We start from the raw sequence: 129,642 nt of genomic DNA on the forward strand, positions 1-129,642 counted from the left end.
TTTTGGCATGAGTTTCCCAGCCATGCCGACACATGTTCCTCATCATTCCCCGAGAAAAAAAGAAAGGCAGTGGCCTATTTGGGGACATCGCGACAAATGCACGGCCATTATTTTTTATGATGCCGATGATTTGTAATGTTAATAGTAGCAGTTTTGTTTCATTTAGGGATCACTTCCCAGCAGGCATTCGCAGTATAATCACATATTCAAAACAGTTTCATGCATGAAAACAGTTAAAACGTATTTTAGGGACGCGGGTGGCTCTGTGGTCTAAACCACTGAGCCTCTTGGGGTAGCCAATTGCAATGTCGGCAATTTGAATCCGTGCGACAGGGTGAGCTCCCGTTGCTCTGTCCCAGCTTCTGCCAGCCTAGCAGTTCAAAAGCACACCAGTGCAAGTACATAAATAGGTACCGCTGCGGCGGGAAGGCAAACAGCATTTCCATGCACACTGGCACTCTCACTGTGTTATCTTCCTTAGTGGGTCCTGCGAACTGCTACTCTGAATAATGCTTTTTATAGGGCAGGGGCACTGGGGATGAGTTCATGGAACAAGGGCCCAAAAAAGTTTGGGAACCACGGCTTTAGTGCAAAGAGAAGAGCTATTGTGCAGGCCAAATCTAGTTAGAGAGCTGTAAGGAGAAATATCATGTGTGGAGGACTGCCAGGTACCACACTGCCCTTCCTTCCTTCCTTCCCTCCCTCCCTCTGGGATAAATGCAGGGCAAAGTTTCCCTCCTGCCTGTTTGAGAACCACTAGCTGAGCAGAGGTGAAAGTTCCCCATGTGGATATTATAAACTAGTTGTGTTCTGTGTTATAAATCAAGCACTGCTAGGAGCGGTTCCTTTCCCCCCTTTCCAATATGTTTCTTATCAATAAAAGAAAAACCGGTGTAGCCAGAACACGTTTTTATTCTGAAAGTGTGGCCCAAAGAAAAAAAAGTTATGAGAACCACTGGGTTAAGAGGGACGTCGCAAACAGCCTACATCCCCCCTCCCAAACTCATAACACTATGATGCCAGGCACACCATAGAGGTTTTATTTGTGGCAAAACAAAAACAAAACGAAAACAAAAGATACAGCGGCCTCGCAAGCAGAGGATTTGAAACTGGCCAGCGGTACCTGGGTGGGTTGGGGGGGGGGGGAGAGAAAGCTTTTTGCCAAACAGCTTTGCAAAGCGCCACAGCTCAACTGATCGGTGGCGTTTGCAAAGCCCTTTTCCCCACGTGTCCTGTTTTCAAACGCCCCAGGGTCCGAAGGCGTCCAGCAAGGTCGTGGCACGAGGGAGATTTGAACCCGGCCCCTCGTTTCCCTTACAGCTCCAGACCCTGAACGCGCCGGCCTTTTGGGGGATGCCACAGGGCTCTCCAAATGAAAACGAAAACAGACATAAGGCCCGTTTCCACGGCGTTTAAAGCGGGTTTTGCAGCAAGAAAGCGGCGCGCCCAGAGGCCAGCCCTTTGGATCGCCCTCCTTTTAGCGGGCAGCGCCTTCTTGTTGCATTTCCCGGGCTCGTGGGAACGCGCGCATCTCCTCGGGCGAGCCCTTGGCGTTGGCAACAGGGCGCTCGCAGGCAGCCCTGGAAACAGATCAGGAAAAGCAACAGCGGGAGGTGGCGAGAGGGAGGGAGGGAGGGAGGCGGAGGGCTGAAGGTCTCTTTTCCTGGCCCGGGTGTTTATTTTTTGCAGCGCTCCGGCTGGGGGCGTGTATTTAAATGGCGCCGCGCAGCCAATGCGCACCGAGGGGCCGGGCCATGTGGGCAGCTTGTTTACAACAGACCTTCGCGAGAAAGCTTGAACCCGGCCGGCAAAGGAGGCGGAGGAGGCGGCGAGAAGGAAAGCCCGGCGCCCCGGAGCACGTGGAGGAGCCGAGCGCGCTCGGGGGATCGGAGGCTGTGCGCCGGCTCCCGTGCGCCCTGGTGCGCTCCCGGTTGCGCACCCAGAAGCTGCGGTGATGGGCGCGGCGACCATGGCGAGGAGGCCCCGCTAGGAGAGGACCCCGCAGCGGCTCGGAGGCGAAGAGGTGAGCTCGGAGGAAGGGTGTGCATCGGAAGACACGGGGAAAAGTGGCTTGGTGTTGCAGGGGGAACGTCGGAACGGAGGGCCACCACCTGGTCCTTCTTGCAAGCAGGGCAGCCAGGCAGAAAACCTTATTTTGCCGTCGGTGCTGTTGTTGGTTTCAGCCAGCTGGTATCGAGAGGGGGGGGCTGCTGTTTGCTTAATTCAGGCTTAGGACCGCATGGATGTAGCTAAAATTCCTCCATGGATTCGCCCCGTCCTTTTGGAGAGCCATCTAAGCAAAGGGCTGCCGCCACACCTTGTGGCAAGGAGTTCCGTGCGTTAATGAGGGGATGATGGGAGGAAGTGCTCCCCTTTGTCTGCTCTGCCTCTCCTGCCAGGAAGAGTATCCCGGGAACCCGGGATTCTGGAACTATTCTAGTCCAACCCCCTGCAATGCAGGTATCGTTTGCCCAACTTGAACCCATGACCCTTAGATTAAGGATCTCATGCTCTGCTAATTGAGCTATATGAAAGATAGGACTCTCTGGTCGTTTTCTTGCACCACGTACTTCCCCCAGCCCTCTCCCATGCATCCTGTTGTTCTCCTCAATTTTTTAAAAAAGCATCATAGCCCTGAGTCCAGCCTTTCCCAACTTGGTGCCCTCCAGATGTTTTGGATCGCAGATCCCGTTGGCCCAGGCTGCTTAAACTCTTCCACAAAGGAAAGATGCTCAAACTTCGCAGTCATTTTAATGTATTTTTTTCTGGCTGTTTTTGCACCTTTCCGAATATGAACAATTAATGGCTGCAGATCCTGCCTTTGGTGCTAGGAAAGAACGTTGCAGGTAGGTAATCGAGTACAGCCCTTGCCAAGCTGGTGCCCTCCAGATGTTTTGGACTACAGTTCCCATCAGCCTGATGTGCTGGCTGGGGTTGATGGGAGTTGTAGTCCAAAACATCAGGAGGGCACCAGGTTGGGGATTATTATTATTATTATTAATACCCTACCCATTTGGCTAGGTTTCCCAGGAAGGAGGGACGTGGGTGGCGCTGTGGGTGAAACCACAGAACCTAGGGCTTGCCGATCAGAAGGTCGGTGGGTTCGAATCCCCGCGACGGGGTGAGCTCCCGTTGCTCGGTCCCTGCTCCTGCCAACCTAGCAGTTCGAAAGCACGTCAAAGTGCAAGTAGATCAATAGGTACCACTCCAGCGGGAAGGTAAACGGCGTTTCTGTGCACTGCTCTGGTTCGCCAGAAGTGGCTTAGTCATGCTGGCCACATGACCCAGAAGCTGTCTGTGGACAAACGCTGCCTCCCTCGGCCTATAGAGCGAGATGAGCGTGCAACCCCAGAGTCGGTCACGACTGGACCTAATGGTCAGGGGTACCTTTACCTTTACCCAGGAAGGAAGGGAAGGAAGGCTGGGCCTGGGCTTATAGATTCCCCTCTCCCCGCTCTCCTTTCTATTGTAATCTTACTTATTTTTGATATATTTGCCCTGCTTCCGAGCTCATGTGGCAAAGAGACTGTGGTGTGTGCCTTGCCATGCTGCCATTTGTGCACATCAATGAAGCTGTGTGTTGCATGATTTGGGACAGATACAAGGAAGGACTTACTTCCACGCGGTGCATAGTTAGACTGTGGAACTCCCTCCCACTGTAGGCAATGCTGGCCACCAACCCGGATGGCTTTAAAAGAGGATGGGAGGAGGAGGGCCATCAATTGGCCTCATCCAGCAGGCTCTCCTTATGTTCCTATGCCAGCAAGTCACCTGGAGATATTTGCTCTGCCCCTTGTGAATTTCCACCTGCTGATAGCGGCCTGGCCTGGGATGTGTAAACGGATCCGTGCCATTCTGATGGGGGTGGGTGTATGGGTTTTGTTTTGCAAAACAGTGTGAATCTCCTGATAGCAGGTGAACCGTGGCCGAAGGGATGAAGTGGACTCCTTTATAGCTTTGTGAAAGGTAAAGGTAAAGGGACCCCTGACCATTACGTCCAGTCGTGACCGACTCTGGGGTTGCGACGCTCATCTCGCTTTACTGGCCGAGGGAGCCGGCGTACAGCTTCCGGGTCATGTGGCCAGCAGGACTAAGCCGCTTCTGGCGAACCAGAGCAGCGCACGGAAACACCGTTTACCTTCCCGCCGGAGCGGTACCTATTTATCTACTTGCACTTTGACGTGCTTTTGAACTGTTAGGTTGGCAGGAGCAGGGACCGAGAAACGGGAGCTCACCCCATCACGGGGATTCGAACCGCCCACCTTCTGATCGGCAAGTTCTAGGCTCTGTGGTTTAACCCACAGCGCCACCCGCATCCCTTGTGAAAGAGACCCCCTCCTTAAAAAAATTTAAAAAATCCTTCTTACCTACTTGAAATAGCCCTGTCTCATAAGCAGCGCAGCCGATTCTGTGTAACTTACTATGTCCACCTGGTGTTTTGGACTATGGTTTCCATCAGACCCAGCATCCTACGGCCCTGCTGACCAGGGGAGATGGGAATTGCAGTCTTAAATCATCTGGAGGGCAAAGGCTGCCCTAGAATATTCAGCCTGCAGAGCCTTCCCTTATAGAATTGCAAGATTATGGAGTTATATCTATTGTAGAATTACAATTGTGTATTGGAAAATGCAGGGAGGGTGCATACGTTAGTGCAGAAGGTTCTTAGTTAAATCTCTGGCATCTCCAGTTCCGACCCCATGCACACAAACAAAACAAAACAAAACAAAACAAAACAAAACAAAACAAAACAAAACAAAACAAAACAAAACAAAACAGGTAGCAGGACTCTGTACAGAAGACCCAGGAGGGCTGTGCTGGTGTGATTACAGTAGATGGTAGCAGGCAGATGGGAAAATAGCCTGACCTGTTCTAGGGCAGCTTCCTTTGACAATAAACCTTTAGAGCATGGGTAGGCAAACTAAGGCCCGGGAGCCGGATCTGACCCAATCGCCTTCTCAATCCAGCCCGCAGACGGCCCGGGAATCAGCGTGTTTTTACATGAGTAGAATGTATCCTTTTATTTAAAATGCACCTCTGGGTTATTTGTGGGGCCTGCCTGGTGTTTTTACATGAGTAGAATGTGTGCTTTTATTTGACATGCATCTCTGGGTTATTTGAGGGGCATTGGAATTCGTTCATTTCCCCCCAAAAATGATAGTCCGGCCCCACACAAGGTCTATGGGACTGGCCCCCCTGCTGAAGTGAACTGGCCCCCTGCTGAAAAAGTTTGCTGACCCCTGCTTTAGGGAGTCTTGTGACCTAGAGACTACATCTCCAGGATGTAATCAAGAGGCCTAGCAAAATGGGAAGCTTTTTTTAATACCAAGTCAGACGGTTGGTCCTTCTGACTTGGTTGTGTTTCCCTGGGGTTTCAGACAGGAGTCTCTCCCAGCCATACCTGGAGAGTCCGAGGACTGAATCTGGGACCTCCTGCTCGCCCTTCTCTCCCTGACTTCATAGGACTCTATATCCACTGATAGTTCTTGGCTGCATGAAGCAGATGAACTGAATGTCAACTAGCACTTTGTGATGTATTTCAGGTTGAAAGCGCTTTCAGCGACGTCACACCTGAGTTGGTGTGAACCAGGCGTCCCCAAACTCTGCCCTCCAGGTGTTTTGGGACTACAACTCCCATCAGCCCTAGTTAACAGGACCAGTGGTCAGGGATGGTGGGAATTGTAGTCCCAAAACATCTGGAGGGCTGAGTTTGGGGATGCCTGGTGTGAACTCTCCTGTGGTAGTTCTCAGGCCTAGTTCATTTCCAAAGGCTGCAAGATGAAATTCCTTAACCAGAGATAGCTCACAAAGAAGTCTCAAACCTGAAGGTTCACATACTCCAATGGTGTCGCTTGCCATGGAGATAGGATGTAACTCTCCTAGGAAATGCTTGAAGTTTAAGTTCTTAAAAGTAGTTATGACAAGCCCTCCTGTATACCCCAGGTCAAGTGGTGGGGTGTGTGTGTGAAAAAATCCTCATTTGTGAACTTTTTTGGATGGAAGTGGATGGTATGCAAAACCCTGATTGCAACGATCTTTCAGTTAATGCGCAAATGACAATTAGGAAACATTTGCATTCTTTAATGTGGGTTGTTATAATTGTATGTATCAGAAAACGTGCCCAGGGCTGCCAGCGCCCACCTTGCCTCAAGTAGTCCTATTGTTGTACCTTGTGGCAAACCCCAAATTGAAATACAGAGCACATTGGCACACTTGTTCCCTTATTCCCTGCAGACAGGAATACTAAGAGGATGTTCTTTGGAAAAGAAAGGCGTGAATTCTCTGGTGCTACGAAACATACAATTGGATCCTGTCGCGCCCCCGCCCCCCGCACTGTTTTTCTTTTCATTAAAAGAGTTCCAACAATATGGCGCCCTGCCACCTTATTCCTCCAAACACTCAGAAGCTGCTCTCAGCCCTCTGTTTGCACTGTAGGTGTGTCTCGCCAAAGAAATATCTGCAAACTCCCAGTGCAAACAAAGGGGTAGTGTAAGGCTTCTGCTGGGGGCTGGATCACGTAGGTGTCTTCATTAAGTGAGGACTTGCAGCTGCTTTTCAGGGCTGGCAGTTCACACATTCAGCTCCCAGCCATGCCATGTGCAGAGATGGACAGAGCAATGTTTTGCCTGTCCGCTCAGAACTCAAGCATTGCCAGGTAACTGTGTACACTTGGTTCTCAAACATAAAATGCTCCGGAAGTCCGTTCGACTTCCAAAATGTTTGAAAACCAAGGCCGCGGCTTCCGGTTGGTGCAGGCGCCCCGGAAACAATAGCCGGCAACTGCATCGGGTGTTCGGCTTCCGAAAAACATTTGGAAACCAGAACACGTACTTCTGGGTTTTCGGCGTTTGCGAGCTGAAATGTTCAAGTACCAAGGCATTCAAGAACCAAGGTTCCGCTGTACAAGCACCCTTCCCCAAACTGATGCCCTCCAGTGGTGTAGCGTGGGTTGTCAGTGACCGGGGCAAGCAGGTATCCTTGGTTCTGCCCGCCGACACGCTGGAACGAAGGGGCAATAGCTTGGTGGCCTATCCGAGTGGGGGGCATGGTACCCCCTGAGGGTCAAGAATTGCGCTGTGCAGAGGGTGCCCTAGCAAACCACCATTGCCCAAATCCACTCCTCAGTCTGCCCACACAAACACTGGGAGACTTTCTGTGTGAGGGGGCAGGTGCACTATTTTTATTTATTTATGATTCTTTCCTTTCCTTTCCTTTTGAAGTTTTGTGCCCCTAATAACTTTGCACCCAGGGCAAGTGCCCCACCCAAGCTACGTCACTGTGCAACTCTCATCTTCTCCAGCCAGCATGGCTGCAGGATACTGGGTGAGGGGAGTTGTAGCCCAAGGGTGCCGGGGGGAATGCTGGTGTACGTAGCCTAAAGGAAGGATGTGAATCCGCAAGACAGCCTGAGGTGGCTGCTTCTCAGTTACTGTAAGATCCAGGGATCTCACGCCTAAAGCCAAAACCGTGTATTGCCAATACACATTGGGTTCAATGGTGGGTGGGCTTGCCAAAGTCTTTATTCCCAGAGGCCCGGCCCCTTTCTACTACAGTGGTACCTTCGTTCTCAAACTTAATCCATTCCAGAAGTCCACTTGACTCCCGAAACGTTAGAAAACCAAGGCTGCAGCTTCCGATTGGCGCATGAGCCCCAGAAACAATAGCTGACAACTGCAGTGGGTGTTCGGCTTCTGAAAAAAAATTGAAAACTGGAACGGTTTTTGGCATTCGGGAGCCGATTTGTTCGTCAACTAAGCCGTTCGAGAACCAAGGTTCCACTGTACTAGTACTACTGCTACTACTATTTAATTCTGCCAAGTGTGTAAAGCTGAATGCACATGTTAAAGGCCCTCGGAGCTGGACCTCAGTGTCTGGGCAGAACGATGGAGGTGGAGATGCTCCTTCAGATATAAACTGGACCGAGGCTGTTTAGGGCTTTAAAGGTCAGCACCAACACTTTGAATTGTGCTCGGAAACGTTAGTTAGGTTAGTTTCCAAAGACACCCCCCCCACCTCCTCTCTGTCCATCATCTAAGGAAGCAAAAGGCATTGTTGGAGTCCCAGCCACGTAACAACAACACAAAGAGAAGTTGCAAAGCCAGGGGGGGTGTGACTAGGAAGGAGATGTGGGCTGTAGAGCGTCCTGTGGGCCATATTGAAAGGGTTGCATTCAGTCCCTGTAGCCCAGGGGTCTGCAACCCGCGGCTCCGGAGCCATATGTGGCTCTTTTACACCTTTGCCGCGGCTCCGGGGTGGATACTAGCGAGGGGAGGAGGCGCATTGTGCGCCCCAACACTCCCCACTGTGGCGGGCGCTGTACTGGCTGTGACGTCGCATGGGGGCGGTGCGTGCGTTAGTCACGCACCATCCCGACGTCACCTTCCCGCCCGCCCGCCCACTACATTGTAAGGGGCATGTACGCTGGTCACTGCATTGAAAGGGGGCATGTACGCTGGTCACTGTTTTGAAGGGGAGTGAAGAACACACACACACACAAAAGGTAATTTGTTAATTTAACGTTTATTTCTATGAGGAGGAGTAATTCTGAGGGGTCAAACAAAGAAATAATAAAAAAAGTGACAAAAAAGTTATTTTTATAATGATGAGTTTTGTGGCTCCCAGTTTTTTTTTCTTCGGAAACGGGTCCAAGTGGCTCTTTTTGTCTTAAAGGTTGCAGACCCCTGCTGTAGCCTCATCCACTGGTGTAGCTTAAGAAAAGCTGGTGGTGACTCTGGTCTAGTGTTCCAACGCTGTTCTTTTCTTGCACTGGTGGAAACCCACCCGCCATCCTTTGTGAAGGGCAGGGGGAGTGTTGAATTCTGTGGCACTCATTTGCCGGCCAGCGGAGACGGGAACTATAGGACAGGGGTCGGAAACCTAAGGCCCATGGGGGTCGTTTAACCAGCCTATTGACCCCCGCCACCCGCTTGGACGCCTTCCGTGCACCGCGCTAAAGTGGCGCAGAGCAGGGACTGCCTTCCACGACATTGGCCGGCTTCCCATTGGCTGCAGGAAGGTCCCGCAGCCAATGGAAAGCTGTGCACGCCTCCTCTGCGCCGGAAATAGTGTTTGCGCATGCGTGTGTGCGCACTCCGTCCCACCCACGGTCTGCAGGACCGTGAACTGGCCCAAGCCACAAAAACTTTGCCGACCCTTGCTCTAGGAGTATTAAGGGAGGATAGATGGGTAGAACTCATTCTCCCTGTCAAGGAAAAATTCCTCCAAATTGATACGTGCCCAGATTCTAAGAATGCTCAGATTGCATTTCACTTTTTATTTATTTCCTCCTCTAAAGAAACTGTTTGTTTGTCTGATTCTATACTATGTTTTTTGGGGGCGGGGACACACCAAATGCCTAGAAATTCGTGATCTGTTTGGCTCACATCCTGTGGTTTCCCATATGCCCCCGTTGTAAGCAACTTTTGTGCAATTCAGACTTTGCGCAACAGGGCCAGCCCTGGGTCTGCACTCTCAGTTTTCTGCCTTTGCCCACTTTGGCCCTTTTCTCTCCGTTTGGGGTCCCAATTTCTCCCTCTCTTCTCGCCCAGGTTTGTGCAGGGCACCGCGGTTAGAATCCTGGTCTAGGACCTGGGAGACCAGGGTTCATATTCCTGATGTGCCATGAAGCCGGCTGGGTGACCTTAGGCCACTCTAACCTACCTCACAGGACTGTTGTGAGGATAAATGGGAGGTGGGGAGGTGTATGTACACCACCTTGAGAGCCTTTGAAATAAGATGGGATATACATATAGTGATAATAAAAAGCTATTTAGGCCTTTCTCACCCCCTGTTGGGTGTGGGCAGTGGCGTAGCGTGGGTTGTCAGCACCCGGGGCGAGGCAAGTAATTTGCGCCCCCTAACCCGTGGATTTTAGCACTGATTTTAGCAGTGCGAGCGCGCGCCCCCAGATGTTGCGCCCGGTGCAGACGGCCCCCCCGCACCCCCCCCACGCTACGCCACTGGGTGTGGGTGCATTTTCTGCAGACCTAAAGCCAAAAGTCTAGATAGCGCGGCCCTCAGCCTCCAGCTGGCGGCCAGGCAGGTGCGCCCTTGGCGACGCGCAGGTAACTTGCCGCCGCTCCTGGAAGATACGCTGCGCGCCATCTCCCTCCAGCCAGGTGCCTCCGCCGCCCGCCGGTCCATCCATCCACCCACCGGCCTCTTCCGCGCGCCGGCGGCTTTCTCTCCTTTTGCGCGCCCGCCACTCCCTTCCGCGCGCGGGGACTCCATTCCGGGGGCTGCCTGCAGCCGCGTACGTGAGGCAGCCTGTGCCGGGGACAGCCGAGGGGAGGGGACTGGAGGAGGAGGAGGAGGCGGCGGCGGCGAGGGCGGAGGGAGCGGGCGAGCCGCGGCGGAGCTGGAAGGGGAATTTCAAAACAAGCTGCGCGAGGGAAGGAGGGAGCCGAGCTGGCAGGCGAGGCGGAGCGCGCGCGGAGCTGGTAAGCCGGGGAGGGGGCGCCCGTCGGGGGCTGGCGGCGCGGGCGTGGGGATTGATGGGGTGGGGGGTGTGGGGGGCTGGTTGTGCGGGTGGGCGACGCTGCTCTTGCAGCTGCACGGCCGTGAGAGAGGGGGGTGTGCGAGGGGGCGCGCCGGCGACGCAATCCCCGCGCCTTGCGCCCGTGCGCCCTAGCCAAGCTGCACGGGCCACTCCGCGCTGCCCGAAGGCGCGCACTCTTTCTCTCTCCACGCGTGCCTCCCTCGATTCCTCTCCTCCTGCCGTGGCATGCAACACCCCCCTCTTCTTCCAGGGAGAGCGATCGTGCGTGGATCCCCCTCTCTCTCTCCAACCGTGCAGCCTCCTCTTGCGCCCCCCCCCCGATCGCTCCCACTCATTCCCGGCTGCAGCCCCGGGATCCTCCGCTTTCCCCTCGACGGATTCTCGGCCGCCCTTTTGCTTCCCCCGCTGCAGAAAGCCCTTCGCCGCTGCTGCCGCCTCCGCCGCTTTTTGCGCGCACACCCGCCCGCCATCGCCGGTGATCGCGGAGTGCGCACTTGTGTTTTGCTCCCCGCGTGTTCGCCACGCCTCCTCCACCTCCGGGCCGTGGCGCGCGGCGAGGCGGTACCCGCGGGCGCTTTCCCCCCGGCACACCCCCTTCTCGCCTCCGCGGCCGTGCCTTCCCCGCACCCTCCGCTTCGGCCTCGCTCGCCGGCCCCCACGGGCCAGCTGGCACGCCCACCCCCGGGACAGCCGGGCTGTGGCACCGCGCGGAACGGTGGATGGTGGCGGACACGGGTCGGCATGCGCCACGCCCCCTCCCCTCGCGGCCATGTCGCGGTAGCGCACGGACCTCGCACCCCTCCCCGCGGGGACCTGATCCTGCCTCGCGAGTGGCGCCGTGAGCGTCCGGCAGGCCGCGTCCTCGGTGCGCGCTGCGACGGCGGCCGCGGGCATTAGGAAGGCGCCTCGATCGAATGCGCGCAGACCGGGGCTTTAAGGCATTTAGGTTGGTGATCGTTTGGGGCATTCTGCCTGCAGCGGAGAAGCTTTACCGGTGAGCTGCGGTCCTGATCCGTGGCGAAGCAGGGGTCACCCTGCTCTCTCCAAGATCCGCTTGTTTGCTAGCTCACGTTTACCTCCAAGGAGCTGAAGCTGGCATGCATGGTTTTCCCGCTCCGTTAATTGCCACAACAACCCTGCGAGGTAGGGCACCCAGTGGCTTCCATGACCAAGCGGGGGATTTGAGCCCTGGTTTTCCCCAGGTCCTCGTCTGACGCTCTAACCACTGGGCAACACTGGCTCAAGTGGAGATGCTAGGGACTGAACTGGACCTTCCGCATACATTGCAAAGTGGCTGCCGATTATCTTCCAGACCTAATTCAAAGTGCTTGTTTTGACCTATAATGACTTTTACGGTTCAAGACCGCAAGGACCACCTCTGCCCATATAAACCGTCCCGGATTCTTCCTCCCCGGGCGCTCCAGAGGGTGGCAATGGAAGAATGGGCCTTTTCTGTGGTGGCTCCCCCTTTGTGGAATGCTGTCCCCAGGGAGGTTTGCATGGCATCTTCATTATATATATTTAGGGGCTAGGCCAAGACGTTCCTCTTCAACCAGGCCTTGGGCTGTTTAATACCCTACAGCCTTTTAAATGTGGGGAAGGGGGTGTTGCTGTTTTGCTGTTCTGTTTTTATTATTTGCTTGTGTTTTTACCTTGTATTTAATTCTGTGAACCACCCTCAGGTAGTAGTAATAATAATAATAATAATAATAATAATAATAATAATAATAATATTTATATCCCGCCCATCTGGCTGGGTTTCCCCAGCCACTCTGGGCGGCTTCCAACAGAATATTAAAATACAATAGTCAGTTAAACATTAATAGCTTCCCTAAACAGGGCTGCCTTCAGATCTCTTTTAAAAGTCAGATAGTTGTTTAATGCCTTGCCATCCGCTGGGAGGGCGTTCCACAGGGCAGGCGCCACCACCGAGAAGGTCCTCTGCCTGGTTCCCTGTAACTTGGCTTCTCACAGTGAGGGAACCGCCAGAAGGCCCTCGGCGCTGGACCTCAGTGTCCGGGCAGAACAATGGCGATGGAGGCACTCCTTCAGGTATACAGTGGATGCTCGGGTTGCGAACGTGATCCATGTGGGATGCACATTTGTAACCCGCGTCTGCGCACGCGCGGATTGCGATTCGGTGCTTCTGCGCATGCGCGACCGCTGAAACCCGGAAGTAACCCGTTCCAGTACTTCCGGGTTTCGGCAGTGCGCAACCTGAAGCAGACGCAACGTGAGGTATGACTGTACTGGACCGAGGCCGTTTAGGGCTTTAAAAGTCAGCACCAACACTTTGAATTGTGCTCGTCATTGCATGAAGGGCGGTATATAAGTTTAACACATAACAATGAAATAATAATAATGTGATGGGCCAGCCATGGCCTAGGTAGGCTAATAGTTAGATCTGGGGTAGGACACCTCCGTGCACATTGAGGGATGGCGACTCCGGGGCTCCCCTTCAAGACATTGCTGGACTCCCCCAACTCCCAGAAGTCTTAGCAGCCAGCCTGGCCAATGGTCAGAGATAATAGGAGTTCTAGTCCAGCAGCATTGGAATGGCCACGCAGTTTCCCTCACAGGAATTCTTGGTGGGGAGGCAGGCAGGGCCTTCTTGGTGGGTGCTCCCAGACTTTGGAACTCCCTTCTAGACTGGCTCACTCCTTGTTGTCCTATGGGAACAGGGCCGTCTTAAGCATACCTGGCGCCGTGGTGCAAAGATCTCTCTGGTGCCCCCACTTTCCTAGAGTTGACTATTTTTAGGGCTGGAGGAGGCGGGCAGCGGCTGGAGGGCGGCTCCTCCGGCGGGGAAGAGGCGGAGGCTGGACGCGGCACTTTCTGGCTCAGCTGACCGCTTCCTGCCGCAGTGGCCATGGCAGGCAGCACACGGAGCGAGCGGGCCTGTGCCGAGCGAGCGAGGGCGCTGTGCCGCTCCCGCCAGCGTCGGCTCGGTTTTTCCCCGTTTAGCCTTCTGGCGCACCGCAGAATTTGGCGCCTGCAGGATAAAAGGGAAAAAACCGAGCCGACACTTGGCAGGAGCGGCGCACGCACCCTCGCTCACTCAGCGCGCTCGTTCGGTGTTCCCCAGACTCTCGCCTGGCGCCCTCCAGAACTTGGCGCCCTACGCCACTAGTCTCAATGGGTAAGACGGGCCTGTTTGGGAACAGAATTGTGTTTCAAGCAAAGGGCTTTTAAGTGTGCTGTTAAGAGTATGATTGCCTTTTAGTGTTGGTCTTTCACGCTTTTTTACCTTTCTATATTTTATATGAGCTTTTGTTTTGATTTGCGTTAGCCATCTTGAGTCCTGGCCTGGGGAAAAGGCACAATATAAATACAGTGGTACCTCAGGTTAAGTACTTAATTCGTTCCGGAGGTCCGTTCTTAACCTGAAACTGTTCTTAACCTGAAGCACCACTTTAGCTAATGGGGCCTCCTGCTGCCGCCGTAGCACGATTTCCGTTCTCATTGTGAAGCAAAGTTCTTAACCTGAAGCACTATTTCTGGGTTAGCGGAGTCTGTAACCTGAAGCGTATGTAACCTGAAGCGTCTGTAACTCGAGGTACCACTGTAAGCATTATAATAAAAACTGCCCTGAGATTTCCAGGTATAGGGCGGTATATAAATAAAATAAATAATAATAATAATAAGAAATAAAACTTGTCATACTCATTCGGTAGAGCATGAGACTATTAATCTCAGGGTTGTGGGTTCGAGCCCTATGCAGGGGGTTGGACTAGATGACCCTCGTGGTCCCAACCCTGCAATTCTATGATCCTACTCGCTGGGTGACAGGCCCCTTTAGGGCAGCCACTGCGCTTTGAGATTTCCAGTCCTTTCTCCCCCATTATGGTTTTGCTCACATACACAACGCTACAACATCTGGATGGCCCTTTGCTGTGCAACTTTGCCTTCTGGTTTAGGCCTGAGTGTGTCTACTCAGAAGTAAGTCTGCTGAAATCTCAGGCAAGTGTGCTTGGGATGGCAACCAGGGCCTTACTTCTGCCATCTTCCTGAGGCTCTCATGAAGTGGCCACCTGTCAGGGATCCTTTAGTTGCGATTCCCGGATTGCAGGGGGGTTGGACTAGATGGCCCTTGGGTGCCTCCCTGCGCTACAATTCTGCGATTCTGTGGCCGGCTCTTTGCCAGCGGGGTTATGGGTCCCAGCCCCAAGGTTGGCTACAGTCCCTGCACCTCTTATTTCAGAAGTGTCTTAAGGCCACCCGTGAAGCTGTTGGGAGGCTGTAGGCCACGGAGACCTCTTAATTTTCTGGCTGGTGGGGTAAAGGAGGGTAGTTTTGTCAGCAGGCCTTCAGCTGCCGACTCCTTCTGTAGAGCAAACCTTGACTCTGGCCCTTTCAGGCTATGAATGAGAGCAGGCTGCCTCGAATGCAGGAAATGTGGCATTCCTCCTTCCACTCTTCTCTGCCCTCTTCAAATATCTCAAGGGCTTCTCACAAGCTTCTCCCCTCCTGCTCTCAAGGGTAGTACCTGAACCAATGGATTCAAGTTCCAAGAAGGGAGATTCCGGCTAAATTTCTGGCGGTGAGAGCCGTTCGACAGTGGAACAGACCCCCTCCAAAAGTGGTGGACTCTCCTTCCTTGCAGAGCTTTAAACTTTAAACTTGGAGAGCTTTAAACGGCTTGAGAGCAGTACATGTGAAAAGGATCTAGGAGTCTTGGTTGACCACAAACTTGACATGAGCCAACAGTGTGACCTGGCAGCTAAAAAAGCCAATGCAATTCTGGGCTGCATCAATAGGAGTAGAGCATCTAGATCAAGGGAAGTAATAGTGCCACTGTATTCTGCTCTGGTCAGACCTCACCTGGAGTACTGTGTCCAGTTCTGGGCACCACAGTTCAAGAAGGACACTGACAAACTGGAACGTGTCCAGAGGAGGGCAACCAAAATGGTCAAAGGCCTAGAAACGATGCCTTATGAGGAACGGCTAAGGGAGCTGGGCATGTTTAGCCTGGAGAAGAGGAGGTTAAGGGGTGATATGATAGCCATGTTCAAATATATAAAAGGATGTCACATAGAGGAGGGAGAAAGGTTGTTTTCTGCTGCTCCAGAGAAGCGGACACGGAGCAATGGATCCAAACTACAAGAAAGAAGATTCCACCTAAACATTAGGAAGAACTTCCTGACAGTAAGAGCTGTTTGACAGTGGAATTTGCTGCCAAGGAGTGTGGTGGAGTCTCCTACTTTGGAGGTCTTTAAGCAGAGGCTTGACAACCATATGTCAGGAGTGCTCTGATGGTGTTTCCTGCTTGGCAGGGGGTTGGACTCGATGGCCCTTGTGGTCTATTCCAACTCTGTGATTCTATGATTCTATGAAACAGAAATCAGATGGCCATCTGACAATGATTCTTCAGCTGCAACTCCAGCATTGCGGGGGGTTGGACTAGATGACCCTTGGGACCCATTCCAGCTCTACCGTTCTATGAATCTTTTTTTTTTAAAGAAAATTATTAGTTTTTTTAGCATATCATTTCCCACAATTATTAAACATACTTTTACAGCTTATACATTTTTTTGACTTCCATCAATCACATCTGAAAATTTCCCAATCTTTTCATTTAATTTACATTTCTAACTTTCACTATTACATGTAAATGCCGTAACAAATGTCTCTCTTCTTTCTCTTCCTTGCAATCTTTCATATATTCCTCCTTACAAAACTTCTTGTAGTCCTACCAGCGTCATTTGTTGATTACAGTTGCTCTTCAAATAATTCATATACTTCTTCCAATCTTGTGCAAATCTCTGGTCCCGCAGGTTTCGAATCCTTCCTGTCATTTTGTCCAATTCTGCATAGTCCATTAATTTCGTCTGCCATTCTTCTTTCGTTGGAATTTCTACTTGCTTCCATTTCTGGGCCAATAATACTTTTGCTGCTGTTGTTGCGTATAAAACCAATTTAACATCCTGTCTGTGAATGTTTTTGGACCCAGCTGCAGAAAGGATTGGAGGGGAGTGTTTTGGCGTGTCTCCCCAGTTGTGTCAGGTCCTTTTGAACTGGGTTTTGCCTCCTTCTCCCGTGAATCCTCCTACTCTCTTCTGGATTACCGTATTTTTTGCACCATAACACTCACTTTTTTCCTCCTAAAAAGTAAGGGGAAATGTCTGTGAGTGTTATGGAGGGAATGCCTACAGGTGGCATGCCTACAGATTTTCCTCCTCTAAAAACTACGTGCGTGTTATGGTCGGGTGCGTGTTATAGAGCGAAAAATACGGTATATCTCAGGTCTTTTCCCTGAGAAGATCTGTGGTCACTCTGAGTGACACGGCCACCTTGCCTTGGGCTCTACCTAATGCCTCGATGGAACTGAACTGAATTTATTGGCTTTATAGCACACCTTTTCCTCCAAGGGGCTCAAAGTGGTGTATAGTGGTGTATAGGCAATGACAATAAAGATATTATTATTATTATTATTATTATTATTATTATTAGTCATACCTCGGGTTACAGCCGCTTCAGGTTGTGTTTTTTCGGGTTACAGACCTGCCGAAACCCGGAAGTACCAGAACGAGTTACTTCCAGGTTTCGGTGGCCGCGCATGCACGGAAGCGCTAAATCACGCTTTGCGCATGTGCAGAAGTGCCGAATTGCAACCCACGCGTGCACAGACGCACCGCTGCAGGTTGCAAACGTGCATCCCGCACGGATCACGCTCGCGACCCAAGCGTCCGCTGAACACGTCTCTCCCTGCCTCATTTAATCCCAGCAACCACCTTGTAAGGCCGGGTAGCCTGAGAGGCCCAAGGTCAGCAAGTTAGCTTTGTGTCCGAAGGGGCATTCGAACCCTGGTCTCCCAGGCAGCGTTCGAAATCCGCCAGACGTCTTTTGCACCCGACAGTTTGAAAGCACGTCAAAGTAGATAAATAGGTACTGCTACGGCGGGAAGGTAAACGGCGTTTCCGTGGGCTGTTCTGGTTTTGCCAGAAGTGGCTTAGTCATGCTGGCCCCGGAAATAATAATAATAATAATAATAATAATAATAATAATAATAATAATAATAATAATAATATATGGCTGGGCTTCCCCAGCTACTCTGGGTGGCTTCCAACAAAATATTAAAATACAGTAATGCATCAAACATTAAAAGCTTCCCTAAACAGGGCTGCCTTCAGGTGTCTTCTAAAAGTGTTGTAGTTGTTGTTCTCTTTGACATCTGATGGGAGGGCGTTCCACAGGGTGGGTGCCACCACCGAGAAGGCCCTCTGCCTGGTTCCCTGTAACTTGGCTTCTTGCAGTGAGGGAACCGCCAGAAGGCCCTCAGCGCTGGACCTCAGCGTCCGGGTAGAACGTGAAAAACTGTCTACGGACAAAATGTCAGCTCCCTCGGCCAGTAAAGCGAGATGAGCGCCGCAACCCCAGAGTCGTTTGCGACTGGACTTACCTGTCGGGTCCTTTACCTTTACCTTTTTATCAGCCACTTGAGACCAAATGTAGATGTCTGGGGGGGGCCAGGATGGTGCCCGACGTCTCCACCACCTGGAGGAGCATTCCTGGGGAATCCTTGGGTCTGGCCTGTTTTCACACACTAGCAATGCCTCTGTAGAATTCCATTACGTTTTTTATCTTTTTTTTTTTTATAATATTTTTTATTAATTTTACAAAGCATTTTATAACAAACAAACACAAAAAAGAAAACAAACAAACAAACAAGTATAGTTTCATAATGTCTTTTCATAAACTCCTTTCCTCGGACTTCCCCATACCTCCCCTTTCTGCATCCTCGTGTCCAAGTTTTATAGCAACTTATAAATATTTTTTTTTCAGCTCTAATTCGTCATAGTCCTTTCTTATTCTAATCTTATATTACTGCAACCCTTTCTCTCTGTAGAATCTCGACATTCTAAACCTCCTCAAGTTTATAGTAGTCCTTAAGATAGATCTTAAATTTCTTCCAATCTTCTTCCGCAGTCTCCTTTCCCTGGTCCCGAATTCTGCTCGTCATTTCCGCCAATGACATATAGTCAATCACTTTCATCTGCCATTCTTCCACGGTGGGTAGGTCTTGTGTCTTCCAATACTTTGCGATCAGTATTCTTGCTGCTGTTGTTGCATACATAAAGAAAGTTCTATCCTTTTTTTGCACCAATTGGCCGACAATGCCCAAGAGAAAGGCCTCTGGTTTCTTAAGAAAGGTATATTTAAATACCTTTTTCATTTCATTATATATCATCTCCCAGAAAACCTTAATCTTCGGGCATGTCCACCAAAGATGATAAAAAGTACCTTCAATTTCCTTGCATTTCCAACATTTATTGTCAGGCAAGTGGTAAATTTTTGCTAGCTTGACTGGGGTCATGTACCACCTATATACCATTTTCATCACATTTTCCTTTAAGGCACTACATGCCGTAAATTTAATTCCGGTGTTCCACAACCTTTCCCAGTCAGCAGACATAATGTTATGGCCGATATCCTGTGCCCACTTAATCATAGCTGATTTAACTATTTCATCTTGTGTATTCCATTTCAACAGCAAGTTATACATTCTTGACAAATTCTTAGTATTGGGTTCTAGCAATTCTGTCTCAAGTTTTGATTTTTCCACCTGGAAGCCAATTTTCCTGTCTTGTTTAAAAACCTCCGTTATTTGATAATAGTGGAGCCAATCTTGTACTTTGGGTTTTAGTTTTTCATGGCTCTTTAATTTCAGTTTCTCTCCATCCTGTTCTAAAATCTCACAATACTTTGGCCATCCGACCTCCATATTGACTTTCTTATGGGCCTTCGCCTCTAAGGGTGACAACCATCTAGGGGTTTTGTTTTCCAACAGGTCTTTATATCTCATCCATACATTGAACAGCGCTTTCCTTACAATGTGATTTTTAAAGGCACTATGCACTTTGATTTTATCATACCATAAATATGCATGCCAACCAAATGCATTATTGAAACCTTCTAAGTCCAAGATGTCTGTATTCTCGAGGAGCATCCACTCTTTCAGCCAGCAGAATGCTGCTGCCTCATAATACAATTTTAAGTCCGGCAGGGCAAATCCCCCTCTTTCTTTTACATCTGTTAGTATTTTATATTTTATTCTGGGCTTTTTGCCCTGCCAGACAAATTTCGCAATATCTTTCTGCCACCTCTTGAAACAATCCATCTTGTCAATAATCTGCAAAGTTTGAAACAAAAATAACATTCTAGGCAATACATTCATCTTAATTACTGCAATTCGGCCTAGCATTGATAATCTCAAATTTGACCATATTTCTAGATCTTTTTTAATTTCTGACCAACATTTTTCATAATTGTCCTTATACAAATTCAAATTTTTAGATGTTAAATTAACCCCTAGATATTTCACCTTCTTAACCACCATCAAACCTGTCTCTTCTTGAAACTTATTCTTCTCCATATCTGTCAGGTTTTTCCCTAAGACTTTAGTTTTTTGTTTATTCAATTTAAATCCAGCTACCTGGCCAAATTGTTGAATTATCTCCAACACTTTTTTCGTGCTAGTGTATGGCTCTTGTAAAGTTAGAACCAAGTCATCTGCGAAAGCCCTTAACTTGTAATGCTTTGCTCCGACCTGTACACCTTTAACTTGCTGGTCATTTCTAATCATATTCAGCAACACCTCCAGAACAGAAATAAAGAGCAATGGGGACATTGGGCACCCCTGTCGTGTTCCTTTTTCTATCTTGAGTTCCTCAGTTATTACATTATTTACAATCAGCTGAGCTCTTTGTTCAGAATATATCGCACCCATACCGTTCTCAAATCCTTGGCCTACCCCCATCCCATGAAGGTTCTTTTTCATAAAGCTCCAAGAGATGTTGTCAAAGGCTTTCTCCGCGTCCACAAATATCAGAACTGCTTTAGTATTTATGTTCACCTCTAACTTTTCCAAGATGTCTATTATATTCCTAACATTATCTGAGAGGTGTCTCTTTGGGAGAAAGCCTGCTTGGTCTCTATGAATCTTTTCCATCAGTACTCTTTTGAATCTTTTTGCTAAAATGTCTGCAAAAATTTTGTAATCCACATTGAGTAACGAGATTGGGCGGTAGTTCTTCAATTGAGTCTTTTCAGTCTCTGTCTTTGGTATGAGAGAAATATATGCTTCTTTCCACGATTCAGGTGCCTTTTTTCCCTCTAAGATCTCATTACAGACATCCTTTAACGGTTGTATCAGCCATTCCTTTAACGATTTGTAATATCTGGAAGTCAGTCCATCTGGCCCTGGAGATTTGCCCAATTGCATGTCCTGAATGGCACCCTCTATCTCTTGTTCTGTTATTCTCTGGTTTAAATCCACCTTACTTTGAGCGGAGATTTTTTGTAATCCATATTTATTAAGGAATTTATCTATGTCTTCTTCATTTTGTAATCCTTGGGAATAAAGTTTTTTGAAGAAACTCACGAAACAGTTTCTTATCTCATTTGGTTTAGATATAATCCTTCCATCCACTTCTAAACTTGAAACTGTATTTAATTTCTGTCTTTTCTTGAGTTGCCATGCCAAGAGCTTGCCACATTTGTCTGCCGACTCAAATGTCTTTTGTCTCATTTGCTTTATTTTCCACTCTATCTCCTGATTCATCAATTCCATATATTGTGTTTGATACAATTTAATCTCCCTCAAAATCTCCTGGGACTTTGGTTTTGACCTTAGTTTTTTCTCTCCTTCTTTTATCTTTTCCAAAATTTTTTCTCTTTTCTCCTTTTGCTTTCTCTTCTTTATTGAATTTTGTTGAATCAAAAACCCTCGCATCACAGCTTTACTTGCGTCCCAGATCACTCTTCTTTCCACATCGCCCCTTAGATTAATTTCAAAATAGTCCTTTAAGGTTTTTTGGGCCTTCAAGTGGAACTCTCTATCTCGAAACAGGGTGTCATTCATTCTCCATCTAAACTGACCAGTTGTTGTAAGTTTCATTTCCATCTTCACGGCGTTATGGTCGGAGCAGGTTTTTGGGCAGATTTCTACCTTCTTAATCTTCGGAGCCATTCCACTAGTAATCCAGATTTGATCAATTCTGGTCCAGGTCATCTTTGCTTGGGAGAAAAAGGTTCCCTCTCTTTCAAGAGGGTTCCTTGTTCTCCAAATGTCTATTAAGTCCATGTTTTCAGTCATTTCAAAAAAAGTCTTCGGGAGTCTCCCTTCTTTAGTAAGTATCAATCTTTGTGTCTTGTCCATGTTTGTAGAAACTACACCATTCATATCTCCCATGATTATCATATTATATTCCAAGTAGTCCGTCAGGGTTTCATGAATTTTTTTGAAGAATTCTGCTTTACCTTCATTTGGTGCGTAAATCCCAATTATCAAAAATTTTTCTCCTTGTGCTTGAATCTCCACCGCTAAATATCTTCCTTCTTCATCTTTAAAAATTATTTTTGGGGCCCACTTCTCTTTTACATAAATCACAACTCCTCTTTTTTTCACTTTGTCAGACGAGATAAATTCTTGTCCCAATTTTTTATTCATAAGCAGTCTCCTGTGGGCTCTGGTTATGTGAGTTTCCTGTAAACAAATCACGTCCAATTGTTCTCTATACAGAATATGGAATACTTGTCGTCTCTTCAAAGGCATGTTCATCCCATTACAATTCCAGCTAAGGAATTGCAGGGCCATCTTGTTATTTTTCTGGTATTCCTCCAACTGCTCCCAATTGTTGTTCCTCCTCTGTTGGTGGTGGAAGGTTCTGTCCAAATGAAAGGTTCAAGATGTCTATTACGCTCCTTTGTTCAGCAATTGGGTCTACAGTTCCTTTCTGTAGATCTTCTTGATTTTTATGCAGGAAACTGTCTTTATCCTGTGTCGTCTTTATTTTCACCTTCTTGCTCCTGTAATCAAAAGACAGTCCCTGTGGAAATTCCCACCTAAAACGAATGTTATTCTTCTTGAGCAGATAGACCAAGTCCTTATAAGAAGCTCTCAAGTCCAGAATATGTTTAGGGATATCTTTAAAGATCTGTATCGGTGAATTCCCAATTTGTAAGGCCTTTTCAAAGTGCAGTCTTAATATTTTGTCTCTTTCCTCCTTCGATCTCAAGGTAATCAAGCAGTCTCTCGGTACCTTTCTATTCTGTCTTCTGCCCAGTCTGAATGCCGTTGTGATTTTGATTTCGTCTTCCTCTAAGTCTTCCCAGGCATCAGCAAACTCCTTCATTAAAAAGTCCGTAAGATTGTCTCCTTCATCCTCTGGAATTGATCGTAATTTCAGATTCTTTTCTTTTCTTTGTAATTCCCACAATGCCAGAGTTGCATCGTGGTCATAGACCTTCCTGGCAATCGGTTCTAATTTTTCCTGAGTCTCTCCAGCAATAGTTCTGGCTTCCTCCGCAATTTGACGTGTGGCAGAGTTTTCTTGCGTAAGCTTATTTATAGATTCTGTATTCAAATCAAGTCTTGCTGACAAGTCTGTCAATTTCTGTGAGTTCTCTGTCAATTTCTTAGTGTTCTCTGCCGTTTGCTTTGTTAAATTCTCCAGAGATTGATTTATCTTAAGAAGGGCTTGCGATACTGCATCCATGGAGTCTGCTGTACCTCTTTCTTGTCCTGTTGTCACTGTCGAAGTTATTCCTGAGATCGAGCCTCTTTTCTTATGTTGCTGTAGCTGTTGTTGATATTGCCTTGTCTTGGCTCTCGTGCTTATCTCTTCTGCTGGGCCACTCATATCCCAAGGTCAATTCCCACAGGAGTCTTCTCCTAAAGGAAAATTCCACTGTCCCAAAGCGTAGCAACTTTTAGTTTACCCTCTAGAGGGAGCAAAGCAGAATGTCCGCAAACCGAAATAAAGAGTATTAAAAAGCAAATTTATCAGGAGGCTTCTATATGTATATTGCAACACTTTCCCAGTAGATAGAGTCCCAGCCTTCCCTGATATAATGTATCCGCAAAGTCCCAAAACTTTGTAACAAATAAACAATGAAGCTTCCACTTTGTTACTTTCACAGGAATCTGAAGTCAGTTCAGTGTTCCTTTGTTTTGCAAGCAGTTCGTACCAGGTTGGAGGCTGCAGAAGGTTTCCTTTTCCATTAAATTAGTCATGCAGCTTATAAGGTCACCTTTTCCTCCCCTCTGCCCTGCAAGCTGGAGGGGACAGTCAAAGTCCAAATGTCGGGTTCAAACAGTTAAAAACAATTTTCCCTCGCGGATGCAGCTTAGTAACTTTCGTTGCTTTGTTTGTCATGCAGTCGGGGGAAGGCAGACTTCCTTAATTTTTGCCTTTCCCGTTTTCAGCCTAGTTTTAAGTAATTTTAGCACGAATAGAGGTACAGTCTTACTCACGGGTCTTTTTTGTCCAGATTATTTAGGAAGGGAATCGGCGCTCTCCACTAATGGCGACGCGGCTTCACTCTGCGGGCTGGGTAGCGATTCTCAGCACCGCGCTCCCCCGTTGTCGTTCCGGAGCCTTTAAAAAGGCTCTTTCTGCGGTAAAGAGGGGGCGCTTCGGGTGCCCACCGAATCTCCTTGTTCACAGGATCCGTTCCTGTGATTTTAGGGGTCCCCCGCTTGCCGAAGCAGGTCAGACCCGAACTCGCAGAGCCGTCCTCTCTCCGGAGCTCGGAGAGAGAGCAGCCATTAGCGCTGGCGCCGAACCGGAAGTCTCTCCCATTACGTTTTTTATCAGCACAACCAATGAACTTCAGGAACAGAGAAGCCAGCTTGAAAAATGCTAATCCTTCCCTTTTCCTTCCTGGAGACTTTGACTCTTAACCCTTTCGCGCATTCCGTTTTGGCACCTGTAAACCCTGGTTTAAGGAGCCATTTGGCTCCTATCTGATATATCTGAGCTTCTAAGATTGCTCCCAGGTCTGGCACACCATGCAGATTGCCACACCTTTATTTGGCTGGCAGCTGTTTATATGCCCGATAGTATACCTGGCTGCTCTTTTTGTATGCTCACCTGTGTGGGTGTCTGTGCCACTGACGGAAAACATAGGTAGTCTGGAGCCAGGGAGGAATCGCCTCTTCGGAGCGTCTTTTCGACAGGCGGCTGGTTCTGTGTGATATTTCCCCCCCTCTCAAACCACAGATGATTATCGCAGGCGTAATTTCAAGAGGAACAAGCCGTGTTAGCTGTTGCAGCTCGCAGCAAATGGCTCCGGTGGCACCTTGGGCGTCTAGCCCATTTTGCACGAGACCTTCTGCCGCGATAAAATCGGTTGTCGCAAGGCCGCACGGTGTCGCAAGACCTGTTGTCATCCTGCCACAGAAACGCCACACGGGGTGCCTAAAAATCCCTCTGCGTTAGAAACTTGCGTGGGCTTCAGAATGACGGTGGGCTCACACGAAGCCGCTTTCTTTGGAGGATAGAGGTACGTGCAGCAAGCGAAATGACAGAATGCCCTTCATCTCCCTGCACATGGAAAGCTAGCAGTTCAAGGATAGCTTGCTATGTGTCAGGAGGTTGTTTTCTGTGGCAATCGGGGGAGAGTGCATCTGCTGCCCCCGTCGACCTGTTCTTATTGACAACTCTTTTTAAAAATGTTTTCATCTATGCAATTGTTTTAACTGGTTTTATTTATGTATGTAAACTATTTTAAATACAAAATTTCTTTAGGATGCTGCTGCATTTGTTTGTTATTATGGTACGTATTATTCTGTCTTTATATTGTAAACTGCCCTGGGGTCTTCAGATGCAGGGTGGTGTAGAAATCTAATAATAATAACAATAATTAATTTGGCTTTTTGTGCACTGTGCTGACTGGCTTGCCACCGTAACGTCACAAATATATCTTTTCCCACAACCAAAGTGATCTAAAGCCAGGTTTGAGGCACTCAGCTTTACCTATACGCATCTTTGGCAAATTGCTCTACCTTCCCTATAGTTTTGCCACCTCTAAAAGGGACGTAATTTTAAAGGTGGTCAGTAAGTTATATCCTAGCCCTCGCTTCCCACCGGAAAGGACTGTGGGAGGAAGGGATACTATCACCACTGCCATCCCCACCTATTTTCCTCCTCCCTCTCAACCCATTTTCCTTTTGTGCCGTGTCTCTTTTTTCCAGTTTTGTAGGCAGGAGGGCAGAAACGACCGTACGAATGATAGTTCCAAGCCGATCTGGACAATGGGATAAAATGCTTTCAGCAGCTTTCCACCAGGCTAAATATTCTTTGCATGCGTTCCACTGGCCCTTCAATCTCCCCTCTCTCCTTTCCCTCTTGCACCCTGGGTGCCCTTTCCTAATATCCCATTGCCGGCTCCTTTCTGCCTCTGGGCAAGAGCGCCACACCCCCCTCTGTGTAACCCTCCTCCTCCCTGTCTCTCTGCCGGAATATGCTGAGGCTGTCAGATCTAAGTTTACAAGCTGCAGGCTTTCCTTCAGAGAGAGCTGCTAATCCTTCCCTTTTCCTTCCTGGAGACTTTGACTCTTAACCCTTTCGCGCAGCTGCCTTTGGGAAGGGAGGGCCGAAGCTGAGAAGCAGAATGTCTGCTTGGCATGCGGAAAGGCCCACGTTCTGACCATCTCTATTTTTTTTTAAAAAAATATTTTTATTGGTTTTTAACATAAAAAATTATAAAACGTACCACACAATTTATCACAAATACATTCTTATTGGACTTCCATCAGCACCTCTGATAGTCCTCTGTCTTAATCACCTCTTACGCATTTCCTAACTTAATATTACATTTACATCTCTTAACATATCGCATCTCCTTCTCCATTTTTGCAATATTTCTAATATTATTCCTCACAGAACTTCTTGCAAACCTACAAACGTCGTCTGATCATCACAAATACTTTTCAAATAATCCGTAAATTTACTCGAGTCCTCGGTAAACTTATGGTCCTGCCGGTTTCGAATCCTTCCTGTTAGTTTATCAAGTTCCGCATAGTCCATTAATTTCATCCTCCATTCTTCCATCGTTGGTAATTCTTCTTTCTTCCATTTTTGGGCCAATAGTGTTCTTGCTGCTGTTGTTGCATATAAAAAAAGCTTACATTCCTTTCTGTTTATATCACTCCCCACAATGCCCAGTAAAAATGCTTCTGGTTTCTTTATAAATGTATATTTCAACATTTTTTTCATCTCATTATATATCATCTCCCAGAAGCTTTTCACCTTTTTACATTCCCACCACATGTGATAGAGTGTTCCCTCTTTTTCTTTACATTTCCAACATTTATTATTAACTTTTATTATTATTATTAACATTTTCGCTAATTTAACGGGTGTAATATACCATCTATATATCATTTTAATCACATTTTCTTTTAGGGCATTGCATGCCGTAAATTTTAAGCCTTCTTTCCATAGTCTTACCCAACCACTCAGCTGAATATTATACGTTCTGACCATCTCTAGGGAGGACTTGCAAAGGTTCCCTTGCCTGAAACCCTGAAGTGCTTCTGCCGATCAGTGTCGACTGTATTGAGCTAAATGGATCAGAGGCCTGGCTGGTATATTGCAGCTTTCTCTGTCCTGCGAAGGGCCGTGGATCAGTGGCAAAGCTTTTTCCTTGCAGGGAGAAAAGTCCCAGTCCTGACCCACAGCCTCTCCAATAAGGACTGAGAAATAGTCGGTGCCCGAAACACAGAGAGCAGCTGTCAGTCAATGTGGATCACATCAGTGGATCTCAAACCTTTTTCTCCGGGGCACTCTTTCAAAATGAAAATTTGCCACGCCGATTTTTTTTTTTTATTGATAAGGAATAGGCTGGAAAACAAAAAAGGAACAACAGTGCTTGATTTATAATATAGAACACAACTACTTTATAATATTATCAGAAAGTATGAAACAACACAGCTACCTAAGAACACAAATCGTTCCCAAAATATACCATATTTTTCGCTCCATAGGACGCACTTTTTTTGTCCTAAAAGGTAAGGGGAAATGTCTGTGTGTCTTATGGAGCGAACGCGGGGGGATCTGCTGCAGTCCCGAGCAGAGGATCCATGATTCCCCTTCCTTCCCTCCTCTGTTGCTCACTTTGAAGCAGCCAACCGGGAGAGGAGCCGCTTACACGAGTGTAAGCAGCTCCTGTCCAGTTGGCTGCTTTAAAGCAACCGTGCTCTCTTTCCCTCTCTCCCTCCCCGGCTCAGCGAGCTGAAAATCTCCTTCTCCACACACCCCACACATACTCCGTGTCCCTTCAGTGGTTACAAAGCACGGATCCACATGGATCCTCAGGATTTTTGCATTGGGTCACCCCCCCAAGTTCACCATCAGATCACATGGCATGTCCATGGCTACAGCCTGCACCAAAAAAATCACGCACCTACTGTTGCCTGGGGCTGCAGTGGCGCAAAAACGTGGTTACAAAGCACGGATCTACATGGATCCTCCGGATTTTTGCATTGGGCTCCCCAAACTCACCGTCAGAGCACATGTCTGTGGCCACAGCATGAACCACAAAAATCATACATCCACTGTTTTGTTCAGAATATTTTTTTTCTTGTTTTCCTCCTCTAAAAACTAGGTGCGTCTTTTTGTCAGGTGCGCCTTATGGTGCGAAAAATATGGTAATTAGAAACTTGCCTCTTACATATGTACCTTAAGTATGTCTACTCTGCAAACTCAGTGAGAGGTGTGAGCTTGCTTTTGCCGGCTGATTTCATTTATATTAGGTTTAATTTGAGCAAGCAAACTCTCCTATTTGGCACAAATAAGCCTTTCTCTTTTCTGTTCTGTCATGTTTGTCAGAGTTGAAAATCGCGGCTCACAATAATACGTCGCGGAGAACTGTAGAAGAATAGCCAATTCTCTTAAAGAGAGGCATGGGTACTGCTTTTGGTTGTACAGTGGTACCTCAGGTTACATACGCTTCAGGTTACATACGCTTCAGGTTACAGACTCCACTAACCCAGAAATGGTCTTCAGGTTAAGAACTTTGCTTCAGGATGAGAACAGAAATCGTGCTCTGGCGGTGCGGTGGCAACAGGACGCCCCATTAGCTAAAGTGGTGCTTCAGGTTAAGAACAGTTTCAGGTTAAGTACGGACCTCCGGAACGAATTAAGTACTTAACCCGAGGTACCACTGTATATCCAGAAGGAGTCCAGGGGCATACTGCCATGTGAAACCGAGACTTGGATAGCTGTCCACATATTGTCAACTAACTTTATTTATTGGCGGTTTGCTCGTTTAGTCTTCTGCAGCGCTCTGTTCGAACGGCAATTCTGGATCTTGACTAAGATTGTCCTCAGTTTCGCTTGATGCTCTTGCTCCCGTTTTGAAAGGAAATCTACCCATATTCTGCAAATAAATAAAAAAATATTTTGATAATGTAGTATACAGTGGTACCTTGGTTCTCAAACGCCTTGGTACTCAAACAACTTGGAACCCAAACGTTGCAAAGCCAGAAGTAAGGGTTCTAGTTTACGAACTTTTTTCAGAAGCCGAGTATGCTCCGTTTTGAGTGTTACAATGAGTTCTGTCTGCTTTACTATTTATTTTGCCTTTTTGTTTTTGCAGCTCTTTTTGTTCTGTTTTTGTGACTGCGTGGAAGCCAGTTCAGCTACCAACTGACTGATTGTGTGACTGCAGTACATTATTTATTGCTTTCATTTTATGGATCAATGGTCTTGTTAGAGAGTAAAATTCATGTTAAATTGCTGTTTTAGGGATTGCTTTTAAAAGTCTGAAACGGATTAATCCATTTTGCATTACTTTCTATGGGAAAGCGCGCCTTGGTTTTGGAACGCTTTGGTTTTGGAACAGACTTCCGGAACGGATTAAGTTTGAGAACCAAGGTACCATTGTGCCGCACTGAAATGTTTCCATGTTTATCTGATTGTCCTTGAATCTTCCCTCCACACTTGCCATCCTCTCTTGCCGTTGTAACCTCACTGTGTGCTGTGTTGCATATGTTATCTTTGCAAATATGTACATAGCCGCTAAGCAGGGCAATCTCACCTGGACGTAAGCTGTACGGAACTCGGTGGGATTTACCTTTGAGGAAATGTGTACAGGATTGCGATGTTACAAACCTTTTGATGGGGAAATGTTCTGAGAGGGTTCCGAGAGGGCAACCTGTGAACCTCCAAACGCTTGGCTCAAATCTCAGCTGAGGATTTCTTTTTCTTTTTTTAAAAAAAGATATTTATTAAAGTTTCAACATATTACAAAAATAAGCAAACAAAGAAAGAAGAAATAAAGAAAAAAAAATAAAAAATGAAAATACAAGATAAAAAAAAATTAAAAAACAGATTAGTCTTTCCATGTCTTATCTTTCATTTGCTTGTTTCCCCGACCTCCTCACACCTCCCTTTTTGTATTCCAGTTCAAATTAGTTAGTTCAGCAAATCCTTTCCCTCTTTGATTTTATCTTAATCTAAATCTCAGTTGAGGATTTCATGGGCGATTGCCACCTGCCTCAGTTCCTCTGACTGCAGTATGGGGGCAAGAATGCGTCTCTCAAAGTTGTTGTGTGTTAACACGTGTCTTTGTGATGTGCTTTTGGTACTTAATCAGTGCTCACGGCTGGAGGTTTTTTTTAAAAAAACAATAATATTTATTAAGTTCCATATAAAAGCACAACTTCAACATAACAGAAAAAGGTAAAACAACAATGAGAAAAAAGAAAAGGAAAAAAACCAAAAGAAGTAAAACGTTTCCAACCCCATAATACCGCCACATACATAGATACAATAAACTTGATGAATTAAAATCCAGCTTCATAAACATATTACTTGACTTCCTCAAATCTCTTCCAACTGAATTTCTTTGTAATTGAATGTAGCAGTTTCCAATATCATTATTTCATATAACAATAATCCGGTCATAATCATATTTCCTAACTTTTCTTATGGAATAATTCTTATTTATTTATTTAGTCCTAATTTAAGCCTAAACCTAATTAATTCTTTCAAGTAGTTACAAATCTTTAATATTACAATATTTATTCAAATAATATTTAAATTTCTTCCATTCTTCTTGATATTCCCCTTCTTTCTGGTCGCGGATTCTCCCGGTCGGCTGGAGGTTGTTATAGTGGTTGCAACATTGCATAGCCTAGTTTAATGATAATATTTATTTGTTTTTAGCATTGCTATCCTGCGTTATTGGGGGGGGGGTTGTATTAGACAACGTCCCTTCCAACTCGAGGGGGTCTTTGTGGATCTCCCCCTCCTTATTTAACCCCCACAACAACTGTGAGGTAGGCTAGGCTGAGAGGCAGGGACTGGCCCCCAGGGGCTCCCAGTGAAGTCGAGTGGCGAGATTTGAACCCAGGTCCCTCCCAGGTGCTAGTCTGACTGACAATCTTCACCACTGGCTCTCTAGATAAGGACCGAATGGTAGCATCTCAATGGTAGTAGCATTTCGCGTTTCACCTGGATTTAAATGGCCAAGCAAATTTTGCAGAGGTTGTGTATGGTACAGTGGTGCCTCGTAAGACAAAATTAATCCGTTCCGCAAGTCTTCTTCTAGCGGTTTTTTCGTCTTGCGAAGCAACCCTATTAGCGGATTAGCGCTATTAGCGGTTTAGCGGCTAAAAGGCTATTAGCGGCTTAGCGGCTTAGAAAAGGGGGGGGGGAGTGAAAAAAATTGCAAGACTCGCAAGACTTTTTCGTTTTGCGAAGCAAGCCCATAGGGAGATTCGTCTTGCGAAGCGCATCGAAAAACGGAAAACCCTTTCGTCTAGCGGGTTTTTCATCTTGCGAGGCATTCGTCTTGCGGGGCACCACTGTACTTCAATTTTTATTTTATTTTTAAAAAATACATACAGAAGCTAATGGTGCGGTCCTGTGCGTGTTTACTTGGAAGTAAGTTCCGCTGTCTTCCGCTGCGAGTAGGTCCCCTTGAAGACAGCAAAGACCTCTGCCTTGCGACTCAAAACACAACCTTGCGGCACAAAACTTGTGACATTCCCTGTGAAATTTCGGGTCACTGGCAGCTGTGTGGGTGGGTGACCAAACTCAATATTTGCTGACTGGAATAAAACTTTGGCACCAGGAAACTGGATTTCGAAATTCACGGGTTGCGTTCTGATGGCCTCCGGGATGAGTTTCCCTGCGTTTTGAGGTGTGAGTTGTCACTTCCTCTCCATTGACCTGGGAGCCTAAGACCCGGACATTGTACTTTTGAAGATGAACAAGTTGTGTGTTTTTTTACACACAGACACAGAATTTTGAACCCCGTGATACTTTGCCTGCTCTGAATAGTCTTAATATATTTTTACAGTTGCTTTCAATCAAAGAGTTAACATTTTGCTCAAAAATGCTTCGGGCGTAACAGACTTTCTGGAGTGCTTCAGTAAATAGTTGGTGTTGGTTTTTTTGAGGCCTTTTTTTAAAGGTTTGCTTTACTTGGTTTCCTAGACATTTCACCATTCAGTGCTAGTTGTATAGGGCACAGTTTTTGCAATTTTCCTGCCCCCTACGGACCACTTGAAAATTGTGGAGGGTCTTGATGGACAACTTAAATATTTCTCTATAACGCAGCGTGCAAGGAGCTGTACGATTTCAAAATTTTTTTTAACAGAGCAGCTGAAAAGCTTGTGGACCGCTGGTATATTAAAACAACGAATCGTTTAAATTTTATATTACGTCTTTTTTATTTTAATGATCATTTCTAATTTTTGTGTGTGTGTTTCATGTTTCATCTGTGTTGTTTTAATTTGTGTAAGCCAGTCTTGGGGGGGAAAGGCAGGATATAAATAAATACGATGATTATGATGATAATCTGAGGGCAGCCCTGTTTAGGGAAGTTTTTAATGTTGGATGTTTTATCGTGTTTTCTACATTTCTGCTGAGAGCTGACCAGAGTGGCTGGGGAAACCCAGCCAGATGAGCGGGGTAAAGGTAAAGGGACCCCTGACCGTTAAGTCCAATTGCTTACGACTCTGGGGTTGCGGCGCTCATCTCACTTTATTGGCCAAGGGAGCCGGCGTACAGCTTCCGGGTCATGTGGCCAGCATGACTAAGCCCCTTCTGGCAAACCAGAGCAGCACACGGAAACGCTGTTTACCTTCCTGCCGGAGTGGTACCTATTTATCTACTTGCACGTTGACGTGCTTTTGAACTGCTAGGTTGGCAGGAGCAGGGACTGAGCAACGGGAGCTCACCCCATCGCGGGGATTCGAACCACCGACCTTCTGATCGGCAAGCCCTAGGCTCTGTGGTTTAGACCACAGTGCTACCCGCGTACAGTCATACCTTAAGTCGCTTCAGGTTGAGTGTTTTCAGGTTGTGCTCCGTGGCGACCCGGAAGTAATGGAACGCATTACTTCCGGGGTTCGCCCCTTGTGCATGCGCAGACGTTCAAAATGACGTCACGCGCAGAAGTGACGAATCGCGACCTGTGCACACACAGACACAGGTTGCATTCTGCTCTGGATGCGAATGGGGCTCCAGAATGGATCCCGTTCGCATCCAGAGGTATCACTGTATTATTATTTATAATAATAATAATAGTAGTAGTAGTAAAAAAATAAATGGAACCAAAATAACAATATAATAAACAGCAGCACTGGCTGTTGCCCTGCTGCCTCCCTGTGGAGGGTGGGGCACATTGAGGCTTTTGTTGTGTGAGCAGAGCATGGGACCAGACCTAATCTTCTGATTTACTCATTGGGTGACCCACCCACCTGTCCGCCCCCTGCAGGTATTGCAGGTATGCAGTGCTCTTGCAAAGAGAAGGGGTGTGTGAGAGAGATGGAGAAACAAAGAACAGAATGGAAGCAGAGAGGGGAGGCGTATACTGTCCTGGTTGACTTTTTCTTATTCATAGCTTTATCACCGTATCTTTTTGTAAACAACCACCGGGGAATCTCCCTGCAGGGTGCTGTGGGGGAAAGCCTTCGCCCGTGTGGTTCTCAGCAGATTACAGTCTCTCGCAGACAGTCACAATGCGGCTTTAGAGCTCAGAGGTCGACAGTCGACATGATTTCCTCGTTGCGCCAGCGGAAGGGGAAATGCCAAGGGCACAGAAGCCCCCAGGACAGTATCGGCTTCGTAGACCCGATGGAGGCCTTTGACCTCATCAGCCAAAAAGGACTCTTCACTGTGCTCAGCAAGATAGGATGTCCACCTGAGCTTCGCAAGAGAATTGTATCCTTCTGCAAGAACATGCAGCACTGTCAATTAGGATGGACACCTTGCCTATAGAGAGTGGTATGAAAAGGGGCTGTGTTCTTGCCCCAGACCTCTTTGGCATATTCTTCTCCCTTTTGTTCTCCAAGACTCTTGAGAATCCCATGGACTGCAAGAAGATCCAACTTCTCCATTCTGAAGGAAATCAGCCCTGAGTGCTCACTGGAAGGACAGATCCTGAAGCTGAGGCTCCAAGACTTTGGCCACCTCATGAGAAGAGAAGACTCCCTGGAAAAGACCCTGATGTTGGGAAAGATGGAGGGCACAAGGAGAAGGAGACGACAGAGGACGAGATGGCTGGACAGTGTTCTCGAAGCTACCAGCATGAGTTTGACCAAACTGCGGGAGGCAGTGGAAGACAGGAGGGCCTGGCGTGCTCTGGTCCAGGGGGCCACGAAGAGGCGGACACAACTAAACGACTAAACAACAGCCTTCAGCTCGTCTGAAGACAGCTTGTACAGCCATGCCTTGGAAGCCGAACGGAAACCATTCCAGAAGTCCGTTTGACTTCCAAAATACCCGGAAACCAAAGCGCGGCTTCCAATTGGAAGTCCCATAAGCTCCATAGGATGTTTGGGTTCCAAAGAATGTTCGGAAAACGCAACACTCACTTCCGGGTTTGCGTTGTTCGAGAGCCAAAACGTCTGAGTACCAAGGCGTTCGGTATCCAAGGTATGACTGTACAGCAGTACCTCGGGTTACAGACGCTTCAGGTTACAGACTCCGCTAACCCATAAATAGTACCTCGGGTTATGACTTTGCTTCAGGATGAGAACAGAAATTGTGCTCCGGTGGCGCGGCGCTAGTAGGAGGCCCCATTAGCCAAAGTGGTACCTCAGGTTAAGAACAGTTTCAGGTTAAGAACAGACACCCGAGGTACCACTGTACTTCTGTTGAAGGAGCAATGGGAGCCTGTTCAATCTAACACGTCTCCACACCAACCAAAAATGGGTCCTTATCTGAGAGATGTTTGCGGACGATGTAGCCTTGACAGTTCACCAAGGAAGCTCTACAGAGATTCGCCAACTGCTTGACCAAGCCTCACCATCAGCCTGAGCAAAGACCAACAGTCCACACATCCACATTGGTGACTGTGATATTGAGGTGGCTAATGCTATTCTGGGCTGCGTGCACAGAAGTCGAGGGTCCAGATCAAGGGAAGTCAGAGTCCCTCTCTCTTCTGCCTTGGTCAAAACCTCCCCTGAAGTCCTGTGTCCAGTTTTGGGTGCCATAATTTAAGAAGGATGTTGACAAGGCTGGAAGGTGTGCGCAGGAGGGCAGCCAAGATGATCAAGGTCTGGAAAACCAAGCCTTATGAGGGAATGTGGATGTTTAGCTCGAGAAGACCTTTGCCAACAAAGGTCCGTATAGTAAAAGCTATGGTTTTCCCAGTAGTGAAGTATGGAAGTGAGAGCTGGACCATCAAGAAGGCTGATCGCCGAAGAATTGATGCTTTTGAATTATGGTGCAGGAGGAGACTCTGGAGAGTCCCATGGACTGCAAGAAGATCAAATCTATCCATTCTGAAGGAAATCAGCCCTGAGTGCTCACTGGAAGGACAGATCCTGAAGCTGAGGCTCAGAGACTTTGGCCACCTCATGAGAAGAGAAGACTCCCTGGAAAAGACCCTGATGTTGGGGAAGATGGAGGGCACAAGGAGAAGGGGATGACAGAGGACGAGATGGTGGGACAGTGTTCTCGAAGCTACCAGCATGAGTTTGACCAAACTGGGGGAGGCAGTGGAAGACAGGAATGCCTGGCGTGCTCTGGTCCAGGGGATCACGAAGAGTCGGGCACGACTAAATGACTAAACAACAACAACAACAGCTCGAGAAGAGGACCCAAACCAACGGATTCAAATTACAAGAAAGGAGATTCCAGCTAACCCTTATGAACAGGCATAGGCAAACTCGGCCCTCCAGATGTTTTGGGACTACAACTCCCATCATTCCTGACCACTGGTCCTGTTAGCTAGGGATGATGGGAGTTGTAGTCCCAAAACAGCTGGAGGGCCGAGTTTGCCTATGCCTGCTTATGAAGAACTTTCAGACGGTAAGAGCAGTTTTGGCAGTGGAACGGACCCCCTGGAAAGTTGTGACTCCCCTCCATTTCCTGACCTGCCTCACAGAGTTGTTCTGGGGATTAAAAGAATCATCGTTACCGATTTGAGCTTTGAAGAAAAGGTGGAATATAAATGCAGTAGGTCGATAAAATAAACCCAGGTGTGAGGTAGCGACTGCAGCAGGATTTCACCCATAGCATCCATAAAATGGGCATTTTGTCTTGTTTCATGGAGTCGATTTCAGACTGAAGAGTAGCTTGGATTTGCATGCATGGCTATTAAAAGGCCTTTCTGCATCGTCAGAATTCAGTGGCCTAAAATTATCTTTGGAAGATTTTTTCGCCCGCTCCGTCTGGAAGCCCAGGCGGCTAAGAACAGCTCCTTACTCAGCGAAGCAGCAATGCTGTAAGACAGGCCCAGACTGATCCCATTTCGCAGATGAGGGCATGTCCGCCATGGAGTAGAGGCTGCTCAGAGCATATGAGATATTTTTAACTGGTTTACTGGAATTATTTATATCCTGCCTTCCTAGAGGTATTGTTGAGCCAAGATCTGAACCCTGGACTTGCCAAGTCCCAGTCCTGCGTCCTAACTTGGCTTTCTCTTTGAGCAGGCCAGAATGCTCATCCCTGGCTGTGATGGCTGGTGAGCAGGGTCTGTCCAACCCCTTAGACCAGTGGTGGCCAAACTCGTCCCTCCAGATGTTTTGGGACTACATTTCTCATCATCCCTGACCACTGATTCTGTTAGCTAGGGATGATGGGAGTTGTAGTCCCAAATGCAATGGCAGGACCCCCCCCCCCAGTGTTTGCAGAGGGGTGCATGTATGGCGATCGGAAGGTCGGCGGTTCGAATCCCCGCTACGGGGTGAACTCCCGTTGTTTGGTCCCAGCTCCTGCCTACCTAGCAGTTCGAAAGCACGTCAAAGTGCAAGTAGGTAAATAGGTACTGCTCTGGCGGGAAGGTAAATGGCGTTTCTGTGCGCTGTACTGGTTCGCCAGAAGCGGCATAGTCATGCTGGCCACATGACCCGGAAGCTGTACGCCGGCTCCCTCGGCCAGTAAAGCGAGATGAGCGCCACAACCCCAGAGTCGGTCACAACTGGACCTAATGGTCAGGGGTCCCTCTACCTTTAAATAAGTGCTTATAGAAATGCAAAGAATATGGAAAGTTATGTGGAAGTCAGAAAGAGGGAGGGAAGGAGGTTGATGCTCTTACAGAGTAATATATTAAGTCACAGAATTATGTAATAAAATTTGAATAAGATTTAGTGGAAAACTCAATAAAAATTAGTTTAAAAAAGAAGAAGAGAGAATGGAGGTTTGGTGGTCCCCTGTATGGTGCCCGTCCCTGGTGCCAACCCCGAGCCTGGCATTCTGCACATGCCCAGAAGACATGTTCTCCGCTGCAGATTCCAGAGGTGAGCTCGGGCTTCTTCTGGGAACCCTGCTTGCCCAGCGGTGAGCTGCAAGCTTCTTTCAATACAGGCGGAATGGTTGCCGAATTTTGGAAGCTCAAACTTCTGTTTACACAGCCGAGGCTCATCCGGTTGTTGAAAAAGCCATCCCTCCGCTTCTCGGCTGCCGCTTCCTGCCAGCGCTGTCCCTGGGGGGCGAGGGGGAGACGGACGCGTGGGCACCGGCGTTGCTTGCCTGCCATCCTCCCGGCTTGTTTTGCTTTTTAAAAAAACTCCCCTGGTCAAATGCAAAATAAATGAATATCTCTACTATACTTGGCTGCACAAACACTCGCCGCACAAGGAAGCTCTCTTTTCTCTCCTGCCTCTCTGCCACCGCTCCCAAGACACCCCAGCCTTGGTCAAACCGCATCGAAAGCAGCTTCTAGTGGGAAGACGATTGTCGTTTGAGAGGCCCCTGCGTTTGGGACTGGGGGGCAGGTCTCCCTGGTGCCTCTATTTGGGCTGGCTCAGCCTCCCTGCTCTGTATTTTTAGACATCGTGCGCGGCAGCCAGCACGCAGCTTGTTTCAGAGCTTTTCATAGAACAGAACCGTGGAATTGTCAGGTTGGAAGGGACCCCGTGGGGGCATCTAGTCCAACCCCCTGCGGTGCTTCGACGAATCGAATTCCAGAGGCAATGAAACGTTTCATAGAAACACAGAATTGTAGAGGAACCTTGAGGGTTGTGCAGTCCCACCCCTTCAGAGCGGGGATCATGCCCACAACCATTCCTGTATTAATGTTTTAATTAGATTTTCCACAGTGATAACACAAACCACAAAGCAAAATGATAAACAAAAAGAGAAAAAGAAAAAAGAAGAAAGAAAGAAAGAAAAAAGGCGCGGGGGGGCAATAAACAGATAAACAATAACAACAAACTTGATTCTTCACAAATCCAACCTTTTAAACATCTTGGTTGACTTTCTCAAATCCCTCCCTTCTGAGTTTCCTTGTAATTAAAAGTAACAGCTTTCCAATATCATTATTAAGCTAAAACAATTTCCAATTATAGTCCATCTTATTCACTTTTCTTTACATTCTAAATCCCATCTATTTAATTACACAGCCATCCCTGGGTGGGCTCGAACCACCAGCCTTCTGGTCAGTAGCCAGATGCATGGACCCATTGCGCCACGGCCACCTGTATGTGGTGTTTTTGGAGTTCCCACAAAAGATGGCCTCATGCAAGGTGGCCCAGTCGGACCTGTAGAGCTCAGTCTGTTGGGAAGTTGTTACTTACTAGACCCAGAAACTCCAGCGGGTGCAGAATGCCGCAGCGAGGCTCCTTACGGAGTCCTTGCCACGGGATCACATTCATCCAGTGCTTTACCAACTTCACTGGCTCCCGGCGGAGTACAGGGTCAGGTTTAAGGTGCTGGTTTTGACCTTTAAAGCCCTACGCAGCCTAGGACCCACGTACCTGCGGGACCGCCACTTCTGGTATGCCCCGCGGAGGACCTTAAGGTCCACAAATGACAACACTTTGGAGGTCCCAAGGTGGTTAGATTGGTCTCAACTAGGACCAGGGCCTTTTCAGTACTGGCCCCGACTTGGTGGAATGCTCTGTCACAAGAGACTAGGGCCCTGTGGGACTTGACATCTTTCCGCAGGGCCTGCAAGACAGAGCTGTTCCTCCTGGCCTTTGGTTTGGACTCAGTCTGACCCTTCTGTTTCCCTCCCCTTACGGTTTTGATTTACTTTTAAAATGAGGCTGCATTTTAAATTGTGTTTTAACCTGCATTTTAAATTGTTTTCCCCCCTATAATTGTAATTTTACTGGTATTAGCTGCCCTTAGCCTGGCTCTGGCCGGGGAGGGTGGGGTATAAATAAAATTATTTTTATTATTTATTGAATTTGCATTCCACCCTTCTTTCATAGATTTCAGGGCGGTTCACAATGCAAGGTGGAAAACGCGACATATGTAATAAAAACAAGAACACAAAACAAACCACATTTGTACTCCTGCCTTCTTTTCGGTGGGGTTTGTGCAGGCGACACTTCCTGACGTTGCAGGCTTGCAACGGCACAGCAACCCCCTTTCTGCTTCCCCTGCGGTTCCAAAACACGCAGTTTTCCACCCGTATTTCATCACAGCTTCCTAGTTAGCTGCCTTTCGCTGGGTCAGAGCTATTGGTCCATCTGGCTCAATACCGGCAGCAGTGGCTCTCCAGGGATCTAGTCAGGGATCTCTCCCAGTTCTATTGGGAGTTGCTGGCAATTGAACTGGGGTTTCTCTCTGCATACAGAGGAGATGCTCTGCATCTACCAATATTTTCCATCGTGCAAAGGAGTGCTGTTCTAACTCTGCTTGAAGGCCTGGCTTGTGCTTTTGAGAATTGTGGCCCTGGGGGGGGGGGCGTTTCTGGAGGTCAAGGCAGAACCTTTGTATTTTGCATTGCCTTACTCCATCAAAGCCCATTCGGCCGCTTTGTGCATTGCAGGAGGTTCGACTAGATGACCCTCTCAGGGGTCCCTCCCAACACTACAAATCTGTGATTGGCAGAACCGGCACAGTTACAGGTTCCACGTTTCGTAGAATCATAGAACGGTGGAGTCGGAAGGGACCCCTGGAGGTCATCCATTCCAACCCCCTGGAATGCAGGCATCTCAGCTAAAGCATCCAGGACAGATGGCCATCCGAGCTCTGCTTAAAAAGCTCCAAGGAAGGAGAGCCCACCACCTTACAAGGAAAACTGTTTCACTGTTTAGACGAAATCTCCCTTTTTGTAACTTGAATCCGTTTCCGGGTGGCAGAATCAGTACTCTGGAACTCCCTGCCACTTGACACCAGGGAAGCGCCTTTACTATAGTCTTCTCGATGCCTGCTGATAAAATAGTTGTTCAGAGAAGCACATGTGAAGAATGTGGATGTGTGTTTTAATCTGCTTTCAGTCCGTTGCTGAGATTATATTTTTGAATGTTTTGAAGCGTCGTTTTTACTGATACGGCGGACGCTCGGGTTGCGAACGTGATCTGTGTGGGATGCACATTCGCAACCTGCTGCGTTCGCAACCTGCACTTGCGCATGCGCGACTGCTGAAACCCGGAAGTAGCCCGTTCTGGCACTTCCGGGTTTCGGCGGTCCGCAACCCAAAAAACCGCAACCTGAAGCGGCTGTAACCCGAGGTATGACTGTCGTTTTACAGTGTTGTTCTCTTTGTAAGCCTCTTTGAGTTTTGTTTGTTTTACAACCGAGAGGTGGATAAATTTTATGGAGAAAACAAATACGGAAATGCAATCTCCCGTGACCTAACCTCTGCTGCCCCTTTTTCTCTCTGCAGCGGGTCCAAGATGGCGAGTGTTCTCTCCAGGAGGCTGGGGAAGCGGTCCCTGCTGGGCGCCCGAATTTCTGCTCCCCCCTTGCTGGGAGAAGGGGTGCTGATGATGGCCCAGCTCCCTCCCTTGCAGACAGAGCACCCCAAAGAGTCTCCTCGCCTGGCTTCGTGCGAAGACGTCCGCTTCAAGGAACCTGTCGCAGACTCTGGCGGTCAAGGCCAGAACTGGCCACTCCTGCAACCAGGCCAAAAGGTAACCGAACCAATCTGTTCTGTTGGGTGTGGTAGCATGCAAAAGGGGTTCTAGTCCTTGTCAATATCTCAAATTATGCATGATTTCCCTCTATTACAGCTATATTCCAGAGTGAGCAATTTGATGTTTTAAGGTGTTGTATACAGCTTTGATTTTTCTTCTTCTTTAAAATGTAAAGCGTTATATAAATGCAGTGCTTTTTTTCCTTAAAGAAATGTTTGGGGGTACTCTCATTTTCCTACTCATATTGAAATACTGCCCTTCAACAAGGCCAAACTTCGATTCACAAAATGTATAGGGGTATGTGCTCCCCTGCGTCCCCCCAGAAAGAAAGCACTGTATAAATGAATTTTTTAAACATAAGGTCATTCCCACCAGTTATGCATAAACGAAGCATAGTTGCCTTTGATAAGACATCATCATCATCATCATCAATCTTTATTACGGTCCAGAGACCCAACAAATCATTACAAAGCAATACACAATTCATATAGCCTACCTCCAGGTTAAACAAGCATTTTGTTCAGAATATAGGGATTATTTGTTCTTGCAACCACCGATAAAAACTTTGCCACTGCTAATGTTCTAGCATTTGTCTGGTCTTCCAATAGGAACCTGACATAGTGAGCCTCTGATTTTCCTGGGAAAGGTACCAGCAAGGGTAATATCAGTTCAGCCCTGGCTTGCTCATATTTTGCACAGTGCAACAAAATAAGTTTTATGGAATCTATGTCTTGAGCACACGAGCAAAGTCTGTTCTGGTAGGGAACTCCTCTCAACCTGCCATCCAACACTGCAGAAGGAAAGACGCTTAGTCTGGCTTTGGTGAAAAGCCTTCGATAGTTTGGTACTGTCAGGTTTTTAATGTAAGATGTTAACTTAAAGACATGCCCATATTGTACTCCTACTGCCAACGGACTACAGACTGCGTGTGATCAAGATCGCAAGTCACTGTGTGCATTATCCCATAATCTTTGCTGTAACATAAGACATAACTGTCCAGGTATCCTTTAACTTGTTTACTTTTTTACCTGTGGTTGGCCACTTTGCGAACAGGATGCTGGCCTAGATGGGCTCTTGGCCTGATCCAGTAGGCTTTTAGGATTTTACATGCAGATGCTACTCTGAGCCACCGAGTCTGGTTCCCAGCTAATCTATCCTCCCAACAGAGTGCTGTTTTATCTCTCATTTTCTGCTGCCCATTCCATGCCGGCTTGTACATTACAGCACCTTCAGTCTTTCCATAGGGTAACCGGAGTTCTCTATAAATAGCTCCCAGGAATAACTAACACAAGTGGGCCCATCTCTGCACAGATACAATTACATACGTAAAAATAGACTTTGGGAATTAAGGCAGTGGCTCTGTGTCCAATTAGGTCACTGTGGAGAGGGGAAACCCATCTAGGCCGCGGATATCAGGTCTCCCAGATGAGCTTGTCCCAGCTGGATAAATGGGTCGTAGAATCGTAGAACTGTAGATTTGGAAGGGACCCCAAGGGACATCTAGTCCAACCCCCTGAGATGCAGGAATCTCAAACACAAAAGTGTCTGCTTAGAATAGAATAGAATTTATTATTTATACCCCGCCCATCTGGCTGGGTTTCCCCAGCCACTCTGGGCGGCTTCCAACAGAGTATTAAAATACAGTGGTCTGTTAAACATTAAAAGCTTCCCTAAACAGGGCTGCATTCAGATGTCTTCTAAAAGTCTGATAGTTGTTGTTCTCTTTGACATCTGGTGGGAGGGCGTTCCACAGGGCGGGTGCCACTACTGAGAAGGCCCTCTGCCTGGTTCCCTGTAACTTGGCTTCTCGCAGGGAGGGAACCGGCAGGGAACCGGCAGGGAACCTCAGCGTCCGGGCAGATTAATGGGGGTGGAGATGCTCCTTCAGGTATACAGGACCTGCTTGTTAGGATTTCAGTCTCGTTTTAAATGCATTTGTGGTTTCAATCATCTTCGGTGTGAATTGCGTTGAGACGGTTCTTTGGAAGTCAATGAATCCAACAAATTGCGGGAATAATAACACAGCCTTTGCTAGTCAAACACCCTCTTCACTCCTGCTAGGCTGAAGGTGCAATTGTCTACAGGACACTGAGAGGGTAGCTCAGTTGGTAGAGACCACGAGGCTCTTGATCTCAAGGTCGTGGGTTCGAAACTCCATGTTGGGCTAAAGATTCCTGCACTGCAAGTGATCCTTGTGATCCTTTGCAAAGCTATGATTCTGTGACACAATGGGGCCTATTTTCAGGGGTTTAGTACCGTATTTTTCGCCCCATAGGACGCATCAGGTTTTTTTGGGGGGAAATAAAGGGAAAAAAATTTATTCCCCCCCCCCAGGCGCTTGTGGGGCAGGCAGCGGGAAGAAGCGCTCTTCTCCCCGCCGCCCGCCTTGAGATCAGGTCCGAGGACAGCCTGAAGACGCGCTGCGTCTCCCTGCTGTCCCCGGAGTGGTGGGGCAGGCAGCGGGGAGAAGTGCTCTTCTCCCCGCCGCCCGCCTTGAGATCAGGTCCGGGGACAGCAGGGAGACGCGCTGTGTCTCCCTGCTGTCCCCGGAGTGGTGGGGCAGGCAGTGGGGAGGAGCGCTCCTCTTCCCGCCATCAGCCTCCAAACCACTTCGGGAGACAGCGGGATGGTGGCGTTCCGCCTCCCTCTGTCCCCCGACCTTGTGGGGCTGGCGCTGGGGCTCTCCTGAAGCCTGGAGAGCGAGAGGGGTCGGTGCGCACCAACCCCTCTCGCTCTCCAGGCTTCAGTGAAAGCCTACATTCGCCCCATAGGACGCACCCACATTTCCCCTTCATTTTTGGAGGGGAAAAAGTGCGTCCTATAGGGCGAAAAATACGGTATATTTTATTTCTCAGATTTGCATGCTGCCCTTCAAACTTAAATCTCAGGGTGGTTTGCAACTTGAAAACCCAAGGCATGAAGAAGTATGGCAAGGGAAATTGATGGACTATGTAGAACTGGCAAAATTGACACGTAAACTACAGGACAAGGATAACTGTGACTTTAAAGATGAATGGGAACCTTTTACAAAATACTTAAAGACGCAACAAAGTGAATTGGACTCCTTGGCAGGTTTTGATTAAACACTCACAAACTTTTTACAGTGGTACCTCGGGTTACAAACGCTTCAGGTTACATACGTTTCAGGTTACCGACTCTGCTAACCCAGAAATATTACCTCGGGTTAAGAACTTTGCTTCAGGATGAGAACAGAAATTGTGCTCCGGTGGTGCGGCGGCAGCAGGAAACCCCATTAGCTAAAGTGGTGCTTCAGGTTAAGAACAGTTTCAGGTTAAGAACAGACCTCCGGAACGAATTAAGTACTTAACCTGAGGTACCGCTGTATTGATAACAACCAGTTAGACAAATTAAGGATCTATACAAATCTGTAACAGGCAGAGAATAGCGTTTACAGAGAAACCAGAGATTGCAACTGAGAGAAGTCAGGGTGGGGTGGGGAGGGTGGGTTGTTTTATGAGAGGGGGGGGGAAATTAAGGATGATATGTGTTTAAGATAATGTGTTTTGTTTAAATTGCTAATAAAAAATTATAAGAAAAGAGAAGAAAACCCAAGGCATAATAATACACGCTGGGCTTGGGGGTTTGAGCCTGAAATGGCTGCCGTGACGCTAGAGCACCTTTCCTCCTCCCTTTATAGGTCTATGTCTTCTACAAAGGGCAAGAAGCCCCTGGCTTGGTGGAACACCACGACCTCCTCAGCAACGAGGTGAAGGTGCTTCTTCTGGAGCAGGGCTTCTACGTCTGCCGGAAAGCCGAGGAAGTGAGACTGGCTAACATCCAGGCCTTGCCTCTCCCAGCCCTGGAGATGGACCTCGGAGCTCCGGCCACGACGGGCTACGACGCCGTCCCAGTGGCCATGGACCACGGACCGACCACGGAGGCGGCGGCTGTGGCAGCACCTGGACCCAGGTCGGTCTCACGGAGCATTGACGTGCCAAAAAGGTGAGTCCCGGTTGCTTTGCTCGTGGCTGCGTAATACTTATTTCCTTACGACGTGGATCGAGTGTCTTGTAGCACCAAAATGGTGGCCCCCAGATGCATAGCTGTCAACTTACAGATTTGAAAATAAGGGACCAGCAGCCTCAAAAATAAGGGACCAGCAGCCAAAATAAGGGATTTTAGTCAGCCAGCTGAAATACGAAGTTAAAAGGGACGAGGTAATTTTGGAGAGCAGCGCCGGTTTTTAGCCCTTCGTTTCCAGGGGTTGCTGCTCAAGACACCAGCCGATGAAACACTGCAATTAAAGAACTACAAGCAGCAACCACTTTTCACGCAAAACGAAGTCCAAGCTACGAAGATGCTGCTGCAGTTCTGTATCTTTTCTCTCGTGCTCCATCTGCAGCTCTCATTTCCATCAGGCGGGGCGGGAGGAAGGGGGGGGGAGAGCACCCGAAGTAAACCCACAGATCAGACCATCTATGCTAGTCTCCCACTACAGATCTATGGGAGAAGCGCTTGCGGTCCTTTCTCCGCTTTCCTCCTCTACGGTTAGCCCTTGGAACACCTGCCTGCGCCTCTGCCTCCTCCTCCTCTCTCTGAACTGCTTTGTCTATGGTTGCACTCGCTCTCCTCTCAAGGCCCCTCAGCAATTCATAGGCCGCGCCAAGCTGCCCATCTCATCTGGGTCCTTCGGCAACGCAGCCGCAATACGTCCTAGCGAGAGCGGCGGCGGCGGGCAGAGGCTCTCAGGAGGAGGATGGCGTCAGAAGGGCCCAAGGCTCCCGCCAGTCCCGGCGGGGAGGGGCTCCCGGGGGCCAAGGCTGGCAAGAGGAGGCCGGAGGGGGGTGGGCCAGGCAGCCAAGCAACACAGTTGGAGCCTCCCTCCTCCCTGGCCGGCAGGGAGGGAGGGAGAAGAGCTGCTTCCTTTGAAACCCGGGAAATTTGAGGGACACTCATCAGTAAGGGACAGCAGCGGGACACGGTGCTGGGATAAAGGAGTTTCCCACCAAATAAGGGACAGTTGACAGCTATGCCCAGGTGTTTTTTTCCAGCTTCCTTTGGTTTCCAGAGCAGCTTGCAGGGATAAGACCTCCTTAAAAACATGGACCGCCATTGTTAAAACAGCTGCAAACGGCTGCCCACTTCCTCACTGGAGCTCTTGCCTTTCAAAGGTGTTGGGGTGGCACTGCTGTGCCTTGTTAAACTGGGGTGCAAGTTGGGAGGTTCCTAAAAGGTGTCAAGTCCCCCCCCCCCCCGTGATGCACAAAATCTGTTACAGCATCCAACATCAAGCATGTGGTTGGAGGATGGATGGCGGTTGGAGGATGGATGGCTTCTAACAGGTTGAGGTTGAATCCTGACAAGACAGAAGTACTGTTTTTGGGGGACAGGGGACGGGCAGGTGTGGGGGACTCCCTGGTCCTGAATGGGGTAACTGTGCCCCTGAAGGACCAGGTGCGCAGCCTGGGAGTCATTTTGGACTCACAGCTGTCCATGGAGGCACAGGTTAATTCTGTGTCCAGGGCAGCTGTCTACCAGCTCCATCTGGTACGCAGGATGAGACCCTATCTGCCCACGGACTGTCTCACCAGAGTGGTGCATGCTCTGGTTATCTCCTGCTTGGACTACTGCAATGCGCTCTACGTGGGGCTACCTTTGAAGGTGACTCGGAAACTACAACTAATCCAGAATGCGGCAGCTAGACTGGTGACTGGGAGCGGCCACCGAGACCACATAACACCAGTCTTGAAAAACCTACATTGGCTCCCAGTACGTTTCCAAGCACAATTCAAAGTGTTGGTGCTGACCTTGAAAGCCCTAAACGGCCTCGGTCCAGTATACCTGAAGGAGCGTCTCCACCTCCATCGTTCTGCCCAGACGCTGAGGTCCGGTTCTGAGGGCCTTCTGGCGGTTTCCTCACTGTGAGAAGCCAAGTTATAGGGAACCAGGCAGAGGGCCTTCTCGGTAGTGGCGCCCGCCCTGTGGAACGCCCTCCCATCAGATGTGAAGGAAATAAGCAGCTATCTTATCTTTAAAAGACATCTGAAGGCAGCCCTGTTTAGGGAAGTTTTTAATGCTTGATACTGTATTGTTTTAACACTAGATTGGAAGCCGCCCAGAGTGGCTGGGGAAACTCAGCCAGATGGGCGGGGTATAAATAATTTATTATTATTATTATTATTATTATTATTATTATTATTATTATTATTATGTCAAATAGTTCTTTGTGATGTTCAGTCTCCCTTTTCTTGTAATTCCAACCTGTTCTGGTCTTCCCCCAGAATTTGCATAGCAATAGTAAACAATACATCGTCCAGGACCACTATGAGGGGCAGAGCGCGATGGCGACTTCGCCCAGTGGTATATTGGGGTGTGTGTGTGTGTGTGAAACAGCCGTGTGCTCCTCAGCAGAGCAGCTTAAAGAACACCCCCCCCCAGCTCATATGATCAAGAGGCAGTGTAGGGTCTCTGTTGAACCAATGAAGCCCGATGTTTTGACTCTGCAAGGCAACTTCCCGTGTTCCTAAACCGGACAGCAGTTTTCAGGGTCTGGGGAGGGGCCCCATCCTGCTTCCAGACACTCCTTTTCATTGCAGATGGTGGTGACCGAACTTGGCACCTTCCTTAGTAACCCCCCCCCCCTTGCCTACCTCTGAGTTGCAGCCCATCCGCGTTAAAACAGACCAAGGGATTACATGGCAGCGCAAGCTGGAAATCCTAAGGAAAGCTTTCTTAACTCCTGGATGCAACTAATGCTTAATTTTAAAAAAAAGGGGGGGGGGAAGCGAAATGCTTTCTCTCCTGACTCCAGGTACGTGATGTTCTCCAGATCTGCTCTCGGGGGCTGTTTGGACTCGCCGCTTAAATAATTCATTCTGTTAAAAGCGCCTCTTATAGATCTCTCTTCCTGGAGAAGCGGGCGAGGCGAGTTCAGCTTTCCGTGCAGATTTGGGGGGGAAGAGGCCTGGACTTTCCTTGACCCCCGTGCCAGTTTCAAAGCTGCCTTCTTTTTAAACGCCTGCTGAAACCCAACCAATTAAATGTCCTTTTTGAAACCCTCCATTCATTGCTGCCTCGTTGAGTCGACGCTTGCCGTCGTTTCATGACACCATCCTGAAATGCCTTCATAGGATCAAGGCGTAGAGCGATTCTTCCTCTGTGGTTCTTGCATTTCATTGGGGGGAACCTTCCAGTTCAACAATTCTGGTTAGAAGGGACCCAAGGGTCATCTAGCCCAACCCCCTTGTTGATTGGTTCAGTGGTTAGCACCTGTCTGTCTCGGGAGACAATGGAGGAATACGCTTTTTTGGGGGGTCAAACTGTTGGAAGATTCTTTTTTCCCCCTGGTGCAGAAATTCAACCAGCTTGTCGAGCGATACTCTGAGCTCCAAGCACCCATTGAAGCAAGCGAGGGACAGTGGCGGGTCAGTACTTTATAGACAAGGGACTGTCCGGCTCAAGGCAGGCAGTAGCTGACCAGCAAGACACAGTGATCTCTCCCACCTACGAAGGCAATCTGTGGCACGCCTGCAATGCAGGAATAGCAGCTAATAATAATAATAATAATAATAATAATAATAATAATAATAGTAATAATTTATTATTTATACCCCACCCATCTGGCTGGGTTTCCCCAGCCACTCTGGGCGGCTTCCAACAAAGTATTAAAATACAGTTGTCTGTTAAACATTAAAAACTAGCAGCTACATTCTATTCGGCAGCTAGACTGGTGCCTGGATGTAGCCACCGAGACCATATAACACTGGTCCTGAAAGACCTATACTGGCTTCCAGTACATTTCCGAGCACAATTCAAAGTGTTGGTGCTGACCTTTAAATCCCTAAACGGCCTCGGTCCAGTATACCTGAAGGAGCGTCTCCATCTCCATCATCCATCCTGGACACTGAGGTCCAGCGCCGAGGGCCTTCTGGCGGTTCCCTCGCTGCGAGAAGCCAAGTTACAGGGAACCAGGCAGAGGGCCTTCTCGGTGGTGGCACCTGCCCTGTGGAATGTCCTCCCACCAGTTATCAAAGAGAAAAATAACTACCAAACTTTCAGAAGACATCTAAAGGCAGCCCTGTTTAGGGAAGCTCTTAATGTTTAATAGGTTATTGTATTTTAGTGTTTTGTTGGAAGCTGCCCAGAGTGGCTGGGGGAACCAGCCAGATGGGCGGGGTATAAATTATTATTATTATTATTATTATTATTATTATTATTATTATTATTATATAAAAGCTTCCCTAAATAGGGCTGCCTTCAGATGTCTTCTAAAAGTTTAGTAGTAGTAGTTCTTCTCATTGACATCTGGTTTGAGGGCGTTCCACAGGGCAGGTGCCACTACTGAGAAGGCCCTCTGCCTGGTTCTCTGTAACTTGGCTGTTTGAAACAAATGCAAGCTGTTCAAAGTGTGATAGCAGGGCTCGAATCCTGGCGCCGTTTCTCCTGGGACGTGCTGGTTTGCCACCTTTTTTGTATGCATGGAAGTTGGCTTCATATTCAACCCCCCTCCACCCTGTTCTTTGGTCTCTCTTTGCAGGAAATCGGATGCTGCTGCTGTGGAGATGGACGAGATGATGGCAGCCATGGTGTTGACCAGCTTATCCTGCAGCCCCGTGGTCCAGAGCCCCCCGAATGGTGATGCTGGCATCCCAGGTGAGCTTGATGTGCTGAGATCGAATAGGAAGGACCCCGTGGCTCAGTGGGAAGGGACACAAGGTCCCAGGTTCGGTCCCAGGTGTGTCTCCAGGTAAGGCTGGCAAAGGCTTTCCATTTCCATTGTCGTTCTAGTCTCCCTGCTCCTCTGCAACAGAGCAATGGAAAGCAAATTTGCTCCTAATGCGTGACAGCCCTTCAAAAACAGGGTGAAATCATGGGAAGCCTTTGCCAGTCAGTTCAGATGTCCTGTTTCCTCCGTGGTCACAAAGCACTCAGACTCTCCTCTCGATGATTTAGCCGAAGGTTTTGTTCCACAAAACAGCATGTGACCTAAACATAGATCAGGTGATTGATTGATGGACTACTGATCATTCAATTTCTGTGCGGCTTAATAGATTAAAACATACGAGAAAACTGAAGCGACAACAGACGACTTAAACATGAAATACTGCAAAAATACACGGTTGCGCATAAAACGTTGCATTAATGCAAAAATACTAAAATACAGTGGTACCTCTGGTTACGTACTTAATTCGTTCCCGGAGGTCCGTTCTTCACCTGAAACTGTTCTTAACCTGAAGCACCACTTTAGCTAATGGGGCCTCCCGCTAAAACGCTTACAAAAAGGGTTTTAAGAAAAACTTACAAAGGAATACGTAATAATAATAATAATAATAATAATAATAATAATAATAATAATAATAATAAATTATTTATTTATTTATTTATTTATTTATACCCCGCCCATCTGGCTGAGTTTCCCCAGCCACTCTGGGCGGCTCCCAATCAAGTGTTGAAAACAGTACAGCGTTAAAGATAAGCTATTTTAAGTTTCAAACAAACTCAAAAACAGGGCAGGAACTCAAAAACAGGGCTGAAGCGCTCCTGACTGCTGATGTTAAAGACTGATCCCCCCCCCCACTGCTCTAACCACTGAGCCACACTGTCCTGGATCAGGACAGTGGCTCATCTAGTCCGCAAGCAGGCCCTGAGCGAGAGAGCACTCGATTTCACCCCTCCAACAGCTGCCCCTTCTCCCTCCGAGGTCTGACGGGACCCCTGCGCCCCCCCTGCGACCGTCTGGTTCAGCCGCCTCCTCAAACCAGCAAGGAGATGGTGGCTGAACTTTGCTGGCCGAGGAAACCGCCAGCCCAGTCCCTTGAGGGTTGCTGTTTGTGACCCGTCTGCTCCCCTCTCTGTGCCCTCCGCCCGGCCCTGCCGTCGGACAGCTGCTTGGAAGGGCAGCTGGCCGCATTTGGGATGGTGTCTGCATTCCTAGAGAGAGGCACGGAGCACGTAACCCGACTCCCGGCCGCCGTTTCCAGTCGGATGCTTGGGCCTATTATGGGAGCGACGGGTCCTGGGGCACCCAGAGGAGCCGGCGTCTCTATTTAGAGGTGCTGCCCAGGAATCAAGTTAAAAATAGGACTCTGCCAGTGTGGGAAAGGCTATCGATCGACTTGAGTTGGCAGCGGAGTTGTGGAAACTCAGAGCGTGTGGGATTTATTCTCTTGTCCTCCTCTCCAGATGCAAATTTCGCAGGTGCGATCCTGTGTACGCCTGCTCAAAGGTTATCCCTTTTGAGTTGGTTGGGCTTTGTCCAGCAATGTCATACCCAGCTTAGGCCTATGGAAATAAATTTACTGTATTTTTTGCTCTATAAGACTCACTTTTTCCCTCCTAAAAAGTAAGGGGGAATGTGTGTGCGTCCTATGGAGCGAATGCAGGCTGCGCAGCTATCCCAGAAGCCAGAACAGCAAGAGGGATTGCTGCTTTCACTGCCACAGCATGAACCACAAAAATCATACACCCACTGTTTCGTTTAGAATATTTTTTTTCTTGTTTTCCTCCTCCAAAAACTAGGTGCGTCTTGTGGTCTTGTGAGTCTTATAGAGTGAAAAATACGGTACTTAAGTCATTCATATATCAGTTGCTGGAAACCGCAGGAAGGGACAGCGCTCCTGTATTCGAATCCTGCTTTCGGGTTTCCCATAATGGGCATCTGGTTGGTCACTGTGAGAGGTGGAAGCTGGACCAGATTTGCCATGGGCCTGATCCAGCACACTCATCTTACGTTTATTAAATTGCTGTCTGAAACATTTAGAAGACACCAGCCTGAAGAAGGTCTTTTCAGCAAGACCTCTGACGTATCCCTACCCCATAAACAACCCACAATATTTCGGTGTAATCACAAATTTGTAAAACTGCTTTTCCTTTTTTCCGCTGGGTGTGCATATGCTTTTCGGTAATGGATAATTAAAAAGCAAAACAAATAAATTTACAGATCAATTGTAAACAGATTAAAAACATTAGCAGGATCATTGTAATAACCCACAGTTTTATAAAAGTATGTATTTACAGTAGATAATTTAAGTGAGCAAGTTGAATGAATTTGGATATCAAAAAACAAATTTAAGGAACCGCAGAAAGAGGGGGGAAGGAAGTCAAATTTTGAAATGTTAATTTGATTGTGAAACAAATGAAATGTATAAATTTGAAAAGTATAAATAAAAAACAAAAACAAAACAGAGGTTCATAGATGGATGGATAGATTGAACGGCCATCTGGAGAGGGTGAGATTTGAACCTGGGACCCTTTGCATGCAGGGCAGATTTCCTGCTGCTGAGCCACAGCCTCGGCCCTCCAGATGTTTTGAGACTACAGTTCCCATCATCCCTGACCACTGGTCCTGCAAGCTAGGGATCATGGGAGTTGTAGTCCCAAAACATCTGGAGGGCTGAGGTTGAGGAAGCCTGGCCTAGTATCTGGGGGGGGGAAAGAGCAATTCAGAAAAGACGTTGACGGGGGCTGGAACGGGACATAACTGTGAGCCCAGTGCGAAAGCAATTCGCGTCTTGTTTCTCAAAAGAGCCGTGGGGTTGGAAGGGGTTCCCGGGGGTCATCTAGTCCAACCCCCTCTCGTCCTCTGTTCCCCAGCATCCCAAGCGGCGGGCGATGTGTGGAAGGAAAGCGGAGACATGTCGGACGGTGGCAGCAGCAGCACCAGTGGGCACTGGAGCTGTATGTCGACCCCGTCTCCGCCCCACTCCGAGGCCAGCCCCAAGTACTCGAGCGAAGCCTTCAGTTCTCCCCGGCCGGACGACGGCTTTGAGACGGACTTGGACCCCTTCCTCTTTGATGAGCCTGCTCCCCGGAAGAGAAAGGTAGGAGGCGCAGAAGTGGGAGGGGCAGTGGCTGGAGAATTGTCCCACGTGACGCGGATTCTTCGCTGCCTGATTTTTGTGTGACTTTCATTAGGTAAAGGTAAAGGGACCCCTGACCATTAGGTCCCGCCGTGACCGACTCTGGGGTTGTGGCGCTCATCTCGCTTTACTGGCTGAGGGAGCCGGCATTTGTCCGCAGACAGTTTCCAGGTCATGTGGCCAGCATGACTAAGGCACTTCTGGTGAACCAGAGCAGCGCATGGAAACGCTGTTTACCTTCCCGTCGGAGTGGTACCTAAACTATGGAATTCCCTCCTGCAGGAGGCAGTAATTGCCACTGACTATGATGGCTTTAGGGACGCGGGTGGCGCTGTGGGTTAAACCACAGAGCCTAGGACTTGCCAATCAGAAGGTCTGCAGTTTGAATCCCCACAATGACGGGTTGAGCTCCCGTTGCGCGGTCCCTGCTCCTGCCAACCTAGCAGTTCGAAAGCACATCAAAGTGCAAGTAGATAAATAGGTACCGCTCCGGTGGGAAAGTAAACGGCGTTTCCGTGCGCTGCTCTGGTTCGCCAGAAGTGGCTTAGTCATGCTGGCCACATGACCCGGAAGCTGTACGCCGGTTCCCTCGGCAAATAAAGCCAGATGAGCGCCGCAACCCCAGAGTCGGCCACGACTGGACCTAATGGTCAGGGGTCCCTTTACCTTTTTAGGATGGCTTTAAAAAAGGACGCTGGTCTGGATGGGTCATTGGCCTGATCAGCAGACTCCTCTGTTCTTACTCAGCAGTTGGCTGATAATTAACTTGGCTAATGATGAGAAAAACAGGCCTGTTTTTCATGTGGATGTCCCTTTTGTAAGAATTTTTTTTTTTACTGATTTTTTTCAGATAAGCAAAGAATAGCTATTAATGAGCAAGGCACATATACGAAAGCCTGACTATAAACTTAGTCTCGGGGCTTCTTCTTCTTCTTTGATAACTTCTTTTTGATTTTCCAAAAATGACATAACGGGAAACAAACAAACAAAAACAAACCAGAAAAAAAAATCATAACCAGATTAAACCATAATTTTTTTGGTCGACTTCGCTCCACTCCGTCTCTTGGCTTTATTATAATATACTTGTTTATGCATGTCCATAAATCCTTATATACTTAATAATCCAATTTTAAAACCGTCATCTTATTACAATGACTTTTGAAAGTTATACTATTGTAAGGATATATACACAAAGCTTTAAAAATATGCATTGAACGGTTGCCCTTTTTTATAATAATTTGTCCTGGATAGTTCAGTACAGTCATACCTCATGTTACCTTTGCTTCAGGTTGAGCGTTTTCAGGTTGGTCCCGCGGCGACCCGGAAGTACCAGAAAGGGTTACTTCCGGGTTTTGCCACTCGCGCATGTGCAGACGCGCAAAATGATGTCATGCGCATGCGCAGAAGCGGCGAATCGCGACCCGCGCATGCACAGGCGCGGGTTGCGTTCTTTTCAGGTTGCGAACGGGCCTCCGGAACGGATCCTGTTCGCAACCAGAGGTACCACTGTAGTTTAATAAGAGTGTTTGTTGTGGGGGAGGAAGGGAAAGGAGAATGTTAGCCACATTGAAACTCCTTCCGGTAGTGATAAAGCGGGATATCAAATCCAAACTCTTCTACTCTTCTTCTTCTTGCCAAGGGAGCTCATCTCCAAGAGCTTGGGGTTGTGACCCTTTTCACCTCGAGGGCCGGATTCAGTCCTCGGCAGCCTTCCAAGGGCCACATGACAGACGGAAGGCTGGGTGGTGTAACACATGTCAATATTGCCATTGTGCAGCGGTTTCGATTTGACTCTCTTCTCTGCCTTCCTTCCATGCAAACGAGAGACACCATTGAAGTTCTAGGTCCCATTCCAGCCAGTCGAAAGCATTCCAGAATGATGTGGGGCAGGGAAATCGGTGGAGATTTCCTAGGCCAGGTGGAGAGGCTGAGAAGGGGACACGTTTGGGATTTGTGTCCAAGCTCCCTGCCTCGTCCCATCCAAGTGGGAGGGAGGAGGAGGAAAGTGAGGGGTCCCCAAGTGAGGGGTGTTTTACTTGCTTGGTTTTGCCTGCAGACCTGAACCAGGTGTGTGTGTCTCTCTCTCCTAGAACTCTGTGAAGGTGATGTACACCTGCCTGTGGCCCAGCTGCGGAAAAGTCCTTCGCTCCATCGTGGGGATCAAGAGGCATGTGAAGACCCAGCACTTGGGGTGAGTAAGGCCCCAAGACCCCGGCCAAACGGCGTTCACCCAGATTGAAGTGACATGGTGTTGAGATTCCTTTCATTGTGGCTGGTTGGGATAGACCAGCAATGTCCAACAGGTCGATCACAATCGACAGGTCTCCTTTTGATTGCCGGCTGGAGAACGAAATGTGCTGGAATTCTTTGTCCCCCGCGGTCCTTGTTCTGTCCATGAAATGGGGGGGGGGGGGACGTTACTGAAAAGAAGCTTTATCCTCTTAATTGAGTCATGTTGTGCGGTAGATCGCTGCCAGTCATTTTATGCTGGGAGTGGATCGTGCCTGGGCTAGATGAATTTGGGACGTGGGTGGCACTGTGCGTTAAACCACTGAGCCTAGGACTTGCCGATCAGAAGGTCGGCGGTTCAAATCCCTGTGACGGGGTCATCTCCTGTTGCTTGGTCCCTGCTCCTGCCAACCTAGCAGTTCGAAAGCACGTCAAAGTGCAAGTAGATAAATAGGTACCGCTCCGGCGGGAAGGTAAACGGTGTTTCCGTGCGCTGCTCTGGTTCGCCAGAAGTGGCTTAGTCATGCTGGCCACATGACCTGGAAGCTGTACGCCGGCTCCCTCGGCCAATAAAGCGAGATGAGCGCCACAACCCCGGAGTCGGTCACGACTGGACCTAATGGTCAGGGGTCCCTTTACCTTTAGATCGTGCCTGGGCTAGATGAATTTGGGGTAGCGTCCAGCTCTCTCGTTCTGTGATGGAACTTGGGCGCTATTCACAAATCAGAGGCTCCAGATGTGGCTGATTCCAGATATGGAACATTTGTGTGCAGGTGGTCTTCCAAGCTGAGCTCCTCAAGATCAGTTGCTGTACCTGGCACTTCAAGGAGTTGTTGTAGAATCACAGAATTGTAAAGGTGGAAGCGACTCCCAAGTGTCACAGTTGTCCCTGTTGGGTTGTCACAGCTGGTCATAGTGTACACCGCGACTGGCGTAGAGGCCAGAATTGGAGCTTCAACTTCCAACCACCTGGTATTTATACCAAGGCTGGCCAATCTGGAGGTGCCATGCTCCCTGCCAATCGCAGCCACCGACATTGCCCATTCCCATCCGTCTGCGAGCCTGAAAGAGAACTGAAAGGTGTAATAGAATGATTGGAACCTTATACCATATGTGGTGGTCCTGTCCGGAAATTAAGAAATATTGGAATATGATACATGAGGAAATTAAAAAGCTAATAAAAACATGACATAATAAAAGAGCAGAATTGTATTTATTAGGAATTTTTAATGGAGACATCCTGAATGACAAAATTAATATTTTCTTGTATGCAACAACAGCAGTGAGAATGTTAATAGCCAATAATTGGAAAGGAAATCACGTTCCAACCAAAGAAGAATGGCTGAATAAATTATGCGAATACTTGGAATTAGCAAAGTTGACTGATTTGATAAGACAAAAACCAAAAAATATAATCCAGAAACAATGGAAATGTTTAAATGGTTATTTATGTAGACAAAGATTAAATGTAAGGTATTGGTTGTGTTTAGAATAGGTTTATGAAAAATTTAGAAAACTTGTTGATTAGAATATTTGTGTGAGATTGTATGGGGAAAATACGGAATAACAGATACAATCTTGCTTAAAATGTATATAGGAAGTGCAGTGTAAGCGATGGAAGTCAACCAATGAAATTTTATTATTGAGATATTTGTAGGATAAATTTGGAAGAAATTCTTCCAAATTTTCTTCTTTTTTCTTTTCTTTTTTCTCTTCTTTTTTTATATGTGTGTGCTTATCTGTATGTATGTATTTGCAATATTTTGCAAATATTTTGCAATAATTACGTTAAATAAATTAATAAAATAAAGGGGGGGGTATGAAAAAAATGACAGAGAACTCTGAGGCTTGGACATCCCCGGGGAATTTGTCCCCAAAAGCACAGCGTCGTCTCTGAGCTCTGAGCATTGAGCAAAACAAAAGGGGAAACTGGGAGGTGGGCGGTTAATGCTGCCTGGGCTGTTCTGTAGTCGAGAGAATGATGCTTGTCCGTTTGATCTGGGGAGCGGATGGAAAAAGGGTGCCTCTAATTTAAATTAGACTACTGCAATGCGCTCTACGTGGGGCTACCTTTGAAGGTGACCTGGAAACTGCAATTAATCCAGAATGCAGCAGCTAGACTGGTGACTGGGAGCGGCCGCTGAGACCATATAACAGCAGTCTTGAAAGAGCTACGCTGCCTCCCAGTATGTTTTTGAGCACAATTCAAAGTGTTGGGGCTGACCTTTAAAGCCCTAAACGGCCTCGGTCCTGTATACCTGAAGGAGCGTCTCCACCCCCATCGTTCTGCCCAGACACTGAGGTCCAGCTCCAAGGGCCTTCTGGCGGTTCCCTCATTGCGAGAAGTGACGTTGCAGGGAACCAGACAGAGGGCCTTCTCGGTAGTGGCGCCCGCCCTGTGGAATGCCCTCCCTTCAGATGTGAAGGAAATAAGCAGCTATCTTCTCTTTAAAAGACATCTGGAGGCAGCCCTGTTTAGGGAAGTTTTTAATATTTAATGCTGTATTGTTTTTAACACTTTGATTGGAAGCCGCCCAGAGTGGCTGGGGAAACTCAGCCAGATGGGCGGGGTATAAATAATAAATTATTATTATTATTATTATTATTATTATTATTATTATTATATCCCCAGAGCCCAACATTTGGCAAATGTTGGACTTATGTCGCCCCAGTTCCCCAGGCATTGCTTCATCTCTCTTTTCCCATCGCTGCAGAGACGGCGCCAATTCTGACCAGCGGAAGAGGGAAGAGGATTTTTACTACACAGAAATGCAAGTGAAGGACGAGGCGCCCCCTGAACCCGCAGCGGCCGTCTCCAGCCCCACCACTACCTCTGCGGGGGCTTCTTCTCCCATCGCCATCCAGCAGACTCCATCGCAGCCAGAGGCGCTCATCCTGGACCAAGCTTTGGCCCCAGAGCCTCACCTGTCCAGCAGCGCCCTCAGCCAGTCGGCTCCTAGCTCCTTCTGGCACATCCAAGCTGACCATGCGTATCAGGTAGGGACCTGCCAGCCGTACCTAATAATATTTATTATTATTATTATTATTATTATTATTATTATTATTGATTTCTACCGCAGCCACTCTGGGTGGTTTCCAACAGAAGGTTAAAAATACATTAAAACATCAGTTGTCAAAAGCTTCCCTAAACAGGGCTGCCTTCAGATGTCTTCTAAACGTCAGTTGGGACGCGGGTGGCGCTGTGGGTAAAACCTCAGCGCCTAGGACTTGCCGATCGCATGGTTGGCGGTTCGAATCCCCGGGGCGGGGTGAGCGCCCGTCTTTCGGTCCCAGCTCCTGCCCACCTAGCAGTTCGAAAGCACCCCTAAGTGCAAGTAGATAAATAGGTACCGCTTTATAGCGGGAAGGTAAACAGCGTTTCCGTGTGCTGCGCTGGTGCCGGCTCGCCAGAGCGGCTTCGTCACGCTGGCCACGTGACCCGGAAGTGTCTCCGGACAGCGCTGGCCCTCGGCCTCTTAAGTGAGATGGGCGCACAACCCTAGAGTCGGACACAACTGTCCCACACGGGCAGGGGTACCTTTACCTTTACCTTTTTGTTTATTTCTTTGACATCTCTCTCTCCTGCAACCCCATAAATGCATTTTAAAAAATAGGCAGCTGACAGGGAATTGGCATTGGAGCTAGAGGCGGAGGGAAGGCTCCAGAGGGATGCCGGAGAGGGTCCCAGTAGGGAGAGAGGCAGCCCATCTGCTGGGGAAGGAAATCAGCGTAACACCAGTGGAGAAGGGGGGCAGATGGGGGAATCGGAGAGGAGGCGCCAAGACTCCTCGCCGGAGACCAGCGGAGAGAGTACAGGTACTCCGTTACCCACACCCTCCCTGTGCAGAAGACTTCCGCGCAGGGAGAGTAGGAGGAGACTTGGCGTCAAACAACTTTTATGCTGGAAAAGGTTCAAGAAACGCCCACTGACGGATTCTGCCAGCGACTGAGGCAGTCACGATGCTGGAGGCTGTTCAGTCAGAAAGGGTTTTACCAGGTAACCTCGCCAGCAGTGGCGGCAACTTACGCACGAGCAACCCCTAAATCCATTACAGCAGCGGAGATGGAAACGCAGCGAATCCTTTCTCACCTCCCTTGTTTTTTCTCTCTCAGGCTCTGCCGTCCATCCAGATCCCAGTATCCCCACACATATTCACCAGTATCAGCTGGGCTGCCGCAACATCTACCATCCCCACCCTCTCGCCGGTGAGTCCTGACTAGAGATGTAAAATTTCTGGAAATTTTGAAGCCATGAGGAATAAAAAGGTTTTTTCCTGTGTTTTTTCCCCAGAAAAAAATAGAAATATCGGAAAAATTGATTTTTTTTTTAGTGTGGAGTAGTTTTACAAATTGCATGAAACACAGTGTATATAAAAGTATTACGCCTGCAGTAAAACATGTAACCACCCCCCTTCCCCTCAAAAGCAACAAGAAATGTAAAAATAATCAGATTTACCCATTAGCACCAACAGCAAATAAAGTTAATGTCCACCTCAATATTTAAGCTCCATAGAAGGTCTACCCTTTGTGTAGTGCTTTTTTAAAAGAAGAAACAAGACACAACATATGTTGTTGTTGTTGTTGAGTCGTTTAGTCGTGACTGCTGTCACCATCTGCAGCGATCATAAAGCCCAAGAAAGTAAAATCTCTCACTGCCTCCATTTCTTCCCCATCTATTTGCCAGGAGGTGATGGGCCCAGTGGCCATGATCTTCGTTTTTTTGATGTTGAGCTTCAGACCATATTTTGCGCTCTCCTCTTTCACCCTCATTAAAAGGTTCTTTAATTCCTCCTCACTTTCTGCCATCAAGGTTGTGTCATCTGCATATCTGAGGTTGTTGATACTTCTTCCGGCAATCTTAATTCCGGTTTGGGATTCATCCAGCCCAGCCTTTCGCATGATGAATTCTGCATATAAGTTAAATAAGCAGGGAGACAATATACAGCCTTGCCGTACTCCTTTCCCAATTTGGAACCAATCAGTTGTTCCATATCCAGTTCTAACTGTAGCTTCTTGTCCCACATAGAGATTTCTCAGGAGACAGATGAGGTGATCAGGCACTCCCATTTCTTTAAGAACTTGCCATAGTTTGCTGTGGTCGACACAATCAAAGGCTTTTGCATAGTCAATGAAGCAGAAGTAGATGTCTTCCTGGAACTCTCTAGCTTTCTCCATAATCCAGCGCATGTTTGCAATTTGGTCTCTGGTTCCTCTGCCCCTTCGAATACATGCAGTTTATTCTATCTCATATTCTGAACTACTGCTGTCATTTTCCATTTCTTCCTCTTCCTCCTTATCATTTTTCTCATGGACTTCTAAAAAACAGGGGGAAAACCCCAATTTTCCCCCAATTTTTCCGGGGTTTTTCCCAGGCCCTCCCATCTCTTGTCCTGACTTCTGTGGCTGCAGGAATCTTGAGGGACACAGAGGGCTGTTTTCAGCGCCTTGGGGAGGTGGGGTCCTGGAGAGACTTGCTCTTGGGCGTATCGTAAAGCGCGTACGTTTCTTGTTTGCAGGTGCGAAGCCGGTCCCTGAGTTTCAGCGAGCAGCAGCCTCCGCCGCCGCTGCCTCCTCCTCCTCCACCACCTGTCTTGAAATCCCACCTGATTGTCACGTCTCCTCTGCGGGCGCCCAGCAGCTCAAGGTAAGGCCGGCAAATAATAATAATAATAATAATAATAATAATAATAATAATAATAATAATAATAATAACAACAACAACAACAACAACAACACAGCGGTACCTCTGGATACAAACGGGATCCGTTCCGGAGCCCCGTTCGCATCCAGAAGCAAATGCAACCCACATCTGCGCATGCATGGGTTGTGATTCGCCGCTTCCATGCATGCGCGTGATGTCATTTTAACCGTCTGCGCATGCGGCGAAACCCGGAAGCGCTCGAAGCAACTTCAACCTGAGGTATGACTGTAATACAGTGAACACTCGGATTGCGAACGTGATCCGTGCGGAATGCACATTCACAACCCGCAGGATTCGCAACCTGCAGTGGTGCGTCTGCGCACACATGGGTTGCGAGTCAGCGCTTCTGCGCATGCGCAAAGTGCGATTTAGCGTTTCTGCGCATGTGTGACCGCCGAAACCTGGAAGTAACCCGTTCTGGTACTTCTGGGTTTCGGCGGTTCCATAACCCGAAAAACGCAACCTGAAGCATCTATAACCCAAGGTATGACTGTAATAATAATAATAATAATAATAATAATAATACATATAAAAACATAATAAAATGTCAAACATTACAAACTTCCTAATAGCTTTTTATTATTAATTTATTTTACAATGCATATAAAACAGAGAACAACAATTACAGCAACAGGCAAAAATTAAAAGGAACTGTAAAATAGACACCTAGAAAGGGTAAGCTGCACATGAATTAAAATAACCAAGCCCAGATCATCAAGTATTGTTCTACGTTTGCCGGGCTTGTAGACTTGAAAATGATGGTTCTTGACTTCCCTGAGATCTAGGGACGGAGGAAATAAAGGAACGAACAAATGTCATAACAGAATGCCAAATCCTATCAAAAGAGTCTGGAGATACTAGTCCTTGTAGAAATCACAAATTATGTGTGATTTAGGTCTGCCTGGAGAGCTCAGTTGGATAGAGCGTGGTGCTGATAACGCCAAGGTTGCTGGTTTGATCCCCGTATGGGGCAGCTGCATATTCCTGGATTGCAGGAAATTGGAATAGATTATCCTCAGGGTCCCTTCCAACTCTTCAGTTGTACGATTCTTTGATTTTCCTGTATTATGGCTATATTCCAGAGTCAGCAGTATCAAATAATAATAATAATAATAATAATTTATTATTTATACCCCGCCCATCTGGCTGGGTTTCCCCAGCCACTCTGGGTGGCTTCCAAAAGAATATTAAAATACTATAATTCATCAAACATTGAAAGCTTCCCAAAACAGGGCTGCCTTCAGATGTCTTCTAAAAGCCTGGTAGTTGTTGTTCTCTTTGACATCTGGTGGGAGGGTGTTCCACAGGGCGGGTGCCACCACCAAGAAGGCCCTCTGCCTGGTTCCCTGTAACTTGGCTTCTCGCAGGGAGGGAACAGCCAGAAGGCCCTCGGCACTGGACCTCAGTGTCCGGGTAGAATGTCTGGTGTAAGATTTTGGGCAGTTTCTGATTGAGTTGCGATCACTATTTGTGCTGCCAAGATTATATATATGTAACGACAACAATAACAACAACAATTATTTTTATTTGTACCCCACCCTCCCCGGCTGAGGCCGGTCTCAGGGCGGCTAACATCATAAAACTAAGACAGTACAGTCATACCTCATGTTAAATGTGCTTCAGGTTGAGCGTTTTCAGGTTACGTTCCGTGGCGACCCAGAAGTGTGTTACCTCCGGGTTTCACCGCTCGCGTATGCGCAGATGCTGAAAATGACATCACGCACATGCATGGAAGCGGCAATCACAACCCACAGACGTGCAGACGCGGGTTGCATTTGCTTCAGGATGCGAACGGGGCTCTGCAACAGATCCCGTTCGCATCCAGAGATACCACTGCATACAAAGAACATAAGAACATAAAAATAGGCAATCAGTTAATTAAAATACATCTTAAAATTAGTTCAGAGCAAATTAAAATCTGGACAGATGGCAGTCCACGGGTAAAATTGACATGATGATGATGATGATAATAATAATTTTTATTGTTATTTATACCTCATCCATCTGGCTGGGTTTCCTCACTCTGGGCGGCTCCCGACAGAACCCCCAAAACAGAATAAAACTCCAAACATTAAAAACCTCCCTAAACAGGTCTGCCTTAATCAGAAACACTCAGCAACATTTATTTTGGACAAGGTCTTCTTGACTTTTCCTGCTTGGCAGGGGGTTGGACTCGATGGCCCTTGTGGTCTATTCCAATTCTATGATTCTATGACTTCCTTTTCGTTCGGCCCTGTGGTTCCCAGAGTGGGTGTAGTTCCAAACACGCCTAGAAGACCCCTCTCCCAGGTCTGCAAAGGCTGCTGTCCGCCTCTGTCCCCCTGTTTTCACGGCCGTGTTAAGGGGAGGATAACTCTGCAAAGTTCTCTTGCGGCTCCTTCAACGCCTGTCCTCTGCCTTTCTCTCTCCCGCAGGAAAGTCCGCGGCGAAGCCAAGAAGTGCCGTAAGGTCTATGGCATCGAGCACCGCGACCAGTGGTGCACCGCCTGCCGGTGGAAAAAGGCCTGCCAGCGATTCCTGGACTGAGCGCATGCAAGTTTCCCAAGGTGGAGGGAGCAATTCTCTCTCTCTCTCGCTGCCAGCCAAGCGCCAAGGGGCCAGACCTCTGCGTTTTTGCAGCGTCCGCGCCCTTGGAAGCCTCTCTCCCCGTGCTTCAGCGGAGATCTCGAGAGCCCGCCCTGGGCTCCTTATATTCTACGTCCGGCAGGTTTTTTTCCTTCCTAATTTTCAGTGTTTTGTGGGAATGTTTGTTTTTTATAAACACATCTTTTCCTCCTTTTTTTTAACACACACACGAACACAGCGCCTCCCTTTCTATTTGTAAATAAGAGGTGTGAAGCGGGGAGGAGAGAGAGTTTTTGGCTTGGTGTAGCTTAACAGACTTGTTTCTCGGTGTGCCCAGGGACCAAAGAACCCTTTTTCCTGAACTGATCCCTCCAAACGTGGTTGGCTAAGTGTTTGCAATATGGAGAGCGTAGGAGCATCCCTTATCTAAACCCAAAACGGGAGGGTGCTGGGTCCATCAGCTGAAGGAGGAAGGGGCGTGGCTGACTTCCTGTGGACTCCGCCAGCATGCTGTCTCCTCCTTCTGGTGCCCGGGAGGAATTACACGCTTGCACCCAAGCCCTGCGTTTCCCCCCTTCCTTTTAAACATTACGCTGTCAAAAGAACAATCATTGCATCAAGCTACAATCCAGCGAATGCTTGTTTCGTTTTCTAAAACCGAAGTGGAAGGAACCTGGCTATATTGCTTTGCTTTATGCTTTCATTCCTCCATTTTATACCTAAAATTTAATGTGCAAAACAGCCCTGGGGCACCTGAGGATTTCTCGTGTGGCTTCAGTTGCCCCCTGCCTCAAAGGCCAGACCTGGCGTTACCCGAGGGAGGAAATAATATTTTTGCTTAATGATGGGCTTGCTGATCAAGACCATTGGGTGGTTTTGTGGGTGCTCTGGTCCGAACTGGAGCGAGCAAAAGTCATGGGTGCCAGGACATAAACACCATTATCGTGGCCTTCCCCAACGTGGCCCCCCTGCCAATGTTTTGGGCTGGCTGGGGCTGATGGGAGTTGTAGCCCGAAACACCGGCAGGGCGTCCGGTCGCGGAATTTCCTTCCTTCCTTCCTCTTCAAGGTCAGACCCGTTGCGCATGCAATCCAGACCGTCGCCAATGCACCCAACCTGCGCCATTTTGCAGAACGTGCTGGGAGAATGCGCTTGGCTCACGCTGTGGAGTTGTGTGGAAAGGCAAAACATTTTGGGGAAAACCCTCTTTTTAGCCTAGTGCTGCCAGCGGTCAGTGTAGTTGCCAAATGACAATCAACGCAGAGAGCTAGATCTCTGCGCTGGGGAACGATAAAAGTAGCCCAGGGATGTCTTGGGACAGGAGATTTAAAAACTCCAGGAATGTTGAAGCCCTCTGTTTCCCTGCATCCCCAGGTTGGGGAAAAAATATGAAAGTTTAGGTAGTACTTTTTTAACAAATCAGATTTTCAACTTGCTTTAACACATCACGTTTCCAGCGGTTTCCATTTAGGCCCCAGAACCCCGGGGGGGGGGGGGGGAGAAGAGGTGTGGGCCCCCACCCACAATTTGTCACATGACTCCATCTGCTTTTCTCTCGGTTGTGGGTACAGCACTGCACAAGGAGGGAGCCCTCATTGAGGCCACCAAACCTTGGGGCTGCCAGTCACGACAGAGAGGCGCCTGTTAGCGAATCGTGGTTTCCCTTCCACGGGGGAGCGCTTCCCTCCCTGCACAAAAACCAGTTGCCCGGACAGCTTTTTCCGATTGCTTACGTGGCTTTCCCCGTCCCAATCACCTGCGTTTTGATAATCATGAGCCATAAACTAAAGACGCAGATCTCTCCTTGCAACTGAATGAACAATGAACACTCTGAGAACGAGGATTTCTTTACAGAAAATAAAAGCTAGCCCTGCTTTACTTTTAAGGGTACTTTTTAAGGCTTGGGGTGGGAGAGTTTTTTGTTTTTGTTTTTTTTAAAAGGAGTTATGTATATTATCGGTGCTTGTTGAAAATTTTGTGTTTTTCTTCATTGTCATTTTGTGCATCATACACACCAGACTCCCTCAATCTCCTGATCTTTTGGACCAGAACTGTGCTGGTTGGCAGATCTGGTCCAATACATCTGGAAGACTCGAAAGTTGTGGGAGGCTGCTATACACAGTATGTCGGATTTTTTATTTCCCTAAGCCCAGACTCCTGGTCACTGCTAAAGCTGGCCGACGCCAAAACGTAGGTCTTATTTGAGCGCTTTGAATATCCAGAGAATCAGTGGATTATCAGATCGCCCAAAGCCCAGATTTCTGCATTTTTATATTTCCAAATGTGAGATTTGGGGATATTTGTGTTCTTTCGATTTCTTCAAATCAAATCAAATCAATCTTTATTATGGTCCAGAGACCTAACAAAACGATTTCTTCAAAGCAGTGTGCGTTTCTTGAAAAAAGAAACCGTCATGAGTTATGATGAGGAAACTTTGTCTTTGTGACAGCTGTGTTTAAATTTGGGGGACAAATAATCTGTGGCATCAGAGACGTTTCTTTGGAAATCTCATCCATCCTGCTTCAAAAATATCGATCTGTAGCTGTCTCGCTGCATTTGACCTTTCTGAGGTCCGGCAAAATCTACTGGATTTCCAAAATGGTCTGTTTCTGTTCCTGAAGGAGTCTCCTGACCTCCTCTCTTCCCCATCAGAACAAATTTGTCTTGAGATTTGGAGACCAGTTTCTTCACTGGCAGAAGTCTGGGCCCTTGGGAATCTCTCTTTTATTTTTCGCTTCTGGTTTTTTGTTTTTGTTAAAAGGTGATTAAGGAGGAGGTGGAAACAGAGAAATAATTTGTAAAGGAAAAAGGAAAGGAAAAAAAAGGACTTTGGAGTAAGCATGTGGTATCTGGTTTCTCTTGCTACGCTGCAAAAACCCCGGGGTTGGGGAATATTTCCTGTGTTACCGAGCTATTAAAGGAATGTGCACTCCGTCAGTGGGGAGGCGATGAGTTATATTCGCCGCTAAAAGCAGCGTCCTGGTTCCTGTATGCTCCAACCCCCGGCCTTGTTCATCGAATGCCTCATTCCAAAATTCTATAGCACTTAAATTTTGGAAAGTGAAAAAGGAAAAGCTAAGCTTGCATAGGAATATATTTGTTGTCAGTATTTTTTGTTTGTTTGTTTCATTCCATTGGATAAGAGTTCCCCACACTCTCTTATTTTCTGAGCTGTGCAGTACAGGTTAAACTGGACAACGTAGGTCTGTGGTTTTATGTATGCCTAGCCTTTTTCTTTCTTTTTAAAAAACTGGTTTGTCAAATACAGATAGGTAGCCGTGTTGGTCTGCCATAGTCAAAATAAAAAAATTCCTTCCAGTAGCACCTTAAAGACCAACTAAGTTAGTTCTTGGTATGAGCTTTCGTGTGCATGCACACTTCTTCAGATACCTGAAGAAGATACCAGGTATATGAAGAAGTGTGCATGCACACGAAAGCTCATACCAAGAACTAACTTAGTTGGTCTTTAAGGTGCTACTGGAAGGAATTTTTTTTATTTTGGTTTGTCAAAGTCGTGGGGTGGGAGGGAACCCAGAACGCAATGGAAACTCGAGGGAACAATCTACCCATGCAACAGATTTCCGCTTTGCCATTATTTCCCAGGGCGCACGGCTTCCTCTGCACCGAAAGGGCGCAATCCTGTGGTCTCTACACTTAGGATAGAGGACTTTAGATCTGCATGTGATGGCCAGAAACTAGGGGCGAGTGATGGGAACAGGGAGGGCTGGCTCATTCAGCCACTGCCTCCTCCTGGCAGACTGACTGTGAGGGCTGCCTGTGCATGAGACTAGCCCTCATTGAGGAGCCAGGTTTAAGGTTCAGCCTGCTAGTCCTTCCTGCTTCGTTCTGCTCAAGATGCTCTGCTTCCTAGACTCGGGTCCTCCTCACCAAGCGCTTTGTGGCCCCGCATGTAACTCTGATGGCTGGCATACATAGAGCCAGGAGGAAGGTTGTGCGTTGCCACGCTGTGGACTAGCGCCTTGCTTTTTGTATTGTGGCATTGTGGGAGCTTTGGGACTTGGCACTCAGTAGAAACCAGCATTACACAAATCCCATCACTACTTCAGAAGGTGTGAGCTTCATCTTGTGTCTGCAGGATGCCCAGGGAGGTGTTCTGCAAATTATTTCAGGGCCCCTGAAAAAGTACAAAATCCGGCTTCGATCAACGATAGCCTTCAACTATTATGGGTAACTTCAGTTTTTTCCCTTGGCAGGAAATGAACCGAAAGCGAAATATTTGCTATTTCCTCTGGCCAAAACAGCTGTTCCTCTGGATTTTCTTTACAGCTTTGAGCTCCCCTTTCCTCGGTTTTGGAAAAATAGCCTAAATGTTTAGATCTCATTTTTAAAAATCTCTTCTCTTCCCCCCTCTCCCCCCCCCGCCCCATTCTCTCAATTTCCCTTGAAATGTGGTCGAATTTCTTGCGTAGAACTTTCTATAGTGAAAAGTCTCTCTTTTCCTCACCTCTCTGTAAAACGGGGTGGGGTTGGGGGGTCTCTCCTCTGACCACAGGTGTGTTCACAGCCTTCCTAACAAATGGCAGCTCCTGCAACTATCCTTAAGGACATGGGTCTATCATTACTTCTAAAGGTTTGTTTTTTTTAAAAAAATTAGGGTTGTATTCAAGCAGGTGCCAAGTCCCTCGATCCATTGATTCCAGTTTTGCAGGGCTTTCGGTCCACCATTCTGTGATCAGAATTTGTTCTTGTGCAATAGAAATTTTCTCTCCCTCCCCCTCCTAAATCTAAATCCTAGGGGTTTCTCATCCCATAACAGGAGACACATCAGAGGAGAATCCTGTTGTGTTAGCACGAAATCCCACACTTGTACAATTACCTTGTTGCATGCCACCTGTATTCTTGTCCATCCAGTGGCCCTCTCTTTCCCCAAGCGAACGGTCCAGGTTTGTCGTTTCTGCGTCCTGCCCTTGCAAGGCAGAAGTCGCGTGAGTTGAATACCCAGGAAAGACCTGCACACACCACTGTGGTCTGGATCTCCCGCCCCACTTAAGAGGACTTTTTGTACACATGTATATAGGAATCTTTTCTACCAGGCACTAATAGAAAGAGGTGGGAGCTGTTTTCTAATTTACACTTTTGCACTGTGAACCGTTGAGTTTTCGTTGGGAGGCTGGGAGCCCACATGAGAGAGTGAGAGAGAGGAAGAGTTTGTGCAGAAAACCGGCCCAAACTGAACCATTGCACAATGTCTGGTTCGATCCAGAACTCATTTATGACCCCTTCCTACCAGGAAAGGAAAAAACGGAACGCTTGGGTTTCAATTGGGGATGGGAACAGGGGACCCTTTGGGTGTTGTTGGACTACAACTCCCATGATCCTTTGGAGATGATGGGAGTTGCCTGAAAGCCGCAAGACTCCCACCCACCCCAGCCAAAATAAACTACCAGCGAAATCCCACATGGAAAGGGCTGCGTGGGTACGTGCATGTGGATGTTGTGACCTGTTGGGTATGCATAGACATTTTCGTTAGCCAGGTGGGGTTTACCTGAATTTCTAGTCGCCTGGATACCAACTCCTTTTTGCATTTGGTAGAAATCTACACACACACACACACACACACACACACACTGGTGCAAGCAATTCTGTGGGCGCATGAGAAAGGGGACCAGTCTGATCACCAGCAATTTTCTTCTTCTCTTTCGAAAGAGTTTAACAAAGGTGCGGGGAGAGAAAGAACCAGGAACCTCCATTTTTTTCCCTGCCCTTTCTCCCTCGCACAAGTCACACACCAGCCAGTTCAGAAGTTCCAAGATGCTAGCCGTCCGTCCTCTCCAAACTGTCCGTCTGTCAAGATCCCCCTTAGGAAGCTAAGGAATGCAACATGGCCGTTTTGTGGGCTTGCTGGCGAGGTGGGAAAGGGCGAGGGGTGCCCCCCCCAGTTATTACGAGGCGTTTGGACAGGAAAGGGGAAAGGGTGAGATCTTGTAACCCGCTAATAATAGCTGCTGTTTGGATGGTGATATGCTACCAAGCCTAATGGGGGGGATATATCGTATCGGTGAATTACTGTCTCTTAATTGGAGCTTTTCTTTTTTGATTGTCTTCCAAGTATTATTTTTTATTGTAAGCAAAACAAAAAAAAAATGTGAAATGTAATTTTTACAACGGCAATATGAAATATATTTTATAATAAAATGATATGGCCTGATAACCCTAAGTTTCTCTGGGTTTTTCTTCTCCCACTTGCTATTACTGTATCATCATCATCATCATCAAGGTGACATTTATACCCTGCTTTTTCTCAAAGAAACTGAAGGTGTCGTACATAATTCTCCCCATTGCAACCCTACAACTACCCTGTGAGGTAGTTTAGGCTGAGAGGCAGTGACTGGACCCCCAAGGCCACCCAGGGAGCATGCAGACTGAGTGGCGATTCGAACCCCCGTCGCTAACCACTACACCACCGCTGCCTCTCATTCCATTACTTCAGCGGAAACCCCTGGTGGATGTGCCTGTGTGCTTCAGGTATGTGTGCAGCAACCACAAGGCCATTTGGAAACAGCCTGATAATGTTTCGGACTTGCTCTGTGTTATTCCGATTTGATTATTTGGGTTTGAATCTGTTATACCGAAAGCTCTGGTTTGCTCCCATTGATTATATTTGGGGGGAAGGATCAAAAAGGGCTATTAAAGTTTCTTTCCCCGACTTTATTACATTCATATCGCACCTTCCGTCTCAGCACCTCAAGGTGCCACACGAAGCTCTCCTTCTCCCCATCCAATCCTCACAACAACCTTGCGAGGGAGGGTAATAATAATTTATTATTTGTACCCTGCCCATCTGGCTGGGTTTCCCCAGCCACTCTGGGCGCCTTCCAACAAAGATTAAAAATACATTAAAATGTCACACATTAAAACCTTCCCTGAACAGGGCTGCCTTCAGATGTCTTCTAAATGTCAGGTAGTTGTTTATCTCTTTGACATCTGAAGGGAGGGCGTTCCACAGGGCGGGCGCCACTACCGAGAAGGCCCTCTGCCTGGTTCCCTGTAATCTCACTTCTCGCAATGAGGGAACCGCCAGAAGGCCCTTGGCGCTGGACCTCCGTGTCCGGGCTGAACGATGGGGGTGGAGACGCTCCTTCAGGTATACTGGGCCAAGGCTGTTTAGGGCTTTCAAGGTCAGCACCAACACTTTGAATTGTGCTTGGAAACATACAGGGAGCCAATGTAGGTCTTTCAAGACCGGTGTTATGTGGTTTTGGCGGCTGCTCCCAGTCACCAGTCTAGCTGCCGCATTCTGGATTAGTTGTAGTTTCCGAGTCACCTTCAAAGGTAGCCCCACATACAGCGCATTGCAGTAGTCCAAGCAGGAGATAACCAGAGCATGTACCACTCTGGCGAGACAGTCTGTGGTAGGGAGCTCAACATCAAAAAAACGAAGATCATGGCCACTGGTCCCACCACCTCCTGGCAAATAGAAGGGGAAGAAATGGAGGCAGTGAGAGATTTTACTTTCTTGGGCTCCATGATCACTGCAGATCGTGACAGCAGCCACAAAATTAAAAGACGCCTGCTTCTTGGGAGAAAAGCAATGACAAACCTAGACAGCATCTTAAAAAGCAGAGAGTCCCATGGACAGCAAGAAGATCAAACCGATCCATTCTGAAGGAAATCAGCCCTGAGTGCTCACTGGAAGGACAGATTCTGAAGCTGAGGCTCCAGTACTTTGGCCATCTCATGAGAAGAGAAGACTCCCTGGAAAAGACCCTGATGTTGGGAAAGATGGAGGGCACAAGGAGAAGGGGACGACGGAGGAAAAGGTTGGATGGTGTTCTCGAAGCTACCAACATGAGTTTGACCAAACTGTGGGAGGCTGTGGAAGACAGGAGTGCCTGGCGTGCTCTGGTCCAGGGGGTCACGAAGAGGCAGACACGACTAAACAACAACAACAAAAATAACTATTTAAGTACCCCCCCCCCACACACAATGCACTCGTGATCTATCTAGGACCAGAATAAGCGAGGGTCTTACTCAAGTACAACTCACGTACATCCCCCAAAAATCAGGGGTGAAAACAGCCTGTCCCGGCCACGAGGCTCGCCGCTCAAGCAACCCTACCTTGCAAGAAACGTTTGCCCGAGGTGTGAGCCACCCAGGACCACTTTTTAATTACTTTCCTGCAAGCAAAGCCCAGGTGTTCCATCTCGGGGCGATGGTGTTTGCATTCCTACGAAGTCATAATTCATAGAAATTGAAAGGAGGGGGAAATTGACATTCCAAGGGGAAGCAAAAATCTGATGCCTCACCCAGGCCACACCTCACCCGAGTGAATATTTTGTTTCTCCCTCCCTTTTTAATTCCCAAAATCAAAGCCTGCCAAGGAGGCTGGAGGCACTTTATAAAACAGAGCTCCCCATCGCCCTTCGCACTGCCAAACCTCTGAGGCGGAGCGCGCAAGGACCTGAACCCAGCTCACCCAAGCCTCTTTGAACGGCTGCGTAAAAATCATAGAATCACAGAGCAGTAAGGGACTTCAGGGGGTCATCCAGTCCAACCCCCTTGCAACGCAGGAACCGCGGCTGAAGAATCCGACCCGAACATAATAATATTATTATAATAATTTATTATTTGTACCCCGCCCATCTGGCTGGGTTTCCCCAGCCACTCTGGGTGGCTTCCACAGAAACCAAAAATACACTAAAATATCACACATTAAAAACTTCCCTGAACAGGGCTGCCTTCAGATGTCTTCTAAATGTCAGGTAGTTGTTTATCTCTTTGACATCTGCTGGGAGGGCGTTCCACAGGGCAGGTGCCACTACCGAGAAGGCCCTCTGCCTGCTTCTCTGTAACTTGGCTTCTCGCAATGAGGGAACCGCCAGAAGGCCCTCGGAGCTGGACCTCAGTGTCCGGGCAGAACGATGGGGGTGGAGACGCTCCTTCAGGTATACTGGGCCGAGGCAGTTTAGGGCTTTAAAGGTCAACACCAGCACTTTCCCGATCTGTTTAAAAACCTTGCCATGAAGGAGAGTCCAACGCCTTCCGAGGGAGTCCTAACGTGCTTTTTAACATCTACATGCAGCCGCTGGGAGAGATCATCAGGGGGTTTGGGCTGGGTGTCCATCAATATGCAGGTGATACCCAGCTCTACCTCTCTTTCAGATCAGAACCAGTGAAGGCGGTGAAGGTCCTGTGTGAATGTTTTGAAGTTCTGAGCATTTTGAAGTTCCTGTTAACAGCAGGAAGCACACCCAAGTCCCGAGTCTTCCCATCGTGGCCCAATTTTTTCATTCTTTTCTCAAAGGAGCTGGCCAACCAACAGCCAGCAAAGTTGGGCTCCCTCGCCATTTACCTTCCTGCCGGAGCGGTACCTATTGCACTTTGACGTGCTTTCAATCTGCTAGGTTGGCAGGAGCAGGGACAGAGCAATGGGAGCTCACCCCGTCGTGGGGATTCGAACTGCCGACCTTCTTATTGGCAAATCCTAGGCTCTGTGGTTTAACCCAAAGCGCCACCAGCATCCCTTAGAAGCCCTGTTTAGGGAAGCTTTAAATATTTAATGCTGTATTGTTTTTAACACTCGATTGGGAAACTCAGCCAGATGGGCGGGAAGGAAGGAAGGAAGGAAGGAAGGAAGGAAGGAAGGAAGGAAGGAAGGAAATATATTCATGCTCCCATGAAGCCACTAGAGGGAACCGTTGACCCATTTTCCCCTCCTGCTGTATCTACAACGCACTTCAATGTTTCACCCACCAGATGGCAGTGTCTGTCCTTTCTCGTTCCCACATATGAGGCTTGGCTTGAAAGCAGACACATCTATCTGTCTGTCTGTCTCTCTGTCTTTCTGTCTCTGTATTATAGATAGAGCAATGGTTATGGAGGGTGTTTAGCCACCCAAATGTTAACTTTCTTTTTTCTTGCTCGGGCAGTGAAAGGTAACGCCAGTGTGAATATCATGGTGAAAAGTTTCAGATTAAGGCTGAACTCTTCCGTTCACTTTCTCATGGAGTTCAGATGAGACTTACTTCTGAGTAGACACATGCAAAATTACACCGGAAGACAAGCAGTCCAGGGTTGCATTAGGGATGGGAGTTTGTTATGTACTGAGTTGAATAGGATCCAAAATGCAGCAGTCTGATTGGTCCTAGAACAATAGGATCCAAAATGCAGTAGTCTGATTGGTCCTAGAATAGGATCCAAAATGCAGCAGTCTGATTGGTCCTAGAACAATAGGATTCAGAATGCAGCAGTCTGATTGGTCCACAGGAGCCACCCAATCCAACTCTGGGTGGAAGTGAATTCCATAGCTGTCAACCGTCCCTTATTTGGAAGGACAGTCCCTTATCCCAGCGCCGTGTCCCGCTGCTGTCCCTTATTGATGATGCCCCTTAAATTTCCCGGGTTTCAAAGGAAGCAGCTCCTCTCCCTCCCTCCCTGCCGGCCAGGGAGGAGGGAGGCTCCAACTGGGTTGCTTGGCTGCCCAGCCCACCCCCCTCCGGCCTCCTCTCACCAGCCTCGGCCCCCGGGAGCCCCTCCCTGCCAGGACTGGCGGGAGCCTTGGGCCCTTCTGCCGCCATCCTCCTCCTGAGCACCTCTGCCTGTCGCCGCTGCTCTCGCTAGGACGCACTGCGGCTGTGCCGCCGAAGGACCCAGATGAGATGGGTAGCTTGGCACGGCCTATGAATTGCTGAGGAGCCTTGAGAGGAGAGCGAGGGCAACCATAGAGAAAGCAGTTCAGAGAGAGGAGGCGGAGGCGGAGGCGCAGGCAGGTGTTCCAAGGGCTAACCATATTGGGGGAAAGCAGAGAAAGGACCGCAAGCGCTTCTCCCATTGATTTGTAGTGGTAGACTAGCATAGATGGTCTGATCTGTGGGTTTACTTCGGGCGCTATTTCCCCCCCCTTCCTCCCGCCCCACCTGATGGAACTGAGAGCTGCAGATGGAGCACGAGAGAAAAGATACAGAACTGCAGCAGCATCTTCATAGCTTGGACTTCGTTTTGTGCGAAAAGTGCTTGCTGCTTGTAGTTCTTTAATTGCAGTGTTTCATTGGCTGGTGTCTTGAGCAGCAACCTCTGGAAACGAAGGGCTAAAAACCGGCGCTGCTCTCCAAAATTATCTGGTCCCTTTTAACTGGTTGACTAAAATCTCTTATTTTGGCTGCTGGTCCCTTATTTTCAAATCTGTAAGTTGACAGCTATGGTGAATTCACAACCTGATTGGCCTACAGGAGAATCCCAGAATTAGCCAATCACGTGGGCTTTATATAATAATGTATATAAAGCAGACATTTCGAGGGAAACTTCCATTCCTCCTCACCACTATGAGGTGAATAAAGAGCATGAAATCCACACTCGACTACGGGTATATTTCAGAGTTGTTCAGGCCACATCACGTTTTAATGCAAACCTTCCTGATTCGTGTTTCCCAAATTCCCACCTCTCCGAATTTTGTGAGACAGTGGCCCAAGCGCAAAATGCATATATTCGGGGAAAGGGTGCTGCGAAGTCTCTCACTGTGGGGAGATTAGGGTGTGCATAAGTGCAAAATGGCTACTGTAGAGTTGGAAAAGGTTCAGAAAAAGATCTGGAAAGAGGAAAGCTTTTCTCCCTCTCTCGTAACATTCATGTATGTCCATTGAAGTTGAGGCTGATGGGAATTGCAGTCCAACAAAATATGGAGGGCACCAGCTTGGCAAAGGCTGTTCTGTTGTCTCTGGCTTGCTTTTTGCATTTCTTGTAGGTATGTCCATTTGTTAACTTTTGCTTTGATCTATGTGTGATGCTCGGTCCCTGCTCCTGCCAACCTAGCAGTTCGAAAGCACAAAGTGCAAGTAGATAAATAGGTACCGTTCCAGCGGGAAGGTAAACGGTGTCTCCGTGTGCTGCTCTGGTTCATCAGAGGGCGGATTAGTCATGCTGGCCACATGACCCGGAAGCTGTACGCCGGCTCCCTCGGCCTGTAAAGCGAGATGAGCGCCGCAACCCCAGAGTCGTCCGCGACTGGACCTTACAGTCAGGGGTCCCTTTACCTTTACCTTTTTATGTGTGATGCACCGCTTTGAGGGCACAACATCGTTGTATGATGCCTCGGTATTCTATATGAGTTGGTGGCATATCCATTTCTTTTTTAAGGAAAATCCGTGAGGAGGTCATAAAGGGGAATAATGAAAGTTCTTCAGTGCCTCTGAGCATGCACAGAGTACCTAGTGTCTACATCCCGCCCTCTAGCCCCATGTGCGTCGGGATTAGCGGAGGGTAGACTACTTGAACTGTATCGTGTGAATTCCGGCCTCCCTTGAGTCCTGAAACGAAGGCTTGCTGCTTCTTTCTTTGCAACGGGTTCTGCTCAGTTAAAGAAATAATAATGTGTAGCAAATAATTCAGTCCCCAACAGAAATAAGCCTGTATAGCCAATAATTCAGCCCCCAACTTGGCAGCCTCATCTCGCGCCACGAACGACCCATAAATTTTCCCCAAACTACAATGAAGAGTTGTCATTTCCGCGCCTCTCCTCTTTCCGTGGCGTTGAGTTTTATGGGTCCCCTTCTGCTCCAAAACGCTCCGAATACAAAGGACTCGGATGCCATCTAGCATGCTCAAGTGCTTCCCAGAGCTCGTTCGATGAATGGCGGCACAGAAAGATCCTGTTTTGGGGCAATCAACCCGTTCCAGGCTGCTGGGCCCGCCTGGCGATCTGGGGCTCATAACGGCTGTCAAACTCCTCTTTTCTGCCTGTTTGGGCTCCCTTCTCAGCCAAGGCAGCAGGAAACATTTCCCTGCCTCTGCAAATGGTTTATTGGGGGGCGAGTTGGATGGAGAGGCAGGCAGAAAGCACCCCTGTCATAGGCCTGAAATGCCAGCACCTAATACAGTGGTTCTCCAAGTGGGTGGTACTGCCCCTCTGGGGGGGGGGGCGAGGGAATATTGGGGCACTAGGAGGCAGCATCTTAAAAAGGCACCTAGACAGCATCTTAAAAAGCAGAGACATCACTTTGCCAACAAAGGTCCGTATAGTAAAAGCCATGGTTTTCCCAGTAGTGATGTATGGAAGTGATAGCTGGACCATAAAGAAGGCTGATTGCCAAAGAATGGATGCTTTTGAATTATGCTGCTGGAGGAGACTCTTGAGAGTCCCATGGACTGCAAGAAGATCAAACCTCTCCATTCTGAAGGAAACCAGCCCTGAGTGCTCACTGGAAGGACAGATCCTGAAGCTGAGGCTCCAATACTTTGGCCACCTCATGAGAAGAGAAGACTTCCTGGAAAAGACCCTGATGTTGGGAAAGATGGAGGGCACAAGGAGAAGGGGACGACAGAGGACGAGATGGTGGGACAGTGTTATCATAGCTACCAGCATGAGTTTGACCAAACTGCGGGAGGCAGTGAAAGACAAGAGTGCCTGGCGTGCTCTGGTCCAGGGGGTCACGAGGAGGCGAACACGACTAAACAACAACAACAACAACAGGAGGCAGCAGCGGGAGCTGGAGGTGTGAAAGGTGTGACTTTGGAAAGCTGGATCAAGCCCATCAATTTTGCTGAATTCATTAAACTAAATAGTTTTAACTGGGTTTTGCACAAATGTGCAACGGAAAGGCGACCATTGCATTTTGCAACAGGGTCATTCCATATGTCAAGTGCTCCAACTTTTTTACTTCACGTCATCCAAATTTATTAATATTTTGTACACCTGTTGAATGATCAAAACCAAGTTTAAATCTAAAAGGTTAGCTTTTTATCTCATCCCGTTTTTGAGCTTTGAGGGTTTGAAATTTCAAATAAAAAGACGATTTTTGCCTTAAAAGCCTTAAAAGCTCAGCCCAGCATTGAGATATGTCAAAACTGAAAACATCAATCTCTTCAGAACATCATGGGCTTTAATATGATATGTCACATGGTGGACTTACTTTAAATTTTAAATTCAAGTTACGAAATTTAAGAAGAGATTACAAAAATTAATATAATTCAAAAAATTCAAAATATGTATTATTTCATATTTCCAAGATCCACCTGCAAAATTTCATTTTGGGATCTCAATGGGATCACATGGGGGAAAATATTTTGCACATACATGTCTGCCTTATTGGGTTCTGTTTAGGATAAATGGGTCTTCTTGGAGTAAAATATGACAGAAGAAACAAGACTTCCAACTATAAGATCAGGCATTTCTTTAGAAAGTTACATACCCATATTTTTCGCTCCATAAGACGCACCTGACCATAAGACGCACCTAGTTTTTAGAGGAGGAAAACAAGAAAAAAAATATTCTGAACGAAACAGTGGATGTATGATTTTTGTGGTTCATGCTGTGGCCACAGACATGTGATTTGATGGTGAGTTTGGGGTGACCCAATGCAAAAATCCTGAGGATCCATGTGGATTGTTGCTTTGTAACCGCGTTTTTGAGTCATTGCGGCCCCACAAAACAGTGGATGCGTGGTTTTTTGGTGCAGGCTGTAGCCATGGACATGCTATGTGATCTGATGGTGAATTTGGGATGACCCAATGCAAAAATCCTGAGGATCCATGTTCTTTTACCTTCCCCCTCCCAGGCAGCCTCCTTTATCATTAGCGTCCCTTATCTCCCTCCCGACCGCTTGCCGATCAGCTGCTTCCTTTCAACACTCCCTTCCCTCTTGTTTGCCTTAGTGTCTTTTCCTTAGCTGGAGCAGTTTTTTGCTTCTCCTTTTCTTCTAATTTCTCTCCTCATTGCTTTATTCTTCCTGTTTCCCCCCTTTGCAAGTTTGCTGTCTTTACCTCACCCTCCCAGGCAGCCTCCTTTATCTCTAGCGTCCCATATCTCCCCTCCCGATTGCTTGCTGATCAGACATTTCCCCTTACTTTTTAGGAGGAAAAAAGTGTGTCTTACAGAGTGAAAAATACGGTAATTAAAAGTTATCTGAAAAGCTAGTCAGCTTTTCTTTTAAAAACGTGTTCCAAAGCAGATGGATAGCTTGCTGAAATTCTAGGTTGAAACTTAGTTTAGATCATTTGACAAGTGTACAAAAATATTAAGAAAATTGGGTGACACAAGGTAAAAAAGTTGAATCACTTGATACAGAATGACCCAACAGTGTGTGCCTGGCAATTCTGCTATTGAGAAGCCTTCTTTGTGGTGGTGGGGGCCATTCACAGTTCTTCAATTCTAGGTTCTAAGATCTCCCTGCTATGGATTGAGAGATATGAGTGAGGAAGGAACAGAGTCCAGGAGCCACTGCTGCCTCCTTCCAGCACTCGCCAGCTAATGCTGAACAGGCAGGAATATTAATCGGTGGAATTCTGCATCCCTGTGCGCTTATGACCCCCCGCCCCCGCTAATCTTGCTAATACAATAGATTGGAGACCTGTCAGGTCTTCTGTTTCTGCTCAATGTTGTGGAAAACGCAAGCTGGCTTCTTTCTCGAAATTAAAGTACGGCTCAATTACCTATTGGCTTTGATTGCTAATGAGGTTACAAAAGAGGTGAATCCTGGGTTAATTAAAGAGGGGTGTGTGTGTGTGTGTGTGTGTGAGAGAGAGAGAGAGAGAGAGAGAGATAAAGGAAGGAAGGAAGGAAGGAAGGAAGGAAGGAAGGAAGGAAGGAAGGAAGGTGTTATGTACTGAGTTGAATAGGATCCAAAAGGCAGCAGTCTGATTGGTCCTAGAACAATAGGATCCAGAATGCAGCAGTCTGATTGGTCTATAGGAGCCACCCAATCCAACTCCAGGTGGAAGTGAATCCGCAACCTGATTGGCCTACAGGAGAATCCCAGAATTAGCCAATCACATGGGGCCCATTGTGTAAATAATGTATATAAAGCAGACACTTTGGGGGAACTTCTATTCCTTACTACTATGAGCTGAATAAAGATCATGAAATCCACACGACAAAGAAAGAAAGAAAGAAAGAAAGAAAGAAAGAAAGAAAGAAAGAAAGAAAGAAAGAAAGAAAATAAGTTAGCTTAAAGTACCCAGGCTAAAAATTGAGCTGTGTTTATTTTATTTTTTTAAAAGATATTTATTAAAATTTTCAAGATATTACAAAATGAAAAAAGAAAAAAGAGAAATACAAAATAAAAAACAGTTAAAAACAACTCCATCTTTCTATTACTTATTTCTCATTAGCTTGTTTCCCGGACCTCCTCACGCCTCCCTTTTTTGTATTCCAATTCAGTTTGTTAGTTCAGCAAATCCTTCCCCTCTTTATTTATCCTAATCTTTAATCTTAAAATATTGTGACATTAAATTTTTACCTATTAGTAATCCATTTTTCATATTCCCTTATAGTATTACAGCTAAAAACCACTTAATTTCTATCCAACATCATTCTAACATTCATTAATTTTACAATATTACAATAGTCTTTAAACGTTTTCCAATCTTCTTCCACCGACTCTTCTCCCTGGTCTCGGATTCTGCCAGTCATTTCCACCAATTCCATATAGTCCATCACCTTCATCTGCCATTCTTCCAGAGTGGGTAAATCTTGTGTCTTCCAATACTTTGCAATGAGTATTCATGCTGCTGTTGTAGCATACATAAAAAAAGTTCTATCCTTCTTTAACACCAATTGGCCGACTATGCCTAGGAGAAAGGCCTCTGGTTTCTTCGGGAAGGAATATTTAAATACCTTTTGCATTTCATTATAAATCATCTCCCAGAAAGCCTTAATCCTTGGGCATGTCCACCAAAGGTGAAAGAATGTACCTTCAGTTTCCTTACATTTCCAACATTTATTGTCGGGCAAGTGATAAATTTTTGCAAGCTTGACTGGGGTCATGTACCACCTGTATATCATTTTCATAATATTCTCTCTTAAGGCATAAAAACTGAGCTGTGTTTATTATGCTTTGGCCATAGGTGGGTGAAGGCATTGCAACAATCCGAACAGAAAACAAAATGGGCATGATCCATACAAACACAAATTAAGAATGCCGTGCCTTTAAACAGTAAAGGAGCTTAAGATGGCAGTGAAAACAGACTTTTTAATAGAATAAAATAAACCTCTCTCCACCTTCCCTCTTCCCTGAGTTCTTATTTGCAGATTCTCCTCTTCTTCCTCTTCCTCCCTCCTTCTAACTTTGCTTCCAGGTTTCAAGTCCTCTCCTCTCTGAGCTCACAGAATCCAGGCTCCTGCAGACTCCAGCCTTGGGTTTTGAAGGGTCAAATCACCTAGGCAAGACAGAGAGGCGTCCATTGCCTTGCGTATCAGAGGGACAAACACCGCAAGGTTGAAGAGTTTTGAAGTACTGCAACAGCTGCTATCTCTGGACGGTGATGATAATGACGACGATGATTTCTAACTTGCCTTTCTGGCTTAGGACTCTCAAGGCACTTGGAAGTGAAAAAGAAAAATGTTAAAACAGAAAATTATTCTACGTTTTCCTTGATAGGAATGCTTCCTCCCATCTCCACCCAAATTTTCTACTGTTTTAACTTCATTGTACAAGAAGCAACCATCCGTATTCAGCAGACCCCTCCAACAGAAGCACCAAATGTCTACTGAAGTGCATTTAACTTTCTCAGTGCTTTCCGTTTTCAAGCAAAGGCGTCATTCCTCAAGTTGCCATGTGCCTATAGCCAGTAGTACGAATCATGCAACACATTGGTGACTAATAAAGGTAAAGGTAAAGGGCCCCTGACCATTAGGTCCAGTTGTGGCCGACTCTGGGGTTGCGGTGCTTATCTTGCTTTATTGGCCAATGGAGCGGCGTACCACTTCCGGGTCATGTGGCCAGCATGACTAAGCTGCTTCTGGCAAACCAGAGCAGTGCACGGAAACGCCATTGACCTTCCCGCCGGAGCGGTACCTATTTACCTACTTGCACTTTGATGTGCTTTCGAACTGCTAGGTTGGCAGGAGCTGGGGCCGAACAATGGGAGCTCACCCCGTCGCGGGGATTCGAACCGCCGACCTTCTGATCGGCAAGTCCTAGGCTCTGTGGTTTAACCCACAGCACCACCAGCTTCCCACTTGGTGACTAATATACACACAATAATTACCAAAATGATTATGCATTCTTTATCAATCTTCTGAGAAAAATACAAAATCTTATGCAAAGCCACAGAGACTTGCGAACTACCCATCCTAAGATGAACTTATAATGTCTGATTTCAATGGATTTTTCAAGTGCTTAACTCAGTCTATAGCCAGGCTGATTAAAAAGTAGTGATTTTTAGTGAGGTAGTGAAGCAGGTGATCTCCTGACTCTTTTTCCTTTAAGCGCAAACAGAACTGAATTCCCACCCCCTGCACCTCATTTTAGCTAGCAGCCCCTGAGTTCTGGAACTCAACTTGCAAGTTCACGATCCCATACCCTCCAACATTTCTCCGATGAAAATTGGGACGTCCCATTCCATAATGATTATCATAACTATTCAAACTCCACCCATCTTCCTGGGTTGCCCCAGCCACTCTGGGTGGCTTCCAGCATATATAAAAACATAATAAAGCGTTAAATACACAAAAGAATCTTCCCTATACAGCATTGCCTTCAATGAAAATAGGGACATCCCTGGAAAATCAGGACTGCAATACCAGCTCTTGCTGAATGCCAAAGAAGCATGACTTTACCCTGGCCTTTAACATCTGAGAGGATGTTTTCAGAATGTGCCCTGTTCCTGGGACTGTAATTAAACTTTTTAAAATACTGAAATTTTAAATTCAAACAGTTTACACACTGCTTAAGGACAGTCTTCTCCAAGCGGCTGAAAGGTAAAGGGACCCCTGACCATTAAGTCCAGTCATGAACGACTCTGGGGTTGCGGCGGTCATCTCGTTTTTCTGGCTGAGGGAGCTCTGGCGAACCAGAGCAGCACACGGAAACGCCGTTTACCTTCCCGCTGGAGTGGTACCTATTTATCTACTTGCACTGGCGTGCTTTCGAACTGCTAGGTTGGCAGGAGCAGGGACTGAGCAACGGGAGCTCACCCCGTCGCGGGGATTCGAACCGCCGACCTTCTGATCGGCAAGTCCTAGGCTCTGTGGCTGTGCAAAAATTGGATGCTTCTGAACCCCAGTTCCTGGAAATCAAAGGAAGGGAGAGGGCTCTTGTGCCGAGGCCCGCCTTGCGGGTTTCCCCACAAACATCAGGATGGCCCCTGTGAGAACAGGGCTCTGGACTAGCAGGGCCATTGGCTTGATCCAGGAAGTTCTTCGTCTGTTCCTGTTAACAATAAAATCTAAGGGCCACCAAAGGCCTTGCTCTGGTACCTGAGTCCCTGGTTTCCCTTTCTGCTTCTTCCATAACGTTCAGGCTGAGACCATTTCCCTTCTCTGCTCAGTTTTTTCTCTTCCCACCTTCCTGCCTTTCAGCTGTTTTGGAGACGATGGAATAGAGCGTGACAATATTAAGACTGCTGGATCCTTCTTTTTTCGGAACTGCAAAAAAAGACCAAACCAGACACACATACAGTCATACCTCATGTGTCATCCACTTCATCTTACGTTCTTTCAGGTTACGTCCCGCGGCGACCCGGAAGTACCGGAAAGGGTTCCTTCCAGGATTTGCTGCTCGCGCATGCGCAGATGTGCAAAATGGCGCCACGCGCATGCGCAGAAGCAGCGAATTGCAACCTGCGTGTGCGCAGATGCACCGCTGCGAGTTGCGCTCCTTTCATGTTGTGAACGGGCCTCCGGAACGGACCCCGTTAGCAACCAGAGGTACCGCTGTATCTACGTAAGAGAGGAATAGCAGAGACCTTGACCATTCAGTCATTCCATTTACATTCCACCTTCCTCTTCCAAGGATCTCAAGGTGGCGTACATGTTTGTCCTCCCAATTTTATCCTCGTGACAACCTTGCAAGGTAGATGAGGCTCAGGGACGGTGACTAGCCCAAGGCCAACCAGTGAGTTCCATGGCTGAGTGGTCTCCCAGGTTCCAGTCCGACACTCGAACCATTACGCCACACGTTGCTGAAGTGTCAAGAAGCAATGACTGAACTGAAAGACTACCAGGCCACCATTCTTTATGCCCAAAGTCAGAACCGTCCCCTTAGGGCAGTGGTGGAGAGCCTTTTCCATCCTGAGGCCCACATTCTGGGCAACTTCCGAAGGGCCACATGTAATTACTACTGTAATTCGCTCTATGCGGGGCTGCCCTTGAAGATGTCCCAGAAACTCCAGTGGGTGCAGAATGCTGCAGCGAGGCTCCTCACGGGGTCTCTGCCATGGGAACATATTCACCCAGTGCTTTACCAGTTGCACTGGCTCCCGGTAGAGTACAGGGTCAGGTTCAAGGTGCTGGTTTTGACCTTTAAAGCCCTTTGTAGCTTAGGGCCCTTGTATTTACAGGACCACCTCTCCTGGTCTGCCCCGCAGAGGACCTTAATGTCCATGAATAACCATAGTCTAGAGGTCCCAGGCCCTAAAGAAGTCAGATTATCCTCCACCAGGGCCAGGGCTTTTTCAGTGATGGCTCCAACCTGGTGAATGCTATGTTCCATGAGACCAGGGCCCTGCAGGATTTAACCTCCTTCCGCAGGGCCTGTAAGACAGAGCTATTCCGCCTGGCTTTCAATTTGAATTCAGCCTGATTTTTTATTTCCCTTCTCTTCTGAGAAGGGAACCCACAGCTAATTCTCCCCTGGTCTCCTCGCTGGCCCAAGTAGGACCAATTCAGCCAGCTAGCCCAGGGGAAACCCAGCCAGATGGGCAGGGTACAAATAATAATTATTATTATTACTACAGTGGTACCTCGGGTTATGTACGCTTCAGGTTACAGACTCTGCTAGCCCAGAAATAGTACCTCGGGTTAAGAACTTTGCTTCAGGATGGGAACAGAAACCAGGGGGCAGTGGCGCGGCGGCAGCAGGAGGTCCCATTAGCTAAAGTGGTGCTTCAGATTAAGAACAGTTTCAGTGTGATGGCCTGGGAATCCGATTCAGAGGCTGAACCGGAGGAATCCCAGCCTGCACAGGAGTCCCCGCCTCCAGGGCCGGCTGAACTGGGGCAGGGCCTTGATTCTGAAGCGCCTGCACCTGTGCCGGATCCTCAGGAGCAGGCACCAGGTGAATCCACTCTGGCTCCGGAGGTGATTGAGGACCCATTGCCTACAGATGCGCCTCTCCCAGCCCTGTCAGGGGAAGGTGAGGTTGCCTCTGAGTCCAGTAACCCTCCATCCTCTCCTGAACTGCAGACGCTCACGGCAGAGAGGCGGAGGGAACTGGTTTCTCCCAGGAGGAGTGCTCGCCTTAAGACCAGGAGAGGCGGGTCTCCTGGGGGCCGGGACCGCCCCTGGCCTCAGAGAAGATAAAGGCCAGTCAGCCCGGTCCCAGGTTGCGGGAGCAACGTCCTTGAAGAGCTGTTTCGGCCAGCACCCAGTCCGGTTCCTCCAGAGTTCCTGTCCTTGCCCGGCTCCTCGCTTTGGACCCCGCTTCGCCCGTGGAGGACTGTCTGCCGACCCTCGACTCAGGTTCTGGGCTCGCCCCACGGTAACCTCCCCCCGGGACCAGCACATTCAGGTTAAGAAAGGACCTCCGGAATGAATTAAGTACTTAACCTGAGGTACCACTGTATATTATTATTCTGGAGTCACAAGGACCACCCAAATCCCAGGAGGAAGGAAAGGGCATCCTTGTCAGAGGCAGATGTCCCTGTTTTCGTCTTCTTGAAAATCTCTCCGGAGCTAATATTGGGCCATAGTGAGGATGACGCAGCGCTTGATGGGTCTGACTCAGCCATAGGCGCCGACTCCATGGGGCCTGAGGGGGCCCGAGCCCCCTCAAAAATTCGTTTGGGGGGGCTCCGCCCCCCAATAATCTCGGGTGCCCCTCCAGCAGAGCGCCACCGCCGCCCCTCCCCCAGCCCAAAATGCACAGGGAGGGTCGGGCTGCATGCCTCCTGCCCTCCCTCCCGAGCAAAAGCTCCACCCAATTTCCTTCGGAGCTGATTAATAGGCGCAGCACGCTCTCCCCTATTCGCTCACGAGGAGGCGGCGCCACTTTATCTGCATATTCATGAGCTTATTTATTATTCATGAGCTTTCGCGGGCTCCCCCAATATTTTTTATAAGTCGGCGCCCCTGGACTCAGCCAGGAGATGTGCAGGTCCTTCCTGTAATTCTCAGTGCAGAGAGAAAGGAGGAGAGTACGCGTGTTTTTCTACACACCTGGGAAAACTCGCGGTCGAGGATTTTGGGTAGCTCTTGCAGACGAACTGCTTGACAAACTGCCAGGGGAAAAGCTTTCTGAGCTGAATAACCTAGAAATAACAACCACAATAATACTTAGAATCATAGAATCATAGAGTTGGAAGAGACCACAAGGGCCATCGAGTCCAACCCCCTGCCAAGCAGGAAACACCATCAGAGCACTCCTGACATATGGTTGTCAAGCCTCTGCTTAAAGACCTCCAAAGAAGGAGACTCCACCACACTCCTTGGCAGCAAATTCCACTTTAATGGTGCTTTACAGGCAAACACAAGGGCCTTCAAGGTAAGTCAGCACTGTGACCCCTTCTATTACAGGGGTGGGGTGTTTGTGTCTGTGACTCAGAGGGGGCTTCATCTGAGCCCACCTGAGGCAAAGTTCATGGCAGAGGTCTGAACCTGGGGTTTCCTAATTTGTCGCCCAGCCTCTTAGCCACCAAATCTCAGAGCAGCTGTTTACTAGCTCCATCTGGTACACAGGCTGAGACCCTATCTGTCCGCAGTCTGTCTCGCCAGAGTGGTGCATGCTCTAGTTATTTCCCGCTTGGACTACTGCAATGTGCTCTACGTGGGGCTACCTTTGAATTTGACCCGGAAACTACAACTAATCCAGAATGCGGCAGCTAGACTGGTGACTGGGAGCAACTGCTGAGACCACATAACACCGGTCTTGAAAGACCTACATTGGCTCCCAGTACGTTTCCGAGCACAATTCAAAGTGTCGCTGCTGACCTTTAAAGCCCTAAACGGCCTCGGTCCAGTATACCTGAAGGAGCGTCTCCACCCCCATCGTTCTACCCGGACACTGAGGTCCAGCTCCGAGGGCCTTCTGGCGGTTCCCTCGCTGCGAGAAGCAAAGCTACAGGGAACCAGGCAGAGGGCCTTCTCAGTTGTGGCACCTGCCCTGTGGAACACCCTCCCACCAGATGTCAAAGAGATAAACAACTACCTGACATTTAGAAGACATCTGAAGGCAGCCCTGTTCAGGGAAGTTTTTAATGTGTGACATTTTAATGTATTTTTAATCTTTGTTGGAAGCCGCCCAGAGTGGCTGGGGAAGACCTCCAGATGGGCGGGGTACAAATAATAAATTATTATTATATTATTATTATTTCTTTGTTTGCTATGGCTCGTAACCAGCCAAGCCAAAGGCTTGGTCTGAGTTCACACTGCACCTTTAAAGCACATTCAAAGCATATTTTTCACCCTCAAAGAATTCTGGGCGCTGTAATTTGTTGAAGGTTGCTTGGAACTTGCAACTCTATGAGGGGTAAACTTCAGTGCCCATAATCCTTTGAGGGAAAGGATGTGCTCTGATATTTTTTTAAAAGGCATTGTGTGTACACAGTCCGACTCTTGACTAATCAAGACCATTGATTTCAAAGGGTCCGCTTTACAACATAGCCGGATACTACCCTACATTAATTCTATATGCTGTAAAAATATCTCAAGACTTTTTCCAATTTCCTTCCTCATGAAAACATCACCTGAAAAAAATTACCGGTAATTGCAAGTTTTTATTTTATTTAAAAAACCTTAATAATCTGGATTCTTGCTTTCAAGGCTTTGGCAAATTGCCCTTTTTGGAAAGATTTTTTCTTAAACTAAATGTATCTAAAGAGCAAATCTCAAATGACTATATATATATATATATATATATATATGGCATGGTTTTATTTCTGATAGAGATATTGCAGCAAATGTTCACTCATCGCCACCAGTAAATGCAAATGCCTGGGTCATTTGGGTCCTTTATTCTCAATAATAATGGAACTTACAAGTAGAGAACATTTTTATTTTTTTAAATAAATCTTTATTATTTGTAAAGGGAATATTTGCATGAGTCAGTACTTCATTATCTCTTTGTAGCTTTGTACTTTTATCCTTCCAATCTGTGAAGCTTTTATGATTTAAATTTTTGATTCTTTGCTGCCCCCCACCTTTATTATGCTTGCACTGTTTTTGTTAATAAATTAGTTAATTGAAATTTTTATTCTACAACTAACTGACATTTATCGGTTCCACTTGCCTAGGCTTGTATTGTTTGCTATGTCACTAATTTTAACTTATGAAAATTATTTTTCCAAAATGTGGGGGGAGGGGGGCGGGCACGGATTTTTGGAAAATATAGCAGTGGAAGATTTTCTAGAAAATGCCCTCCTCCCCAGCACTGGTTAAGTTTGCATTTTAAATCTGCAAGGCTGCCATCATCCACATCTGGGAATGTTGTCAGCCGTTACATTAGTGACAGCTGGACGATGGTCCGCCAAGGGTTTATTATCCCATTATACATGCCTTGGTAAAGATGAGCACATTGTAATGAACTCTACGTGGGGCTTCTCTTGAAGATCATTTGGGAAAATCATTGGGCCCTAAATGCAGTTATTAACTGGTGAAGGTCTCACGGGTCGTGTGACGCTGATGTTGAAACAGATCTTGGCTGGCTGTGTCTTTGTTTCCCTGCTAAATTCAAGGCCCTGCTGAAAGCCCAAGACGTGTCATCAAATCACAGAACTGAACCCCCTGCAAAGAAGGAATCAGAGCTAAAGAATCCCTGTCAAATGCCCCCCCCCAACCTCTGCTTTAAAACCTCTAATGAATTAGAGCTGGACCATAAAGAAGGCTCATTGCCGAAGAATTGATGCTTTTGAATTCTGGTGCTGGAGGAGACTCTTGAGAGTCCCATGGACTGCAAGACGATCAAACCTCTCCATTCTGAAGGAAATCAGCCCTGAGTGCTCACTGGAAGGACAGATCCTGAAGCTAAGGCTCCAAGACTTTGGCCACCTCATGAGAAGAGAAGACTCCCTGGAAAAAACCCTGATGTTGGGAAAGATGGAGGGCACAAGGAGAAGGGGACGACAGAGGATGAGATGGTGGGACAGTGTTCTCGAAGCTACCAGCATGAGTTTTACCAAACTGCGGGAGGCAGTGGAAGACAGGAGGGCCTGGCGTGCTCTGGTCCAGGGGGTCACGAAGAGTCGGACACAACTAAACAACAACAACAACTTGGCTGCAGGTGAAGACTGTCTCAACAAGCCCACCACAAGAGCTCTAAATAACATTGGAGCGTTTATGTCTTCTGGTCCTCTCTACCAGCCTTCCCAAGAACATTTTATTACTTTTATTATTCCCTGGATTTCTGATTCCTCCGCAAGAAACGTTGGCAAGATAATAGCATCGTAGAATCTAGAGGGGACCCAAGCAAGGGTCATCTAGTCCAACCCCATGCTGCAGTGATAACTAAAGATTCCCTGACAGATGACTGTCTGTCTTCTGTTTAAAAGCCTTCAGTGGATAATCAAATCTTCGAATTGTAGAGCTGGAGGGAACCCCTGGGTCCTCTAGTCCGAGCCTCTGCAGTGCAGGAGTCACAGCTACAGTATTTTTCGCTCCATTGGATGCACCGGACCATAGGAGGGGGAGAACAGGGAAAAATTTTTTTTGCTTGTTCTCTCCCTCTAAAACAAGGTGCGTTCAAGGTACATTCACCAGAGCTTGTGGGGCTGGCGGTGGGGGGAAGCGCTGCTTTCCCCCACTGCTAGCCTCAAAGATCCCTGAAGCCTTTGGAGCGCAGCGCCCCGCTGCCCTACAGAGGTTTGCGCGCAGCCGTCCCCAAGCTAGAGCAGCGAGATGGAGCCCTCCGTCTCGCTGTTCTGGCTTGGGAACAGCCTTGCTAGCTTCTGCAGGACAGCGGGGTGAAGGCCCCAAGCTAGAGCAGCGAGACGGAGCGCTCTGCAGTGCTCCGTCTTCCTGTTCTGGCTTTGGGCTTAGCGGCGCAGCCTGCATTCGCTCTATAGGACGCACACACATTTCCCCTTAATTTTTGGAGGGGGAAATGTGCGTCCTATAGAACGAAAAATACGGTAAATAATCCTTGGTAGATGGCCATCCAACCTCTGTCTGAAAGGATGACATGGATGACCAGCTGACCAAGTGGTTAGAGCAGCCTTCCCCCTACCTGGCGCCACGCTCGCTGGTGGGAGTCACAATCCAAGACAGCTGGTGGGCACCAGGTTGGGGAAGGCTGAGTCTGAGACACGGCGTAGGAAATGTAACGATTCAACATTAGAGGCACCTTGTTCCGTCCTCTTCTTACTTGGGTGTCTTTGGCACTGTGGGGACGCTGTCGTAGATCTCATAGCTCTCTGCCCTCACATACAGGTCCCTTAAGCTATAGTGGAAGGGTCCTTCTGCCTCTATCGCTTCCCTCTCCTCTGTGGAATACTCCTCTTCCTCAAAGAGGACGCGGCTGTCGACAGGGCTTTTCGCTGCCTCCTCTTTCTCTTTCTCTTTCTCCACCTCCTCCTCTTCTTCTGGCTCCTCTGGAAGAGGAGAAACCTCCTGGAGTTCAGGGTGTAAGGGGGAAAAAGGGAAGGAACTAGTCAGATGTTGCAGAAAAGTCTGCAGGGGCAGGTAATTTTTTAAAAATGTGTTTATTTACATTCCTCATGCAGGAGCCCAAGGCAGTAAACACACCACGATAAAACAACTCTTTAGTTGTTTTGAATTAATTTTATAATGGATGATTTTAAAGTGTTGTGTTGTGTTGTACTGTTGTACTGTTTTATTGTTGTTAGCTGCCCTGAGCCCGGCTTCGGCTGGGGAGGGCGGGATATTAATAAAATTTATTATTATTATTGTTATTATTATTATTATTAGTTGCACCGTCTACTTTCCCCAAGCAACTGGTTATTGCATCGTTGCTTGCCAGTGGCGTAGCGTGGGGGGTGCAGGGGGGGCCGGCCGCACCGGGCGCAACATCTGGGGGTTAGGGGGCGCAAATCCACGGGTGGGGGGTGCAGGGAGGGCCGGCCGCACCGGGCGCAACACCTGGGGGTTAGGGTCAGGGGGCAGAAATCCACGGGTTAGGGGGCGCAAATTACTTGCCTTGCCCCGGGTGCTGACAACCCACGCTACGCCACTGTTGCTTGCTTTTGTCACCAAAGAATTGTAGAGTTGGAAGTGACCAAGAGGGTCACCGAGTGAGTGCAGCCTCTTCCATGCAGGAATCTTTTTGCTCCACACGGGGCTCAAACCCATGACTAAGAGACTGAGAGACTATTCCTCTACCAACTGAGCTGCCTCTCTCTCTCTCTCTCTCTCTCTCTCTCTCTCTCTCTCTCTCTCTCTCTTTCAGAAAATGAAATAAAAAGAAGGAAGGAAGGAAGGAAGGAGGGAGGGAGGGAGGAAAGAAGAAGGGAGGGCAGGAGGGAGGAGGGAAGGGAGGCATGAAGGAAGGAAGGAGGAAGGAGGGAGGGAGGAGGGAGGGAGGGAGGAGGGAGGGAAGGAAGGAAGGAAGGAAGAAGGGAAGGAAGAAAAGGAAGGAAGGAAGAAGGGAGGGAGGGAGGGAGGGAGGGAGGAGGGAAGGAAGGAAGGAAGAAGAAAGGAAGGAAGAAAAGGAAGGAAGGAAGAAGGGAGGGAGGAGGGAAGAAAGGAAGGAAGGGAGGGAGGGAGGAAGAAGGGAGGGAGGGAAGGAAGGAAGGAAGGAAGGAAATAAAAGGAAGGGAGGGAGGGAGGGAGGAGGGAAGAAAGGGAGGGAGGGAGGAAAGGAAGGAAAGGCAAGAAAATGACATATGAAAGGGGGGAGAGGGAGGACATAACTAAAACTCTATGGTACCATGAGTACATTAAAAGGAAAAACACAATAATTTACATTGTCATTCCTTGCAAGCCTTTTCCCACCTGCCTGGGAAGGCCAGACATTGGCAGGATTGGCAGCGACGGCAACAGCAGATAGAGTCTAATGTTGTATCCTCTTGCTAACTACACTGCTTCAAAGGGTGCCTACAACTCCCTTCGCCCAATTCTGCCCCCAAAACGCCCCCCTGCGAAGTCTTGCTCATACTCACAGCTTCATCGTCGCTTGGGAAGACGCGGATGCTGAGGTTCTCCAGTACGGCATAGGATTTGGGTTGTGGTTTTAGGTAGGAAGGGGGCGGGTGCTGGAGAAGGTAGACCAGGGAAAGCCAGCGGTCAAAGACGGGCTCCTCTTCCTCGTTGGTCGCATGAAACCGAAGGTAATAAGTGCGCCCATTGATCAGCTTGATCTTGATGATCCGCTTCTCTGGGTCGTGAATGGAGATACGCACATATCTCAGAGGGATGAGTCTGTAGTGGCAGCAGAGAGGATGCAGAAAGAGAATATTCAGGGCAACTCAGCAGAAGGATGCGGGGAGCCACTGCCTTCTACTGAAGGAATGGGCTTCCCAAAACCCAAAACTGACTGTGCAGGCAGTTTTAAACTGCACCAAAATCCCTATTTTCCCTTAGCTAAAATGCACAAACTTGAGCCGTTGAGCAAATGTATAACAAGAAGAAGAAGAAGAAGAAGAGTTTGGATTTGATATCCCACCTTTCACTCCCTTTAAGGAGTCTCAAAGCGGCTCACATTCTCCTTTCCCTTCCTCCCCACAACAAACACTCTGTGAGGTGAGTGGGGCTGAGAAACTTCAGAGAAGTGTGACTGGCCCAAGGTCACCCAGCAGCTGCATGTGGAGGAGCAGAGACACGAACCCGGTTCCCCAGATTACGAGACTACCGCTCTTAACCACTGCACCAACAAGAGCACAGCTCTCTCCCTTCTCAGTCCGTGGCGGCAATGAGTGACCTTGCCAAGTTCCAGTAGAGCAGGGATGATGTGTCTGTACCTTATCTTATGTGCTGACCCCAAAAGACGAACAGACCCAATCTGGGAACAGCGCCAGAGCGTGTTCTCGGAGATGACGACCTCTTCCTCCAAGATAAGAGTAGGAAGAGGAATTCCCTTTTATGGTTAAGAATACCAGAGCAAGAACATATGTGATGTCAACCTGCGTACATAGGCTGACGTGGTTGGGTTTATATGGGAAGGAGGGAGAGGGTGCCTGGAGGATATATATACTGCATGAAACTTGTCATTTCTTTGGACTTGCTGTGGACTTGATCACACAAGTGCCTTCTGCTATCCGGAGAGCAGAATAAACTCTTTCTTTGAATCAACCTCAGTGTCATTTGACTTCCTTCCTCCTGTCCCGGAGCAAAGCAGACCCAATCGGTGAACTCCAATAAGGCTACAGTACCTAAGCCAAGAGGACCGATCCATCTAGCTTATCAAGACAGATAAAAGAAAGCCCTTCTTGCAGGGCATACTTAACCTGTGGAACTACCTCCCACAGGAAGCAGTGATTGCCATCAACTTGGATGGTTTTAAAAAAGGAACACACAAATTCATAGGGGAGAGGGCTATTGTTGGCGAATAGCCAGGATGGCTCTGCTCTGCCCAGTGGTGAAGCTGCACACTCCGAAGAATGGATGGCTTTGAATTCTGGTGCTGGAGGAGACTCTTGAGAGTCCCATGGGCTGCAAGAAGATCCAACCTCTCCATTCTGAAGGAAATCAGCCCCGAGTGCTCACTGGAAGGACAGATCGTGAAGCTGAGGCTCCAAGACTTTGGCCACCTCATGAGAAGAGAAGACTCCCTGGAAAAGACCCTGATGTTGGGGAAGATGGAGGGCACAAGGAGAAGGGGACGACAGAGGACGAGATGGTTGGACAGTGTTCTCGAAGCTACCAGCATGAGTTTGACCAAACTGCGGGAGGCAGTGGAGGACAGGAGGGCCTGGCGTGCTCTGGTCCATGGGGTCACGGAGAGTCGGACATGACTAAACAACTAAACAACAACAACAACACAGCAGTACTTGGACGTGATGCCTTAACTTACCTGGTGAGCATTGGTTCCTCTGTGTCCTCAGAGGAGACTTTGCCAGCAACAACAGGGCGAGCAATAAACATCAGGGTGGGTAGTGGCAGCTTGATGTTGGTGGAGGCAATGCCAATGATGGCCTCGTTGCACTGGTTGTGCATGAAGATTTGCCGGCCCCTTTTCGTCACCTGGGGTAGCAGAAATAATAACAATAGCAACAGCAACAGCAACAGCAGCAGCAACAGCAACAATATATTATTATTATTATTTATACCCCGCCCATCTGGCTGGGTTTCTCCAGCCACTCTGGGCAGCTTCCAACAAAACACTAAAATACAATAACCTATTAAACATTAAAAGCCTCCCTAAACAGGGCTGCCTTCAGATGTCTTCTAAAAGTTTGGTAGTTGTTGTTCTCTCTTTTTTTTTTAAAAAAAATAATATTTATTACTTTTAAGCCTTACAAAAAGGAGAAAAGAAAAAAGAAGAAAAAGAAAAAGAAAAAACAATACAGTACAATATATAAAAAATACACAACACAACATTAACACATTAAACAAAATGAAAGCAAAAACAGTTCAAAAAACACACATCATACCATCTCAATATCCTCTCTTTCATTCCCTTGTTTCATCGACCTCCTCTCACCTCCCTTTTTGTATTCCATTTCTATGATTTCAGCAAATCCTTTCCATCTTTCTCTATTTTCTGTCATATGATTATCTTAACATATTTTAACCTTATTTTCCATTAATACTATAATACTTATTTATGCTTAATTCCTTAAAACATTTCTACTAAAGCCATATAATTCCCTTCCAACATTTTTCTAACACTCATTAATTTTACATTATTTCCATTTATAGATTTTAAACTTTTTCCAATATTCTTCCACCGTCTCTTCTCCCTGGTCTCGGATTCTGCCAGTCATTTCCGTCAATTCCATATAGTCCATCAACCTGGTGATCTTCTGTCCGAGGCTCTTAACTCTTTTCCAAGTCCCTTCTGCAGGTCTTCTTCATATTTATACATGCACTTTACTTTGTCTTCTCCTGATCTTGTTCTTATTTTCCTTCCTTTGGTGCTGAAAAGTAGATCTCGGGGAAATTCCCACCTAGCAATGTTTTTATTCCTTCTCAACAAGTCAGCCAAATCTCCATAGTTAAAACTAAAATTCAAAAGATATTTCCAGTCGTATTTCAAAGTTCCTCCAAGTCTGGCGGTCCCCACAACTCCAGTCTCCTCCTGACCCAAGTCCAAGTCCCAAAAGTCAATAAATCCCTGCATGAAGGGATCTATCCAACTTTCCTTCTCCAGTCCAAGCGGGGCTCCAATCCTCAAAGTCTGGCTTTCTCTAGATTCAGTCATAAAAGGCATCCACTTATAGCCATCAAATTGCATCTGTGAGGCTGGGGCTCTCTCCTTCTCCACTTGTACTACTTTAGGTTCCACAGCAACAACTTTCTCCCCCGCCTTCTCCTCAATTTGCCATGTCAAAGTAGGTCCCTGTATCGATTCCTGAATAGCTTCTGTATTAATATTCACCTTTTGTCCCAAATTAGTCGCTTTTTGTTCCAAGTTATCAATTTTTATAATCATCACATCCGTCTTCTTATGGAGCTGTTCCAGTGAGTCATTAATCTTACATAATGCAACCACTAAGGCTTCTTCTGTCAACATTCTTAACGGTCCAAGGTCAATCCCAGATTCTCACAGTCTTATCTTGCAGCTGGAAATTCCCCCAGCTCAGCTCATGTAACAATTTCAAAGGCTTCCTCTAGGGGGAAACAATTTCTATTTGTATCAATCCTTTTAAGCACAGTTCAAGCAATAAAGTTAGTTTCAATTTTCAATTACTTTTACTCCTTTTTTAACGCAGAAGGAGACAATGGAAACAATGTATTTCTCTTCTTTAACTTACTGTCAACAAACGATCTATTCACAGTCAATGAGCATATCCAAAACTTCAGTCTTACTAGCAGCCCGTTTCCAGGTTCAGAGCGGTGGTAATTTGACTTTCTTCACTCTCTCCTGCAGGCTTACGTGGTCTAAAAAGAATTCCCCCCTCTTCTCCTGCTTCCAAGGGGGGTTTGGTGATTTTAGCCGATGGAAGTTTAATCCTTTATCAAAAGCTTTCCAAGACTTTAGCTTGCAACCTCTTTGCTTCAGTCTATTTACAAAAGGGGAAGGCGGACTTCCTGTTTGAAACCTCCCCGTTTCGGTGCCAAATTAAGACGTTTAAAAATCCAATTTTCCATTCTACTCACGGGTAGTTGTTTTAAGATCAAATTGTCCACAGGAAAAAGTCAGCGCTCTCCGGCAACAGCAATGCAGCTTCACTCCGTGAAAGCAGTAGTCAATTCGAAGCACCGCGCCACTCACCCCACGTCGCTCCGGATCCCCGAAACCGGGTTTCCCCACGAGTAGGGGAGGCGCAAAAGGTGCCAGCCGAATCCCACGTTCACAGGCTTCTCCCACCTGTGATTTTTTGTGGGTCCCCGCCTTCGCCGTGGCGGCCAGACCCTAATTTCCACGAAGTAAATTCCTCCCGATCAGAGGAATTCAGCCATTACCGGAGGCGCTAACCCGGAAGTCCACCGGTAGTTGTTGTTCTCTTTGACTTCTGGTGGGAGGGCGTTCCACAGGGCGGGTGCCACCACTGAGAAGGCCCTCTGCCTAGTTCCCTGTAACTTGGCTTCTCGCAGCGAGGGAACGGCCAGAAGGCCCTCAGCACTGGACCTCAGCGTCTGGGCAGAATGATGGGGGTGGAGATGCTCCTTCAGGTATACTGGGCCGAGGCCGTTTAGGGCTTTAAAGGTCAGCACCAACACTTTGAATTGTGCTCGGAAATGTACTGGGAACCGGTGTAGGTCTTTCAAGACCAAGATCACCATAACCAAGAGTACCATAACTGTTGGAGAAGGTCTTGCCAAAAAAACAAAAAAGCTCTCCTAGATTAGACTAGGAGGCTGATCTGTCAGGGACTGGCTGGATGAAGAGGAGTGGTGGACAGCAGCAGCTGGGGAATCCCTAGGGAAGCCTCAAAAGTGTGGCATGTAATCCACTGGGAGCAGTCAAGTGCAGCATTCCTTGTTTTCCTAGAGTGGACATGCAAGGATATGTTTGGTCCAGCCAGGCGAAAATTCCTGTTCCTCCTGGCCTGGAGCATCCTTCATCTTGCACGTGGCTAGTAGGTGGACGTGACCTTTCCAGACCTGGTAAAAGGACAAGGCAGGCTGCCACTCTCTCTTTTCCATCTTCCGATCGATACGATACGATACGATACTCTTTATTGTCATTGTCCCATACAGAACAATGAAATTGAAAAAAATCTACGTCAGACATTCAAAACCCAACAAGCCTGCTATCCCAACCTGGTTAACCCCCTAAAAACTCTGATACCCCATTTTTAAATACAATATACTCCCATACAGACTACTTTACACTGAGTTTAAAACCAAAATTGCATTTGGGTAGAAACTGTTTCTCAGGCGGCTAGTCCTAGTCTTTATAACCCTGTACCTTCTTCCAGAAGGCAGAAGCTGAAAGAGATCATTTCCGGGGTGCGCACTATCCTGCACTATCTCTGCTGCTTTCTTATGGCACCTGGAAGCGTAGATTTGATCCAAGGTGGGAAGAGTGCACCCAATTATTCTCTCCGCAGTCTTTACAACCCTGGACAGCATTGTTTTTTCCCTGACCGCGCAGTTCCCAAACCACACACACGGACCATAAGTTGATACACTCTCAACAGTTCAATGGTAAAATGCCATCAACAGGTCCTTTGAAAGATTGTTTTTCTGGAGGATTCTCAGAAAATATAACCTCTGCTGTGCTCTCGTCACCAGGTCTTTGCTGTTTTCTCCCCAGGTTAGGTCATCTCTCAACTCCATTCCCAGAAATCGAAACACCGAGACCTGTTCCATGCCCTTCCCCTCAATAATAAGTGGCTGAATATTCAATTTACATTTCCTAAAGTCCACAATAATCTCTTTTGTTTTCTTTAAGTTAAGGAGTAAGTTGTTTTTCCTGCACCACTCCCCCAACTGCTCAACTTCCTTCCTATAGTCCGCCTCCCCCTCTCCAGCCGTGATTAAACCAACCACCGTTGTATCATCTGCAAACTTAATGATCTTATTACTGGGGTATTTGGGGGCACAGTCAGCTGTATAGAGCGTATATAAAAGCGGGCTCAACACGCACCCCTGCGGCGTTCCCGTATTCATGTTGAGATCCGCAAAGACGTGGGAACCTTTCGTCCCGCGAACTTCCCCGACTGCTAACTGCAGTCAGTAGGTCAACCCACAGATGGGGTAAACCTGTTTGCATATGGTTGTAACTTTAAGCCTAAAGCCTGCCTTCAGGGATCACGCTCTGCTGTGCCTGATCGTGAGTAAACTTTCTTTTTGTTCCTTATGAATAAGACTGTGGTGTCTTTATTCTTTAAGGAGGGATTCAAGGGGCCTTACAAGGACAATATTAGAACACATTTCAAACTGGACAAGCCAGATTGTATTGTGTATTGTGTATCCTCTCCTGCCGCCCTGAACATACCCACAAAAAGAAGCTCAGATCCCAGGGTGTGGTGGTGGGACACTGAGGACACGTCAGACGGGGGAGGAAGGGAGGAATGGTTGGGTGCTGAAGAGGCAACAGGCTTTCGTAAGCAAGAGGAGCCAGGCGCAGAAAGCAGTTCAGATTCAGCAGATGAAGCAGATGTGGAGAGGACACAGGCTGCAGAAGCTTGCTGCTCCTACTGTATAAGCTCAACCTTGTTTCCAAGGACACGGAGGTCTTTGTAGCAGAACAAAGAACACAGACACACACCCCACATAGTTTGAGGCTGGGAAGGAGACTTAGAGGAAGTAGAAGGCAAAGGCCTCCAGTTCTGGCAACTGCTTCATAGGGGCCAGTCCTGTCTGTACGCTGTTTCCTTGAATAAAGAGTTAACTTTTCTGCTCGTCTCTGCATCTTCGGTGATGACCTGCATCTGAACCAGCCCTGACACGATTTCTGGGTCAACCTTGTCACTTCCATCTTCAGGAGAGACACTCTTACTGCCGTAGGTTCCCAAGGCTTCTTTTACATCTCCCTTTGTTGTCCTAGAATTGTAGAACTGTCTAGTCCAACCCCCTGCAACTTGCTCCGACAAGCTATAGGAACAGAGGAAGCTGGCCATTTGTCCATCTAGCACAGTATTGTCTACACTGACTGGTAGCACCTCTCCAGCCTGTCCCAGCCCTACCTCGTGATGACCAAACCTGGGACCTTCTGCATGCAGGACAGATGTTCTGCCACTGAGCCACAGCAAATAGGATGCTGGGCTCCAGAGTTAGTTGAGGTCATTGTAGGTCACCTCTCTGCAGTTCCATTTACCTGGAAGAAGCTGCTCTCGAACATGGCAACAGACCGAAAGTTCGGGTATTCTCCTTTCCCGAGGTATTTCTGCAGAACTGTCTCAATCGGAGACTGGGTCAGAGAAGAGAAGTCAATGTTTTCATGGGGGCTGTGGAAGAACTTCAGGATGCGGCCACCTGCAGGGGGAGATTGCACAGCCTCAGCATTACATGCAAAAGAATGCAGTTTGTAGTAGTAGTAGTAGTAGTAGTAGTAGTAGTAGTAGTAGTAATTTATTTATACCCCACCCACCTGGCTGGGTTTCCCCAGCCACTCTGGGCGGCTTCCAACCAAATATTAAAATACAGTAATGCATCAAACATTAAAAGCTTCCCTAAAGAGGGCTGCCTTCAGATGTCTTCTAAATGTCAGGTAGTTATTCTTCTCTTTGACATCTGGTGGGAGGGCGTTCCACAGGGCGGGTGCCACTACCGAGAAAGCCCTCTGCCTGGTTCCCTGTAATTTGGCTTTTCGCAGAGAGGGAACCGCCAGAAGGCCCTCGGCGCTGGACCTCAGTGTCCGAGTAGAACGATGGAGGTGGAGACGCTCCTTCAGGTATACTGGGCCGAGGCTGTTTAGGGCTTTAAAGGTCAGCACCAACACTTTGAATTGTGCTCAGAAACGTACTGGGAGCCAGTGTAGGTCTTTCAAGGTCTTTCAAGGTTATGTGGCCTTAGCAGTTGCTCCCAGTCACCAGTCTAGCTGCCGCATTCTGGATTAGTTGTAGTTTCCAGGTCACCTTCAAAGGTAGCCCCACATAGAGCGCATTGCAGTAGTCCAAGCGGTAGATAACCAGAGCATGCACCACTCTGGCAAGACAGTCTGCGGGCAGGGAGGGTCTCATCCTGCGTACCAGATGGAGCTGGTAGACAGCTGCCCTGGACACAGAATTGACCTGTGCCTCCATGGACAGCTGTGAGTCCAGAATGACTCCCAGGCTGCGCACCTGGTCCTTCAGGGGCACAGTTGCCCCATTCAGGACCAGGGAGTCCTCCACACCCGCCTGCCCCCGTCCCCTGAAAACAGTACTTTTGTCTTGTCAGGATTCAACCTCAATCCGTTAGCCGCCATCCATCCTCCAACCGCCTCCAGACACTCACACAGGACCTTCACCCTCTTCATTGGTTCTGATTTAAAAGAGTAATCCCATCAAACTGAATGGATCTCACTTCCGAGTAGACATGTCTACACAAGATTGGACTGTTGGTGTTTTGGTTGTTTAAAACAGGTTTTTGTTGTTGTTTGTTTTCCTATGTCTGTTTTTTTCCTGTATTCCCCTTTCCTCCCCCTTTACATATTCTATTCTTTGTTTTAAGATTTCTGCAAACTGCTCTGGGAGGTTGTTGAAAAGAGTTATATAAATGCCGGAAATAATAAATTGCTTATTAAAGTATATAAAGCTCTGCTGTTCAGCCTGGACACTGAGGTCCAGCTCTGAGGGCCTTCTGGCGGTTCCCTCATTGTGAGAAGTGAGGTTACAGGGAACCAGGCAGAGGGCCTTCTCGGTGGTGGCGCCCTCCCTGTGGAACGCCCTCCCACCAGATGTCAAGGAAATAAGCAGCTATCTTACTTTTAAAAGACATCTGAAGGCAGCCTTGTTTTGGGAAGTTTTTAAATATTTAATGCTGTATTGTTTTTAACACTCGATTGGGAGCCCCCCAGAGTGACTGGGGAAACTCAGCCAGATGGGCGGGGTATAAATAATAAATTAATATTATTATTTGCATGTGCACAACACGTTTAATCCAACCACTTTTATTTTGGAGAATAAAGCGGTCCCAGAATGGTTTCGCTAACCATGTGGAACAGATAAACTGCAATTTAGTTGTCACACGCTGTATTTTGTTCTCAAATTTCAGCAGCGTTAAAATCTTCCATCATTGTTCAAGGGCCCCCTGTCAAAAATGGCACCCCTAAAACCGCCTCTGCGAGGTAGACCATTGGTCTGATGCAGCACTTACAGTGGTACCTTGGTTTTAGAACAGCTTAGTTTATGAACAACTTGGAAACAGAACGCTGCGAACCCGGAAGCAGGTGTTTTGGTTTGTGAATTTTGCCTTGGGAGCGGAACATGTACCGCTTCCTGTTGAGTGTGTTCCATTTGTAAATCGAGTCCTCCGCTGCTAATCAGGCTTCCTGTTGAGTCTGTCAGCTGTTGAGTCCCAAGCACCCACGCAACACTGAGGTAGTATTTGGAGCTTTTGTTTTTGCTATTTATTTTTTACGTTTTTGCTTGTGTGGCTTTTTCATTTTTTTGACTGTGATTTGTTCCTCGTTTTATGGGACTGACATGTGACTGTGACTTGTGACTTGGTTTTTGTGACTGTGTGGAACCCAGTTCAGCTACTGATTGATTGTGTGACTGCGGAAATGGATAAAAGCCCCCCCATCCAAACAGTGACTATCATCAGTGCACGTAAGAAGAAAAAAAAGAATTTTTATCATCTACAATACTGTCTAAGGGACGCGGGTGGCGCCGTGGGTTAAACCACAGAGCCTAGGGCTTGCTGATCGGAAGGTTGGCGGTTCGAATCCCCGCGATGGGGTGAGCTCCCGTTGCTTGGTCCCTGCTCCTGCCAACCTAGCAGTTTGAAAGCATGTCAAAGTTCAAGTAGATAAATAGGTACCGCTCTGGCGGGAAGGTAAACGGTGTTTCCGTGCGCTGCTCTGGTTCACCAGAAGCGGCTTAGTCATGCTGGCCACATGACCCGGAAGCTGTACGCTGGCTCCCTTGGCCGGTAAAGCGAGATGAGCGCTGCAACCCCAGAGTCGGCCACGACTGGACCTAATGGTCAGAGGCCCCTTTACCTTTACCTTACAATACTGTCTTATTTATTTCATAGTCCAGCACAATGATTATTGCTTTCATTTTATGGATCAATGGTCTTGTTAGATAGTAAAATTCATGTTAAATTGCTGTTTTGGGGGTTGTTTTTAAAAGTATGGAACGGATTAATCCATTTTGCATTACTTTCCATGGGAAAGCGCGCCTTGGTTTTAGAGCGCTTTGGTTTTGGAACGGCTTTCTGGAATGGATTCAGTTTGGGAACCAAGGTACCACTGTATAAGGCATCTTCCTAGGATGATAACAATCCATGCACATGATGTATCAGGCTGCTAGCGCATGAAAGCTTAAGCTATAATCAATCTGTTTGTGATGAAGGTGCTCCGAGACTTTTGGGTTTTTGTTGCTTTTATTTTGCAGAGACAGACTTAGCAAGGCTGCTCCTCTGGTCGATGAAATATTTGCAGTGTCTAGCAGCCAACAAATAAAGCATGAATCCAGCCTCGCCATTTATAACAGTGACATTTCCTATCAACACTTGTCCTCACACTAGCAGTAACACAAAGGTAGAGAGAGTCAGAGATAGGATCTATAGATTCAACTGTACAGCATCTGTTCTGCGCCGTGTAGGGCAGCCAACCTGGTGTGATCCAGATGTTTGGGCCCACAACACCCAGCAGAGTGCTGGGTGGGGATTATGGGAGTTGTAGTCTAAAACATCTGGCTTGGGGAAAGAGAGCGGCAATAATAATAATAATTTATTATTTATACCCCTCCCATCTGGCTGGGCTTCCCCAGCCACTCTGGGCGGCTTCCAAAAGAATATTAAAATACTATAATACATCAAACATTAAAAGCTTCCTGAAACAGGGCTGCCTTCAGATGTCTTCTAAAAGCCTGGTAGTTGTTGTTCTCTTTGACATCTGGTGGGAGGGTGTTCCACAGGGAAGGCGCCACTACCGAGAAGGCCCTCTGCCTGGTTCCCTGTAACTTGGCTTCTCGCAGTGAGGGAACCGCCAGAAGGCCCTCGGTGTTGGACCTCAGTGTCCAGGTAGAATGATGGGGGTGGAGACGCTCCTTCAGATATACTGGACCAAGGCCGCTTAGGGCTTTAAAGGTCAGCACCAACACTTTGAATTGTGCTCGGAAACATACTGGGAGCCAATGTAGGTCTTTCAAGACCGGTGTTAAGTGGTCTCTGCGGCCGCTCCCAGTCACCAGTCTAGCTACCGCATTCTGGATTAGTTGTAGTTTCCGGGTCACCTTCAAAGGTAGCCCCACGTAGAGCGCATTGCAGTAATCCAAGCGGGAGATAACCAGAGCATGCACCACTCTGGCGAGGCAGTCCGCAGGCAGATAGGGTCTCAGCAATGGCTTTTCCCACCCGCCTTGCCCCACCCCCTCCAGCCCGAAGAGCCTTTCTCACTCCATGACTTTGGGAACAGCAGAAGCAGCTGGGAAGGGATAAGACAAGGACAGGGATATCTTATAAAAATAATTTTATGGGCATTGTGACTTGTCGTTATTTTTATTGATTATAGTTTAGTAATTCTTTTGTTGTTGTTTAGTCGTTTAGTTGTGTCCGACTCTTCGTGACCCCCTGGACCAGAGCACGCCAGGCGCTCCTGTCATCCACTGCCTCCCGCAGTTTGGTCAAAAGTAATTCTTTACTTTTCCAGAAAAACATCTACTTCTGCCTGGAGACAGACAGGTCGTGCATCCACAGCAGTGGCCAGAGGAGGAATGACCGCTGGGAGGAGCACAGAGAGAAGAAATGCCAAAGAAACTACTCTATTCCGAACTTAAAAATGGAAAGCGTAGTGCAGGTGGTCAACAAAAGAGGTTTAAAGACTGTCTCAAGGCAAATCTAAAAAAAGGTAGTATAAACGCCGACAATTGGGAACCACTGGCCTGCGAGCGCTCCAGTTGGAGAACAGCCTTACCAAAGGTGTTATGGGCTTTGAAGACGCTCAAACTCAGGACACATGGGAGAAATGTGCTAGGAGGAAGGCACGCTTGGCAAATCCACACCGTGATCAACTCCCACTCGGAAACCAATGTCCCTACGTGTGGATCCAGAATTGGCCTCCACAGTCACTTACGGACTCACTGTTAAGACCGTGTTCATGGAAGACAATCTTACTCAGCTATGAGGGATCACCAAAGAAGAAGAAGAAGTTAAACTGTGGAACTCACTGCCACAAGTGGCAGCAATGGGACCAATGTGGATGGCTACAAAAGAGGGTTGGACAAATTCATGAGGATGTAGCTATCAGTGGCTACTACTAAACACCGACAATTGGGAACCACTTGCCTGCGAGTGCTCCAGTTGGAGAACAGCCTTTAGAAAAGGTGTCATGGCCTTTGAAGACACTTGAACTCAGGTGTCAGGGAACTGACATCGGAGCCAGAGGTGGAGGGAAGGCTCCCAAGTGATGCTGGAGAAGGGCCCAGCAGGGAGAGAGGCCGCTCGTTAGCTGGGGAAGGAAATCAGCGCAACACCAGGGATAAAGGGGGGCAGATGGGGGAATCGGCGAGGGCTCCAGGACTCCTCGCTGGACACCAGCGGGGAGAGCACGGGTCCTCCGCTACCCACACCCTCCCTGTGCAGAAGACGTCCGCGCAGGGAGAGTAGGAGGAGACTTGGCGTCAAACAGCTTTTATGCTGGAAAAGGTTTAAGAAACGCCCACTGACGGATTCTGCTAGCGACTGAGGCAGCCACGAAGTGAAGGGCTGTCCAGCCAGAAAAGGTTTAACAAGGCAACATAGCCAGGAGTGGCGGCAACTTATGCACGAGCAACCCCTATATTCATTACATCAGGACACAAGGGAGAAACGTGCTAAGAGGAAGGCACGCTTGGCAAACCCTCACCGTGATCAACTCTTGCCCGGGAACCAATGTCCCTACTGTGGAAGGACGTGTGGATCCAGAATTGGCCTCCACAGTCACTTATGGACTCACTGTTAAGACCGTGTTCATGGAAGACAATCTTACTCGGCTACGAGGGATCGCCAAATAAGAAGCTGTCCTTCATCCAAAGATGTAGGAAGCAATGCTTTTTAATCCCAGTTGCTGGAAACCACAGGAGGGGAGAGTTGCACTTGTGCACTGATCCTGTTTGGAGATTTCCCACAGGCATCCGGTCAGCCCTTGTGAGAAGAGGATGCTCAGCTAGATGGGCCATTGGCATGATCCAGCAGCCTCTTCTTACCTGTGCATGTTCTTAGGTACAGAGCACCTTGACTCACCTGCATGGCCTTGGAGACAGGCCTTTCTCCCCTTATGATCTTCTCTGTCTGACGCAGGCGACCTCGGCCGGCTGTTTTCTCCCCTTTGAAAGCCTGGGATCCTGGACAAAATTGACATCTGCACAATAGAAAGGTCAGAAGTGTTGGAATTTGGGGGATATCCTGTGCTGACCTGGATGTTTGTTTGTTTTTTTTAGTTTTTTTTGTCCCCCCCCCCCCATTCTTTATAATCACACTTTCATCCAGGGATGTTGAATAACTTACCAAAAAATCATTCAGTTGAAAATCTAACAATAACATGCGTCAAAATCATCCTATTAGTTATACATAACAGTATATACTTTTGTCCCATCTCATTTATCCTAATTTCCCCCCTCCCTTCCTCCCTCCCCTTTAACTCCTCCCCCTAAAACTTGTTCTCTCTTCAAATCTTTAACCATGTGCGCAGATTATTCATTCTAATTTGGATGCTTCCCCCAGTGCTATCCAGTTCCTATAACTTGTCCATTGATTCAAAATCTTTTGACATTTGTTTTCCCCTGTATCTTCCGTCATTACCTATTCAAATATATCAGATTGTATAGTCACTCCATTTTTCCATTGTCCTTTTATTCTTTTCTTTCCATCCTAATGCAATAATAAGCATTGTTCCACGCCCTGGAATGCGTGCCACACCCCTGGAATGTTTGCCACGCCCCTGGAATGTTTGCCACACCCATGGAATGTTTGCCACGCCCCTGGAATGTTTGCCACGCCCCTGGAATGTTTGCCACGCCCCTGGAATGTATGCCACGCCCCTGGAATGCATGTCATGCCCCTGGAATGTTTGCCACGCCCCTGGAATGTTTGCCACGCCCCTGGAATGTTTGCCACGCCCCTGGAATGCGTGTCGCCCCCTGGAATGTTTGCCACGCCCCTGGAATGCATGTCACGCCCCTGGAATGTTTGTCACGCCCCTGGAATGCATGTCACGCCCCTGGAATGCATGCCACGCCCCTGGAATGTTTGCCACGCCCCAGAACCCACACCACGCCCACTGGGCAGCATGCCCTGCCCTGTGGGATACGTGCCACGCCCCCTGGGACGCATGCCACGCCCCCTGGGATGAGCGCTGCTCTGGGTACCAGAGCAGGTTGCTTCACCTCTGGCCACGGGGCCTTGGAAGTGAGAGTGACCAGCTGCCCTGTTCTCTGTCAGCATGAGGGGAAGGCAGAGCAATTGGCTGCCCTGGGACGGAGACCTGCGATACCAGGGGTCCCTTGAAATCAGTTGCCTTGTTCTCCCTCATGCAAGGAGCGATATATTTCTGCATATTGCCAGGTCAAAATCGTCATCACGGTGTGATTTCTCGTTTTAAATGTATTTTAAAGATTTCCTTGATTTACAAAGGTATGTGCAATGTCTCTCTCTCGTATCCCCCCCATGTAACTTTTTATTTTTTTATTTTTTACAAATCAGTTTCATTTGTTCAGACATCAGGGGGCCACTAGGGGGCGCATCGGAAGATGGCTGACAATAACATCTCTCCGACCCACACGAGGTAGTTTGGAGGCTATGATGGGAGTAATTAGCCTCCCTACCCCCCCCCCCAGGATGGTGGGTGGGGGACTGCCCTTGCCTGCTGTGCCCTATACCACCCCCGAATTTGTGGGGATGGGGGCACTAGGCACAATGCCCTCCTGTGGGATTTTGGCACTCCTGGACGCAGTCTCTGATCCGCGCCACTAGCTGCAAGAACTTCAAAAGAAACAATTTGGATGAAGGAATGCAAATATTTCAAGGAAGGAGGGGGAGTAAAGACTGCTAACAGAAGAGATCTCTGATAAAACAAGACAAGAATAAATCATGAGAAGATATGCCAAGATACGGTATGGCAAATGACTGATGGGGGAGGGGGGGAAACTTTCCTTTCTTTCCTTATGTGATTAAACAAGAATCCCCTCCCCCCACAAGTCAGAAATGTCGTTTTAAGGACTTAAGCTGTGGATTTAAGGCTGTGTGGAGATAAACTTTCTAACCAAAGCATGTTTTAATAAGAGCGTGGAATGTATAAGGGCTTTGGAATGACGCAGTTAAAAATGCCGTCTCCATATTGGGAAGTTCTGTCGGAGGTCTTGAGTCTGGGAGGAGAAAGAGAGAAATAGAGCTGTTTATATATTGTGGGTGAAACTCCTCAGTGGGACTTAAGAGCGACAGTTTTGCGAGATTAATGATGGAAAGAGCCATGTTATCTATGAAGGCAATGATATATGGAAACCATCTCGATTTGAGGATTGGAAGAACGGAAAAATTCACACAGGATATATATTGGTGTTTATCGGCTTAAGGAGACTATCAGAAGAGATCATAAAGAAAAAAGAGAAAATATATGAACAAGATGTGATGTGGAAACAGCAAGATATGACTGGATAGAATTATGAACTCTGTTTGGACTGATTTGGTCTGATTTGGACATTAATGCAGCAGCAAGAAGATGATTAGAATCCCCCTTCGGATCTTGAAATATGGGTCCCCCCAACAAAATTAAAAATTCGGCTTTGTAATTCGGAATTTATGTGATGTGATTTAATTTGATTTGATTGGCCGATTAATAAAAAATATTTTTTTAAAAAATCATTTGTTCAGACATCAGGAAGAAAAGGGGGAAGAGGTGGAGGGGGGGAAAAGTGAGTGGGGTGGGGTCAGGTGGTGATGTTTCTATTTTACTTAATATATGTGGGGTTTGGTGTCAGCGTTGCTTGTGCAGGTTAACTGCTGTTCACTTGTGTTCCTTTGGTGGTGAGAGAGGTTGGAGTTGGCCTAGGGTGTGGTTGCTCGTTTGTGGTTGGCTGTGGTGATCTCTGTTTTCGTGTGAGTGGGGTGGGTGGGTGTTTTGGATCAGGCTAGCCATATTGATTTGTATGCTGTTGGTGGGTTTTTGTCATTGTCTTGTTGGGCTGTGTAACTGATTTTGGCCAATATAGTGAAAAACCGCACAGTGCTAAAACCGATCCACATTCTCTTCTGAGCAGGGGCCACAGGCAAAAGCGATGCTTATTTTGAATTTGCTTTTCTGGTGTTCTGTGTTTGGCTGACTATATCATATGCCTTGTGAGCCGGTGGCATATGAATGCTTGTTTCAAACAATAAATAAAAGTGGGTTTGTGATCTCACTATGCGAAAACGACAAAAAATTAGTTGTGGGAGGGGGGAAGGGTGTGTTCTGCAGACCCCTTGGGGTCCCGAACCCCTAACTGGGAACCACTGGATTAGAGAATTGCAGCTGGAACTTCTGTGTGCTTGCTGAGAAGGAAGACCCACAAAATTGCAACCTTACAAGATTACAGTGAGAAACTACTCAGCTGCACTTGGAATTAAGTGCTGGCTGTTTGCAGTTCAGTCTGCTAATTAAGTAGCTAATTGAAGTGTGTGAGGTGTGGAAACCTCATTCTAGAAAGCAATTAATTACGGCTGAGAGCCAACAGATCAAGGGAAAGGACTTGTGGGGCAGGATGTGAAATAGTTTGAAACGGGAAACATGCCAGGGAGAACGGAAGTTTGCCCCAGACAGGGATGTTGGAGAATTCTCACAGGAAACGGAAATGGCCAATCTTCACTTATTTGCCCCACGTCCAGAATAGAAACCCAGCCAATGAATGCGAACTTTATTTGATGTCACTGCTTCTTTCAGTCCCCAAATGATAAGTAATTGATTACATGCCCCCCTCAGTTGCATTGAGTGAGGGGGACAAACATAATAACAACCTAGTTTACATAATTTGTCTCATTAATTACATAAGTTATAGAAATTAACCGCAGCACAGAACAATATTGATAATGTAGTTTTTGTTGGGAAGTGATCTGCAGTAGAATGGAAACAGCGATGCATGTGATCTGTCCCGTGAGACCAGGGCCCTGCAGGATTTAGCCTCCTTCCGCAGGGCCTGTAAGACAGAGCTATTCTGCCTGGCTTTCAATTTGAACTTAGCCTGATCTTTTATTCCCCTTCCTTCCTTCCCTCCCCCTCCCCTTTTTATGAAGATTACCCGCTCTGGGATCCCACAGCTAATTCTCCACTGACCCAAATAGAACTAATTTAGCCAGTTAGCCCTGGTGATCACCTAATGTTTATTGGATGGATTTCCCCCAAAATTGATTTTTGATTTTATTGTTATTCACGTTTTATACCGCATTTTATGCTGCTTTTGTAGACTCAATTAAGTGTTTTAAATTTGTTGTTAGCTGCCCTGAGCCCGGTTTTCTGAACCGGGAAGGGCGAGGTATAAATAATTTTTTTTTATTATTATTTATTATTACCTCGTGTTACGTACGCTTCAGGTTACAGACTCCACTAACCCAGAAATAGTACCTTGGGTTAAGAATTTTGCTTCAGGATGAGAACAGAAATCGCACGGTGGCGTGGCAGCAGCGGGAGGCCCCATTAGCTAAAGTGGTACCTCAGGTTAAGAACAGTTTCAGGTTAAGAACGGACTTCTGGAACAAATTAAGTTCTTAACCCGAGGTACCACTGTATAAAAACAGTTTCCCCACTGAAATGCAAGAGTGCTGCCATCTTTGTTCAGAAATTCCTACTTATTTTCATTTTCATATAATATCTGAATTGTAGCAAATTCCACAGCAATATAACTCCAGATAGTTTATTGCTCTTTACCTCCAGTTATACTCAGTCTTGCCCTTTATCTGTGTTTCTGAATTTGTATTCATATTTATTCCCAATAATTCTACTTCCCCTGTATTAACCATATATCCTGCCAGGGGTCCCACAGACATCAAAGCGTTGTTCTGTTCCCATTGACTATGGCAAGGCTTACCGTAGTTAAGGCAATAACAAAACATCATCTGCATATCCCCCCCTTATTTTTATTCACTATATCCTCGTTTCCTCTTATTTTGATTGCTATGAGTTTTAATGCAAAAGCAAATAAGGGCAGCAACACAGGAAGACTTGTTTTGTTCCTTTCGTTAAGTTAATTGGTTTCGATGTGAACTTTTCATTGTTCTCCATTTTCAACGTTCGTCCCAGGTGGGTATTTGAATCCAAGTCTCCCTCAGCTTCTAGCACAGCAGTTCTCAACCTGTGGGTCTCCAGATGTTGTTGGACTACAACTCCCATCATCCCTGAGCTCTGGCCTTGCTAGCTAGGGGTGCATTGCAGGAGGGTCAGACTAGATAGAATCATAGAATCATAGAATCGTAGAGTTGGAAGAGACCACAAGGGCCATCGAGTCCAACCCCCTGCCAAGCAGGAAACACCATCAGAGCACTCCTGACATATGGTTGTCAAGCCTCTGCTTAAAGACCTCCAAAGGAGGAGACTCCACCACACTCCTGGGCAGCAAATTCCTCTGTCAAACAGCTCTTACTGTCAGGAAGTTCTTCCTAATGTTTAGGTGGAATCTTCTTCCTTGTAGTTTGGCTCCATTGCTCCGTGTCCGCTTCTCTGGAGCAGCAGAAAACAACCTTTCTCCCTCCTCTATGTGACATCCTTTTATATATTTGAACATGGCTATCATATCACCCCTTAACCTCCTCTTCTCCAGGCTAAACATGCCCAGCTCCCTTAGCATAAGGCATCGTTTTCAGGCCTTTGACCATTTTGGTTGCCCTCCTCTGGACACGTTCCAGTTTGTCAGTGTCCTTCTTGAATTGTGGTGCCCAGAACTGGACACAGTACTCCAGGTGAGGTCTGACCAGAGCAGAATACAGTGGCACTATTACTTCCCTTGATCTAGATGCTATACTCCTATTGATGCAGCCCAGAATTGCATTGGCTTTTTTAGCTGCCGCGTAACACTGTTGACTCATGTCAACATGATGATGCTCAGTATTCCCTTCCGACTCTACAATTCTATGGTTCTTTATCACGACTCTGCTGGAGGATGTAAAGTCTTATACTCTTATACCTGGAGGATGTAAAGTCTCTCCCTGCTTGGAATAAATCCAGGGCCCCAGAATTCTCTTCAGCTCCACGGTTAGGGACAAGACCAGGTTACTGGGATGCCTTGAAGGGTCTGCTCTTCCTACATCTGCAGCAGGCGAGCTGAACTGCGTCCAGCCAAGACAAGGGGGTGGTGGGCTTCATTTCTCCCCAGCCCCCCCTCCTGCACCACCATTGTGATGTCACAGTCCCACCATTGCATCACGTCATTGCTTCTTGTGACTTTTCCCCTTGCCCTGGCTAGCAGTTGTCAGGGAGCACTGGTTGGAGGCACCAGTTAGGGAATCCCCAAGGGAACCCCCAGAGGAGGAAGGCTCAGAGCCAGGGAGTTGGTGGTGGGACGCCAAGGAGAGGTCAGAGGAGAGGACCAGGAGGAGGTGTTGGGTGCTGAAGGGGCAACAGGGTTTGGTGGGCAGGGAGAGTCGGCGACAGGGAGCAGTTCAGACTCTGAGACTGAAGCAGATGGGTGTGTGCTGTTAGAATTCCTGCTCCGTGATTGCAGTCATGGGATTGTTGTCTATCACATGACGGTGTATGTTTTGACTCCACAGAGTGGGAAGTGAAGGAGACAGGATGTTTGTGTTACTGTGTTCCGTGAAGTGGGACTGTTGTCCTTTGTCCTTTTACTCTTTGCTGTCTGGTGCTAGAGAGAGAGGGAGCCATGTTACAATGCTCCGTGTGTGTTTATATGTATATAAAGTAGATTAGCCAAAATGCTGAGTTGCTGAGGTCTGTTACGCAAGCTGTGAAGACTCTGCGGATCCCTAAGTGTGCAGGTGTTGATTGGCATCGGTCGCTGTGATGTACAGCCTGAAGAAAGCTTATAAAACTCCCGAACGATCGACCAGGAGGGAGGGAACATGCCAGTCGGGCATGTGTCTCTGCCAGGGTCCTACTCGAGTGTAGGCTGAACTCCTGACGTGTGTGTGTGTCAAGAGGCTGCTGAAGAATCCCAGAAGTCTCCCTTTATGGTTGCGACAAGCTCCTTTCTCCCTGGTCTCCAAGAAGATAATGAGGAGGGCAGGACACAGGGCTTTCTTAAGCATATCCGACGCCGTGGTGCAAAGCTCCCTCTGCCCCCCCCCCGTTTCCCAGAGTTGTCAACCTTTTTTTAAGGGAGGATGGCGCTGCCAGCAGGGCTCCTCCAGCAGGGAAGAGGTGGAGGCTAGACACGGCCAGTGTGATGTGGTGGTTAAGAGCGGTTGACTCGTAATCTGGGGAACCGGGTTCGCGTCTCCGCTCCTCCACCTGCAGCTGCTGGGTGACCTTGGGCTAGACACACTTCTCTGAAGTCTCTCAGCCCCACTCACCTCACAGAGTGTTTGTTGTGGGGGAAGAAGGGAAAGGAGAATGTTAGCCGCTTTGAGACTCCTTAAAGGGAGTGAAAGGCGGGATATCAAATCCAAACTCTTCTTCTTCTCCTGGCTCAGCTGGCTGCTTCATGCCGCAGTGGCCACGGCAGATGGAGGCTCCAGGCGCGGCGCTGCTTTGGCGTAGCATGGCAGTCGAGGGCGGCGAGCTGATGCCAGGAGGCGCCGCATCCAGCCTCCGCCTCTTCCCTGGCGCCCTCCAGAACGTGGCGCCCTGGCGCCCTGCGCCACTAGCTTCTATGGGTAAGACGCCCCTGGCAGAACAGAGATCAGAGCTGCACCAATGCAGTTTGAGATTGCTTGGGAAACCCATCTGGGAGAGGTGGAGCCTTAGAAAGGGTGGAAGGCAGAGACCTTCAGTCCTGGCAACTGCTCCATAAGGGCAAGACCTACTAGGAAGTGTTGCTGAGCTGCGTGCCGTTTCCTTGAATGGAGAGTGAACTTCACTGACAATGGATCCCTCCTTCTTTCATGCTGGCCGGCTTCTGACTCCAGCCCTGACAGCAGCTATAGGAAGAGGAGGCAGCAGGACATCCCAGTAACACTCCAAATGAAGCTCTACCTTGGCATCCTCCATAATACCACGATACTCCCCAGCCCCAGTCCAAGACCAGGAGCTGACTTTGAGGGTGTTGTCCACACCAGGGAAAGTCCAGCTTTTGGGTTTGTTAACGGAAATTCAAGGGTCCTCTTGGGCAAATGAAGACACCGACCAGAGCAAGTCAGAGCAAAACAGCAGCCAGTAGGCTCGGTCTTTATTTAGAAAGACTGTCGCGACAGGACTCCCACCGCCCACAAGGTGAAGCAAAATGGAAGCCCCGAACAAAGGGAGACCCCAACTTTTATTACTTGCTAATCCCCTAAGTTACACCCTCAAAATTACATCATATATACATCATGATTTTATTAAAGGACAGGAGGAGTCAAGGAGGAGCTTCCCAGGTAATCCGAGTATCCTGACACCTGGCGGAGACCACCTCTCCCCCTCCCCACATGAGTCATTTCCATGAACAAAGGAATGGGCGAAGTTCCCCTGCCCCCTGAGGGGAATCCGGTCGGGGTCCTTTGTTGGAGTCCGTATTGAATACACTACCGTATGCAGTTTATTGTGTTCCTGATAGCTTTTCGTCTGAGCCCTTCCCGATGGTTATCAAGGCAGCCCCGCCATCCGGAGAAAGGCCGCTGTGTACGTGACTGCACGGTTCAAGGCTTATGGCCGATCAATCCCAGCTTACCCCCCTTTGATAGTTCTTGTAATATGCAGTGAAATAAAAGTGGTCCGGTGAAAATCCATTGTACGGCTGATTTTTGGTGAATTTATAAAGAATATAGTCACTGAAGTTCAAAGTACTTTCCTCTTTCGGAAACAACTTGCAACATTTTGATTAGATCAGTCATGGTTCATTGAACTCGGAAACAATGAATCGGGAGCTGTCAAAAGGTGAGGGAACAGACGCTCGCAGCCTGCAGTACCAGCGTGGCCGCCGCAAGGGGCGCTGTCCGATAATGCTGATTGGCTGAGACGGCCGCCGATTGACAGCAGATCTCGGTCGTCCGGTCTACTCACAATAAAGATAGGCATTCGCGGAGTGTTGCGGTGTGAAGCTGTCAAGCCGGCGCTTCCTTATTTACGGAAGGCCTTTAAGGGATGGCCCTCTAAAGGGACACCTCTGGGCTGGGGAGGGAAGATGCGTGTATGTGTGAGTGTGGTGCTTGTGCGAACACGTGTTAGTGGGGGGGGGGGCGATTTCCGGCGACAGTTCCCCCCTTCGGAGATAAGATTGCGAAGGTAGGGAAACCGCGCAATCCTTCTCTCCGCACAAATCAATAGTGGCTTGACATGTCATACCTAGAGTCCAGGGTCCGGAGGTGGTGCAAGGGTCCCATCTCGATGGGAGTTGATTGGATATCGGATGCCGGTGGTCTGTAGATGGGGGTCGATCGCGAATGAAGGATAGGAAGACAAGAGCCGCAAGTCTGACAGCACATAGGGAAGCAGTGGATCATGCAGCAGAAGAAGGCAATGCAGATGGCAACAGTGATCAGTATTAAGAGGCCGTTCCCCAGAAGTTGCTTTATCCAAGTCGACCCAGGTAGCCAGTTCCAGAGATGAGTGTCCGACAGGCCCTCGTGTTGGATATCCCTGAGTTTATCGGTCAGTTTGTAGATGTTATTAAGGTGCCCTGTGATGTTCAAGGTCTGATCAGTGACGTGCGTGCAGCATTCGGTCCCTATGAGGGCACAAACCCCTCCAGTCGAGGCGAGTACGTAGTCCAAAGCAAGGCGGTTCTGGATCGAATTCTGCCTGAGCTCTGTTAATTCAGTTAAGATGGATTGGGTAGCTGCATTGGATTCTTCCATAAAGTTCAACAGTATGTCAGTCAGTTTGAGTATATCGACGTGGTTGGAGCCGGCTCCATAAGCGGGAAAGAGGGCCCGACCGTAAGTTTCCCCGTTGGCTGCAACGTCGGAGAGTTCTGACAAGTCTTTCGCTCTCTTGTTGCGCCTCTTTCCGGGGGGGAGTTCTTGGGTAACACGGACCCCAGGTAGGATTAGTCCAAGGTAACAGGTGCCACGGGAGTGGGGGCTGGCCCATGTATAGCCGCGGTGGCCGCAAATCCAGAACAGCCCCTGCAGGCACGAGTCTATGCGCCCAGTATGGAAGGTGCGGAAGAAACACTGGGAAATCGGGGAAGGGTCCCAGGAGTCTGCCAAGTTCATCACACGTTTCCAAGCGGACAGTAAGGTAGGGTAGGTGGAAGGGTGGCCTTGGTGCCAAAGGGTAATCTTGCCGCTTAAGGTAACATCAAGGGTATACTTACAGGTGCTCTCGCCGATAACTTTGTCATTGCCGCTGAACTTCCGGCAAAGGTCGCCTGTTGTGGGTCCTGTCAGGTAGATGTACTGGTGGGTTAAGTTCACAGCGGTCAGGTTCCAGGACCGTACATCAGCGGAAAGATGTTGTTCCAAGGTGAGGGGCACTCCAAGGAATGGTATGCCACTGTGGAGGTGTGAAGGAGCGTTGGCGCAGATCCAGCATTCGTTGGTGGTTGTTTGTCTTGCAATTTGGGAGATCAGTTTCACATAGGTGTTGGAATGCCAGGTGGACAAGAGGTCGTTGTTGTTGGAGTCCTGGGACGTTGACAGTTCCCCCCTTTGTCGAGGTGCAGTGCCCGCAGGATGAAGGGGGTCTTGGCGCAACAAGTAGGTTAAGTTTGTGGTAAGGCCTCCACATCTCTGGGGGCCGGTAGTGTCCCATTCTGCTGTAGGAGGTACGGAGTAGTGCCATCCTTCTAGGTACATTTTGCCGTCCCAATTGGAGGCTAATCCAATATCCCAGACGCAGCAGTACCTTCGGAGGCAGATGCCTTGTAAAATGGTTTGGCGGGGAGCAGAATCTACCCTTTGACAGTAGAATCCGTGGATCAGACGGTCCGTGGGGTGGTTTTGGTCAGTATAGACTGACTTACCACCACTAGTATCGAGGACAGTCCAGTTCAGCGATTGTTGCGGTGTACCATCGGAGAAAAGTACGTAAGAGCCATTGAGGCATTGGGCACGGTTCCAAGTCCCGTCTCTGGTGAGTATGAATTTGCCCAGAGGTCGGAAGGATGGTGAGCGAACAAAGAGTTCCCAGGTTTGGTGTGCGGAGAGGATCGGTGAAACGGAGTGTCGAAGGAGAACGCGGGTCTCTGGCAAGCAGAATTCGAAATCCCCAAGGCGGTCTAATGTTCCTCTTTTTACCATATCAACAATGCCAAAGTCCAGGTATTTGTATTCAGTTTGTAATCCAGGGCAAGAAGCATGTGTGATCGCGGAGTTCTGGGAAAAGGTGGTGGTGAAATGGAGGAGGAGTAGGATGGATATGGTGGTTGTCATAGTAGAGCTGTCAAGTGAGGAGCGGCGGGCGGTGAAGCTGTCAAACTGCAGAGCTGTCAAATGTGGAGCGGCGGGTGGTGGAGCTGTCAAACTGCAGAGCTGGAGCGGCGGGCGGTGAAGCTGTCAAACTGCAGAGCTGTCAAATGTGGAGCGGCGGGTGGTGGAGCTGTCGGAGCTGGAGCGGCGGGCGGTGAAGCTGTCAAACTGCAGAGCTGTCAAATGGGGAGCGGCGGGCGGTGAAGCTGTCAAACTGCAGAGCTGTCAAATGGGGAGCGGCGGGCGGTGAAGCTGTCAAACTGCAGAGCTGTCAAATGGGGAGCGGCGGGCGGTGAAGCTGTCAAACTGCAGAGCTGTCAAATGGGGAGCGGCGATACCTTGCGGAGTTTCAGGCGGATGGGGGGTTTATCTTTATGGTTAGGTGTAGTGGTGAGTTCGGAAGACCAAAGTGTTGATGTGAGAGGTGAGTCAGGTCCGGTCTGTTGGGCCCGATTCGTGCCCCGATCTGGTCCGGTCTGTTGGGCCCGATTCGTGCCCCGATCTGGTCCGGTCTGTTGGGCCCGATTCGTGCCCCGATCTGGTCCGGTCTGTTGGGCCCGATTCGTGCCCCGATCTGGTCCGGTCTGTTGGTTTTGCTCGTTGCAGCTGTCGTCATCCGCTGCTTGGCGTGGGACGTGGTAGGGCGACTCGTCCGGTGTGGGTTCAGGTGGCAAAGCCGGCTTGCAGCGGGTGTGATGTAACCAGGCTGTCTTTTCCGCTACCTTAACAGAAGTTGGAGTGGTTAACAGTACTTGGTAGGGGCCCTCCCAGGTGGGCTGTAAGGGTACCTTGTGGTATGTTTTTGCTAATATCCAGTCCCCTGGTAGGTACGAGTGGATGTTTTCATCTAGAGGGATGTTTTGGCTTGAGGCAGCATATCTGTGGAGACGAATGAGTTGCCTCTGTAGGTGCATCACATATTGTGTTAGTTCTGAGTCGCCTACCTCTAACTCGGATGTTGGAAATTGAGTATTATATACAGGGGAGGGCCTACCAAAAAGTATTTCATAGGGGGATAAGTTTAAGTTTCCCCGGGGGCAGGCTCTGAGATTATGTAAAACTAAGGGGAGAGCATTGATCCACTTGATTCCGGAGTCCTTACAAAGCTTTCCTAGCTGTGATTTCAGCTGTTGATTCATTCTTTCAACTTGCCCTGAGGATGGGGGATGATATGGGGTGTGCAGTTTCCATTTGATCCCTAAGGCTTTGGCGACTTGCTGAACTATCTCTGAAGTGAAATGAGAGCCCCTGTCGCTGTCTATATGTCTCGGCACCCCGAAGCGTGGTATTATTTCGTGCAGTAGAGTCTTTGCAACCATTTGGGCATTAGCTCGGCGAGCTGGGAGGCATTCCACCCATCCGGTCAACTGGTCAATGATGACAAGGGCATGTTTATAACCTTGGCAAGGGGGCAAATCTATGAAGTCGACTTGAAGACTTTCAAAAGGGACGAAAGCCCATGGTCTGGCTCCGGGTGGACTTCTAGCAGTATGCTTAGGGTTAAAGGTTTGACAAGTGTGACAGTTCTTTACTGCCGTTTTCGCGGCGAGAGCTAGCCCGGGGGCATACCAGCAGCGTTGTACTGAGTCTATAAGCTTGTCCCTTCCCCAGTGAGTACACTGATGAAGAATTCTGACATGTTTGGGCACCCATAGTCTAGGCATTATAAGTCTCTTGTCGGGAAGGTACCAGATGCCATTCTGAAGGGTAGCTCCGTGATCTTCCCACCCTTGCCTTTCTTCAGGGGTGGCGGTTTTATACATTAGGTCAAAGTCTATGTCCGATGGAATTTGGGGTCCCTGGAATTCATTATCTGAAGTTAGTGGTTGAAGGGCTGCTTCTTGTGCTGTGTGATCTGCGCAGCGATTCCCTGTGGATACTGGGTCTTTTCCCTTGGTGTGAGCTTTGCAGTGAACTACCGCTATTTCCTCGGGAAGGTGTATGGAATCCATAAGGCGCTGCACTAGGGGCGCATGGGCGATCTTAGTGCCCGCGGCCGTTAGGAAGCCCCTCTGCAGCCAGATTTGTCCGGTAGCGTGAACTAAACCGAAGCAATATTTGGAGTCTGTGTAGATTGTTACTCTCTTTCCTGCTGCTAACTCGCATGCCCGGATTAAAGCGATGAGTTCGGCCGCCTGTGCACTATACTTGGCATGGACAGGGCGCGCTTCCAGGATACCAGTGTCACTAACGACCGCATACCCGCTTTTTCGCTCTCCTCCCACTACTTTCGAGCTCCCGTCAGTGTACAGTATTAGGTGTGGGTTATCTAAAGGGAGATAGTCAAGGTCTCCCCGTGGTTTCTCGGCATGTCGTACCACTTGGCTACAGTCGTGGTGTGGGGTTCCGTCGTCTGGAAGGGGTAGGAGGGTTGCTGGATTGAGGGAATTTACCCTTTTAATGGTTACGTTGGATGGACTTAGGAGGATAGCCTCATATCTATTCAGTCTCTGTATCGTGAAGCGTTGGCAGCCTTGTAGGCTAAGAAGGGTGGCCACCGCGTGGGGAACGTTTACAGTCAATTCATGTCCCAAAACCGTTTCTTGGGCTTTTTCTAGAAGCAAGGCTGCAGCGGCTACGGCTCTAAGACATCCTACATTTCCGAGTACCGTAGTGTCGAGCTGTAGGCTGTAATAAGCCACAGGTCTGTTCCTCCCCTGGAACGGTTGTGTAAGGACGCCTGAGGCTACCCCTTTGTTTTCGTGGACAAATAGAGAGAAGGGCAGTCTATAATCTGGGAGTCCAAGAGCGGGCGATGACCTTAATTCCCGTTTGATGCATTCGAAGGCTTCGAGTGCTTCTGCAGTCCATTGCAATTTGTCTGGGGCGCTATCATGCGTCATTGCAGTGAGGGGCCGAGTGAACTCACCATAACGGGGGATCCATGCTCGGCAAAATCCACTCATTCCAATGAAGCCCCTGAGTTGTCTCTTGGTTTTTGGAAGGGGTAGTCTGGTTATGGCCTCGATTCTATCGGTGGTGAGGGCACGGGTACCTTGTCCGAGGATGTGGCCAAGATATTTAACCTCCTTTTGGCAGTATTGTATCTTCTTTGGGGATACTTTGTGGCCTTTATGTGCTAATATCGTCAGGAGAGTTATAGTATCTGATTTACAGGATTCCAAATCTCGTCCACAGAGTAAGATATCATCTACATAAAGTCTGATGGCTGAGCCACCCGGAAGGTTCACATCAAGGAGATCTTGGTGTAATATAGAGGAGAAAATTGCTGGGGACTCTACATATCCCTGGGGTAACCGGGTCCACGTTAATTGGCCTGTTTGCCAGGTAAAGGCAAAGAGAAACTGACTTTCTGGATCCACGGGGATACTGAAGAAAGCGGAGCAGAGGTCTATTACGGAATAAACTACAGTTCCCTCCGGGATGGTGCTTAAAAGGTGGTGTGGGTTTGCCACCACGGCGTGTCTGGGAATAACAAAGGAATTAATCAATCGGAGGTCCTGCACCAGGCGCCATTTTACGGGGTTGGTATTCGGCTTCTTGACTGGAAGTAGGGGGGTATTACATGGTGAGGCACAGGGAACTAGAACTCCCATTTTTAAAAATTCATCGATCATCGGAGTGAGGCCGTCGATTGCTTCGGGAGGTAGGGGATATTGTTTAGTGCAGGGAAAGGGTAGGTCTTTCCTATAGTTGACTTTTACTGGGGTTGCAGACTTTAGGAGTCCAACAGAGGTCGATTCAGTGCCCCATAGCCAAGAAGGAACACTATTTAGAAGTTCAGGAGGAAGATCAATGGGTTTGTTGTTAGCTTCTTGTAGGACTCCTTGGAAGTTGAATATGGAGTCATTTGGCATATGTAAGTAAATTCCTTCCTGGCCGCATTGAATAGTAGCATTTAATTTACATAGCAGATCCCTACCGAGAAGGTTGACTGGGCTGGAGGTCAATAGAAAAGTATGTTTAACTGACAACGGTCCGACGGAGACCTTTGCAGGTTTGGACAAAGGGCAATTTCGGGGGATCCCATCAAGCCCCATCACGGTTTTGGTTTCCTCTCCTGGGGTTAAATGGCTGTTAGTGAGGGTGGAGTAAGTGGCTCCAGTGTCCAAGAGACAGTCGTAGGACTGTCCATCGATTTGCATAGTGCATATGGGGTCTGTTGAGGATAATTGCAAGACCGGGCAGAGAAATGAGAAAGAGGCGGGATCTGCTTTTAATTGTCATTGTTCCTGATATTCTTCCATCACCATTTCGTGGGTCGGGTTTGTAGGATGGTTCCCTTGGTTAAAGGGGTTGGTGGCGCCGTAGGGTAGGTTTCGGGGCCGCGGTTGCGGAGGTTTCGCACGGGGCTGCATTTGGGCTGGGGGTCGGTTCGCATCGTAGGAAGAGATAGGTTCCCTACTCTTAGGGTATGCACCTTCTTTGTATTCTGGCCTGTATGGTTTAGAATTTTTATATTCCGACCTCCTGGTCAGAAGAGGACAGTATCTTTTTATGTGCCCGACTTCATCACAGTGGAAACAGACGCGTTCGTCTTGTAATTCCGGTCCGCCTGATTTAAACTTTTCTTTGAAGGTGGGCATCGCGGCCGCATAAGCTAATACCCGGGGAGGGTCGGGTTTTTGGTCTCTCTTCTTCCTCTCGTCTCTCGAGTTAAAAACGGACTTTGCGATGGAAAGGATTTCGTTTATGGTTTTTCCATCGTATCCGAGATGTGAATTTAACGCCTTTCGGATGTCGGCGGTGGCTTGATCTTTGAAAAACCCTTTGACTATCACTTCGTGCTGTGGGCTCTCCGGGTCTATTCCACCCCAGGTCTTAATAGCGGAGACTAGCCGTGAATAGTAGTCAGAGGGATGTTCATCAGGTCCTTGAAGGACCGCTTGGACTTTGGTCCAGTTTACAGTTCGCTGCCCTGCAGCTTTGATGCCATCTAGAATGGCCTTCTTGAAGATTTTTAGACCCCATTGTCCATCGGTAGTGTTATAATTCCAGTCAGGGTCGTTAAGTAACGTCTGAGTGGTCAGTGGGGTCATTGAGGTCGGGCAGTTTGGCTGGTATCCTTCCCGGCCGAGGGCTTCTCCCGCCTTTGCTAAGATCTCCCTTTTCTCTGCCTCATTAAAAAGGGCTCCCAACAACATGTGCACATCCGCCCACGTGGGGTTGTGAGTGGAGAAGATGGTAGCCACTTGGCGGTGGCATTTGTCTGGGTCGTCCCGTAGAGACGGCATCTTATCGGACCAGTTCATTAGGTCAGAGGTAAGGAAAGGTTGGTGCGTAAAGACCATACGGGGAGGGTCGCCTGCTCTGACGGGAGGTATAGGTAATGCCCGCAGTGGAAAGGCACCTTCTATTTCTCCGTTCAGCAGATTGTCCCTGTTTCTGGTTCTACTGGAAACGGGTCCCTCTCTTCCTTCAGTTAGGAGCTGCCCACTGAGTAAAGGCCCAAGGTCCAAGTCAGCCTGGTTCTCTGCCGAGTTCGATGCGCTTGAGGAAGGATCGGGCGGCAGTGTGTTAGGGGCGCTTTGGAGAGGGGCAGTGACTGTGGCTGGTGGGTTAGTTACATTCTCCCTTGGTCCTGGAACTGTGGCTGGTGGGTTCGTTACATTCTCCCTTGGTCCTGTGCCTCCCCCTCCGGCTCCCGCTCTGGCTCCCGCACCAGGCCCTGGCTGTCGAGGTGCTTCGGGTTCGGGGTAGTAGAAGGGGACGAGGGTTCGATCCAATTGTTCCTCCTGAGCCCTAATCTCATCGTATGGGGGGGGTCCAGTTGTTTTTAAAACGGCCATTTGGCGGACGATTTGGGCTTGCTGCCGTTGAAATAATTCGCGGGCTTCGGCAAAGGCGTTCAGGTAGTATAGTTGTTGGGGTCTCTCGTCAGCCAGGTAAGTTTTAAGTGCTTGCATTTTTTGAAGATTAAAGGAGCCGTGGGATGGCCATCTAGAAGCTGGCTCTAGGTGGTGGGTAAAGGTAACCCACGAGATGTTACAAAGGTCCTTCAGTTTGGACTTTGAAAGCCCCTTCCTCCCTTTCAGTTCCTTCCAGTTTGAGAGGACGAATTGAAGAGGGGTATCAGAGTCCTCCCTGTGGCGGAAAGGCTCCGCGGAAGCCTTGTCGCCGGGAGGAGTCCAGTCTGAGTGTTTGGAAGATTGGGATCCCATCCTTTTTCTATCGGGTTGTTGTTTCGCTAGCGAGGAAAACTAAAGACGGAAAGGGATGAACGTACACACACAAGGGAAGAAGGAAGAGGGTTTGGGAGGAAAAAGGTGGAAAAAGATCTTTTCAGTATTTTGGAATGTCCTAGTCTTAGTGGAATCTCTACTTATTTCTGAACCACGAAATTTTTGCTTAAAACCTCGAGTCTGAACGGAAACTTAAACCACGGGTCACTGCCCGGAAACCTGAACCACGGGTCGCTGCCCGGAAACCTAAACCACGGGTCGCTGCCCGGAAACCTAAACCACGGGTCGCTGCCCGGAAACCTAAACCACGGGTCGCTGCCCGGAAACCTAAACCACGGGTCGCTGCCCGGAAACCTAAACCACGGGTCGCTGCCCGGAAACCTGAACCACGGGTCGCTGCCCGGAAACCTAAACCACGGGTCGCTGCCCGGAAACCTGAATCACAGTACTGTTTTCAAGACTAATCCTAGTGTGGGGCCCCAATTGTGAACCTCCCCTTCTACCCTCCACAACAGCCCCCTGCCTAGCCTTTAGACTAAATTCGGCTTCCCTACTGGACGCCTGCACAGTGCAGTGCCAGATCGGGCTCCGAGAAAAACAAAAGTTTGAAAGGAAGCAAATGACCTTGCGTTCTCACGTACCCGGGTCATCCCTAACAAAGGTCGCCGGGCAGGAGGGGCGGCTTCATTTGCACAGGCAGGTAAGGTAGAGAGAGATTTGTAAGGACACCCCTGGTCGACTCCGAAAGGGACGTCAGAGAAGTAATAGACACCCCGCTTTCCTGGCCACACTTCCGAAAGGGAAAACGGGGGAGAAAAGGAGAGATTTGTAAGGGACGCCTTTGGCCGACTCCGAAAAAGGACGTCAGAGAAACAATAAGCACCACGTTTTCCTGGCCATACTTCCGAAAGGGAAAACGGGGGAGAAAAAGGGAAAGGAGATTCAAGATTTGTAGGTGCAACGTTGGAAATAAAGGAAAAGATCTGGCTGTTGTGGAGACGTTATTTTCCACCCTCCTCCCAATGTATTTTCTTCGGAACCATACTCACGTCCGTTGATGTCCCCCGTCGATCCCGGGATCTTCCCTTAGCCGGCTTTACCTCGCCTTTGCTCTCTCTGGTTGGGCTTCTGGTGACGGTTGATTACCGCCCGCAAAGAGGAGGCAGGGAGAGGAAGAAAAGGATCCTCAGGCTAAGGTAGCCCGGTGGCGCCCGATCCCCTCTATCTCCCCTCTCACCTTTACAGGAGAACCAAGTGTCCCTGAGTCGCGGTCGCCAACTGTTAACGGAAATTCAAGGGTCCTCTTGGGCAAATGAAGACACCGACCAGAGCAAGTCAGAGCAAAACAGCAGCCAGTAGGCTCGGTCTTTATTTAGAAAGACTGTCGCGACAGGACTCCCACCGCCCACAAGGTGAAGCAAAATGGAAGCCCCGAACAAAGGGAGACCCCAACTTTTATTACTTGCTAATCCCCTAAGTTACACCCTCAAAATTACATCATATATACATCATGATTTTATTAAAGGACAGGAGGAGTCAAGGAGGAGCTTCCCAGGTAATCCGAGTATCCTGACACCTGGCGGAGACCACCTCTCCCCCTCCCCACATGAGTCATTTCCATGAACAAAGGAATGGGCGAAGTTCCCCTGCCCCCTGAGGGGAATCCGGTCGGGGTCCTTTGTTGGAGTCCGTATTGAATACACTACCGTATGCAGTTTATTGTGTTCCTGATAGCTTTTCGTCTGAGCCCTTCCCGATGGTTATCAAGGCAGCCCCGCCATCCGGAGAAAGGCCGCTGTGTACGTGACTGCACGGTTCAAGGCTTATGGCCGATCAATCCCAGCTTACCCCCCTTTGATAGTTCTTGTAATATGCAGTGAAATAAAAGTGGTCCGGTGAAAATCCATTGTACGGCTGATTTTTGGTGAATTTATAAAGAATATAGTCACTGAAGTTCAAAGTACTTTCCTCTTTCGGAAACAACTTGCAACATTTTGATTAGATCAGTCATGGTTCATTGAACTCGGAAACAATGAATCGGGAGCTGTCAAAAGGTGAGGGAACAGACGCTCGCAGCCTGCAGTACCAGCGTGGCCGCCGCAAGGGGCGCTGTCCGATAATGCTGATTGGCTGAGACGGCCGCCGATTGACAGCAGATCTCGGTCGTCCGGTCTACTCACAATAAAGATAGGCATTCGCGGAGTGTTGCGGTGTGAAGCTGTCAAGCCGGCGCTTCCTTATTTACGGAAGGCCTTTAAGGGATGGCCCTCTAAAGGGACACCTCTGGGCTGGGGAGGGAAGATGCGTGTATGTGTGAGTGTGGTGCTTGTGCGAACACGTGTTAGTGGGGGGGGGGGGGCGATTTCCGGCGACAGGTTAGGAGAGGCAAAGGAGTCCCTCCTACTTACATCCATGTCCTGAAACCAGCAATGGGCTGGATTCCGAAAACAGGCTGGAACTGATTCCAGATGAAACTGGCTTACCGTAGGTTGTGTGTGTGTGTTTGGGAGTTGGATTTAGGTTGCATTTCTCCTTAAGAGTGAGGAGTAAAGCAGGGACTACTCCAAAATGCCCAGGTGGGGCATCTGCTAGGAGCACTTTGTGGAAGCAGAATGCAGGGGTCTGGGGTCTGCAGGGACCTTGCGCTGTTTATAGCCCCGAACCTGTTTCTGTCTCAAGGCCACGTCTCCCTTATCGTGGAAAAAGAGAGCCACCACGAAAGCAGGTGAAAAGGTGACAGAGTGGAGGAAGCCAGGAACATTTGAGGATTTTGACCAGGAATTCTGTTTTCCTTCACGTTCCTTGCAAAGCAGGTTTCCTGTTGTTTCTTCTTAACCAGGTTGCAATAACTTTGTCACACTTATAAAAGGCCACCAGACACCTGTGAGAAACTCTCAAGTGCAGGGGTAGGCAAACTAAGGCCCGGGGGCTGGATGCGGCCCAATCACCTTCTCAATCTGGCCTGCGGACAGTCCGGGAATCAGCGTGTTTTTACATGAGTAGAATGCGTGCTTTTATTTGAAATGCATCTCTGGGTTATTTGTGGGGCATAAGAATTCATTCATTCCCCCCCCCCCAAATATAGTCCGGCCCCCCACAAGGTCTGAGGGACGGTAGACCGGACCCCTGCTGAAAAAGTTTGCTGATCCCTGATGGGGTTGAAAAACTGAAGTGTTGCTGGTAGACTTCAGGGTTGTGTTGGTTTCTTAGATCTTAAAGCACAAACCTTCCTACTGGTATGTCATAAAGGTAAAGGTAAAGAGACCCCTGACCGTCAGGTCCAGTCATGGCCGACTCTGGGGTTGCGGCGCTCATCTCGCTTTATTGGCCAAGGGAGCCGGCGTACAGCTTCCAGGTCATGTGGCCAGCATGACTCAGCCGCTTCTGGCAAACCAGAGCAGCGCACGGAAATGCCGTTTACCTTCCCGCCGGAGCGGTACCTATTTATCTACTTGCACTTTGACGTGCTTTCAAACTGCTAGGTTGGCAGGAGCTGGGACTGAGCAACCGGAGCTCACCCCGTCGTGGGGATTCGAACCGCCAACCTTCTGATCGGCAAGTCCTAGGCTCTGTGGTTTAACCCACAGCGCCACCCACATCCCTTACTGGTATGTCATAGAATCATAGTGGAAGGAACCTCGAAGGTCATCTTACGTCAAGATTAGCAAGCCTGGCAACTTCCAGGTGCTCTTGAACTACAGCTTCCATCATCCCAAGAACATAAGAAGAGTTCTGCCGGACCAAGCCAGTGGCCTGTCTAGTCCAGCAGCCCGTTCTCACAGTGGCCAACTAGGTTCCTTTGGAAAGCCTGGAAGCAGGGCCTGAGCACAATGGCATTCTCCACTCCTGGGGGTTTCAGTGTGTTGTAAATGAAATCCACTATGCTGGACCAGCCCTCAGCTGAAAAAGGTTGCTGACCGCTGCTCAAGCGTGATTCAAACACAAGAGCAGTCTCAACCTCCTTTGGTTTCCAGAAAGTGATGTTCAGTTTCTTGCTAGGCTTGATGGGAGAGGAAATAGAAAAAGCAGGTCCAAGGTTATTTATGTCTGCTACGACTGCTGCCAGAACTTTGTCAGCCCCAAAATGGAAAGTACCAGAATTACCAAGAATAGAGTGGCGGCAGATGGAGATGGTTGATTATGTGGAACTAGCAAAACTGACCTGTCGAATCTTAAATCAGGAGGGGAAGCAAAATTCCAACAAGATTGGAGTAAATTTATGGAGTACATAAATAATTGTAGAAATCTGAAGACTGGCAGGACTGAAATAAATCTGACGATGTAGATAGGATGGGATACAATAAGAAACGGTGGAAAAGTAACTGACATAAGAAAACCTGTTGAAGGGAGGGAAGGAAGTCAATGATCAGCAGAGAGTGGGGAAAGAATGTGGGTAAATGATTGTTGAATTTTACTGTATTTTGTTTGTTTGTATTAAATGAAACACCAATAAAAAACATTAAAACAAAAACAAAAACCAGAAACTGATATTCAGAAGCATTGCTGCACTCCTCCCTCCCTCCCTCCCTCCCTCCCTCCCTCCCTTCCTTCCTTCCTTCCTTCCTTCCTTCCTTCCTTCCTTCCTTCCTTGATAGCTCAGTTGGTTAGACCATGGTGCTGATAATGCGAAATCTGCAGGTTTGATCCCTGTATGGGACAGCTGAATATCCCTGCATTGCAGAGAGTTGGACTAAGATGATCTTCAGACTCCCAATTCTATGATTCCTTCTTTCCTTCCTGGAAAGGTTTCTCTCTCTCTCTCTCTCTCTCTCTCTCTCTCTCTCTCTCTCTCTCTGGAGAAGACTAGCTCCTACATTACTGGATAGATAATATGACTTTCCTTCTTCCAACAAACCCTCAATTGAGGATGATTAACTCGTCTTGTTATTATCCCACAATGTCAGCCTGCAGGAGAGAACTTCTAATAAACGTCTGAGATGAGCGCTCTGTTGCTGATGGAACTGTCAATTCCCCCCCAACCCCCAGATGGGTTCCTTCAATTTATTTTGTGCTTCTCCTGTCTTATGTAATTGGGAGAGGTGTGTGAAATCATGAACAGAGGCAGCTACTCTTCCAGGACCAAAAGATAAGGAGGGGCTGATTGTGGAGAGGCTGTGTGGCATAGTGGTTAGAGTGTTGGACTAGCATGTGGGAGATCAGGGTTCAAATCCCCACTGAGTGGTGAAGCTCTAACCCACCTCACAAGGCTGTAGTGAGGATGACACGGGAAGGAGCACAACCATGTACCCCACCTTGAACTCCTTGAAAAGGAGGTGTGTAAATGTAATGAATAAATTGCAAAAAAGGAGCATGTGAATTGGCACAGGAAGAGTGTGGGCTGCAGGTGTGCATTGCATGTTGGGTGGTACAACTTCTGTTCTGGCTTAACTACATGGTTGGAGGATGGATGGCGGCTAATGGATTGAGGTTGAATCCTGACAAGACAGAAGTACTGTTTTGGGGGGACAGGAGGCGGGTGGGTGTGGAGGACTCCCTGGTCCTGAATGGGGTAACTGTGCCCCTGAAGGACCAGGCGCGCAGCCTGGGAGTCATTTTGGACTCACAGCTGTCCATGGAGGTGCAGGTCAATTCTGTGTCCAGGGCAGCTGTTTACCAGCTCCATCTGGTACGCAGGCTGAGACCCTCCCTGCCCGCGGACTGTCTCGCCAAAGTGATGCATGCACTGGTTATCTCCCGCTTGGACTACTGCAATGCGCTCTATGTGGGGCTACCTTTGAAGGTGACCCGGAAACTACAACTAATCCAGAATGCAGCAGCTAGACTGGTGACTGGGGGCGGCCGCCGAGACCACATAACACCGGTCTTGAAAGACCTACATTGGCTCCCATTATGTTTCCAAGCACAATTCAAAGTGTTGGTGTTGACCTTTAAAGCCCTAAATGGCCTCGGTCCTGTATACCTGAAGGAGCGTCTCCACCCCCACCATTCTGTCCGGACGCTGAGATCCAGTTCCAAGGGCCTTCTGGCGGTTCCCTCACTGCAAGAAGCAAAGCTACAGGGAACCAGGCAGAGGGCCTTCTCGGTAGTGGCGCCCACCCTGTGGAACGCCCTCCCATCAGATGTCAAAGCGATAAACAACTACCTGACATTCAGAAGACATCTTAAGGCAGCCCTATTCAGGGAAGTTTTTAATGGGTGACATTTTAGTGTATTTTTGGTCTCTGTGGAAGCTGCCCAGAGTGGCTGGGGAAACCCAGCCAGATGGGAGGGGTACAAATAATAAAATTATTATTATTACATGATGCATCACCATGAGAACATCTCTCCTGTTCCCATCCCTGCTGCCTCACAGATCTTTGAGGACCTAAGTGGTGTTACTCACTGATGGGGGAAACGTTGATACAAGGCGAACAATTGGTTAAATTACACAGTGCTTGGGATCCTGTCTTGAGGAGCACACCCTCCACATCTGGATGTTCTGAGATAAGGGTTGCCATAGCAACACCATTCAAGGCCAAGCCATTCACCCTCCCATTGGTTCAGGAAATATGCCTACATGTAAGTAAGGTAAAGGTAAAGGACTCCTGGACAGTTAAGTCCAGTCAAAGGCAACGGTGGGGTTGCGGCACTCATCTCGCTTTTCAGGTCGAGGGAGCCGGCGTTCATCCACAGACAGCTTTCTGGGTCATGTGGCCCGCAGGATTAAACCACTTCTGGCGCAACGGGACACCATGACGGAAGCTAGAGTGCATGGAAATGCCATTTACTTTCCCGTCCCAGTGGTACCTATTTATCTACTTGCACTGGTGTGCTTTTGAACTGCTAGGTTGGCAGGAGCTGGGACAGAACAATGGGAGCTCACCCCATCGAGCGGATTCGAACCGCTGACCTTCCGATCGGCAAGCCCAAGAGGCTCAGTGGTTTGGACCACAGCGCCACCTGCCTACGTGTAGAGATGGGTATAATAGTCTCTAGGCATTGCTTTCGTTATGTTGTGTCCCATCCTCTTTGCTGTCAGGGTCTGATTCTGAATCTGTGAGAGTCAGGGGAAGTGGCTATGGGCTAGCTAGCATGGTGATGGTGTTACTGCACATATCTTTACCGTATTTTTTGCTCTATAGGACGCACTATTTCCCCTTCAAAAATGACGCCATAGCCCCGCGACCCTCTCCCAGCTGGAGAGGTGACGCGTGGCTATGGCAGGAACCTCTACAGCCCCGTGTCACCTCTCCAGCTGGGAGAGCGCGAGCGCGGGGCTAAAGAAGCACCCCGCGACCCTCTCCTGGCTGGAGAGGTGACACGCGGCTATGGCAGGAGCCTCTCCACTGCGCCTTTCCGCTGCTCCCTGACCTGCTCTTTGGGGCTGGTGGTGGGCTTCCCCCCGCCAGCCCCAAAGAGCAGGTCGAAAGGAACCTGAAGCCTGGAGAGCGAGAGGGGTCAGTGCACACCGACCCCTCTCGCTCTCCAGGCTTCCAAGGTAGCCGCCTGAACGCACCTTAAACGGCACCTTGTTTTAGAGTGGGAAAACAAGAGGGGGAAAGTTCTCCCCCTCTCTGCACAGCGCCTCCTGCCGCTTCACTGAAGGGGCGCTGGGCAGAGAGGGGGAGAATTTTTTTTCCTTGTTCTCCCCCCTCTAAAACAAAGTGCGTCCTATTGTCCGGTGCGTCCTATGGTGCGAAAAATACGGTACTTCTAAGACCAGAAGAACTGTATATAGATAGTAATGTTTAGCTTTGTGTTGTGCCTGGCAACAATAAGCCCTTTCTTACTTGGAACTTCATGGGAGAGGAGTTTCCCCCCTAAACAGGGACTCTGGAAAAGGCTGTCTGCTGGGATCAGGAAATCTCTGTGACTCGTCTGAGGCTTTGTATAGCCTGCTGACACATCACACAGATTGAGGTGTGGTGAACTGCCAACTGCTTTCCACAAGTCACCAGCAGGAAAGGCTCGCTCTTCTTCATTATACCTCTGCAGCTCGGCCTGCAACAAAATGTCGCGGTGTGGGTTGCCCCTTTTCAGAAAACTCCATTCCACTCCCCCAGCTCCTTGTTTTCTTTCCCCGCCCCCACCAGAATTAAATTAACTACATGCCTGCTGACCATTCTAGTCCTCATTGGGCTGTTTGTGGGCACCTTGGGTATCCCCGTCCTAAATAATAATTGGGACTTCAGTAAATCTTGCCGTTTTCCAAACTGTGTTTTGCTGTAATATAGACAGGTGGTGTGCAAATGTGAAATGAAAGTGAAAG

General features: G+C 48.2%; 2 protein-coding genes across 6 annotated transcripts; one reads left to right on the top strand and one right to left on the bottom strand.

Annotated features, from left to right (window-relative positions):
• Positions 1-1,772: 1,772 nt before the first annotated feature.
• ZNF395 (zinc finger protein 395) lies at positions 1,773-69,036 on the top strand. 2 transcript variants are annotated; one of them, XM_083494511.1, is made up of 11 exons: positions 1,773-2,023; positions 40,301-40,547; positions 44,209-44,513; positions 49,048-49,163; positions 52,104-52,330; positions 54,460-54,560; positions 57,313-57,595; positions 58,712-58,804; positions 60,115-60,242; positions 62,714-66,136; positions 66,377-69,036. In XM_083494511.1, the coding sequence occupies exons 2-10, from the start codon at positions 40,311-40,313 to the stop codon at positions 62,823-62,825; spliced, it is 1,602 nt and encodes a 533-aa protein (XP_083350637.1). In that variant the 5' UTR covers positions 1,773-2,023; positions 40,301-40,310; the 3' UTR covers positions 62,826-66,136; positions 66,377-69,036. The 2 variants fall into 2 exon arrangements, with proteins under 2 accessions (XP_083350637.1, XP_083350638.1); XM_083494512.1 differs by lacking the exon at positions 1,773-2,023 and adding an exon at positions 10,300-10,436.
• Positions 69,037-79,766: 10,730 nt separating this feature from the next.
• Positions 79,767-110,161, bottom strand: LOC310702695 (Golgi-associated RAB2 interactor protein 3-like). Of its 4 annotated transcripts, none has more exons than XM_083494693.1 (9): positions 109,971-110,161; positions 104,068-104,185; positions 98,012-98,169; positions 92,654-92,823; positions 90,804-91,062; positions 89,051-89,295; positions 84,913-85,004; positions 82,015-82,182; positions 79,767-80,117 (listed from the first exon to the last, which is right to left on the bottom strand). In XM_083494693.1, exons 2-8 carry the CDS (start codon positions 104,183-104,185, stop codon positions 82,082-82,084), a joined length of 1,143 nt encoding a protein of 380 aa, XP_083350819.1. In that variant the 5' UTR covers positions 109,971-110,161; the 3' UTR covers positions 79,767-80,117; positions 82,015-82,081. The 4 variants fall into 4 exon arrangements, with proteins under 4 accessions (XP_083350819.1, XP_083350820.1, XP_083350821.1 ...); XM_083494694.1 differs by having other exon boundaries at positions 79,767-80,135; XM_083494695.1 differs by having other exon boundaries at positions 89,030-89,295.
• Between the last annotated feature and the right edge of the window lie 19,481 nt (positions 110,162-129,642).

The sequence above is a fragment of the Podarcis liolepis genome (assembly GCF_965112155.1).
Source record: "Podarcis liolepis genome assembly, chromosome: 3".
Lineage (NCBI taxonomy): Eukaryota > Metazoa > Chordata > Lepidosauria > Squamata > Lacertidae > Podarcis > Podarcis liolepis.

What these genes read in the sequence shown, in the direction of transcription:
- ZNF395 (XM_083494511.1), top strand. Translation starts at nt 40,311, where the DNA reads ATGGCGAGTGTTCTCTCCAGGAGGCTGGGGAAGCGGTCCCTGCTGGGC. An exon ending in TGGTGATGCTGGCATCCCAG is followed by an intron (nt 49,164 to 52,103) that starts GTGAGCTTGATG and finishes TCTGTTCCCCAG; the next exon opens with CATCCCAAGCGGCGGGCGAT. An exon ending in CGGGCGCCCAGCAGCTCAAG is followed by an intron (nt 60,243 to 62,713) that starts GTAAGGCCGGCA and finishes TCTCTCCCGCAG; the next exon opens with GAAAGTCCGCGGCGAAGCCA.
- LOC310702695 (XM_083494693.1), bottom strand. Translation starts at nt 104,185, where the DNA reads ATGTCAATTTTGTCCAGGATCCCAGGCTTTCAAAGGGGAGAAAACAGC. An exon ending in CTGTCTCCAAGGCCATGCAG is followed by an intron (nt 98,170 to 104,067) that starts GTGAGTCAAGGT and finishes CTCCCCCTGCAG; the next exon opens with GTGGCCGCATCCTGAAGTTC. An exon ending in TCCCAAGCGACGATGAAGCT is followed by an intron (nt 89,296 to 90,803) that starts GTGAGTATGAGC and finishes CCTGAACTCCAG; the next exon opens with GAGGTTTCTCCTCTTCCAGA.